The sequence below is a fragment of the Ambystoma mexicanum genome, chromosome 4q, assembly GCF_040938575.1.
Source record: "Ambystoma mexicanum isolate Mex_15411 chromosome 4q, UKY_AmexF1_1, whole genome shotgun sequence".
NCBI lineage: Eukaryota > Metazoa > Chordata > Amphibia > Caudata > Ambystomatidae > Ambystoma > Ambystoma mexicanum.
The window spans coordinates 316,142,004-316,286,182 of NC_090928.1; positions in this window are offsets into that span (position 1 = coordinate 316,142,004).

Consider the following 144,179-nt stretch of genomic DNA (forward strand, 5'->3'; position numbering starts at 1 on the left):
TCACCAGAGGTGGACACGGGACTGTCATCAGTGGGGGGTCTTCGGGACAGTGCAACAGCATTAATGTTGTTGACTCCAGGGCAATATTCTAGCTGGAATTTGTGTGCGGACAAGGGCTTTAACCATTAGTGGGCGGTGGCATCCAATTTAGCGGACTTGAGGATGTATTTTAGGGGATTGTTGTTTGTTCTCACTGCGAAAGCAGCTCCAAACAGATAGTCATGCAATTTCTCTGACACGGCCCAATTCAGGGCCAAAAACTCTAGTTTATGGGCAGGATAGTTCGATTCGACGGGGCTCAGCCGGCGGCTGGCAAACGCCACAGGTCCAACAGTTCCCTGTTGCTCTTGATAGAGTACGGCGCCCAGTCCAGCAGAACTAGCTTCCACATGTAATTTATATGGTAGGTGCGGATCAGCATAGGCCAGCACTGGTGCCTCAGTAAGAGTCCTTTTTAACACGGCAACTGCCTGTTCACACTTCGCATTCCATCGCAGGCCGAAGACCTCTTTAGGATGATACAGGGCTGTGGACTGATTTCGCAGGAGTGTCGTCTTCTTCTGTGGAGCTTCATTACCTTTGGACAATTCCGTGAGTGGACGGGCTATTTTGGCGAAGCCAGGCACAAACCTTCCGTAATAATTACAGAACCCCAAGAAGCTTCTCATCTCTTGCAGGTTCTGCGGGCTAGACCAAGTCTTGAGGGCTTGCATCTTGGTGGATCCACACTCAACCCATCAGCCGATACCACATGGCCAATATACTTCACATTGGTGTGGCAAAACTGGCATTTTTCTAGGGATACTTCCAGTCCTTGTTGTTGAAGACGATCCAAAACTTTCAGCAATCTTTGATGATGTTCTTCTAGAGTCTTCCCAAACACGATCACATTGTCTAGGTAAACCAGCACCTCAAGCAAGTTCATGTCCCTCACTGTTCGTTCCATCAAGCGTTGAAATGTGGTGGGCACTCCTGATATCCCCTGTGGCCTTCGGGTAAATTGATGAAATCCTAGCGGGCAAATGAAAGCCATCTTCTCCTTATCCTCAGGTAACATGGGTATCTGGTAATATCTGCTCCGGAGATCCAGGACTGAAAACCACTTGCTCTCAACTAGAAAGTCCAGGGTCTCATCCACTCGGGCGGTAGTATATTGGTCTGGTATGGTTCTGCTGTTTAGCCATCGGTAGGCAATGCACAGCGGCACATCTTGGTTCTTTTTTCGCACCACCACTATCGGGGAGGCATAGGGGCTTCTTGACTGCTGAATTATCCCGGCATGCAGCAAATCTTCGAGATGACACCAGACATCCTCTACATCCACCAGAGCCAGCCTTCTCAACCTTTCTCTCAATGGGATGGTATCGCTAAGACGGATGTGGTGTTGCACTCCTTTGGCTTCCGCCACATCCCAGCCACTGGTTGAAAACACATCCGCCTTCATGGCCAGTTGTTCTCGAAGATGAGTTTTTTCACGTTCTGACAACAGGGAGTCCCCAAAATATATCTTTCCCACATCCAAGGTAGGATATGAGTTCCTGGTTCCAGCCGTCTGATCCACCGAGTCAGCAATGTGCAACTGCACAATTGTTCAACCTCCGGGCAGGTGCACTGTTTTATCAGTGACATTAGTAATGGGGATTCGTATGTGGGTCACTTCTGAACCAGTATCCTTTATCAGAGTGTGTTGGACCATCAAGCCTCGAGGCAGTTCTTCACCTTCTGGAACATCCATCACCATTCTTCTGTAGCGGTTTTTAACATTGGAGTCGTACACGATCAGGCACCATGATGGTCTGACCAGGCGGCATGTCAAGTTGACTGTGGTTAGTGGTCTTCACTTTTTCCACTGGACCATCGGGGGGTACGGCCTTCTCCCTAATTTTCTTAAGGTAGACTTGCTGGCAGGCGGGAAGCATTGATAGTGAATATGCAAACTGCGGTCCGGCCATCTTCATACACATCCGGGCTAGGGAACCAAACAGGGCAGAGTTGGTTCCCATGACCAGGGGAACCTCAGGATACTGGATCTCAGTGGTGCATACTGGTGCCCAGTTAAAATGTCAAACCCATAATGTCGAATGACAAAAAAGAAAAAAAAAAAAATTGGGCGAATTTGTTTTTCTCCGAATATGTCATTTTTTAATTTACATGTTTTTTTTGCTGTCGTGCGTTAAAAAAAAGGGTTAAAAAAAGAGGGGTTGGGGGAAATCCCCCATTTCGAACAGAAAAAAAAAGACATTTGAAAAAAAAAATGTGGCCAATTTTTTTCGACATTTTGACTTTCGACATTATGTTATTCGAAATGATCACTATAAACCGTGCATACTAATGCCAGTGCGGTCAAAGCGGTGCTTACTCCAGCCACCTCTTGATCTAGGCAGATCTTCACACAAATGTACCCCAGATAGAGGCAAGCGGCATCACCGACTCCCATCAGGTTTAACCCCTCCAATGGTTCAAAGGGCAGATGTGACATATGTTTTCAATAGTAGGGCTCAAAGACAATGGTGGGCTGGGAGCCATTGTCCAAAAGTGCTGTAGTCCTTCGCCCTTCAAGCTCATCTACGATTGTCATGGGTGGTCCAATCGAGCCCTCAGGGATGCTTCTGGAAGACTTTGGGGGTCATTCCGATTATGGAGGTAACCATGCCGCTATTAGCGGCATGGCTACCCTGGTACCGGGTCCGGGTTCCTTGAATGAAGAATTACCGGGCCATTTCAACCTTGGAGGGCCCGGTAATTCCTCATTCAAGGAACCCGGACCCGGTACATCCCCATTCCCATTCGAGCCCCCAGGGGAATGGGGAGCATGCTAACAACGGAGCCGTTAATAACATTTGCCAGGTGTTGCAGAGCTTACGGACTAACCAGAGATGGTGAGCTGTGGAACCCTCCTAAGCCTTAACTTGGTGCCGGGTAGTCAGCACATCGGAATTTTGGGCCCGTACTGATATACAGGAGTTATTGCTAGCAGAGCTTAGTCCTGTACTCAAGGTTCTAGCTGCTCCTCCGCTATAACCTCATGTGCATTTAACGACAACGCTCGGGCTGGGGTTGGTTTCAGGGCAGTAAATCGAGCAGCTACTCAAGCATAGTCTTGGTCTTGGTTGCACAGACGAGTTGAGTGGTGGTCATCCCCACATCAATGGCAAAATCTCCAGAGTGGTAAAGGAGCAGACGATGAGGTAACATTTTCTCGATGCTCTTGAGCTCGTCTATATATTTGATGTTCTCTGTCATGTGTTGACTGGAAAAAATCTCTGCCCCGCTGTGGAGTTACATTCAGATTTTCCTTGGGTAGTAACTGGGTCTGTAATTTCCTCACCAGTTGTTCCAGGTCCTCTATCTGTTTCTGCTACGAGAGGGCATAGTTGGGAGCTGGGATTTTGCTTTGGACAGGATGACGCTGGGCATTGACATCGCTGGTTTCTTCTTACAAAGCTCTTATTGATCTTTGTAACTATTCATACGGAGGTGGTGAGCCCAGCTTTTCACACAGTCTGAGTTGGAGGATGGTTAAGGCAGAATCTTTGGCCCCTTTAAGGATCCACTACAAGCGCACCGGTTCAGCTCATCCCTATGGAGGGCCAAGCACAAAATGTGTTCAATCCTCACAAGGAATTCAGATAACTTCTCTCCCTGCTTCATTGAGGTGGCATGGAACCACATCATCAAATCTTCCACTGGCTCAGTAGTGTCAAACGCTCCTTCCAGTGCATCCATCACTTGCAGTTGGATCTGGACTCGGTGTGCGTAGGGACTGTACCATCTGCAGTGCAGGTCCTGCAATGCCTCTATCACACGCCTCCTTTTCTCTGGATCTGACACTTTCCAATAATGAAGCATGATCTGAGCGAGATCGGCCCACACTTCAAATCCTTCTTCTCCTTTGGGCACCGTTTTTTTGCTGGAAAAGGGGCCCAACCGGGTGTAGGCTCCATGTTCATTAATCAAGGGCAATGGTGGTTGTCTCGCCATAGTTACTCTAACCACTTCAGCCACTGCAGCAACGATGACTATGGTATCTTTGGTGGGATTTGCAGCTTCCGGCCATGGATTTCCCGGGCCAAGAGTCTAGCTGCTACACAGGGCAGGTAAATACAGGTTCTCCGCCTTGAATTATGGTGGACAGTGTTTTACCTGTAAGTGAAACTCCACCATAACATAGCAAATTACATTTGGTATCATGCCCCAGTATGCAGCCCACACTTTTCACTTTACCAGTGACGGATTCTAAAGGACCAGTCATGGCTAAAATATCATCTGTGGTTATGTGTAAAGGAACCTCACCTATTATGAAACAGGCCTCGGGGCTAATTCCCTCAGCTCATATCCATTGTAACACGTATTCCTGTGCCATCTTGACTATGTGTAAATATTAACTGACAAGGATTTAATTTTTCTCTGTGTATTTTTTTTTTTTTACAACCTCCAGATGGGCGATTCTTTCCCCCTATGGGATCTCAGGAGTGCTTCCAAAAAGTGTAAGGTTTTTCTCTCTGTAATTTTTATCCTTCTCTGTAGGAATGAGTGAGTAGCTACCTGTAGGAGATCTGAGTATAGGAGTATAACACCTTACCGCACACATGTGCATGAAAAATGAGTAGCCCGGGGGGGGTGGCTGTAATGTCTGTGAGGCCTAGTAAGGACTCTCCGGGGGGGATTGCCCTCAAGGAAGGCCGCCGCTCTGGTACTTTTGACCCAATAAACAGACACAGTCCTATTAGTTTTAGCGTGATCTGCTTTCATTTTATGTAATGAAATATGTTAAATAAATAATACATACACAGGATCCCTATTACACCTTTAACTCCTAACAGAGTCGCTCCCTACTAGTACAAGAAAGAAACCATCCTTTACTGTTGTCATTGGCTCCCTTCAACATAGCATTGGATTCTCATGGGTTCATTAGCATATCACATGGATCTTTGAGGATCACCTGAGGGAATAGTGCATTACATGTGATTAATAAATAACACAATTGTTGCAATGGCCTCTCCTAAGAGCATAAACACTTTCACATTTGATCAATAAATAACCCTTTCTATCACAGGTATCTCCTGAGAATGAACGCTTTCACATTTGATAAATAAATATCCAAGTCTATCACAGGGATCTCCTGAGTATGAGCGCTTTCCCCTTTGATAAATAAATGACCATTTCTAACACAGGTATCTCCGGAGGATGAGCATTTTCACATTTGTTAAGTACATAACCATTCCTGCCACAGGTATCTCCTGAGTATGAGTGCTTTCACATTTGATAAGTACATAACCATTCCTGTCACATGTATTACCTGAGAATGAACGCTTTCACATTTGATAAATAACTAACCACTCCTGTCACAGGTATCTGTTGAGTATGAGCGCTTTCTCATTTGTATCTCCTGAGAATGAGCGCTTTCACATTTGATAAGTACATAACCATTCCTGTCACAGGTACCTCTTGAGTATCCCAAACACCTCACTCACACAGTGATGCCACCCATCCTGTATGCTCCTCTACCCTGGCAGAAATCTTACTCCCTCACAGAGCAGGCGGAGTGCCAGTCTCTGGCGGGATAAGTGCTTGCCCCAGAGTGATGGCACCTGAAAAAGGAAGAATGGTACTGCTGACGACCCAACAGGTCGACATAGGCTATGAGAGAATGGCAGGACACGGGCCCCTCACCATGGACCAACCCCTACAGGGCAACAATGGGCCTTCACGCGTGGTGTCCACAGTGATTGTTCAAACCCACTTCTACTACGCTACTGTAAAGAAACAACCTGATTCCAAGAAGCCACCCGCCTCGGAGCAGTGAATTTTACTTCAAGTATTCTCATTAAATCAATTGCTTGCTTGTTAACCAGGGTTAGCACATGCCGGGTGCGGTTTCCTCGATTCACTTTTTCCCTCTCCTACCTGATGGGACTAGGCAGTGCTGCACATGACACCACTCTCCCTGGCTCTTAGTAGTGGGGCTGGGTGGAGGGAGCGCCCGCCAAGTACTTCGTTTGAACTCACTATGAATTACTCTCTCTCAACCCCGGGTGGGGGAGACAGAAGTGCCAACCCACGATGGGCTTTGGTGCCCTTCGTGAATTTCAGGAGCTTCGGCCTCCTCTCTTCTCCGCCGACACTCTCTCCCGAGGTGAACCGCCTCAGGCTCTTACGCCCTACCAGCAGTTCCCATTAGCGCTCGCCAGCAGGGGAGCCCGTGCAACCCCTGAGGTGAAGTCACCTCACAGGCAGCCCCACTTCCCCTGATGTTGGAGCCTACCACCTCCTGGCTCTCAAACATTTTGCGGGCACAAAACACACCCCGTTAGGAGGAATGGACAACAAGGAAGGACTAGAAACAACCAACACTGTCAACAGAAAGGGACACACAGCCCATGCATACTGAACCCCACAGGAAATGGGGGTTTACACAGCTTTTGTGGGAACTTGGCATCAGGGCCCATTTGTGCCTTAGAGGCAGGAGTGGTCTGTCCAATAAAAGTGGAGGTTTGACGGATGGTTCAAGTCTTGTAGAAGGGATTTCTGTGCATGGTCAGCTAATAGCCCAATACCAATAGCAACTGTGTAAACAGTTTGGCAGAGTCCTGCAGTTAGAAGCAGCGAGTAGCATTAATATTCTGCAAACCTATCAGATACTAAGGCAAGAAGCCACCCTGCAATGTATGACATAATGAGCAAATCAGTCCCAGATGACTGCATCTTGATTCCTCCTTCTCACTCTCCCCTAACCTCACTGCCAGTAGACGACGCAGAATTTGTGCCAAATCCAGAAACCATTAGAGATGGCTCAGGAGCCCGATAATATGCAAAATGAAGAAACCACCACTAGTAATCTCATCCAACCTGACTCTATGACTTCTCGTCTACCGTCTTTTGACCATCTTTTGGGACCCATGGTATGGAATGGGGTAACAAAGTCATCTGTCACTAATATTGCAACCACTTCCCTAAATATTCAACTCAGTGTGAGCTCTAGCAAACTGCCCAAAAAAGCTCTGGTCCATATAAAGATTACAGACTTCTATCCTACCGCTGGAAGATGCTGTCACTGATGGCTAGGTCTTCCTCACCTCCGTCTTCATTGGTGGTTGGGGCGATGACTCCTCTAGAGGTGGGGAATTATCCTTTCTTCTGGCATGAATGTCTATCCGTGTAGAGGTATGGTCTACCTCAGGTGGAAGCCACTAGCCAGTTGCCAGCCAAGGCAGACGGCTGTCGCCTGAAAGCAACCAGGCAGGAAAGGGAAAAAGCCAAGATGGCATAAAAAAAAACCTTGAATCCTGAAGATGCACTGGCACATTGATGAACAGAGAGCCAGGAATTGAGTCCAATGGAAAGAGGCAGCACAAGAGAATAGAGCCAAGACAATAAATGCCAGAAAAAGTAAGAGAGCAAAGACACTCACGGAAAGGGTAAGTGTAAACACAGAACCAAGCGGGGAGGCAGGAGACAGGGAGCAGCAAGGTCACGAGCAGAGACTGAAAAGGAGATAGAGGGAGCAAGACAAGTTAACAAAAGTTAGTTAAGACAGGCAAACAGGAGTGAAGGAAACAACCCAGAGGAAAACAGCGTCTCACCACAAAGTAGGAGGAAAGCGGTTGCAACGCACTGAACAGGGACCACATAGTGCTATTGAAGGAAACTGGATGCGGCCATCTTGAAAAGAACTAGACCGGCAATGCACATTCCAGAGAACGTGATGGCACAACAATGGCGCTGCACATCTCCAGCGGTAGCATATTTTCCAGTAGACGCAGCTGCGGACACAAGCACTGATATGCGCAAATTGATAAAGATCAAAACAACAGACCAGGAAGAATAAAAACTCATTAATGATGTGAGTCTACTTGACCTGGACCTAACCAATGAAAATCAGTATAATTGCCAATGAACTGATGATGAACCAAATATGATTGATGGCTCAGGGCAGCTCATCTCAGCAGTTATAGACAACATGCCCTCTACCATGACCCTAAGTGAGATAAAACTAAAATTGGATATTCTCGATACCAATCCCAGGGGTTCTAATTGTGATCAAGGTCCAAGAAATATAGTAACATCTAAAGACCCACAATCATCAAATTAATCTCAATCTGGGCTAGTCACTGTTACAAAAACAGATAATGACACCATTAATGCTACATAAAAAGGCAACTAAACAATCTAAAAATTGAAGGAAAACAAGATCTATTAAACACAACTCAAGAAAGTTTCTATGCAATTTGCATCTTACGGAATAAGCAGTGAGTAGGGGGCTTAGTGGGGGAGCTGATACCATGGAAGACAGACCTCTGGGTGAAACTAAAATAAATTCTACTTTGCAGAGTAGTCATCAAAATATTCAAGAGGGCTATGATCGTTCACCCTTTCATAAGGGTCGGGCATACAGTGATGAGGCGACAAATCTGACACAAAGGCCCATAAACAAAGGGTGGAATGGAGAATCCCTGAAAATTAAATGTCAGGGTGTTTCCTCAGCATTGCTTATAATTTGGCAAAGGGTTTTAGGAGAATGTGAAATAGGGGCACAGGCCTTTACCAAAATGTTGTATAATGAAAATGCATCCTTGTTGTCGTGGAATTTGAGAGGTTTCAAAAGTTTTCTAAACAATGAAGGGTCAAATCAGATACTTAATTATTATAATATTTTAATATTGCAAGAGGTATGGCTTCAAATGTACAAACGCAACAATTTGCAACACCCTTGAAGGCTGGTCCATCATACGGGGAACTGATTATAGCCGTTGAAAGTAATACCTTAAAGAAATGTGAAATTGTTTCTAATTCACACTATGGAATATTGCTACTGGAGAGTACTATACAAGGGATATATACTCCAAACCCTATACTGACTGTGAATATACATTTGAACCCTTCAAAATCATCAATTGACCAATGTATGGCTGTGATTACTCACATTTTAGATACCTTTACGGGAAGCACAGAGGGTTAAAAATATTATAATAGCAGAAGATTTAAATTCTGACTGCAAAGCTGTGTTGGATAATAAAAACACAAAGCCTATGAGATTCCAGAACCAATAGGGAAAACATAGATACATTTTCTGGAAGACTGGGATCTGCAAATGACAAATGGAAATGTCAGAGGAGACATTCTGAGTAAACATAAATGGCGAAATAATAGCCTGTCAATGTGCATTGATTATGTATTTTAAACTCTGCTACTATTTCATATGTGTGACCATTTTAAGATTCAGGATACATACTTAAGTGATCATAATATCCTAACTGCTTTTTTTTAATTCACATTTAAGACTGAAGTTAGAAATTATTTATCTAATCTGCTACTCCATACAAAGTGAAGCAGGATTGCAAACAAGATTTAGGACACATGTGCATTTAATAGACAGATGAGAGGTCTATTCTATCAATCGACACTTGAAAGCAAAAAATAAATGTTTAAAGAGATTTCATTTTAATAATGACATTCAAAATAGAAAACCAACCAATGCCCCTACACAAAATAGTCATTGTTATGACCCTATTGTGCAAGCCAAGAAATGACCATTTAGAGCCAGCCTAAAATGGCTGACTAAAGCCTCATTGTTATTACTGAAGATTAAGCAGGAATCGCAAGAATTACAACAACAATATAAAAATGGGCATAAAGCCTATCACCGAATATTACAGCAGAAAGCTGCAAACTTATGTTGCAGGCTTCTAAAAATGTGCAACTTCTGGAATCATATTAATTAAATGAGTTTGGGTCAAGAGGATCCTCAATTCAATCCTGGTTCAGAGGATAAATGGGGGAGACATTTTTCAGAGTTTTGCAAGCTCCCAGAATCCATAGTAGATGTTCAATATCATGGATGTAATTGGAATTTAAAGTATGACATTGAAAACATTAAGTATTTCATCAAAACATCGTCAAATTCAAGAGCCCTGGGCCCTAATGGCCTGAGTAACTATAGCTTTAAAAATGACTCTGCTTTTTGGACAAGTGTGTTGCTCATATTGTTTAATGATATCTTGGCCACTAATTCCACACCTAAATCATGGAAAATGTTAACCATCATCCGAATGTATAAGAAGGGCGAGCGCTTGAATATGATAAATTACAAGCCAATGGCCCTTATAGATGCAGAAAGTAAGATCTTTGCATCTATAGATCTTTGTGAATTAGAGCAATGGGCTGATTCAGCAGGTAGATTAATGAAGTATCAAACTGGATTCAGGAAGGGAATGGGGAGAACACTGAATGGCTTTATTATGAACTGTTTGCAGCATAGAGAATGGCCTGCTTGTGCACTTCCTGTCTACGTGGCTTCCGTAAGCTTCTCTCAGGCTTTTTATACTGTGAACAGAGCCCTTTTATGGGAGAAATTGAAAAGTGGATTCTCCCTGAACCAACATTTGGCAATATTAATTTACTTGCACACAGATATGTGTCTGCAGATAAGGCTAAAATGGCAGGTGATATAACAAAATGTTTTTCCATCTTCAGAGGACTTCTCTTCTTGATATTTCATTTGCACCGTTGAGAGTACAAAACATACCAATATACTGGCTAACCTTTGCTGATGATGTAATCCTTCTAGATTACACAAACCTGGCCCTGCAACGCCTCACTGATGTGATTAGTAAGTACACTATGGCCAATGAATTAGCAATTAATGCTACGACAACTAAAATGATTTGCTTTGCTAGAAGCACAAGGAAACCCTATGGCTACAACTGGTGAATTGGGTCTACTGCCCCTCAGACTGAATATACAGCTAATTTACCTGGGGTTCAATTTGGATGCAACACCAAATAATAAAATGATTGTTATGAGGAAAAAGCTATTCTGTTGGCTGCACAAATGAAGAGAATTAATAAATATTGTAAATTCTCACTGCTTCCCCTTATCGATTTTACAAGTCAAAAGTGATTCCAACTTTGCTCTGTGGTCATGACATATGCCATTCCATTGGATATTAATTAGGATTAATATCGATTACTGGCTGATTAACCTTGACAATTCTTACTTTTTATAAAAATATACTGAATTCACCCAGAAATTCTATGTATATAGAACTAAAAGAAAGTATGCTCTAGGGAAAGCCACGGCCCATTAAGAATTGTATGATCCTTGGTGAGACTATTCTGGGTAATAACTGATTGCAAACCAAAAGAGCTCTCTTTTGGAAAGACTGCAGTGATACATTGAGAAGATGCGTAATTGTAAATTATACAATAGCTTCTCTATGATCGATAAGCCAATGGGAACATTACTTAAATATTTGAAAAACATTTCCAAATGCTTTCTGTAGGATGCACTTCTTTCATTTTAGACTAAATTTGATACACACAGGTGAAATTCAATATATCAATTCTAAAATTAGTGTAACCCCCAAATGTTGTGCCCCATGGGAACAAAATGAAAGCATACAAATTTCAGAGCATTTATTGATTTCTTGCCCAACTCTTCAAAACTTAAGATTATTTTTGCTCGGTCGAATTATAGACAATGGGCCTCATTACGGGTCTGGCTTTAACCCTGCCGGTGCTACCAGTGGGTTGCCATCGGACCTGTATGTATTTATCAGTGCCTGACTTCCCAGTGCCACAGGGAGTTTACAACTCCGGCGGCCCAGAAAGTCAGGTACCGGTAAAATGTAAGTCCCCATTGTGAGTGGGGACACGGAAGCACTGGCACAGTCGCTAACGGTGCCAGTGCTTCAGTGACCGGTTTGCCTACCATGGCCGCTGTGCCCAGCAGGGTCAGGCCTGTTGGGTACAGGGGCTCCAGCACGCAGACCTGTAATATGCCGGTCTAGAAACAACGAAGCCGGTGAGCTTACCAGCACCCTTGTTCCCGGACTGGCGGGGTCCTAATGAGGCCCAATGAGTTGCGGCTTGCAACTCAGAGTTTTGGGGGAGGTTGTCGAGTAGAAATGAGACTTCATTGTCAACATCTGTATTAAAATGTCTATATCATATTCATTTGATTGAGATTAGATGGTAAAAAATGTTAACGATATTAATATTAGGTATTACTTGTGTGATTGATTTTTTTTAATACATTTTCGTTTTATAGCATCAAGACCAATACTTACGGGTTGGAAACCTATAGTTATTGCTTGTATGTACCCTTCATGAATGTTATTAGGCTCTGATATTTTTTAAGTTTTAATCTTTCTGATCATGGATTATTTGAGGACATTTTAACTTTGTATTTTTGATGGTCATACCTTTGTTATTATGAAAAATGATGCGCCATGATAAATAAACCAAACCTATGGGGAAAATGGAAATGTTGAGATGAGGGTTTCTTGAGGGTTTCTTGGGAATTATTAGGCAATATTATTTATTCTATTGCATTTGAATGATTTTTTTCATGGTTTTGTAAGTCAATAATGTGTATGGTTTACTTTGATTAACCAATTCACAATAAAAAAACATGTTCATATTGTCAGGGCTTTTAAACACACTCTGACTTTTTTATCAACGGCATAGAGACATTTGTTGGAACATTCCCCACATGTGGGTGAATTCAAAAGTGAGGTAATAGCAGGTGGGTGAGGTGTGAGTCAAAGCAAGCATTGCCTGTGCAGTACCGTGCATTTTCTTTGTTTTTTGGAGGGTAAATGAAGACAGTGGTTTTGTGTTACTACACTGCCTGTTCTGTCTAATGCCAGGGAGAGGGATTGCACTGTGGCCTTTACACCTGTTGAACCTTCCGTACAAGCCTGCAGCTAACATGGACCCATGTCTTTCACCAGTCGTTCATATATAGAGGCACAGGAAATGCTTTTTTTTAAGATTCAAAGCAAAACTAGGTTCGTCTTGGAGAGACTTACTGGCAGTTTGGCACGGAGGTATATAAAGGGGCATCACTGTATATATGTTTACAGTTAATTTCACCATATATGATGCTGCACGCTATACACTGTGCAGTATAGAAATGCTGTGTACATAACTCAGAATTTTACAGATCACAGCTCAGGAATCCCAAAATGGATTATCTAGGGGCCAAGCCCAGGGTTGGGGCAGGATAACAAGAGACACAATCCGCCATGCTGTACCATTGTGCCCTGGCTTGGAGTGTTGTAATCTGATTGGGCCTCGTTCTAACCTTGCCGGTATCCTGGTGGTAAACCCGCCGAGATACCGGAAAAGGCTACAACCGTTTCTGGCACTTGGTCCAGCGGCACTGCTGCCAGAATCCGAGTGCCGGAGTAACGTTGTTAATGCCCACTCATGGAGTCCATAGGACTTCATGAGGGGATTTGCTGTCATAACCGGCACTGGCAATACTGGTGCCGGTACCGATGACTATTTTTGCTGCTAGGACACCTTCCTTACCTCCAGCTGTTAACAAAACTGCTGTTAGGTTGTGTATTGTGCCTCGTTCAAAGTTGGCACAGAAGTGGGTGTACATTACCCAACACCTGCTATTTTTCTTGTGTATACTAACGGCAGGTTCTGGTGAAATAGCGTCACCAAGGATGTACTGGAAATAGATGTGTGCATCGGTACAGTAGAGAGGAAATCAGTGAAGCAATGTGCCATTGTAAAAGGAATACCGAAACAGAGGAAACACAATTTCTACAACATGTGTCAGAATTTAACCCTGAAGTCAGGGTTTTTGCATTATCTAGTTTTGACTGTTAGCTATGAGTGATGTATGGTGCTGTTTTGTCTCACTGGTCACCCATGAAGGAGAGTAGAACTTTGGTGCATGTGGATGAATCATGGATCAGAGAGTGTTGGGTGAGTGTGATACATTTATGATTCCAGAGTAACAGTTGAAGCTGAGCTGGTGGGCCTGAGAATGGATTGTGGCAATCACCACATCTTAGGAGTTAGGGGGGTATCGGGCTGGTAACGGTCTGTAATCCCAAGCCTAGGCAGGACCGACTGAAGAAAAAGCCACAGTGAGGGCTTGGGGTGGTTACATGCCCTGTGGCCCCCTGACAAAGGAATGATAGATATTCACACCACAGTGCTTCGCCCGGGGTACGAATATTTTTATTTAATTGTTTTCACAAGCGACTAGCTCCCCGCGCATTGCGTGTGCTAATTGTACAATTAAAAATAATTAAAAACAAGATGGCTGCCAATATAGTAAATTGAAAAGGGTCTGAGTCCTTTTTTGGTTTTTACACATTTGATGGCACTAGCGCCACCTAAACCCCAACACATTGGTAAAGTAAAAGAGAAAGGAGAAAGGGGAGTTCGGAAGCAGTCTATTGCACTGGCATGGCAACTTGCTGATGCTTGGTGATGAAATGGCCAAATCACCAGCCGGGACTTGATTTTATCAAGCGGGGCTTTGCATCTGCCATTTTAGTTCGTGCTTAATGAGTTCCTTAAGACGGCTCCTTTTGGTGCCTCCCAACCCAATCACCGTCCAACCACCCACAAACAGAAAGAAGATTATTTATTCATACTTTCTCACAGAGCACCTACTTCCTAAGCACCGCACAGGGTCGGGACACAACGCAACTTGGTTCGGATTATCATAAGCTTTGTCCGCTTTTCAAGCGTTATACTAGGATCGTGGTGTTGGGACGTCTGCTGGCCTGCTGCTCTTGCCAGGGAGCTGTGCATGCTCTGAAGTAGGAGCAAAAGCGTTGCACCCTCCCGGGCCAAAAATCAATAATTTGGTATGAACACAGACTCCGTGTGTGGTACGATTGACTATGGAAAATGTTAACATTATTGTGAAAATGTAAGTTTCAACCTTGGGTGATAATTGTCAGGGTCCCCTGGGTCTTATTCTCTGATGATGGTTGATTTAGGGTGTGATTAGTTAAGTATTGCTATGCATTCTTTCATTGTGTGCTGGTTGTGCCTTAACACTATCATTTGGAGTGTTGATAGAATCCCAAGTCAAGATGGAGGGTCACAGCAGTGATCTGATTGGCTGAGAATTCCTTTTGTTCAGCTGGAAGGAGTGTTCAACTGCCTTTCATCGTCTACCCTCAGCTGAGCAAGTCACGAACTTCAGAAGATCCAGTGTTGGGCACTGTTTGCCTGGGCCTGGCCTAGCTTGAGACAGCTAAGAAGAATGTTTTGGTGTTTTACTGGAGAAAACAGGAATGAACTGTGAGCTCTCGATGCTTCAATTTAAAGAGATAAGTGCCTGGCTGACTTTTACCTCATCAGTTAATGAACCGTTGTTCTGAACCATAAAACTGACTGATACAAGTAAATAAGTGGTTATAATCAGATATTATAATCTATGAGACTCTATGCAGTAAAGCAGGTTTTATTTTTGGTCACATGTGCGCATGACTTTCTTTTATCTGAGCCAGCGCTATGAAGAAATTTAATTCTTTCCTAAAAAGAATCGTGATTTAATGTAAATATTCTTTGAGAAATATTTGCTGTTTTTTAGGATAGCGTAATGTTAAATACTTCAGCATTACCATAAATTACAACCCCGGCGGCCGCTGAGGGAATTACATTTAAAAAAACAAAAGCGTTAGTTTATAGTTATTAAACAGGTATGCAGTTTAGGTGGAGTTAGTAAATAATTAAACAGTGGTTAAGGTTGTAGAGGCAGAGTTAAAGGACGTGTGATAATTTAAAGACTTTGAAGATTGCAATGACTTTTTATCCATCAGTGGAGACAGGAGCGTGGAAGACTCAGTATTCTGTTTGCATCCAGGTCCATAAAAACAATTTGTTTGAACAAGATGTTTAACAAAAAGAGGTTGAAAAAACAGAGCTTAAAGAGCAACCATTTTTCTGTGCATATCTTTATTTTTTGGAGTAAAGACAGACTGATGTTTTGTGAGCACAGTTTTTCAGCCACTCAAGGGAAAGCTGTATTACCTTTATTTTGGTGAAGCTTTAATGTTCCAATGATCTGGGCTGGTTGCAGAGGATTAAAAGGTACAAGAGTTATTCAGCAGTTCATTATACCTTGAAGCCAAAGTTAAAGTTGATTTTGTATGTTGACTGCATAATCTTTGGTTCCTTCCTTGCTGCAGATATCCTGAGGGTCCAGAGGTCTGGCAGGAGTCTGTTGTTTGTTGTTTTTTGCACATCCCCTTTTTCCCCGAGGTGTGGAATATTTAGCTTTGGAAATTATTGGTTGAGTGTTTCATACCTTAGAGGGTCTGTCGGGGTTCAGCAGCTTCCGCAGATCATCAGACAAGACTCAGCCGGACAGTATGAAAGGCCAAAGATAATTGAGTCTGCCTGAGCTGCTATGAATCCAGACGAAACCGCTATGGATGTTTTGGGAGATATGATTAGGGCATTGAGAGATGAGTTAAAAACTTCTCATAGGGGGAACGAAAAATTGAGTAAGAAAATGGAGGAATTGAGTGAGAAGGTTACCAGTTTGCAGGAGGCAGAGGCAAGAAGAATGGGGGATTTCAGAGTTTAGGATGGAGAGGATCCTCCTGTGTTATATGGGGTGGATGAGGATCGATCTCAGGCAGGGAATAGCAGTGGAGTGGCAGAGGAAATTTGCTCTTTATTTTTGCCAGTTCCATTGGCGGCTCCTGAGCGGTATGGAGGAGAAGCTAAAAAAATTCAGATTTTCAAAACACAATGCGAGCTCCATTTTTTGAGTAAACCAGAAATGTTTTCTTCTGAAACAGCTAAAGTCACATTTGTTATGTTTTATTTAACAGGGGAGGCGGTCGCTTGGGCTGGGTTATTGGTAACTCAGAAACATTCAGCCCTGAGAGACTTTGCTTTGTTTAAAGAAGAGTTTCGTAAAAAATGTTTGATAAGCGTCAGACCTCTTTTGAAGTAGATGGGGTAATATTAGAGCTGCGTCAGGGAGGACGTGATCTGGTGTCCTATATTACTCAATTTAAGTCATTCGTTTTGGAAAGTAAGTGGCCGGAAGAAAAGAGGTCTTCTCTTTTTTATAGAGGCTTAAGGGAGGAATTGAAGGATGCTTTATCCAATGTAGTGAATAGGCCGTCCTCTCGTGAGGAGCTAATGGATTTAGTTATTCAATTGGACTATCGTTTAAATGAAAGGAGGAGTGGGAGAAGGTGAGAATTTGGTGATGGAAGGAGTTTGCGCAGGGTTGAGTGGCCAGTTAAAGTGGAGTTCACAAGTAAAGAAGTAAGAGGTGGAGGTATTGAGGCTAAGGGATCCAAACAGTGTTCTAGGGTAAGAGCCCCTTTAACTAAAGAGGAAAGGGACAGAAGGCGTGCCAATAAGTTATGTCTGTATTGTGGTCAGGGCAGTAATTTTCTAGGGAACTGTCCATATACTCCCAAGAGACCAATTACTTCAGCGGTCAAAGATCAGCAGGTGGCAAATACCATACAAGCAACTGTTCTGCATATTACAGTGAACGTATCCTTGTTTGATAAGGTAACAACTCTAAAGGGTTAAGGGCCTGTAGTTATTGATTCAAGAGCCACGGGTAACTTCATGGATTGGGGAGTGGCCAGAGCCCTGGGTATTCAGTATATCCAGAAGGAGGTTGTAGAACAAGTACAAGCTGTTGATGGAATTTCGCTCTCATCAGGGCCTAATACCCATGAAACTGAAGTGTTGAATATGGTTCATGTTGGGGGCCATAGGGACAACATTTCTTTTGAGCTGATAGATGCACCACAGCCAAAAATTATTTTGGGTATGCCTTTGCTCACTTTCCATAATCCCCGGATAGGTTGGGGGCGAAGGAAATTTGAAATGCAGTCCGAGTTTTGTTTGGAACAGTGTTTGTTTGTGGAGAGATCTGTTGAAACTTCTTCTCAAATAGAAGGGGTATCCGTGTCTAAGGTTTTGGCTGAAGAAGGAGCTCCTGTAGTTCATTGTGCAATTGGGGCTGTAGTGGGTGAACTACCAGATTGTTATTAGGAGTTTTGTGACGTTTTTGATCAGAGGATTGCAGGTGAGTTACCCCCACATAGATAATTCGATTGTAGGATAGATCTGGAGCCAGGAGCGGTATTACCCAGCAGTAGAGTGTATTCTCTTACTGAGAAAGAGAATGAATACCTCAAAGAATGCTTGGCTGAGAATCTAGAAAAAGGATTTATTCGGCACTCACAATCCCCTGCGGCTTCCTCCTTATTTTTTGTGCCAAAGCAAGACGGTTTTTTACGAACTTGTATTGATTATCGTGTTGTTTTAAGGGTGACCATTAAGAACATGTACCCTCTTCCATTAATTTCTGACATGCTTAATCAGATCCAGGGAGCTATTATTTTCTCGAAACTTGATTTGCGAGGAGCTTATCATTTGGTCAGGGTTCAAGAGGGGGATGAGAGGAAAATGGCTTTCAAGACCCGGTTTGGGCTCTTTGAATATCAGGAGATTCCTTTTGGCTTGTGCAATGCTCCAGCGGCTTTTCAGTTTTGCATTGACAAAGTCCTTCGTGAGTTTTTGGACGTTTTCGTGGTAGTGTACATTGATGATATCTTAATTTTTTCTTCCGATATTAATCAACATAAGATTCATGTCAAGAAGGCGCTCCAGAAACTGCGGGAAAATCATCTGTTCGCCAAATTGGAAAAAAATCAATTTCATTCTGAATCCATCAAGTTTTTAGGATTTATTATTTCTCCAAAGGGGATAGAAATGAATCCTCAGAAGGTTCAGGCAATATTAGATTGGCCCTCACCCACTAAGGTGAAAGAGGTCGCTTTGAACCTGCCTTTTGCGGTTTTGTCACAAAGGCATGCTGTGTGTGACTGGACAGTTACACCCTGTGGCTTTCGTTTCTAAGAAATATTTACCAGCAGAAGTTAACTACACTATTTCTGATCGAGAACTTTTGGCCATAAAATCAGCATTTGAGGAGTGGCGACATCATTTGTTGGGAGCTAGACACACGGTTACGGTTTTAACCGACCATCGGAATCTGCTATTTTTAAAAATCTGCAAAAACCTTTCTCCTAGGCAGTTGAGGTGGTTCTTGTTTTTCGCAGATTACGATTTTGTTGTTACTTTCAAGCCTGGGAAACTTAACGGTAAGGCGGATGCCTTGTCTCGCCAGTTCCCGGGAAGCAAATCTTTTGAGAATTGACTGCGATCCTGTGCCACTGATTGCTCCAGAGCAGTTTGTGGCTGCTGCAACTCAAGACAAGAGAAATTTGGCAGAAATGATAAGGAAGGTAATGTCTGTAAAGCAGATGGAAGATTGGGAGTGACAAGATCCAGCTCACTGCGTTCGTGATGGTTTGCCTTATTTTGATCATTGTTTATGTTTACCCTCTCTGGAGTTGAGGGAGCATGTATTAAAGCATTGCCATGACATTGCATTAATCTCAGTTGTCAGGCCATCCTGGTTTCAGAAAGACCCTTGAGTTAATCAGACGAGAGTTCGGTGGGAAAGAATTAGACAAGATACTTTGAATTATGTGAGGACTTGCCCAGAGTGTGCACAAGCAAAAAGTCAAACTGGAAAGCCAATGGGTTTCCTGGAGCCTCTTCCGATTCCTCCTCGGACCTGGCATACTGTAGCTTTGGATTTCATTTCTGACCTGCCTAAAGATCAGGGTTTTTCTTCCATTTTGGTAGTGGTGGACCTTTCTTCTAAAGAGGGACATTTTAATCCTGTAAAGGAGTCTGGCTCGGTATTTTCATCAAGGGGTGGTCAGATTACATGGCTTGCCTAGTAACATCATTTCTGATGGAGGATCTCAGTTTATTTCTAGGTTTTGGAGAGCTTTTTGTAAACGATTGGGGAAGGAGGTCAGTTTAACTTCAGGTTATCTGTTACGCTCACCTGGTATCCACAGGGACGCCACCCATCCCTGGTTGGATGAGTTGCACTCTCGAACCCTCTCCCGGTCCCTTGGTAAGGCCTCTGGTTACAGATGGGTCTGCAATATAGGAGAGATGGATTCAATACCAGAGTGTCTTTATGTTTTCCCACCTCCCTTGGCCTCAGCTCCTTCCTCCCCCTTGGGCATTCTCCTCACCTTAATATTGTAAGAGGTAGATTCTCTGTCCTGCTCCTCATGGCAGGGGCACGTAGATGTGGGGATTGAGCAGCGACCAAGTTACTTCACTGGTGAAAGTCACCCTGTGGGAATCCAGGCCTGCTGCGACTCTGTAGGTTTGCTGCTTTACAATCTTTAAATGCAGTTCTTATGTTCCTCTTAATTCGAATAATAATTTCTTGCTTCTTTCCTTTTAGGTATGGAAAGGTATTTCGGTGTTGTCATGCAGTTTGAAGATGAGCATGGGCCGGTAGGCGAAAGCGCGGTGTGCGCAATGCTGTCCGGTGAGTAATGCGCGATGCGCTGTTTCGCCTTTTATATTGCTAACCTGTGTCTTTTCTCTCCTTGCAGGTTGCAATGTTCCTCACCAAGCGCTGTAATGTTCCAGCAATGATACTGACCAGGAGATGACTACCCAGGTAAGAATTGTGTGGCTTTCTTAATTGGAGAGGAAACGTAAGTAAACATTTACTAATGCTGTCTTTCTTTCTCCTCTTTCCAGGTTATGGTATTCCAGGATGCATGCAGTGCCGGATGATGGAGTTTGTACCTTCATGTGAGTGGAACTGAAGTCAGAGATGGATTGAAGACAGGATACTGTTCCAGGTAAATTTTGTAGTGTTCTTTCTCTCTCTGCAGGTCCTTGGTTTCAGGTAAGCTGGCATCAAAGAACTGGACACGGTGAGCGTTACGCTGCCCACAGCAGAATAACGCAAAGCATGTTCTGCTGTTTGGGTGTGGTTTAAATAGTCTCAGGTAAAGTAGTCCAGGTAAAATAGTCCCAGGCCTGCCACACCCAAAGTAGTCCAGGTAAAGTAGTCCCAGGCCTGCCACATCCAAAAGACTAGACCGCATAGCACAGTTCCTTGTAACTGAGCTATGTGTGTGCCTCCATGTTAGCTGAACCCCCCCCAAGTTAAATAGTCCCAAGTAAATAGTCCCATTCTAATGTTGGTCTTCATGATGATTACGAGCCTGGCGCCAAAGGCGCCAGGACTGACTCCAAGAGAGTCTTGGATGAGGTTTTAAGGCCTTTGACCTGGCCCTAACTGGAAGGCTGACTTGCCAGTGAGGGCCAGGGGCAAGGGTCATGACAGCACTCCCCCCCAAGGCCCCTCTCACAGTGGCACTTCTGCCTGGTCCTGGTTTGGCTGGGTAATTCTGATGGAACTTTTTAATTAAGCGAGGTGCATGGATGTATTCACTAGGTTCCCATGATCTGTCTTGAGGGCCGTATCCCTTCCAATCAACAAAGTAGCATAGTTTGGATCTGGTGTATTTTGAGTCTAGGATATCCTTTACTTCAAACTCTGGTTCTCCGTCAACTAATACTGGTTTTGGTGGTGTTGTAACCCGAGTACCGGGTTGTACCGGTTTCAGGAATGATACATGAAACACAGGATGAATCTGCATAGTGGGTGGTAGGGCTAATTTAACTGCCACTGGATTTATTATGGATTCAATAGAATAAGGTCCCAGATATCAGGGACGAAAGGTCCGAGTTCTTTTTATGGGTACTTATTTTGATTCTAACCAGACCTTGTCTCCAATTTGATAGTCGGGGGCTTTACTACGATGTTGGTCAGCAAATTTCTTTTGTCTGTTCTTGGCTTGGAGTAAATGTTCTGCTGCTTCTTTGAAGGCCTGGGAAATAGTCGTATGTAGGGTTTTAACCGCTGGCATTTCCAAAGGGGTTGGGAGATCCAATTCTGAAGTACGTGGATGTGTACCATATATAGTGTAGAAAGGGGTTTGTCCAGTGCTGGTGTGTAATTAATTATTATAGGCATATTCAGCTATCCATAACAAGTCCTTCCAATTTCTTTCCACTTGATGTAACATGCAATGTAAGTATTGCTCAAAGGTTTGGTTTGTTCTTTCTGTTTGGCCATCTGTTTGAGGATGGTGACTTGTGGATAGTCGAATGTCAATTTGGGCCATTGAACAGCATTTCCTCCAGAAGATGGATATGAACTGACTACCTTGTTCTGAGATCAAGACCGATGGAAAGCCATGTAGCCGTACGATTTCCTCCAGGAATACTTTTGCTAAATTGGATGCATTTGGATGACCCTTAAAAGGAATAAAGTGTGCCATTTTAGAGAACAAGTCTACAACTACTAAGATGGTGTTGAATCCTTGACTCGGAGGTAGATCTGTAATGAAATCAAGGGACAGTGTGTGCCATGGTGCGGGAGGAATTTCAAATGGTTGGAAAGACCAGCTGGTTTCTGCTTTTGGGACTTGTTTTGTGCACACACACCGCAAGATTGGATAAATTGTATGATGTCTTTACGCCATGTGGGCCACCAATAGTTTTGTTTTACTTTAGCTAGAGTTTTGGCAATTCCAGGATGACCTTCAATCAGGGAGTCGTGATAACCCGAAATAACCTGCTCTTGTAAATCTTTACTTGGCAAGTATAGACGGTTCCTAAAATATGGTAACTGGTCTTTAATGGTGTTATGTTCTCCTTGAGTACACCACTCTTGTGAGAAAGTGGGATCCATTAAGAGTTGGATCTTGTTTTGGAGTTCACCCTGTGTCAATGTTGTCGTAAGACCCAGGAGTTTGTCTTCTGGAATGATGGCTACTGGATCTGGAGTTATGGATACCTTTTCATCAACACCCATGCGGGACAAGGCGTCAGCCTTTCCGTTTCGGACTCCTGGCCGATAGGTGATCACATAGTCATATTCAGCAAAGAAAAGAGCCCACTGCATTTGACTGGATGATTGAGCCTTTGCTGTTTTTAGGTATTGCAGGTTTCGATTATCAGTTATGACCTTGACAGTATGTCTAGCACCAAGGAGATAGTGTCACCATGCCTTGAAAGCTGATTTTATAGCCAAGAGTTCTTTGTCTGTGATAGCATAGTTGAGTTCGGGAGGTTAGAATTTTCATGACCAGAAGGCCACAGGGTGTAACTGCCCAGTTCCTGGGTCCCTTTGTGAGAGAACAGCTCCCATAGCCATGCTAGAGGCATCTGTTTCAACTATATAAGGGAGGTCTGGGCAAGGATGCCATAGAACTGGAGCAGAAGTGAATTTTTTCTTAATTTCTTGAAAGGCCTTCTCTGCTTCTTCAATGGAACTTTGTATTGTTTTTTCTCATTTGTCTATTTGGGAAAAATCTGGGATGAATAGGCGGTAAAAGTTTGCAAAGCCCAACATACTCTGGATTCCTTTAAATGAAGTTGGTGACAGCCAGTTAAGAATGGCATCTACCGTGTGCCTATCCATTCTGATACCTTTTGGTGTGAGGATAAAACCGGGGAACTCCACTTCGGTGACATGAAAAGAGCATTTTTCGAGTTTAGCATACAGTTTATGTTGGCAGAGTTTAGTAAGGACGGAGTGGACATGCCTGACATGGTCTTCTTTTGTAGCAGAATAGACTAAGATGTCATCAATGCAAACCAGGGCGCAAATATCGATTAACTCCTGCAAAACATCATTCATAAAGTACTGCAATGAAGCAGGAGCATTGCAAAGTCCAAAAGGCATTACCTGGTATTCATACAAGCCGTATTTGGTACGAAAGGCGGTTTTCCATTCATCTCCTTTCTTCACTCGAACAAGATGGTACGCCCCCCTAATGTCCAGTTTGGTATAGATTTGGGCGTCTTTGACTTGATACAATAATTCGGGAATAAGGGGCAGTAGATAAAGTTTTTTTACTGTGATCTGGTTTAATGCGCGATAGTCGATGCAAGTCCTCAAACTTCCTTTCTTCTTTGGTACGAAGAATAAGGGACTGGATGCCAGTGATTTAGATGGGTGGATAAATCCATTTGCCAGGTACTGATCAAGATAAGATTTCAAATGGAGGTTTTCTGGTTCAGTAAGTGCATAGATTCGACCAAAAGGAATTTGCGCACCAGGTATGAGGTCGATCTGACAATCGTAGGGCCTGTGCGGTGGTAGAGTATTGGCTTGTTCTTTCTGGAACACGTCTTGAAAATCTTGGTATTCACTTAGTAGAGTACTAGTCACACCTAGTACAATTGCCACCATACTGGGAGTAGCAGATGTACATAAGTCTGTTTTCCCCTTTTCTTGTTAATAACAGGAGCGAGCACAATCATCGGAAAAGGCCAACTTCTTGGCACGCCAATCTATTAGAGCGTTGTGAGCTACCAATCATGGCATCCCTAAGATTAGTCGAAACTGAGGAGCTTTGATGAGACCGAATGCAATAGATTCTCGGTGTCCATCCTGGCACAGTAGGGTTAGTGCTGCTGTACATTGGGTTACTGGTCTGGAAGCTATTTCTGTCCCATCAACAGTAGTAACTTTTTCAGTAGTCGACTTAGAGCATAAGGGAAGCCCCATCTCTGCTGCCAGATCTTGGTCTATATAATTCCCAACTGCTGCACTGTCTATGTATACTTCGACAGCATGCATCCGAGATGGTTGTTGGTGATTGATCAAAATTACTGGTAATGCAAAGTGTGAGGTCTGTGGCTCATCCTTCTTGCTCGACAAGTGGACCTCTACGCTTGCCGGGCTTGGTAGTTTTCCGACTCCTTGTTATTATCTTCCTTCTCTGTGGCTCCAACAGTTCTCCTTGGTGGTTTGACTGGACATTCTTTGAGGAAATCGCCTGATTTTCCGCAATATAAGCATAATTGCTGTTGCCTTCTCTTGTCTCTTTCAGTTTTAGTTAAAGGGGGCCGTACACCTCCGATTTGCATGGGTTCTACTGTGTTTTCCAATGTACGTGGAACATTATCCTTTGACCGGACATACACAGCTCGAGTGTCTAACCTTATCCGGTCCGCTTTACGGTCTTGTAATCTGTGATCTAATTGCACCACAACGTTGATGAATTCTCCACAGTCTTTAGGTGGGTTAACCACTTGAGCAAGGACATCCTTTAGTTCCCCTCGTAGACCCAGATGAAACAGCGTGGTCCTTTTTTCCTCAGGCCAACCAGCTTCAACGACTAGTCTGTTAAATGTTGCTATATATGTAAGCAAGTCTTGACTTCCTTGACGGAGTGACAAAAGTTTGCTGTCTAATGCTTGGCCTTGGGTATGACGAGCAAAGAGTTTTTCCATTTCCATCTGGAAACCCCCAAAGTCATGTAACAATGGGTTATCCTGACTTACCAATGGTAACGACCAATCCGCAGCACTGCCACTCAGATATGACAAGACAAAAGCAACCTGCGCTTAGTGTTTAGGAAAAGCTCGAGGTCTGCAAAGGAAATGAAGACCACACTGGTTCATGAACGTTGCATACTGCTTGGGGTCCCCTGTAAATCGCTCAGGTGGAGCTAAAGGAACTGCCCCAGGAAGGGTTATTTGTACTGGATTGGTGGAAGAAGTTGGTGCAGGTGCTGGCGGAATGTTACCAGGCAATGGGGTCTGTCCTGCCTGTGATTGAAGCAAGTGTCTACTTATTTCGTCGGTACGATCCTTAGTAACAATCAAATACCTCCTAAGAGCATTGGTTTCATGCCTGGCTGAATGTACTTCAGCGCGTAATTGTCCCAAAAACTGAACTAACTGGTCGGTCTCTGAAGTCTCCATGATGCCCAGGTGGATAATATTATTGAGGCTCTGCATTCTGTTAAGCTCTCCTGGTATCCACGGGGACGCCACCCAGCCCTGGTTGGATGATTTGCACTCTCGAACCCTCTCCCGGTCCCTTGGTAAGGCCTCTGGTTAAAGATGGGTCTGCAATATAGGAGAGCTGGATTAAATACCAGATTGTCTTTGTTTTCCCACCTCCCTTGGCCTGAACTCCTTCCTCCCCTTGGGCCATCTCCTCACCTTAATATTTTAAGAGGTGGATTCTCTGTCCTGCTCCACGCGGCAGGGGCGCATAGATGTGGGGTGCGAGCAGCGACCAAGTTACTTCACCTGTGCAAGCCCCTCTGTGGGAATCCAGGCCTGCTGCGACTCTGTAGGTTTGCTGCTTTAGAGTCTTTAAATGCAGTTCTTATGTTCCTCTTAATTCGAATAACAATGTCTTGCTTCTTTCCTTTTAGGTATGGAAAGGTATTTTGGTGTTGTCATACAGTTTGAAGATGAGCATGGGCCGGTAGGCGAAAGCGCGGTGTGCGTGATGCTGTCCGTTGAGTAATGTGCGATGCGCTGCGCTGTTTCGCCTTTTATATTGCTAACCTGTGTCTTTTCTCTACCTTGCAGGTTGCGATGTTCCTCGTCAAGCGCCATAATGTTCCAGCAATGATACTGACCAGGAGATGACTACCCAGGTAAGAATTGTGTGACTTTCTTCATTGGAGAGGAAACGTGAGTAAACGCTTACTAATGCTGTCTTTCTTTCTCCTCTTTCCAGGCTATGGTATTCCAGGATGCATGAAGTGCCGGATGATGGAGTTCGTACCTTCAGGTGAGTGGAACTGAAGTCAGCGATGGATTGAAGACAGCATACTGTTCCAGATAAGTGTTCTTTCTCTCTCTGCAGGTCCTTGGTTTCAGGTAACCTGGCACAAAAGAACTGGACACAGTGAGTGTTACGCTGCCCACAGCAGAATAACGCAAAGCATGTTCTGCTGTTTGGGTGTGGTTTAAATAGTCTCAGGTAAAGTAGTCCAGGTAAAATAGTCCCAGGCCTGCCACACCCAAAGTAGTCCAGGTAAAGTAGTCCCACACCTACCACACCCAAAAGACTAGACCGCATAGCTCAGTTCCTTGTAACTGAGCTATGTGTGTGCCTCCATGTTGGCTGAACCCCCCCCAAGTTAAATAGTCCCAAGTAAATAGTCCCATTCTAATGTTGGTCTTCATGATGGTTATGAGCCTGGCGCCAAAGGCGCCAGGACTGACTCCAAAGAGTCTTGGATGAGGTTTTAAGGCCTTTGACCTGGCCCTAACTTGAAGGCTGACTTGCCAGTGAGGGCCAGGGGCAAGGGTCATGACATCATCATCCCGAAACTAACGGGCAAGTTGAGAGGGTCAACCAAGAGTTGGAAAAATATCTGAGGTGCTATTTGAGTGAGAGTTCTGAGTGGGTAGCTTTGATTTGGTTGGCGGAGTTCGCCTACATATAATTGTAAAAAATATTCCACAACTCTTTCTCCTTTCTTTTTAGCCAGAGGATTTCATCCTCGTTTCTTGTCTGATTTTTTAGGAAGTGAGGATGATAATCCAGCGGTGGAGGTGCGACTCCGGTCAATGGAGTTAAACTTTGTGAGGGCTAAGGAAGCCCTAATGAAGAATAAAGTGAAGTATAAGAGATATGCTGATATGAAAAGAAGATTGAGTCTTCAGTATAAAGTTGGGGAGCTGGTGTGGTTATCGACTAAATATTTAAGACTTAAAAGGAAAAACAAGTTCAGTCCTAGGTATGTTGGACCATTTGAAGTTGAGAGAGTAATAAATCCGGTGGCGGTGAAATTGAATTTGCCTGCTGGTCTTAAAGTTCATCCCACGTTTCACGTTAATCTTTTGAAGCCTGTTAATAAAGGAACTACACTAAGAATTCCTGGGAGTTCAATTCAGTTGGAGGGAGCTTCAGAGAAGTTTGAGGTTCAATCAATTTTGGACTCTAGGAGGGTTAGAGAGTCCCTGCACTATCTCATTGATTGGGCAGGATTTGGTCCAGAAGAGCGTTCCTGGAAGGAGGCTAGAGATGTCCATTTTCTGTTATTGATTGCAAAGTTTCATAGAAAATTTCCCTGTAAACCTGGCCCTGGGACACAGCTTTAAGGGGGGTACTGTCAGGGTTCCATGGGTCTTATTCTGTGATGGTGGTTGATTTAGGGTGGGATTAGTTAAGTATTGCTATGTATTCTTTCATTGTGTGCTGGTTGGGCCTTAACTCTATCATTTAGAGTGTTTATAGAATCCCAAGTCAAGATGGAGGGTCACAGCAGTGATCTGATTGGCTGAGAATTCCTTTGTTTAGCAGTGATCTGATTGGCTGAGAATTCCTTTTCTTCAGCTGGAAGGAGTGCTCAACTGCCTTTCCTTGTCTACCATCAGCTCAGCAAGTCAAGTACTTTAGAAGATCCAGTGTTGGGCCTGTTTGCCTGGGCCTGGCCTAGCTTTAGACAGCTAAAAAGAAAGTTTTGGTGTTTTACTGGAGAAAACAGGAATTAACTGTGAGCTGTGGATGCTTCAAGTTAAAGAGATAAGTGCCTGGCTGACCTTTACCTCATCAGTTAATGAACCGTTTTTCTGAGCCATAAAACTGACAGATGCAAGTAAATAAGTGGTTATAATCAGATATTATTATCTGTGAGACTCTATGCAGTAAAGCAAGTTTTATTTTTTGTCACATACGCGCCTTACTTTATTTGATCTGAGCCAGCGCTATGAAGAAAGTTAATTCTTTCCTAAAAAGAATCGTGATTTAATGTAAATATTCTTTGAGAAATATTCGCTGTGTTTTAGGCTAGCATAATGTTAAATATTTCAGCATGCCCATAAATTACAACCCCGGCGGCCGCTGAGGGAATTACATTTTAAAAGTTGATAAGTGATAACATAACAAAAGCGTTAGTTAATAGTTATTAAACAGGTATGCAGCTTAGGTGGAGTTAGTAAATAATTAAACAGTGGTTAAGGTTGTAGAGGCAGAGTTAAAGGACGTGTGATAATTTAAAGACTTTGAAGATCGCAGTGACTTTTTATCCATCAGTGGAGGCAGGAGCACTGAGGACTCAGTATTCTGTTTGCATCCAGGTCCATAAAAACAATTTGTTTGTACAAGATGTTTAACAAAAAGAGATTGAAAAGACAGAGCTTAAAGAGCAACCATTTTTCTGTGCATATCTTTATTTTTGGGAGTAAAGACAGACTGATTTTTTGTGAACACAGTTTTTCAGCCACTCTAGGGAAAGCTGTGTTACCTTTATTTTGGTGAAGCTTTAATGTTCCCATGATCTGGGCAGGTTGCAGAGGATTAACAGGTACAAGAGTTATTCAGCAGTTCATTATACCTTGAAGCCAAAGTTAAAGTTGATTTTGTATGTTGACTGCATAATCTTTGCTTCCTTCCTTGCTGCAGATATCCTGAGGGTCCAGAGGTCTGGAACGATTCTGTTGTTTGTTGTTTTTTCCACATCCCCTTTCCTCCCGAGGTGTGGAATATTTAGCTGTGGAAATTATTGTTTGAGTATTTCACACCTTAGAGGGTCTGTCGGGGTTCAGCAGCTTCCACAGATCATCAGACAAGACTCAGCCTGCCAATAATGCCACAGTGGGCGAGATTAGTTTGGGTAGAGTGAAAAAATGTTCACATTAAAATCACAGGTTTCTGCTGTCCGGCCTCAGCCCTGAAGATTAGCCTCTGCCTACGGTTTCATGGAACACATGTCCCTCCCCAGGTTTTGCATTCCTGTGGCAAATCCTTCTATAATGCAAATCCTGGTTTGTTTATTTAAATGAGCAATCAGAGCAATGACAGTGCATTGATGTCGTCACAGACGTTGCATGTCCCTGTGAAGTGGGATTGCGTCTGTGGGCTTGTTACTCCCACTACTGAACTGGAAAGAGGCACCCGAAATTGAGAAATGCCATTGAATTATGATGACACGTACTCTCAGTCCAGGGAGGTGTGGGTAGTTATCTCCAATGGGCCAATCATCCTGCATCATGTACTCGTTATCGAGGCCCTAAGTGGCCGTGGAGCACCTGCTGCAAGTTCGTTCAATAAAAATATCCTTTCTAAAACTGCGACCTAACCTCATTTCAATGTGCATCCCACACAAGTGCAGTTTTCCTTCTGTGATTCCACTGGCAAAGGTGGGAACACATCACTTCATAATTGGGCCTGTACCGTTTATGAGTTGTCTTAAGTTCTCAAGGTGTTTGTGTTTCCTTTGTAATTACCAGAGAACCAGCAGAACCGACTGAAGACCTCCTTTGCCCGCTAGTCATCCAGATGGTTACTCAAACCTAATTGCCATTTATAACCATTCTCACCCACCCCACCCCACACTCTCTACCTCCACCCATCGTACCTCCAACCCCTCTACCCCAAACCCCCTACCACATCTCTCTACCCAATCCTCACTAACCCAACCTACCACCACTCTCTTTACCCCCACAAACACTACCCCCACCCACACTAAAACCACTCTCTCTACCCACACCAACCCACCCTGCCCTCACTCTCTCTACCCCACCTCCTCTCTTTACAGCCACCCAGTCTACTACCCCCTCTCTATCCCCTCCAATGCTACCCCCTTTCTCTACTGTCAACCATCTTAACCCCTCTCTCTACTCTACCCCCCACACACATATACCCCCTTTAGCTCTGTAACCCCACCCAACCTATACCCTTCATTCTACCACCCTCCTACCTTACCACCTCTCTTTATCATGGTTCATCCTTCCTCTCACACTCTTGCTTTATTTCTTACCCTCTCACTCTCGCCCTTTCTTGCTCATATTTCCTCTTGCTCATCATCGATAGCACCTTCTATCAATGGCTTGCTCTATTCCCCTTCTCCTTCTCTTGCACACCTGCACATCGCTTAACACATCCTCCTTTAAAAATGTGTACTCTCCTCCTTTAACCCTGGTGCCTATAAAGGCATAATGCAAAGCACAGAAGTAAACACCAAAAATATTGGCCTTGCCAATGCTTGTCTATTTTGATGGTGGGCGCCGAGAACTGGGACCGAGTGTCACGACCAGAGCAGACATCACTGGTCAAGCAGATAAGTGGAGGTGGTGTGGGATTGTCTTGGGAGTTGGGGAGAATAGGTAGGGGCTGGGGGCAGCGAGGAAAAAATACACCAGCACCCGGAAATGGGCTCAGTTGGCTGATGAAATGTGGGCAGTGCACTGGTAGTTCACAACTGCCTTTCCAGATACCTGATTGGCTGTGCGCCCTTCCCTGGGTGTGAATGGTGGGTGTCTCCCCTGTGATAAAACTAAACTGTCGAGTAACTGGATTCCCTGGAAAAACAAGTTGATTGCCACCATAGTAAACAGAAAAGGGACTAAGCCCCTTTTGTATTTCTATTGCGGGCACCCAGGACAGCGATGGCATGCCACAACTGGAGCAGACACCTCTGGTCCAACAGGTAAGTGGATAGGGAGAGAGGAGGTTGGAGGAAGGGGTGTGGGATGTCTTGGGAGACTCGGGGAGACAGGAAGGGGCTGGGGGCAGCCAGGAAAAAACATGGTGCTACCCAGGGAATGGGCTCAGGTGGCTGATGAAATGCAGGCCGTGCCCTGGCAGTTCACACCCACATTTTCAGCCAACTGATTGTCTTAGTTCATGTGGATCATGGGTGTTTCCCCTGTGATAAAACTAAAATAAAGTAGCTGGATTCCCTGTGAATACTTGTAAATAAATCACTATGTTTTCTACTTACCTGACTCCTGAGACGACTTGCGAGTGAAGATATAATATTTTTGAAGTATTGTGCCTGGTATGATGACACCACTTGGCCCTGCTTGTATGCCATCATTAGCTGTTAGAGAGCAGTGGGAACAGCCAAGCTTACTACTGCTTGGATTATCTTCCTTGAAAAGGGGCTTAACACTGATATATATAAGATGCCACAGGTGTAGACTGTGTCTATGAACAATGTAAAGATGCCAAGGAAGAGACACCCCTATCAGAACTCATTTCCACTCTAAAGATCCCTGACAAGACCATGAGCACCCTAGTCAAACCTAAAGAATGTTGAACACATTTTAAAACAATGGCTGCCTTTTCAGGAAGAAGCATGATGCCCCATGGAGAAAAATAAACACTTTGGATTGGTATGTAGATTGAAAACAAGAGACCTACATGCCAAATTATAGTAAGGGAATCATTGAGTCCTTGACAGAGGATACAGCCAAAGGCATTGAAACTATGAGGACCACAAAGACACAGGTATCTGTGATGGCAGTTCCCACAACTGGGGTGTATATTAGGAAGTTAAGAGTCTGGGAAGGAGGTACTCCTGCAGAGAGGCAAGAAAATCTCTTAGTATTTGACAAGCATGGAGCCAAGTGTTTGATCGGCTCATGACAGCTAAAATATTGCCACATATGAACTGGATGTCACAAATGTGCAGCAGGTGCTCTGTTGTCACTGCAGAAAATTAGATTATGCTTCTATAGCTGACCGCAAAGGTGGATATTCTGCCAACTTTCACAGATCGATTCAGACAAATCAGAGAAAGGGAGAACACATATTGTGATGACGGCCCAAGGTTTAATGGGCCAATTTATGCATCAAGACACAGGCATACATAAGATAAGGAAGAACAGAAAAATTTGGCTAGTCTAGCAATGGGAATATCTCAGTCCAATCTCTGTCAGAGGAGATGGATTGGTTCTTGGAGCAGAGATTGAGAGATATTGGTTACCCAAGAGTCAGACAGCCAAGGTAACAAACTAACCGTTCAGAAATTGAAGTGCAACTGTAGTTCTTCTACAGGTGTAGGGAGACAAAATCACTATCAGACTAGATGCAGAACCTTTGTGATTCCTTGGTGTGTGGCAGAAAGGTTCAATACATACTACACATCTGAATTGTATGAAAACAACAGGGAGGTCCTATAGGGTAGTTTTTGGGACTTCTGTGGTCCAACAGATTCAAGATATTTTCACCAACGTAAAAGATCAGGTGGTGAAGAACCTTGTTGAGGCAGGATTTACCCAAGCTCCTGAGCCAGCAAAGAAACAACTTCAGTACTGGTCCACCAGCAGGCCTTTTATGACTCATCAAGGAGGTGCCAGAGGATCTACAGATTGCTGCATTCACTCAGAAGCTGGATCTCTTGGCCTAATTTTTCCAAAAAAGAGTCTTAAGACAAATCATCATGTATCATTGGCATCCGCTCTTCATGATTTGCGAAGTTATTTATTTATGTATTTTTTGTTCCCTTGTTAAGCATTTATACAGGAAGTAAATACTGTTTCAAATCACCCACAGGGCAACAGGGAAGGGACAAGGGATGAGAAAGAATTGAAATACATACACTATATTTAAATACAGTGCAGGGCGATGAACCTCTATGCCTTGTGAGTGTTCAGAACGTGCAAGTGCAGAATGGAGAGGGAATGGGATAGGTGCTGGTGTACTCATGGGTGAGCAACAGTTGAAGTGCAATGTAAGGTAAGTGCGAGCCTCCACTGTGTGTTTCTGCCTGCAGCGGCTTTCACTTTGAGTCTCCTGGGCTCCTCTGAGATGTTTCCATGCTACTGTTAAAGATGCATTGGCAAAATCAAGAGTTTTTGATTTTGCATTGCGATATTCTTTTCTGTATTAGCAGGTATTGCAATTGTGTTGTCATCATTTGGTTTGGTACTCACAACAACTGAGAGGTACTGTTGTCAGGTTCCATTACTTATCCCATATACTAGTGAGTAGCAGCCAATGTCAAAGTTCTCACATTACAGGTCAGGTACTAGAATTAAATGTTATTATAAACTTAACATGTAAAATAGCTCAGTAAATCAGTCACTGACATCAAACATCTGTGTGTTGTCTGAAGACAAAGGTTTGAACCTGGGAGGACCAACTCAGTCTTTCCTCTTCTGAGGTCAATAAAATCAGTACCATTTAGTGCGATAAAGAAATCCCTGTTGTTAGACTTCTTCCCAGCAGGACAAATCCGGCATAAAGCAATATATAAAGATGTGATTTTATATTATTATTAAAATGCTAGTTTATCACATCATTTGCTATGCATTCCTGTCATAACATGTCAGTTCATCGCATCAAATGGTAAATTCATCAGCCGATATGCCACATTTTATGATTAAATGGGCAGTAGGCATACCCATTTGCCAAGTATTGGTATATGACAGTTACTAACATCATATAAGACGTATTAACAGCATATGCCAGGGAATTATGTAATCTGCCAGATCATATGGTCATGCAATTCAACAATTTGCCAGGTAGACATTCTTTGTCTAGGTACTTGCATTTTACATCATATATTGCCATACAATGGCCAGGTATGCACAAGTAGGCATTGCCATCAAGTGCCAGGTGCGCCCATCATATGGCATTTGTAAATACTGTGGCATTTACAAATACAACAATGTTGTATTTCTCACTGCGGTGGCTTTCGCTTGGAGTCTCCTGGCTGCCTCAGGGTTGGGGGAGCCCAGGAGACTCCAAGCGAAAGCCGCCGTAGTGATACACACTGTGGCATTTGGAAACACAACCATATTGTGTTTCTGCCTGCAGCGGCTTTCACTTTGAGTCTCCTGGGCTCCCCTGAGATGTTTCCATGCTACTGTTAAAGATGCATTGGCAAAATCAAGAGTTTTTGATTTTGCATTGTGATATTCTGTTCTATATTAGCAGGTATTGCAATCGTGTTGTCATCATTTGGCTAGGTACTCACAACAACTGAGAGGTACTGTTATCAGGTTTCATTACTTACCCCATATACTGGTGAGTGCCAGCCAATTTCAAAGTTCTCACATTACAGGTCAGGTACTAGAATTAAATGTTATTATAAACTTAACATGTAAAATAGCTCAGTAAGTCAGTCACTGACATCAAACATCTGTGTGTTGTCTAAAGACAAAGGTTTGCAATACCTGCTAATACAGAACAGAATATCGAAATGCAAAATCAAAAACTCTTGATTTTGCCAATGCATCTTTAACAGTAGCAAGGAAACATCTCAGTGGAGCCCAGGAGACTCAAAGTCAAAGCCGCTTCAGGCAGAAACACAACGTGGATGTGTTTCCAAATGCCGCAGTGTTTATCACTACGGCGGCTTTCGCTTGGATTCTTCTGGGCTCCCCAACCCTGAGGGAGCCCAGGAGACTCAAAGCGAAAGCCACTGCAGGCAGAAATACAATGCGGTTGTATTTAAAAATGCTGCAGTTTTCTTTCTAAGTTTCTCAGGCTCCTCCAGTTCGGAGGAGCGCAAGAAACTTAGAAAGAAAACCACAGCGTTTTTAAATACAACAACGTTGCATTTATGTTTGCGGTAGCTTCAGCTTGGAGCCCAGGGGACTCCAAGCTGAAGCCACTGCAAACATAAATACAAAGTTTTAAAAGCTGTGGTTTTCTTTCTAAGCTTTCTGGGCTCCTCCAGCCCGGAAAACTTAGAATGAAAAACACAGCTTTTATATTTGAAGTCCTTATTTAAAAAAAGAAATAAGCACTTACCTAGATGTAGCTTTCCTGTCTGTATTCTTGGTCTGCAGCACCAATGATGCAAAAGCCACCCAGTTTTAGCTTTTGTTTATTACAGCTGGCTGGCTTTTGCTTCATTAGTGCCGCAAGGGCAGCACAGGAGGCTCAACCATTTCACAAAATGGATGCCTCCTAGTGTTTCAAATTTTTGAGTTTGAGCTTCATTTGATCAAAACTTTACATAGGGATTTTGTTTACAAATATTTTTTATATATATTTTTGATTATGGGCCATCTTTTTAGACAATAATATTTTTTGCGTGCTTTAATAGCAAAGGGTGCCATGCCCACTCAGTCCCAAAGTCATTTTTCTCTAACATGAGCACACACTTTCCCATGGAAAATCTTCACACTGCCAGTGTTAGAAAGTGAGCAGGACCACACCCATCTAGCGACTGGGGTAGAGAATGTATAAATGCAAAATAAAGGAATGGGATTATATTGTTTGCCTGTGTGTGTGTCCCAAAAATTAGAACGTGCAGCAATCAGGTACCCCAATAATGTGGAACAATGGTTGTGTACGACCAGACTGTGGGAGCAGCGCTAGGACAAGCAGAAAAAGAAAAAAAGCAAGATTGGCAAAGTCAATAGTTTGGGTGGTTGTAGTTTATTGCATTGTACATTTAGCATGGAGAGAAGGAAGGACAGCATGTTAAGGACTGAAGGGCTGCACCTAGGGGAGAGGGAACCAATGTGGGGGGAGTAAAAAGAAATAAATGGTGACACAAGGGAGAATACAAAAAATCCAATTGATGAAAGTAGGCCATCAACAGTAAACAGGAGTATTGTACAACATTTGAAGGAGGAGTGACAGCGCAAGTAGGGGGAAGGAGTGACAGCGCAAAGTGGGGCTGTGGATGATCGACAGCACAAAGGTGGGTGGAGCAACAGTGCTGGAGGGGGAAGGAGCAACAGTGTAAGGGGAGGTGAAAAAGTGCAAGGGGGAGGGGCACATGTGCAAGAGGAGGAGCAACAGTGCAAGGGGAAGGTAGGACAGCACAATGGGAAAAGGAGGGACAGCGCAAAGGGGAGGAGGGAAAGCAAAATAGTGGAAGTACAGAGGAGGAAAAGCACAAGCAGGAGGAGGGAAAGCACAAGGGGGACAGTAAAAGGGGGAGGAGGGACAGCACATAGGGAGTAGAATGGACAGCACGAGGGGGAAAGGAGCAATAGCGCAAGGGGGAAAGGAGCAATAGCACAACAGGAAGGAGTGACAGAGCAAGGAGGAAGGAACAACAGCACAACTAGGGAAGGAGTGACAGATGTCCTCACAAAAAATTACATTGAGACTAAAGAGGTGCAGTACCACTGAAATCATACCCATGTCTCATAAGAAATCACATTGAGATTTCTTATGAGGGTATCTGTATGTTGTCAGTGGTACTGCACCTCACTAAAAAAATAAAATAAAATAAACAAGAGCCAGGGAAACAGGCAAAAGAAATTAAACAGGTTGCGAGCAGGAGAAAACAATTGTCAGTGGTTCTCTTCCTCTCCAATGAACTACAGCTTATAGATATCCTATATGTATGCTATTGAGGAGGTGCAGTACCACTACCAACATACAGATGTCATCATAAGAAATCACATTGAAACAGGAGAAGTGCATCACCCCTGACAACATACAAATGTCCTCATAGGAAAGTACATTGAGATTTCCTATGAGGACATCTGTATGGTACTGCAGTTCTCCAAAAACAATTGCTTGTACAGTAACAGTATCAAAAAAGGGAAACCTACATGTAGCTCAACGGGGCTAGGAAGGTCACCCAAATATAGCCCAACTCTCTCTGGTTGTGAAAAGAATGATCACTACTGGCCCCAGCTTTGAAAGTGAAACTGGCATGTGACATGGTACTGTAATCCTGATTAGGAGAAAATGCGTTAAACAAGCCACTATTGGATCACATTGGCGTAATGGAACAAGAAATACCATTTAGTGTGTCGGCCATATATGCCACAACATTTCCGCATGTCATTCCAACCAAAAAGTCAGCTTTCTGGCACCTCTTTGCACTGTTTCTTCTCTGTAGCAATGGTGTTCTCTATATTTTGGTGTATGCACCACAAAAATGGCATGTAACGGACAGGAGGACCTTTAAAAGGGAGCGTGAGGCAGGAAAGACAGTGTGGGGAGGTGTCAGGGACAGATGAGGTAAGCGGAGTGATGGGGCATGGCCAATGTGAAAAAAACACCCATGAAAAATAGATGGACCGAAAGCAGAAGCCAATCTTTTTCCTACAGCATTAGATTTTTAATTTTTTTATTTAATGTGTTTTAGTATATAAAAATGTACACATTTTTCATACAAACTTGCATAAAATATATCTAAAACCACTCATAGTAAAAACTAATTACAACAAATCATCTCATCTCATTATTTAAAGTACATAACATTAAATGTCATGCCGTTAAATCACAGTAACCAACTACAATTAAAATCATTCACATCTTGGTAAGATTCTTAGAAAACAACCAAAGCTATTGTCATGATGCCTACCCCCGGAGCACCAGGCCAGGCCCAGCACCCCCGGAAGCAGGCATCATGCCCTCGGGTAAAAGCCCAGCGGCCCCTTATAGGGGCTCTTTGGACTCAGTCCTGGCGTCTTTGGCGCCAGGCTCATGTTGGACATCAGTCCTGGCGCCATAGGCGCCAGGCTCATAAAGGGAGGTGTTTTGTGCACTTACCTGATGCAGACCATGCTGCACGCTTCAGGCCTCCCTGAGACCTGAAAGGGACTATTTTTTCATAGGGACTATTTTTTCACTCGGGCGTGGCCAGGGAAGGGTACATACCTAGTTGAGGAAGGATACATACCTGGGACTTCTTTGGAGGCTATTTAAGCCATGCCCAGACAGCAGCTCATGCTTCGCGTTGTTCTGCTTCCTGCAGCTTAACGCTCACCGTGTCTGCTCCTGCTCCTGGACTCCAGCCACGCCCGCCTCGAACCTGGAAGACCTGCAAGGAAGGAAGAGAAGAGAAAGGTGAAAACCAAGGACTATTTCAAACTTTTTACCTGCATCCGGAATCTTCTCGCCAGCATCCCTGAAGAAAGACTAACATTTAAAAGCATTGCGTTGCTCGCTGCAGCGCCACGCTTCACTCACCTGTCCTCGAGACATCTCCCGGCTCCATCGCGGCTGTCAGCATCGGACGCCACATTTTTGCACCTAGGGGAGAGAGGAAGAAACAAAAGGTGAGCAGAAGGAACACAGAAGGAAAGCCTGATTAACAGCCATAATACTTACCGGCTTTTCTTCCACATTTCGGGTCGGCGCCGCCCCGTTGGCAGGTACCGTACCCCGGCCCCTATGGGGAAAGGACAAGAGACATTTCTGGTGAATGATAAGGACATTTAGAGGGATCGCCCTCATCACTACTCACCTCGGCAGTTTAACCCCTCGACGCATCGCCTTCATTCTGCACCTGAAATAAAGGACATATCACAGGTTAGAAAGACAACATAAAGGGGGCCTCACTTGAACTTTGAACTTTCATACTTACGGCGCATCGCTCAGGAAAGTCAAGTGGATTTTGCCAGCGCCATTCTGAAAACCAGTGAAGTAACTGGACGAACACGCGCCCCTGCACCAGAAGCAGGATGGAGAGTTCATCCTTCCAAACCATAAGGTGAGCTTAAACCGGGGTTTGGAGGAAGTTAGAGAGGAACGAAGGGGGAAGGGGGAAAGGGGGGAGCTAGCACACTATTCTGCAGACTGTTAATCCCCTTTCTCATCTGCAGAAGGATATTCCTACGGGCCAGGCAAGCACGATTTGGAGGTCCTGTCCAATCGGTGTTCCGGGTCCTGCGCATCACGCTAGAAGAGGCCACAGCAATCCAGACTAGACCAGCGCCCGCGTGGGAACCAGGTGAGCGTTACAGAACGCGAAGCCTTCCTACAAATTCCCACCCAGGCGCTATGGAAACTTCCGAAACTCACCAGTTGGCCCAATTACTGGGGGAATTACGGGCCGAAGTACACGCCGCTCATCAAGAGACTAGTGCCCTCAGGTGGGAAGTGATTCTAATAAAGGATAGAGCTGATGACCTGGCTAGACAGCTTTTGCAAAGTCAAGCTGGACAAACTCATTTACCCGGTTCCGGGGGGAACCCCGCTCCTGTGGTTTCCAGTAACCCGGTGCAGATTAATCTACCTGGAAACATGCCGCTGGCCCCACCTGAACGCTTTGCTGGGGACCCCAAACGATTCGCCGTATTCATGAATCAGTGTCGTTTGCACTTCCTATGCAGACCTGGGGCCTTCCCTAATGATCAGACCAAGGTAGCCTTTGTGTTGTCATATCTCAACGGCTGTGCTGCCGATTGGTCAGTCCCACTGGTAACTCAAGATGACCCGATTCTTCGTGATTTTCAAGGATTTCAAACAAGCATGGAAAGGTTATTTGCTCAACACTCCCAGGGACAGGCTCTGGATGACGAAAATCTATCTCTGCGACAGGGCAATGAAGACCTTCTATCCTACATTGCAACCTTCAATAGACTAATTGTGGAAACTGGTTGGCCAGAGGATAAAAGAATCACGTTATTCTATCGAGGTCTACGCGGAGAACTTAAAGATGTCCTGGCACAAGTTGTAAATCCGCCCCAAGAATGCACTGAATATATAGACTTAGTGGTCCAATTGGATCACAGGCTGCAAAACAGAAAAGCAGATCGGTCCAAGTTTGAAACCCGGGTGTTGGCCAAGACCCACGCTAACCGCAAGGGGGCTGATGCCTCAGAGCCTATGCAAATCGGAGGTGTTAAAGGACCCCTAACTCAAAAAGAACGGGAAAGAAGACAACAGATGCAATTATGCCTTTATTGTGGGTCCTCTGGACACTTTCTACGAGATTGCCCGGTTAAGCCGCCCAAGAAGGTGGTAGGAGCCGCTGATAAAATCCATGGAAACTCTGTATCGGGAAACGACCACGCCCGGCAAGCGTAGGGGTCCGCTTGCCGATCTTGAAAACTAACTCTCAGACCTCGCATTTCATTGTGCCAATGGTCCTCGTAGATCCGGAACAGCCTAAACGGTTGCATGCTATAAAGGCATACATCGATAGTGGGGCTATAGGAAACTATGTGGATCGAGAATTGGTCTCTAGGATAAACCTCCCTCTGCGTCCTAAAACCAACAAAGATGTCATCACCACAGTAGATGGAACCGAAATTGCCTCTGGACCGGTAACACATTCCACAGCTGAGGTGACACTTGTAGGTCCGGATGGCCATGGGGAAGCAGTTGTGTTTGATGTAATCAAGGCTCCACAATTTCATCTTATTCTCGGAATCCCTTGGTTAGAGACACATAATCCTCGAATTGATTGGCGAGCGAAGAGAATAACCTTCCCGGATTGTGCACAAAAAGGCTGCCCAGAAAATCCAAAGATTAATCTAGCATCAGTAACCTCTGTCCCCGTGCAACTACCTCCAGAGTACCAAGACTTTCAGGACGTCTTCCAAAAGGAACAGGCCAACACGTTACCTCCCCAAAGATCGTACGATTGCCAAATCGATCTGGTGCCCGGTGCACAACCCCCTTGTAGCAGGATTTACGCCCTTACTGAACCAGAGAATCTGCATTTGAGACAATATTTAGATCAATACCTCGCCAATGGTTTCATTCGCCCGTCAAAGTCCCCGGCATCCTCAGCTTTGTTCTTCGTGCCTAAAAAAGAAGGCGACCATAGAACTTGTATCGATTACTGCGCATTGAACCAGATAACTGTTAAAAATCGTTACCCTCTGCCTCTGATCCCTGAACTCCTTGACCAGGTGAAGGACGCTTGCGTATACACCAAGTTAGATTTCCGGGGGGCTTATCATCTGGTACGAGTAAAAGAAGGCGACGAATGGAAAACGGCCTTCCGTACAAAATATTCGAATACCTGGTGATGCCTTTCGGGTTGTGCAACGCGCCTGCAGCCTTCCAATTCTTCGGGAACTCATCGATGTCTGTGTTGTCGTGTATATTGATGACATTCTTGTGTACTCCTCTTCGGAATCTGATCACAGAAAGCATGTCAGGGCCGTCCTAGAGAAACTGCGCCAGCACAAACTGTTTGCCAAGCTGGAAAAATGTGTTTTCCATACCACCGAGGTTGAGTTTCTCGGATTCATCCTGACACCTAAAGGGGTCCGAATGGATTCACGGAAAGTGGATGCCATCCTCAAATGGCCATCACCTAGTTAGGTGAAAGGTGTTCAAAGCATACTTGGTTTTGCCAACTTTTATCGCAGGTTTATCCCGGAGTTTTCACGTGTGGTGCAACCTATCACTGCACGCTTGCGAAAAAATAAACGTTTTGAATGGACCGAGGAAGCCGAACAGGCCTTTCAGGAGTTGAAAGCTAAGTTCACGTCCGCACCTATTTTGAAGCACCCGCGTCCCGATCTCCCATATATAGTCGGAACCGACGCGTCCAGCTTAGCCATGGGAGCTGTCCTGTCTCAGAGAGACCCTGAAACCAACCAACTGCACCCCGTAGCATTTTGGTGCAGAAAGTTCTCGCCGCTGGAGATAGATTATGCGATCACCGATAAGGAAAATTAGCCATTAAGTCCGCCTTCAAGGCTTGGCAGCATTATCTCCTCGGCGCCCGGCATACCATCACCATGATCACTGATCACCGAAATTTACAATATTTAAAAACTGCCAAGGCTCAATCGTCTCGACAGCTCCGATGGGCTTTGTTCTTTGCTGAGTTCGATTTTGTAATCACCTACTGCCCCGGCTATAAGAATGGTAAGGCGGACGCTCTATCCCGAATTGGAATGGAAGAAATAGACACAAACTCAGAACCTGTGCCGATAATTCCCGAACAAAGAATTTTGGGGATAACCACTTTACAAACCCTTGAAGACATTCAAGCACGAGTGAAACAATTCCTGGACTCTTCAGCCTTGCAGGATTGGATCAAAAGGGGGTCTAACTTTTCAGTCAAGAATGGCTTACCTTACTTCCAAGGACGCTTATTTTTGCCAGAAAAGGAATTGCAAGAACTGGTTATTTCCCGTCATCATGATACCCTGATGGAAGGACATCCTGGCATTGCCAAAACAGAGGAAAAGGTTATCCGACAATTCTGGTGGCCTTCCTGGCGAAAGGATATTAAATCTTTTGTGATGTCCTGTGGAGTTTGTGCCCAAAATAAAGGTCAAAAGACAAGACCCGCCGGTCTTCTTCAGCCCTTAGACATTCCACCAGCACCTTGGCACACCCTGTCACTAGATTTTATCACGGACCTGCCCTCTTGTAATGGTTTTCAATTCTGGTCGTGGTGGATTTATTTTCCAAAATGGCCCACTTTATTCCGTTGAAAGGATTATCTTCAGCCTTTGTTCTTGCCAAAGAATTCCTCGAAAATATCATCCGTTTGCATGGATTCCCGTCCATACTAGTCTCCGATCGGGGAAGCCAGTTTATTTCTCATTTTTGGAAAAAGTGTTGTCAACTGGCACAAATCGACGTAAGACTCTCGACCAGCCACCACCCACAGACCGATGGTCAGACAGAGAGAACGAACCAGACCCTTGAACAATATCTACGATGTATGTTGCACCAATCGGAGGGTAATTGGAAGGACATTTTATGGGTGGCAGAATATGCATACAATAACTCGATACACTCTGGAACTGGTCAGAGCCCCTTTTATACCCTATATGGACATCACCCTCGTACTTCAGACTTGGACTCACCTCTGAGCCTTGAAATGCCTGCAGTGGACCATTTGCATTCTACGATTACTCAAGCCTTCAAGGATGCAACTGCACATTTGCAACATGCGAAAGGGAAATACAAAAAGAATGCGGATCTGCATCGAAGAGAGGCGCCTCCATACCAAATAGGGGATCAAGTATGGTTGGCTACCAAACACCTATCACTCAAGGGGCCTCGAACTTTTATTCCAAGGTATTTAGGCCCTTACTCGATCAAAGCTATAATCAACCCAGTGGCAGTCAAGCTCGATCTACCAGCTAACATGCGGATTCACCCTGTTTTTCATGTGTCACTTTTGAAACCAGTGCACCCAGGAACCAGATTAACAAAGCCACCAGAACCGATTCAGATAGATGGGGAGCCTGAATTCGAGGTGAAGAACATTTTGGATTCTAAGATCTCAAAATCAAAACTTTTCTATCTAATTGATTGGAAAGGGTACGGGCCTCAGGAAAGGTCTTTGGAACCCAGTGATCACGTACATGCACCTCGGCTGGTAAAAAGGGTCCATCGGAATTTCCCAAACAAACCGAAACCTCCAGAAGGAACGACCTTGGGAGGGGCCTTGGGGGGGAGTGCTGTCATGATGCCTACCCCCGGAGCACCAGGCCAGGCCCAGCACCCCCGGAAGCAGGCATCATGCCCTCTGGTAAAAGCCCAGCGGCCCCTTATAGGGGCTCTTTGGACTCAGTCCTGGTGCCTTTGGCACCAGGCTCATGTTGGACATCAGACCTGGCGCCTTAGGTGCCAGGATCATAAAGGGAGGTGTTTTGTGCACTTACCTGATGCAGACCATGCTGGACGCTTCAGGCCTCCCTGAGACCTGAAAGGGACTATTTTTTCATAGGGACTATTTTTTCACTCGGGCGTGGCCAGGGAAGGATACATACCTAGTTGAGGAAGGATACATACCTGGGACTTCTTTGGAGGCTATTTAAGCCACGCCCAGACAGCAGCTCATGCTTCGCGTTGTTCTGCTTCCTGCAGCTTAACGCTCACCGTGTCTGCTCCTGCTCCTGGACTCCAGCCTCGCCCGTCTCGAACCTGGAAGACCTGCAAGGAAGGAAGAGAAGAGAAAGGTGAAAACCAAGGACTATTTCAAACTTCTTACCTGCATCCGGAATCTTCTCGCCAGCATCCCTGAAGAAAGACTTCCATTTAAAAGCATTGCGTTGCTCGCTGCAGCGCCACGCTTCACTCACCTGTCCTCGAGACATCTCCCGGCTCCATCGCGGCTGTCAGCATCGGACGCCACATTTTTGCACCTAGGGGAGAGAGGAAGAAACAAAAGGTGAGCAGAAGGAACACAGAAGGAAAGCCTGATTAACAGCCATAATACTTACCGGCTTTTCTTCCACATTTCGGGTCAGCGCCGCCCCATTGGCAGGTACCGTACCCCGGCCCCTATGGGGAAAGGACAAGAGACATTTCTGGGGAATGATAAGGACATTTAGAGGGATCGCCCTCATCACTACTCACCTCGGCAGTTTAACCCCTCGACGCATCGCCTTCATTCTGCACCTGAAATAAAGGACAGATCACAGGTTAGAAAAACAACATAAAGGGGGCCTCACTTGAACTTTGAACTTTCATACTTACGGCGCATCGCTCAGGAAAGTCAAGTGGATTTTGCCAGCGCCGTTCTGAAAACCAGTGAAGTAACTGGACGAACACGCGCCCCTGCACCAGAAGCATGATGGAGAGTTCATCCTTCCAAACCATAAGGTGAGCTTAAACCGGGGTTTGGAGGAAGTTAGAGAGGAACGAAGGGGGAAGGGGGAAAGGGGGGAGCTAGCACACTATTCTGCAGACTGGTAATCCCCTTTTTCATCTGCAGAAGGATATTCCTACGGGCCAGGCAAGCACGATTTGGAGGTCCTGTCCAATCGGTGTTCCGGGTCCTGCGCATCACGCTAGAAGAGGCCACAGCAATCCAGACTAGACCAGCGCCCCCGTGGGAACCAGATGAGCGTTACAGCTATCACATTTGGTCGATTAACTCATCCTAATATTTGTATCATGCTGTCCCTATATTATGCTGTGGTTACAGATACAAATTCGACTCTCTGCCCATATAGTTTTCTGAAACTGTTAACCATACCCTACATAGGTCTAAATGCAGTCCGTTGCTTTGTCTGTTACAGCATCATCGCCAAAAGGCAGTTTTTTTAATGGTGTTCAGGCAGTGAAAATAATCTCCACGATTTTTCAAATATGTGCATCCCAATGTCGCTCACTCAGTTAGGACATGTTTTTGCGTCGCTAACCTCCGAGGATTTCTGCAGATCCGACAGGTTCTTTCAGCTTTCAGTACCTTAAGTAATCGACCTGTCACTGAAAATACAGGTAAGCGCTTCAGACATAAGAGAAGTATAAATCGGCTGAGATGTTTAGATGGGCACATGACCAGGCATGACTGTGGTCTCTTATAGGTGTATAGCCTTTTGGATACAAAACCATAACTACTTAGCCCAGAAAAATTGCAAATGTTTTCCCAATTCCCATAGATGATTTTTTGTATCCAGTTCTTTCTTCAATTTGTACAACCCTTCATACCAGTCAGGAGACCAACCCAGCAATGCAGATAGTTCAATAACGCTAGATACATAAGCCAATGTGCATTTGCCATTATAGGCAGCATGCCCCACATTATACAAAAAATGGGATTCAGCACAAGTCTTACTCTGCAAATACATTAATGCAAGTCTTTTCAGAACCATTGATTTTACATATGCCTGGAGTCAATCCTAACATCGTTTTCCAATATTTACACTCAATGCGATGTAACCACTCAAGATCATTCATAGTCAAACTTTCCAAACAGTGAATCAGTGAATAATGGAAGGAACAAGAAATTGTAAATATAAGCGTCTTGCTTCTTCCAAAGTATACCCCCCTGTTCGTAATACAAACCGATACATACTTCCTTATGCATGTATTTTTGCATGTTTGATAGCCCCTTTGGGTTTCCAAGTCAACTCCTAAGTATCTGTACTCTGATACAGACTCAATTGTTTCATTCCTGACTACCAGAAGTGGTCGGGAAACTTTTTATTGATGTGAACAGTAATGACTTTGTTTTAGTTCCATTTATCATTAGCGAGTTCAATTCAGAATATTTCGACAGGTCGACGGCATTGCTCTTTAGCCAAGCAAATGTATGATCCAGCAATACTAGATCATCTGGATAGGCTAATACTTGGCATTGTACAGTATCAATCTTTGGAGGGCCACATAATGTTTTTTGCCAGTTCACCCAGGAACCAGATTAACAAAGCCACCAGAACCGATTCAGATAGATGGGGAGCCTGAATTCGAGGTGAAGAACATTTTGGATTCTAAGATCTCAAAATCAAAACTTTTCTATCTAATTGATTGGAAAGGGTACGGGCCTCAGGAAAGGTCTTTGGAACCCAGTGATCACGTACATGCACCTCGGCTGGTAAAAAGGGTCCATCGGAATTTCCCAAACAAACCGAAACCTCCAGAAGGAACGACCTTGGGAGGGGCCTTGGGGGGGAGTGCTGTCATGATGCCTACCCCCGGAGCACCAGGCCAGGCCCAGCACCCCCGGAAGCAGGCATCATGCCCTCTGGTAAAAGCCCAGCGGCCCCTTATAGGGGCTCTTTGGAAAATCCACCAAGTATAAATTGAAAAGCAGGGGTACCAGGACGCAACCCTGCTTTACCACAACACCAATAGGAATAGGCGCTGTCAGGACTCCCTCACCATCCAGCTTGACACTTACTATCGTGCTGGCATGCAGTAGTTTCACAAAATACAAGATCCTATGTGGGCAGCCAAGATGTTACATCTTCTCCCTCAACCTTGCTCTATCCACAAGATTGAAAGCGGATCTAAATTCCCAGAAGAGACTATAGATGCTGGGTGTTTTAATCAGCCGTGCTCTCTCTGTTAGATGATCCATTCATCTGAGGTTATGTGATGTACAATTACCAGTGTGGAGTCCGCTCCAAAATCTATCCAATAATCCAGTGTAATCTACCCACCACTGTAGACTCTTTAATAAAAATGGAGAGAACAATTTCCCAGTGTAGTCTAACATCGATAATAATCGATAGTTGTCGGGAGGAAGGGGAGACCCCTTCGTCAAACCAGGGTTCATGAGTGATGTTTGCGAAGACAAAGGTATCTTACCTTCTACAGAGATTTTATCAAACATTATTTCAAGAAAAGCCAACCAGAAATCAGGGTTGTTAAGGATTTAAATCAGACAATGCACCCTGGTCTCAGCCTAGTATGCAGTGCACAAATGAAATACTTATTCTATTATGTCTATAGGTTAAATATTCTGAGTGATATACCACTCATATCTCACCCCTTCTCAAAATACACCCAGGTCACAATGGACCAGTAATCAGGCTGGTGGGTAAAGGTAATATATATGTATTTGTTTAAAATTCAAATCACACATATACTTTGTAATAGGGAGCAGCAATCACCAATGTGTTGACAATAACAGATACATAGGTATGTAAGGCAGTTAAATTCACTTTAGCAACACAGAATATGAAACATCAGAGAAAACAACACTTTTGGCTTGTTTTGAAAGATAGCACTTGAGTTAAGATTTCCCCCTGCAAAATTCTCAACTAACTAATAAGCAATTCTAAACAGATGTGAGTAAGAAGCAGGTATTCAGGAATAAAGAACAGAGTACAGGATTTGAATGCAAACTTCCCTCCCCAAACAAGAGAGAAAAATGGTTTGGAAATCTTATACTTTTAAAATGACATTCAGAAATGGCTGTGTGAAACAATCAATGAGTGTAAAAATCCTTAACTCAATAAAAATGTCTACGGGAGCAACATTGAAAGGATGCTAACAATCATCAGCTATAGTATGAGCAAAATTAAACACTTTGGATCTTAATGGAAGTTTGGAAATAATTGAAATTGAAAATCACATGTGTAAAAATTTGCAGAAAAGCAAATTCCGCGCCAAAATTTCACTAAGCGGTTTTTGTGTTGGGATGTAGCTACAGGTCTTATGTATAAATCAGAGTTGAAATGAAGTCTCTAGCTTTTAAATTAAGGAAGATATGCAATGTTGAATGAGAGCTGTTTTTAGAAAAATAGAGCAGAGAAAAACAGAAAATCGGTTTTAAAATGACAGGTTAATTTTTACTTAAAATAGATTTAATGGCTAAGAAAAAGAGAAGCCCCCCCGTTAATCTTCACAGTTACACTGCACTTGTAACCCTTCAAGTGGTGGATACCCCATTTTCTTTATGGAAATTACGTTATTTAATCAAAATCACTAATGGTTTATGTTCGAGTAAAACAAAAATGAAGAAAAAATAGGCACTAACACTAGGAATAACAGACAGGGTTGCAAGAATGTTTGTGACAATATTACAGGTTCTTAAGGTCAAGGGTTCTGGTCATCACACGGATCGGGTCTAGCAAAGGACAGCAGGGCACATCTGGTGGAATAGGTTCAGCTGGGCGATTCTGGTCACCTGAACGCACTGGACTTCACTGGTTACTTGAGACCGGAGATCAGTGGGATGGCGAGTTTGGAGCAGCCAAGCATTTAGTGGTAGCAAGCCAGACCGGATCAAAATGCTTCCCTTAGTTTTTTGGGATTGCATCAGAATTTGGGCCTAGCTGAAAAGAAGTTCAGCAATTTTGAGGCCTTAGCTGTGTAATGAAATCAGCAATCAGGAACAAAGATGGAGAATTCAGGAAGAGGGTGCCACGCAGAATCAGGATGAAGTCAGGAATCAGTGTCTCTTGTATTCTGTGAGGTTCCCTTATTTATCATGCCAAATGACATCACTAAAGTTTATAGTAGGGGCAGTCTTATTGTCCACACCTCTAATGCTATGATTGATCAAAAGCACAGTTTCCGCCTTGCTTTTTGTGGATTGGATGACAGAAAGGGATGTCATGTTTATGGGATGGTTTTTACAATGACTAGAACCTCCCCTAGCCACTGGAGCCAAAATCTAACTTTCCCACAAATACATATGTATGTAGTTATGCCCTCTAAGAAAATCAGATACATAAATTACATATTTTGAGGGTCACATTTAAATCCAACTCCCAAGTCTGTGGGACCTGGTTTAGTCTTTCTGTTGAATTTTGGCAAATTTAAGCATGAAACATTTGACCTAACATTTACCAATTCTGTATATATATGCGCAATTACCTCTAGCATGTGTGTACACAAGGTTATGTTTGCAACATTAATACTTTCTGCACAATTGGTTATTCTTTGTAACTTCTGTCCCTTACGCAGTAAGAAATTCTACCAAGTTTTCAAATGAATAGCATTAATTCAGATTTAGATGTATGCACTTTTCACATTTCTTTCTCATTCTTGCTGCCAAGTTAATGGGCCTCATTACAAGTTCTCCAGTCCGGAATGCAGTGATTCCATGATGACAGTAATAAGGTTTCCGCGTCTGCAAGGTTGCTGAAAGATCGGCCGATTACGGGCTGTCGGTCATGCGCACCACACGGACGCGGAAACGGTGTCACCGTCGCCACATAAACACCCACGGAAATGGATATAGCAGTCCCACAAGCAGTGTAATAACTGTGTCCGCTGCCGTCATCACGGACACGGAAGCAGATATACCATGCCCACGGAAGCGGACACACCATGACTGTGAAAACCGGAAATAGAGAGGCGGCCATCACATAAAGCACAATCCACTGCCATCCAGAGTCAGCACAGGCTAAATCTGCACAGTGAGAAGCCAAAAAGGACCACCAGCATGTCAGCCAGGATCCCTGCCCAGAGACAACGCAAACAGCGCTTCAGCGAGGCAGAGCTCACTGTATTGGTTGACCACATAGTGCAGCATGCCAAAATGATGTTTAGTGCAGACCAACGGCGTGCAACACAGCAGCGCAGGAAGGCTGTGTGGGCGGAAGCTGCACGCAAGTGTACAGCTGTGGGCGTGACTACAAGGAGCGTCAAGGACTGCCAAAAGAGGTGGGACGACCTCAGAGTGTGCAAAACCTGATCGCAACACACCGGCAACGCAGCAGTGGAACAGGTGGAGGGCCCCCTTCCCCACTGAGGCTGCAGACATGGGAGGAGCCCTGCAGCAGTGTCCTCCACCTTGAGGCCATCCATGGGATTGGGGATGCTGAGGCAGGAGTGAGCCCACCTGCAGATGCTGGTAAGTGCACAAATATGAATGCTATATGAGTACTTGTTGAGGCCAGGAGTGCGCCAAAGGACCCATTAACAACCCCCCCCCAGCCAGTGCCTGAGTGCCCCAAAGGACCCATTAACAACCCCCTCAGCCAGTGCCTGAGTGCCCCGAAGGACCCATTAACAACCCCCCCAGCCAGTGCCTGAGTGCACCAAAGGACCCATTAACCCGCCCCCACACCCCCCAGCCAGTGCCTGAGTGCCCCCCAAAGGACCCAATAATGACCCAGACAATGATCAACATCCCTACAATATCCCTGCAGCAGTGTCCTCCACCTTGAGGCCATCCATGGGATTGGGGATGCTGAGGCAGGAGTGAGCCCACCTACAGATGCTGGTAAGTGTACAAATATGAATGCCATATGAGTACTTGTTGAGGCCAGGAGTGCTCCAAAGGACCCATTAACAACCCCCTGCCCCAGCCAGTGCCTGAGTGCCCCAAAGGACCCATTAACAACCCCCTCAGCCAGTGCCTGAGTGCCATAAAAGACCTATTAACAACCCCCCAGCCAGTGTCTGAGTGCCCCAAAGGACCCATTAACCCCCCAGCCAGTGCCTGAGTGCCCCAAAGGACCCAATAATCACCCAGACAATGATCAACATCCCTACAATACATGACCGTCAACAATTACATGCGAGTAAATGCAAATGTTCACTGATCAACCTGTCTGATGCATGTGATGCACCCATCAGGTACCACCACACAACTAATAGCATGCCATCTGTGTCCCCACAGCCATTTCAAGTGACAGTGACAACGCACAACAGCCGAGGCAATCAGCACCTGCACGTGTGCAAGCCAGCGCCCCTGCCCACGAGGATGCCGCTAGCAGCTCAACAACTCTGCCACCAGTTGCATCTGGTATGCATGTACCGGCCACCAGCACCACCATCTCCACCATCTCCACGCTGCCTGCTGCAACACAGATGCCACGGGCACCCATCATGCCTACACAACCCACCCCAGAAAATGTCTCCACTGCAGAGGAGGCTGCAGGCAGCGACAACAGTGCCCCAGCACTGCCGTCTGATTTAGGGCCACAGGGGGAGGTACCCAATCTGGATGATGTGGCATCCTTCCATGACCTCCAGTTCAGCCCAACATCACTACGCAGTCCGATGAGGTCGCCAACCCCCTCAATGGCTGAGCTCAATGCCCGCATGCAGCGGATGGAGGACCAGCAGGCTACCCTCACCCAGCTAGTGGAAAGGCAGCTTGAGGAGTCGAGGCTGCAGAGGGAGAGCTACAGCACATCTGTGCTTTGGCTCTCAAAGTCAATCGGATGCTTTGCCACCACCACAGTGACCCTGGCACGCCATGTGCGGGAGGACAACAACACTTCCAGTATTGCTGAGTCTATGTTGCTTGCCCAGCAGGCATATCTGGGATGTTTGCCACCAATTCCAGCAATAGTGCCATCCACTAGCACCACCCCATCCAGCTCCACCTCTGCCAGCCCACGGAGGCGCTCAAGTGGTGGTGGGGGAGGTCCATTGGGGGTTAGTGATTTGGGGCCTAGTTGGGAGTGGGTACATTTGGGTGGTGGGTGGGCACGGGTGTTCAGCTTCCCTACCCAATGCACCTTCTTCCCTGTTGTAATGTTAAAAATATATCATCATTGAAAGAAACATTCTTGAGTGGACATCCATCATTTCATTTTCAGTCCATCAATTTATTAATTGGCATCGTCATATCCATGCAATGCTGTCAATGTGCAGTCTTTCAAAAGTAAATGCAAATCAGTGTATCCTGTGCTCGTTGTCCATCTTGTGCACCCCCAGGAGGAGGTGCAGCCATCCCCATCTCCATCCCCATCTCCATCCCCATCTTCATCCTCTGCGTCTGGGGGCAGCGGAATGTTCTTGCGCAAGCACAGATTGTGCAGCATGGCACAAATGAGCGTGATTTTACCCGTCTTCACTGGGCTGTAGAGCAGTGATCCGCCACATCTGCTCAAGCAGCGGAACCGGGCCTTCAGTAGTCCAAATGTCCTCTCAATCATGCCACGTGTGTGGACGTGTGCCCTGTTGTACGCCTCCTCATACCTGTTCCTTGCCCTCCGTACAGGCGTCATCAGCCATGGCATGAGTGCATATCCAGCATCACCCACATGGGATGTAGATGTGGGGGATATGTCAATGTTTGTTGTATCATGTCTTCATCAGATACAGTGCAATCATGTGTCATTGATCATTTATCCATATGTGGCAAGCAGTGGTTGGACCGGTGGTTGATTGCCATTCCTGGGTCATTGTAATGGACGTTGGCATCTGGACATTGACCAGCAAATTGATGTGCATGCGTAGTTGCCCCTGCGGGAAATATTGGTTGGCAAGTATGGCATTGTGCACTGATGCGCACACATGGCGGAGTCAATCAATTGACTGTGATGATGTTGTCGATGCAGGATGTCTCATGTGCAGGCATCATGTGCATTGGGAGGCATTGGTGCATATTGTGGGTGGATGTATTGAGTGGCTCAAGGTGTATGGGCCAGTGGTAGTATGGGCTGTGTGTGTCATGTGGCAGGGTGTGTATGGGCCCACTGTGGCAACCTGTCATGTGTAGCTTTGTGATGTGTAGGTTGTGCTGACTATTCACTCAATGGGCGGGGGGATGCATGTGCAGTCGTAACAGCCCACTTACATAGGTCATTGCCCTGGACACACACCCCACTTCCACAGAGACTGTGCATTGGCAGTTGTACTCACCCAATAGCCATGTGCTTTGTCCAGCGTAGCGTTCCATGTACCGTGGCAATGTCGAATTGCTCAGAACCATTGAGTCATGTGTTGATCCCGGGAAACGTGCGCAGCAATGTGTTATCACTTGTGCAGCATCACATACCATCTGTACATTCAGTGAGTGGTACAGTTTCCTATTGCGGTACACCATCTCGATAGCATGTGGTACTGTCAGCTCTATGTGGGTGCAGTCTACTGCACCTATGCAATTTGGCATGCCTGCAATGGCATGGAAGGCCAACGTGGTGGCAATGACCTGGGCAAGGGTTATCACGCTCAGCAATGGAAGGCTGTACGTCTGTGATATCCGTGTCCACCTCCCCTTCCTCCTCACCTGTCTCCTCTGATGAGGTCTCGTGCTTATGTACCTTCTTCTTTGGCGTCTTCTTTCTTGTGAAGAGGTACGGTTTTCCACGGTAGGAAGCCACACTGATACCCTGTGATGCAGGGAAGCAGAGGACCTCCCCCCGCAGGGACCAGATGGAGAGGAAAAAAGCAACCACTTAAAAAAACCTCTCTGAGTCTTTGACGCTGTAGCGGGTGGAAGGCTTGACAGGATTACCTTTATGTAAGATGAAAAGGTGGTCCGGATCGCCGTGGATAAGTAGTCCTGAACAGCAAGTGTTCAGTGGCTCCATAGCAGAAGGGTTGAGAGCAAACCGTTAATCCGTGGGTGCAGGGAAAATGAAAGGCAGAAAATAAACAATGACAGAAGGACAGGGAACAGCAGGGAGAAAAAACGCTCAGGGGAGTGGACAGGAGACGGGCAGCGGTGAAGAAAGAAAAACAAAACAAAAGACCAGGAAGGCGACGAAGACTAATGGAGGAAAGGAGGGAAACGAAGAAATCCAGAACAGGCGGAGGTGAGTAACGGAATAAAGGATGTAGATCCTTGAAAGGGAAAATCATAGGGCAAGCGAAAAAACACTGCAGCGGAGCGAAAGCAAAAGTTGCAATGTAACGAGCCTGAGAAAGGGGCATGGTTAAATACGGAAACGAGGAAGGGCCCAAAACAAAAAGACTAGAACGCTAACCAGGAAGTGAAAGAGGGAGAACGGAACGACTTAATGATGCCGTCAGCGCCAAGCGTTTCACAGCCGCCAATGGCACCTGCGAGCCGGGGGCATCACAGTATGCCCCCTCCCAAAGGACACCCCCCTGGCTTACCAGGGAACAAGCGGTGGAACCTCTGGACCAAAGTAGGAGCGTGAACATGAGACACAGGCTCCCATGAATCCTCAGAATGGGAATAACCCTTCCAATGGACCAGATATTCCAACCGGCCCCGTCTGTAGCGGGAGTTACGGATGGAAGCGACCTCGTACTCCTCCGGAGGGATGTCGGTAGGAACAGACCTATGGGGTAGAGTGCGATGGTAGGGATCCACGTTGTATTCTTTTAACCGGGACGAATGGAACACAGGGTGAAAGTGTCTCATGTGCCTTGGTAACTGAAGGCGGTAGGCCACAGGATTTATTCTGCAAAGTATGGCAAACAGACCCATATACCGAGGGGTAAGCTTGGAAGGATGTAGCCAGCGGGGAAGGAATTTGGTCGCTAACCATACTTTGGTTCCGATCTGCCAATTAGGGGAAGGAAGGCGTTTCAGGTTACTCTGAGAGCTGTAATGAAGCCTACTGGCCTGTAGACTTTCAACAGAAATCTTATGTGCCTCGGAAACGCTGGACATCAAATGATCCACAGAGGGAGTATCAGAAGGGGGAAAAGACAAAGATGGAATAAAGCTGGGATGAAAGCCATAGAACCAAAAGAAAGGGCTGAATCCAGTAGCGCTATGTGCAGAATTGTTGTAGGCAAACTCTGCGGTGGGCAACAGGTTCACCCAGTTGTCCTGTTGACTATTAACAAAGCATCGAAGGTATTGCTCCAGGGAGGCATTGGTCCTTTCGGTCTGCCCATTGGTTTGCGGATGAAAACCTGATGACATGGCTCTTTCAATACCCAACCGATTGCAAAGTTCTTTCCAGAACCGGGAAGCATATTGAGCGCCTCTATCAGAGATGATTTTGTCGGGGGTACCATGTAAACGATAGATCTCCTTAGCAAAAACCGGAGCTATCTCTGCCGCAGTGGGTAAACCAGCCAAGGGTGAAAAGTGTCCCATCTTAGTAAAGCAGTCCACTGTCACCATTATGCAAGAACATCCCTCAGAGAGCGGCAGTTCCACAATGAAGTTGGTAGATATTACACTCTAGGGTCTCTTGGGTACTCTTTCCTGCTGAAGATATCCGACAGGTCTCTGTGTGCTATACTTCGAACAACAGCATACCGGACAGGATTGTACATAAGCAGTAACTTCCTTGGTCATACCAGGCCACCAGAACTGATGTCTCAGCAGATCAAGAGTGTTCTTAACCCCTCTGTGCCCTGCCACCGGATCATCATGACACCACTTCAATGCATTCCGTCGGAATCCGACGTCGGGTAGGAAAACACGTTGTTTGTGCAACCATAATCCATCTTGCATATGTAGATCTTCAGGGTGACAAGTCGAAGAAGGAATACCGGAAGTGTGTTTGGCTCTGCGGACATCTTCCAAAAAGGACTCTATGGAACAGATGACCTTGGTATCAGGAAACATAAGACTGATCTGTTCCTTCTGGGGCTTCCCAGGAAAGGGTCTTCTTGAGAGAGCATCGGCAAGTATATTCTTGGTCCCTGGTAAGTATGTCAACACAAAATAATATTGAGAAAAGAAGTGAGCCCACCAGGCTTGCCGTGAATTTACACACTCCATACTCTGGATGACTTTGCGGTTCTTGTGGTCCGTTCTCAACTCGAAAGGATGGTGTGCTCCCTGTAGAAGGTGACGCCACTCCTCACAAGCAGATTTCATTGCCAGCAATTCTTTTTCAATCACTGAATAATGTGTCTGTCTGACATTCAAGGTTTGGACATGTATGCCACGGGATATTCCAAGCCATCGTGTTCTTGAAGTAGTGCGGCTCCCAAGGCCGCTGCGGAGGCATCTATTTCTAGGATAAACCTTAGACTTTGGTCTGGTTGACGAAGCACAGGGGCAGAACAAAAATCCTCTTTTAATAGCTGAAATGCCTGGTCTGCCTCCGTAGACCAAACATAAGGTGTAGATGACTTCTTTAACAATCTAGTGATGGGTAGTACTCTATCGGAAAAGCCTGCAATAAATTTGCGATAAATGTTGGCAAGCCCTAAGAACCTTTTAATGTCCTTAACAGAACTAGGAGTGGGCCAATGCAATATTGCACCCACCTTGCTGGGATCCATCCGGATACCCTCGGATGAAAGAATAAACCCTAGGTAGGGAACATCAGTAGCCTGAAACACGCATTTGTAAGAATTCGCCTTCAAATGATTCTCCTTCAATCTTTGTAAAACCTGGTGAAGATGTGTGGTGTGAAGTTGAGGGTTCTTGGAGAATACCAGTATATCATCGAGATATACAATGGTGCAATGGAACAAGAGGTCAGAGAACGTGCAGCGAACTCTGCTGCACTCAAACAAACGCATTTATTTTAACGGAGGTTCTTGTATACTTTTGCCAGCATTGCGAGCTGGGAAACGCTCTTGCTGGTGCTTGAGAGCCCGTTGCTTCCTGGAGGAGGCGGGGCTGGGGACACGCACATCATGATCATGTGACTCCCTGATCTCCTGATAACGACGAGACAGCCGCCCGAGCGGCGAACTCTGCTGCACTCAAACGAACGCATTTATTTTAACGGAGGTTCTTGTATACTTTTGCCAGCACTGCGAGCTGGGAAACGCTCTTGCTGGTGCTTGAGAGCCCGTTGCTTCCCGGAGGAGGCGGGGCTGGGGACACACACGTCATGATCACGTGACTCCCTGATCTCCTGATAACGACGAGACAGCCGCCCAAGCGGCGAACTCTGCTGCACTAAAACGAACGCATTTATTTTAACGGAGGTTCTTGTATACTTTTGCCAGCACTGCGAGCTGGGAAACGCTCTTGCTGGTGCTTGAGAGCCCGTTGCTTCCTGGAGGAGGCGGGGCTGGGGACACGCACGTCACGATCACGTGACTCCCTGATCTCCTGATAACGACGAGACAGCCACCCTTGCGGCGTTAAGCCCGATAGGTGTAAAGGGCGCTGACTGTTTTGCGGCTTTTTGGCGCGCAGTGGACGCAAGTATAAACGTTGAGAAAGCAAGGAGTAGATATTTTGTATCTTGGTGGCTTGGATTAGGTGCACGTGACCAAGTTCGTAAATATACAGTAATATAACCACATGGTGGGGGGGAGAGTCGGTTTAAGGCCTGCTCCTCAAGCTGTCGGGCGCCCCCATACAAGGTGGATTTGTGGAACATTGCATTTGCATCTTCCTTTGTGCGTGAGACTGCTGTTATATCTGCTCTGCATTAGTGGTTGATAGTTACTCATTGTTTTACATTCCATCTACTGATTTTAAAAAGCAAAAATATAATAGTGGTCTCGTTATATAATACGAGTCTTAAATTGCTCACTTTTTCTGAATATTTTTATATTTTGAATTTTGTTTTTATGGTAGTACTGCTTGAGGCACCTTGTTTACTCATTTTTATTGGTTTTAATCTATTGAGATTATCCTATGCATTATCATTTATAGTGAAAGGTGTGTATCGTGAGCACTATTCTACCTTTGGTACTGACGTCTGAATTTACAGACCAGTGACATTTTAAACTGACCTACTGTAGGTTAGAAGGTGGTGCCTTATAGATATTCTGTACCCTCTACTATCATGGCACCAAGCCCATGTACTCATAACCTTAGATCAAAACAAGGCAAACAAAGTACACCAACAACTAATATAACGATAGAAACCAAGAAAGGGGGGAAAAGAAAAAATAATAGGAAGGGAGAGCAGAAAGAGCCTATTGGTGAGACTAAAGATGTACCTGATATACCCAAAATATTTAGTTTCTTAACTATTAAAGAAAAAGTATTGGTACCTGACACTGAACAGCCCCATCCACTCCCCTCTAACAGCTCAATGATTGATAATAATTCTTTGTTGACACTAGTGCACAATCTGAGGCGTCAATCCATGGGAATAGATAATGATCAAAACATTTCTGCAGTTGAGGATACTGAAATGAATAATATTATTGGTTCTAATCTATCTGACACTCCAGATTTGACTAAATTTAAACAAGAAGAAGATGTTGGTAATGAGGAAGAGGTGTCATGGAATCCTACAGAGAACTCATTTAATAATTCTTTTAATAGAGATATGAGTGGGGTTAATGAAAATCCCCTTGAGGTTGGAGAAAAATTTGACGCACTCACTACTATGATGGATGTTCTAATGACCATTTGTACTAAACTGCTTAAAGAACAAAGGGATATTAAGGTACTGGTACAACAGAACATTGATAATACTAGATACCTTGAGATTGGGATAAAGGAATACTGGGGGGTGAGGGGGGAAGTATCCAATGGAAATAAGTGATGATCTTGGAGATTTGAGCAAATTGGTTTTAGCGGCCGAAAATGAAAGTAAGAAAGAACATGCCCAGTCAAATTCACCCCCCCCAGGAGTTGCCCAATCCTAGGGATAACACACCAGAAGAAATAACTTCAAGTGAGAGTGTTGTTGAAGTAACAGTATCCCAAGGTTTGAAGAGACGCACTAGGCGAAAAAGGAAAAATAGAAGGCCCACTCGGAAAAGGGTGGTGATGGCTAAAGTTATAACTACAAAACAAAAAAAAATAAAAAGAATACGATGGCCCTAGCAGCTACGGTTTCTCCAGACTCTGAATGTGTAGAAGTGGGGAACCACTTTGAAATTATTGAACATCAGCAGAAACTGGACCCAGGCAAAAAAACGAAAACAAAAAACGGGGGTTTACAGAACTGGTTAAAAAGTAATAAGCAGGAGCTGGAGGAATTAGGATCCAAGGATAGGGTACTTATGGGAAACAATTTTAAATATGTTACAATACCTCGGAATAGTAATGATATGTCTCTTACTAAAACAGAGCAGGAAATATATATTAGGGAGATGGAGCGTCTGGCCATGCATAGTAATTATAAAATTGGCATGGCTAACTTAGTTGGAATGAATGAAGAGCCTCTGCTTCCAGTGGGAAAAACCATAAAGATTATAGAAAGGGGTACCACAGATGAAAGCCCCTTTCTAAACCGGGCATGGTTATTGAACAAATTGTCATCTATACCGCAGTTACAAAATATTAATACAGGGGACATCGAATCTATTATCCTACCAGAAATTGGTAGTTGGGAAAATTGGGTTATTGCCCGATTTAGATCTGCGGTGTTTGTTGACCTTATGCGGGAAAATTCTAATGGAATATGGGGGAATGAATATGAAATTGTGATATGTAATTCTCCCACATATAAAAATATCAGTGCAGTAAATAGGGGTTTGGAGGGGTATCCTCCGACTTGTATTGAATCTGGAAGTAATTTAAAGGAGATAAACTCTTTGGAAGGAAACACCCCATGCTCTAATTGAGATGAGGTATGCACTAATGAATATACCCTTCTCTCTTGGAATTGTAGGGGTTTTAACTCCCTTTTACATAAGGATGGAATACAACTACTCTTGGAGAGTGACATTTTTGCTCTCCAGGAAACTTGGATCACCGGGGAAATCTTATTGGATGGATATAATATATGGCAAAAATCTGCCGATAAAGGTGAGAAGGGTCGTCCATATGGAGGGCTCTGTATTGGGATAAAAAAATCATTTTAATTATAAACCATATGAGAAACATGGGAGTCTTCGGAATGTCATGTGCGCATCTATAAATAGAGGAAGCCCTACAAGGAAACTTCTACTTATAAATATCTATTCTCAACCAGATGGGGTCAACTTTCGGGAGATTGGGGAGTATCTCAACTTAACTCTTGATAGCTGGATTTTGGAATCACCTGATTCTGATATTTGTATAGTGGGAGATTTTAATGCCCATTGTAATATAGCCGCGAAGGATATGAATAGGTGTAAAGAATTGTGGGAGGAAACAGCTATAATTGCATCAATAGAATTACAGGATTGTCTTGGGTTTGGGTGGCAAAACCAGCAGACCCTATTAGGCTTTCGATGGATGAACTTGATGTCTGATTGGGGGCTTACGTACTTGGAAACAAATATAGGTACAGGGGATGGGAACACCTGGACTAACGGAAAGGTTTCTTACAGGCTAGACTACATGTTCGTTAATAAAAATCAAAGACGTATAAACATCTCGTTCGAGCATGTAGACATCTTGCTGAGTGATCATGTACCTCTCCGGGGTAAATTTAACTATGACCCAGGAACCCAAAGATGGGGAGTGGGCAAGGAGATGAATATACAATTTTCAGCAAGTGGAAATAGGATTACTTGGTCTGATAGAAACCTAGCCTCCTTTAATGGTCTGTTTGATCATTTAATTATTGATGGCCATGACATAGCCTGTAATGGACTTAACTCTATTACCAATCTGTTGGGTATGATACGTTGTACAAACAGTAACGCTATTTTGAAAAGTCCAAAGGGGAAAAATCACTCACATAAGTTCGATCAAGCAATCTATGATAGGAAAAAAGAGATAAAGCGCAATATTCGAGAACTTAAGCAGATATGTGACTTAGATGATAAAGAGAGAAGTAAAAGAATAAGTAACATAAAGACACATTATAAAAATTGGATAAAGGATTATAAATACAATACCAACAATGCTAATTGGAGATGCATATATAAGTTATGTAAAACTCATGACTCAAAAAGAATTTGGTATCTCTATCGCCAATTTTTAATGGATGAAGACAATAGGGAAAATAACGATGTTGGTCAGGAGGTTTGGAAACAATATATTACTAATCTCTTTTTCAAGACCAGTCACATATCGGCTAATACTAGCTTAAATCCATGTGGTATGGCCAATCTCCCCTTTGATATCATAGATATTCTTAAAGTGATCTCAAAAATGAATTCCTCTCGTGCCCCTGGGCCGGACGGGCTGGCCAACATTGCTATAAAACAAAACCCTAAGAAATGGGCAGGTATCTTTCTCCAACTATTCACGAGTATATGGGAAACAGGTATTATACCGGAAAGTTGGAAGAAAGCTATTGTTGTCCCTATTTTTAAAAAAGGGGAGAGAAAACTGCCGGATAATTACAGACTTTTAGCAATGGCGGAAAGTAGTTGTAAGATTTTTTGCTCCTTGTTAGTAAACAGCTTGAATAATTGGATAGAGGAAAATAGTCTACTCTCTATTCAACAAACTGGATTTCGAAAGGGATATAGTACCCTGGATAACCTGACTATGCTGAATTACATCATAGCTAATTCAAAGGACAAGGGGGAAAAATTATATGTATGTTTTATAGATTACTCGAAAGCCTTCGACTGTGTCAATAGGGGACTTATGTGGGAGAAATTGAGAGGGGAAAAGATCTGCCCAAAGATCCTTCATTTTTGGAGGAAATGTATAGGGATACTACGGTGACCATCTGCTTGGGTAAAGGAAGGATGCTGTCATCTGAGATCAGAACTAATACTGGACTCAAGCAGGGTTGTGTTACCTCTCCTATACTGTATAATTTATATGTGTTAGATATGTGGGAGAGTTTTAAGATCTTAAACAATTTCCCACCTATTGTGGCTGGGAAACCAATATGTGGACTTATGTACGCAGATGATACTATCCTCATGGATAAAACGCTGATAGGACTGCAAAGAATGTTGAATGGTTTGTCTGTTTATTCGGAGGCAAACAACCTCAATATTAATATAAATAAAACAAAAATTATGGCATTTGGAGTTACTAAACAGGAAAAGAAAAGGCTTACCTCCAGATGGCATATTAATAATATTGAATTGGAAGTTGTTGATGCCTATCCTTATTTGGGATGCCCATCCTGAGTAAACCATGTATTAATTTTTTCCAAGAGGCAGTCAATTTGAAAATTTAAAAAAATGGAATGTGATAAGGAAATACATGGCTAGTAAGGGTGGCCACTCCATTGAAGGTTTTTTAGAAATATATAAGAGTTGTATTATTCCAGGGATTATGTATGGTATAGAAACAGTGGAAAGTAAATATCTGAGTAAACTAGACCAACTTGAAGGGAAGCTCTGGAGGCCAGTTGTGGGTTATCCAAAGCTGTGCCTATACAAGCAATAAGATGCGAGTTGGGGATCATTTCCCTCTCCACGTGGTGGAAAATAGGATGCTGTAAACTTTATTTTAAAATAATATTGGGGAAAGAGGGGAATGAAAGCCTTCTTGGTTTTATAGGAAAAAACAAGAGCAAAGGCAGGTTTAAGAATTCCTATATGGTTATTTTACAAAATACAGCACTAGCCTTCCTTGAAATTTTAGGTTTTAATGAACTCACGGGGAAGGATAATATTGTACGTATCTTGGGATTTGTGTGAAAATCAGTCCTATTTATATAATATCCCCCGAGATACAATGTATGCTCTTCAAGGCCTTAAACCAGCCACCCCGAAACAATATTTGTTAAACACGGGTAATAGGACTTTGAGGAGATTTATTTTACAGTTACGTATGAACACTCTCCCATGTAATGAAATAACCGGGGCTTGGGTTAATATACCCCGTGCTGAAAGATTGTGTAGGCACTGTAAATTAGAGGTGGAGACAGCAAGACACATTTTAACTATGTGTATTAAACTAAAGGAATGGTATTATAAAGGGTACTCAAATCTAGTTGGCGACCTTCAAATTATTGAATCTAATCAATTTTGGTCAGTAATTTATGATGGTGAAATTAAGGTTTTTATTGGGGCAGCCTTTTATATTTGGAAGCGAGCAATTTTTTAAACTATTGGCAAATTATATCTTTTTCTCTGAGAATGTGATATCTTCTTTCTAATGTGATACCCTGTTTGTATGATTTGTATGATTTGATGTGTGTGGTTTTATTGGAATAATAGGAAACAGACCGAAAGATGCCTCTTATTTTAAAATGTACCATCTGTTCTTATGTATGGTCAATATGAAATTAATGTATGCTTCTTGTTATTGATGTAATTGTTTTTGTTAGTGTATAAGGTTTTAATTAACCAAAATGCACTTTAAATTAATAAAAAAAAAAAAAAAGGTACTCTTTGAGTGCCTCTTTCTCTTTGAGGGATAACGAAAACATGCGCCCAAAAGGGACCATACCATCAGGTATTAAGTTGATGGTGCAGTCCTCGAGCTGGTGGGGAGGTAGCTCTTGTGGTTCGTTGTTCTGAAACACCTCCATGTACTGAGTGAAATCTGCGGGAATACTGTTGATTCTCAATACATCAGTTCCTTGTGAAGGCTCGGGAAGAGGTTGAACGGTGGCATAATTAGTTATCGAAGAACAGGACTGTCGGCAGAACTCAGAGGTGAATGACATCTGATTGTTTTTCCAATCTATGATTGGATTGTGCTTCCTTAACCATGATACTCCCAATACAACCGGGAAGTATGCGGCTCTGATCAGGTCAAACTGAATAGTTTCGGTGTGATGAAGAACCATCATGACCATTGGGGGAGTAGCGTGAGTTATCAGGCCTGAGCTTAAGGGTTTTCCGTCAACTCCCTCGACCTTTTGGTCTTCTTCCTTCTCCAACCGACCGATGCCGGTCTTGTCGGCCCAGACGATGTCCATAAAGCACCCTGCGGCCCCGCAATCCAGCAAAGCCAGTACATCGAAGGTCTGTTGAGGAAGACACAACTGGATAGCTACCACCATAAAACAGTTGTTTTCTGTAGAGATAGTGGGAGTAATTGACAAAGGTTCATAGGGACCAGGAAACCCACCTCGGTAACTTGTCCCTACTAGTTCCGAGGTGGAGTGTTTCCCGACCGTCGTGGTGGCACATCAGGACAATCTCTCAATATGTGTTGGTTGGACCCACAGTACATACACAGGTTATTATCCCGTCTTTGTTTACGTTCATCTGGTGTGAGGGGCCGTCGGGTAGCACCGATCAGCATGGGTTCTTCCTTGTTAAAGTTGGTAGGAGTGGAGGTGGACACACTAGATTCAGATGGAGCCAGAGCCGGAAACCCACGATTCTTTCGACGTTCTGAACGCCTTTCTGATAGACGAAAATCCAACTGAAGAACAGTGGACCAAAGTTCGGAGAGAGTCGCCGGCCTTGGAACCCGTGCCAGTTCATCTTTAAGGTCTTCTCTCAGGCCTCGACGAAATATGGCATATTGAGCATTTTCTGGCCAACCAGTCCCGGCTGCCACTCGCTTGAAGCGGGATATGTAAGACAACAGGTCAGTGTTAGCCTGTCGCATGTCCAGCAACTGTTCACTGGCTACCACAGCGGTCCCTTGCCTCTCAAAGGCCAACTTAAATTGGGCTGTGAACCCGGAGTAGTCTTGCAATAAAGGGCTGGCACTAGTAACCAGTGGGGTAGCCCAGGCTAGGGCATTACCAGTCATATTGGACACCAGAAAACCTATGCGGGCTTGATCAGTGGCATAGGTTTGGGGTCTGAAGGTATACTGAATGATACATGCCTCCATGAACTCTTCAGGATTGATCTTGACAGTCGACTCTCTGTTTAAGGGTTGCATTTTCAGCCTTAATGGCCTGCAATTCCTGGGTTAGATTATGCACCGTGGAAAGAAGTTCCTGGACCTGTTCAGGTGATGCCATTGGTCTGTCTTCATGGCGTTGCAAACTATCACGCTCAGCAATGGAAGACTGTACGTCTGTGATATCCGTGTCCACCTCCCCTTCCTCCTCAACTGTACCCTCTGATGAGGTCTCGTGCTTGTGTACCTTCTTCTTTGGCGTCTTCTTTCTTGTGAAGAGGTACGGTCTTCCGCGGTAGGAAGCCAAACTGATAACCTGTGATGCAGGGAAGCAGAGGACCTCCCCCCGCAGGGACCAGATGGAGAGGAAAAAAGCAACCGCTTAAAAAAACCTCTCTGAGTCTTTGACGCTGTAGCGGGTGGAAGGCTTGACAGGATTATCTTGATGTAAGATGGAAAGGTGGTCTGGATCGCCGTGGATAAGTTTTCCTGAACAGCGAGAGTCCAGTGGCTCCGTGGCAGAAGGGAGTCCTTGGCTGAGAGCAAACCATTGATCCGTGGGTGCAGGGAAAATGAAAGGCAGAAAATAAACAATGACAGAAGGACAGGGAACAGTAGGGAGAAAAAACGCTCAGGGGAGCAGACAGGAGACGGGCAGCGGTGAAGAAAGAAAAACAAAACAAAAGACTAGGAAGACTAATTGTCATGATTCCTGCCCCTCATGTCCCCAGCCCTCCAAGATGTCAGTCTGGAGCCAGGCCATGATCACCTACATGGCCCTCAAGGGCCTCTCCATGCCTCCAAAGACCCACTTGAAGTCAGACTTGGCGCTTGTAGCACCAGACTCACTCACTCCCATAGGATAACATTGGGGATTGGACTTGTAGTGAATTGATGGGAACAAGATGGATGCCCCCACATATTTCGGTTCCCAGACCTGCATGTGCAGTCTAGTCTTTTGGGTGTGGTTCAGTCCAGAGACACCTGGGATACCCAGAGACTATTTAAGCCACGGCCAGGCTGAGAAACATGCTTTGCGTTTTCTGCACCTGCAGCATGACACTCACCGTGTTCGGATCGGTCTCCAGTAGGCCTGCATCTTTCTTCTGCGCTCAGCTCCTGCAAGAACAAGAACACCGTTAGGAACAGCCTTACCTTGCGGCGCTTCTGCCCATCATTCATCGCTCTTCTGTTCTGCGGGCATCTTCGGCGGTGTCATTCCCATCCCGGCATGCCGCTTCCTAAGGAAAAGGGAAAAGAACAGAAAAAAGGCATTAGTAAGCATTTAGCAAATCTTCGCTTATTTTTGAAGACTGTACGAGCTTCAAACGCTTACCTGAATCCCAGCCCCTCTGGGGGGAACTCTGTCTCCGGAACTTATCATCCACCTGCAAGAGGGAAAAGACACTCCAGATTAGCGTGGAAACATCTAGAGGCGCCGCATACCGTGCTTCATCACCGCATTTCTTCTTCATAACCGGCATCTACGCGGCACCTTAAAGACACAGAAAAAGAACTCAGTTCAATACAAATACGAAAGGTTTGCATTGCGCATCGCGCTCTCACTCACCTTCAGCCCTACTCATCTCAGCAGCATGTCGCCATCCCCGGACGCCGGCCATCATCGAAGGAAGGAAAGGAACGAAGTAAGAGAACTGTTCAAAAGACTCATTATACTTACCTGTCGGACTCTTGCAAGTGAAGTAACTAGGCAGCAACGAGCCTGCATCAATAAACGCGCCCCTGCGCTGAAAGTAGGACGGAGAGCACACTTTCCAAGAAAACATGGCCCAGTCTCCAGTCGAGTAGACTCCAGGAAAGGGTTCGAGGTCGTAAGAGGTCAGAACAGGCTGAGTGACATCCCCGTGGATACCAGGTGAGCGTTAAACTAATGGAGGAAAGGAGGGAAATGAAGAAATCCAGAACAGGCGGAGGTGAGTAACGGAATAAAGGACGTAGATCCTTGAAAGGGAAAATCACAGGGCAAGCGAAAAAACACTACAGCTGAGTGAAAGCAAAAGTTTCAATGCGCCAAGCCTGAGAAAGGGGCGTGGTTAAATATGGAAACGAGGATGGCCCAAAACAAAAAGACTAGAACGCTAACCAGGAAGTGAAAGAGGGAGAACGGAACGACTTAATGGTGCCGCCAGCGCCAAGCGTTCCACAGCTGCCAATGGCACCTGCGAGCCGGGGCCATGACAAGGGTACGGGGTAGTGCGATTTGTTCAGACACATGGCGCAACAGGGCATCCAGTACCTGTACCAGTATTTTGGAGAAACAGGGTTGTGAAAGCCTGTGCAGCTGACCAACTTTGTGCTGATAAGTTCCGGTGCCAAGGAAATGCAGTACCGACACCACCTTCAGGAGGGGGGGTGGCGGTGGTGATGTCAATGTGGCTGCTGATGTCGTCCTCTATCATGGTGGTGATATACATGATTGTTGGACGGTCCAGCCGGTATAATGTGTGGATCTGTCCTGGGGTCAGGTTCCAGGGTGAGGCCCTGATGCGGGGTATTGCAGGCTGCCTGCAGGGTCATGCCGGCTGGACAATAGGGTTTGGCATGGGTTTGCTAGGTGCCGCCTCCACCTCCTGCGCCTCCGTCTCCTCCTCCCTTGCACCATTACTGCTATCCTGTGCAGTGCTGCCTGTTGGTTCAATAGCCCCAGTTCCAATGCCACTAGAGCTGCTGCCTGCATAGTTATGTTTGGAGTTGGCCTGGGTGTGGCCCTTTTGTAGGCTCCCAGTAGCCTGCTGGGTCCAGCTGGGCTCATTTGGTGCAGCTGTGGCCTGATTCAGATCACCAGGCACTGTTTAACGTCATGTTCCCGGTGACGGCGATACCACCACCGTGGTCACGGTTTTAGTGCTATTTTTGTAGCAGTGTTTCCATGTCCATGCTACTCGTAATGCTTGCGGTGTTTCGTATTGCCGGTAACGGGGGGTTTCCGTGCAGGCGAAGTTTACGGGTGCCTTGACTCTGCGGTGGCAGTTTATAGTAGTGGTATTTCCAGATCCGTAGGTCATAATTTGGTGATCGCGGAAACAGAGCCGGTATGGTTATAACGGCACCGTTAAGTCCGGACCGGAGAACTTCTAGTGAGGCCCAATGTCTTGAAGTTCAGTGGCAAAATAACCATTTTAAACCCAAAAGTCACATGTCAGTTTTTTTTTCTTTTTCCCAAGTGTAAACAAATGTCAAATGTCAAATCCTTTGAAGTTCAATGAGTGGACTCTCCCTGGAGAGTGACGCTTCCTGCCCCTCCCACTGGAAGAGTGAGTGTTCAAGTCTGCTATTGTCTTCGCCTGGGGCAAATAGGAATGTCTAATGAAGTTCCTTTGTCATGAGTATTCAAGGCCTCACAGCAGCAATTAGCCTTTCCTCTGCCAGCAGTGGAGGTGTCAACCTTTCTCAGGGCTAAGAACTGTCAGAGCAGGTTTTTATTTAAATAGTTTATTAACTCAGACTCGGTTTAGCTTTAAGGTTCACCTTTGAAATCTTTCCTTTAAACATATTAAATTAAAAAAGTTTATAGGTGGATTTTTACCTTTTAGCAAATCCTTTGTCATTCTTAAAGAATTAATCCTTTACACAAGAATATACTTTAAAAACAAGCAATTTTTCTCTTCATTCAGGCAAAAGCACATTAAACTTAATTCTTTAAATCTGGTTTTCATCTACAGCAAATACACATTTTAGTCAGCACTAGTTCTTCCCTTGTGTGCTGGAGTTGTTTGCAGCATGGATACATGTATCATGCCTTTGTTTAGAGTTTCTCTGGACAGCTGTTTCCTGATACTTGTTGCAAAGAAATAGCAGTTTTGCCCGTGGAAAATGAAAACAAGGGTTCCTGGGTTGCTTTTTCATAGATACATTTTAGGAACTGTCATTCCCATTCCTCTCAGCCACACTGGGTGATCCTGGGTATTGCAGGGCCCTTTAATCTCAATGGTTCAGTAGAAAATAATGGATCTGACACCAAAATCAGCACTTTTTAAAATTAAGAAAATGTCATTTTAAAAGGCATTTTCGGTTTTCAGCACAATGATGCTGTTTCATTCACTTTGCTCCATGTTGCCTGTGGCAGAGCCCACTGGCATGCTCCTGCAGTGATGACTCTGTTTTCAACCCACCTAACTTTGTGTGGTAGGGCGTGCATCCTTTTTCTGGTTATGCCATAAATGCAGTTTTAAAGATTTTGGAGTGTACAGGAGTCAGCGCGGTCATTTTGGGTTGCTTCCTTCACCATTGCAGTAAAGTGATGTAGTGAGGCATATTGGAATGGGTCAAAATATCCCACAGGTTCCTTGAGGATTTGAATCTACCAAATCTGCATTTTAAATCATCCTCACCAATCTCAAAAAAAGGACCACTTATCTCGGCACAAACACTATCTTGGCTTAAAATCCCTTATAAGGTGCCTCTCCTGCTTAAATGCTGCACCCATACCTCCTCATTATTGGGATTAAGCACCCTCCTTAGCCTACCCATAGCTTCACCTAGTAATGACCATATGGATCTGGAATTGCCAGAGACGAGTACCTTGACCATTATTTTCCATTGAGTGCAGTGCCGGGACATTCGCCCCCAGCGGATCCAGTTCCGATAGGCATTTTTGAATACATTCGTCTGAGACAATATATCAGTGATATTCTTGGGGCTGATTTTAAGTCTACACAAATCCTGTCTAAACTTGCGCTCCCTGTTACACATTTATTTATCGTAACAGGAATATTTGTTCTCCATTTGAATATTCACTGCCTGGCTCAAGTTGGCATGCTGGTTAGAGAACTCAGTAACCCATGCCTCGAGCTCGTCAATCTCTTTGCCCAAACATGTAGGCATCAGAGCAAGGTCATAGGAGTTGGTTGCTTCTTTGACCCTATGTATGTTTTTTTGCGCCCAACTAATGCAATGACCTGGCTAATTTACTTGGATTTCTCCAATCGCCTTCTTACTTTCTTTTAAATCGCATTCTAAGTTCAATTTCATAAACACATGGTTGCTCCATATGTTCCATTGGGCACATAGGCGACTTATTTTTGGAAGGACAGGAAGGTTTACAAAAATCTAATCTATAGTAGCCCTTTTTTGACCTTGTCTCCATGTGTATGCCCCCTGTAGATCCCCTTCCACAAGACAATTCAACATTTTCAGATCCCAGTTTCCTGTGAACTCCTTCCATAAATTACCTGCATGATTAGAAGTAGCGTGCCTCATCTGACTCAAATTCCACTCCAGCTGTTCAACACCTCACCACATATACAATGTGCATCAAAGTCACAACCCATTATTATTACATCTTCATCATCGCTTAGTGCCCATGCACTACTGCTTGTATATTTTCACTTTGTTAATATCTATTACCCTCCTGGTATGCAACAATCAACACTGCACGACTGAACATTACATTTGGGAATTCAACTTCTACTGCTACTTCTACTGCTAAAACATATTGCGTATCCTTAGTTAGAATTTTATGCAATTTAAAGCAGTGATTAACTCCCACCAACAGTCCACCATAAGGTCTCCCTTGTTCTCCTCTATTCGCCCAGGTCAGATAGAGTGTATACCTATCAATATTTATTTTAGACATTAGGTTCGAGAAGATGGGTAAAGCCACGTGTATTCCAAGTCGTTATGGAAACGCCTCAGTTATGAGGGGACAGCACCACTGGCAACGGGGCTGAGAGATGGGGGTTTGTGGGTGCATGTGTGTTGGTGTGTGTGTTGTGTGTATGTATGCATTCTGGTTTGGGGGAGTGAGGGGTGGGGGGTGGTGGGGTGGTGGGGGTTTAGGGGGTTTAAGGAACAATGGGGGGCTAGGGAGGTAAAAGCCCCTGAATATTTTTTTTTTAAAGGAAAAAAGCATTTCAAAGGTCTCAAGAGAAAAAGACCTTTACAATACAGGTTTAACGATCAAAAGAAAATCGGTCAATGTAAAACCGTATTTTTCTCTTGAGATCTTTAAAAAGAGGTATTTTCACATAGAATCGCAAGAATGAGTACAATGTCCTAAGCTTTTGTTGCTTGACTTTGCCAAAGGGAGACATGGATCATCTAAATCGCTATCAACTTCGAGCTCCACCCCAGTGTTATATAGGAGATCCTTAAACCTATGAAACAATAACACTTTTCCTGCGTTTTTACAGTATATCATGGACACATTCGGATTGTTGCACTTCAGAGGTTGAACAAATCAAAATAATCATCATTAACTAAGACAGACAATTGCAGTATTTGACTCAAGTATTTTTAAAAAAACTGAGCGACTCGCCCATGCAGATCTACTTTTCTGGTTCAGATTTTTTATAAAATATAAAAAATGTTTCATCAGTCCTGGGTGGGAGCTCTTGGCCTTCTTGCCGACATCATGTAGTACCTTTAGCACTTCTTTCTCAGACACTTTAGTTATAAGGTTTGGTGAGGTTGGACCTGCGCTGCTTGTTTCTCCTAGATCCATTGCACAATACCTATCTCTCGGTGAGTCATTCATCTTGATGTCAGCCCCTTCCTCTTCTACTGGTTCTGTGGGCCTAAACCAGCTAGTTAAACCAGCTTTCAGCTATTGCCATTTTTTGTTATGGGTGATTTTCTTTTTTGTGAGTTTAGAACCCTTCTGATTTAAGCTGGTAAAAGAAACCTCAGGCTCAGCCCGATGTCTTACATGCTTGGCTTGTGTTTCCCTTTGCCAGTCGCCTCTGTTTCGTGGGATAAGATGGATCTGGTTCATCGGTTGACATTGTTTACACATCATGATTGCTAATTATGTTGCCGTTCTCCACCGGGACTGTAGGGCAGTTATCTATAACTACTAACCCTTCTAGAAGGGGCGTAGGAGACACATAAAATCTGGGGGGGACAGTGGACATCTTGGGGACTTTGCTTTATTTATTTATTTATTTATTTATTTATTGTGTTTTAGTCAAAGAACTCGACTTTTCACAAAATTAGAATTAAAATAGCAGTACGTATTAAATTACAAATATCACTGTATAAAACAAGAGAAAAGAAGAAAAGAAAACAGAAGAAAATTAAAGGACGCAGCAGCAAAGAACATGTCTTTGTATGTTGCATTTCTGGATTTTTCATCTGACTATGAGCTCATGGTAAGAGAGAGGAAATAACAATTACTTCCAGTGGGCCACAGCTAGGGTGCCAGTTCGTTAAGAGGCAGATCACCTGTAATTGGACTCCTGGCAATTAAAGGAGTTGAAGCCTTTTCTACCAACTGCAAGTTGCTACATTTTTGTGTGGGGCAAGGGGACGTGTGTGTCTCTTGGAATGGAAGGATGGGGGTTTCAAAGAAAGAGGAAATCTTGTTTGTACCTCTGAGTAAGCCCTGTAATGGGAGTAGAGGGACCAGGTGTGTGATGTTGCTGCTTTGACTTTCCTCAGGGGGGGGCTGAGAGGGTACAGCAAACAAGGAGGATGAGCGATCGCAAGCCCACCCCCTTATAAGCACTCCCCAGGTCCGCGGCTGGATATGTCGACCCGGGGAATGCCTAGTAGGTGGGATGTATGTGGACCCAGGGGGGTGGCCAGAGGGGAGCCCGCTATGTGGACTGCCCCTCTAGCGCCCCTGCGAAGGCCCGGCCAGCCTCTCACGATGAGTCTCGCGCCTCTTATTCCATCTCATGCTGGCTTCAGACCCTAGCCTTTCTTTTCCTTTGTTATTCTTAATGCAGAGCTGGACTCTGTTCCTTTCTCATTTAACATTTGCTGCAAAGCCTGATCTATTTGATTCTCTCATATGTTACTAGGACGGCAGAGTATGGGTCCCCTGCCCTGTTACATTATTCAAAGAGCCCCTCTGGCCTTTCTTTTTCTCTCACTGCTTGCTTGCTTAATACATACCTCCTTGCTTGAACACTCAACATATTCTTCCTAACACAGCAATGGCAGCTGCAGTCTGTCTTAACTTCTATTAGTTCTGTGTCTTGAATTGGCCTCTTATTTCCGCTTTTCTGTCTGCAGGGGAAAGGCATTTGCCAGTCACTGCCATGATGGTTCTACCAGGTCATAAGAGGGCAACAGCTAGCCAATATTGGAAGAACATGGGCATATTATGCCAGAGGCTGGCAACTGCCTTCCTAATGCCTACACAAGAGACACAAATCATGCCTTTGTTTCTAACAGTAATTCAGTGGATGAAGAAACGCGAGAACACACATATTACTTATAAATGAAGGGGATGATGTCACACTTGATTAAGACATTTTGATCACGCCAGGAGCTAATTTCCAGCTGCAATTAAGCTATTACCTTTTAGATTTCTGGCTTTAAATAACATTAGTAGCACCTGGAAAGCACAGAGGTTGCTCAACAGGGTTCCTGGAGCATGAGGGGTACCCTACTCGTGGGCATGCATGATTGGAGGGCATTCTTTTTTTAAACTTTTATTTTTGCCGGCAGAGGTTCACAAGGTACAAACATCAAGGCAACAAGCATATGAATCATCTACAACATAGAGGTGCTTACAGGCTACCTTATCAACATTACAGCAGTGACTACAATGTTTTGTAAATGGAGGAGGAGAGCTGAGGAGATCATGATGCAGGAGTGGTGGCCGGGGACAGACAAGACTCCGACCCAGCCTCGGACTGAACATTGAGATATGTGTTAAATTCATTCCAAATGTTCTTGGGACGAGACTGGGCCGGCAGCATAGTCAAGTAGTCCTCCTCGCAGTTCCGTGACCAAGTAAGCAGGCCCAACCATCTCTGCGGGGTCGGGGGAGAGGGGCACCTCCAACTCTGGAGTATACACTTCTTGGCAATCATACAACTTATATTTAAAAACTTTTTCAGGCGTTTAGTTTCCTCAGTGCTCCAAACCCCAAATAAGACTGCCAGAGGATCGGGATCGATAGTGGTCTCAATTACTGCACTAAGTGTCTTTAGGACCCCGTCCCAAAAACTGAACAAGTTCTGACAGGTCCAGAACATGTGTAGATGATCAGCATCCTGGGCCCCGCATCGTGGGCAGAGGTGCACCTCCAAACGAGCAAACCCTGAAGTCCTGCGCGGCGTATAATACAGCCTATTAAGGAGCTTATATTGCATGGCCCGAAAGCGGAAGTTGAGAGAAACTTTTTGGGTGTGGAGACACATGCTCTCCCATAGCTCATCAGTTATTTCTAGGCCCAGTTCGTCTGCCCATTTGTTGCGCGCTCCGAGGACCGGAGTAGAGGGGACGTCTTGCAGGATATGATATAGTGATGAGATGACGCCTCGTGCACCGCCCGAGTTAGCGATGTACGCTATTGCCGGGTTATCAGGGGGCTCATCAGGGAAAGAGGGCCACCTAGAGCGGAACGCAGCGCGGAGCCTGTAGTACTGAAGAGTTTCTAAGGGGGATCTAGTGTGACCCGGCCTCCAAGTCTGGGGGGTCTATGAATTTACCCTCTGGATAGAAGTCCGACAGTGCCCTATACCCCAGAGCCTCCCAGTGGCGGGCCAAGGCAGTGTCCAGCGTGGGCTCTAACCCGGGACAGGCCCATGCGGGCAGCCACTTGTAGTATGGGGAGATCCCATCAGATGGGCCTAGTATGCGTGTCCAGGCAAACATGGTAGCTGCGACGGGATCAACTAGGGAGTCCGGGGCGTAGTGTCGCTGTAGCACTAGGGACATCAAATTAATGCCAGCGGTTGCCAACCGTTCCAGCTTAACATGAGGGCGCACTGGGGCGCCAGGGTACCAGTGAGTGGCATATTGGGCTTGGGCCGCAATCCAGTATGTAGCAAAGTCAGGAGCAGCAATACCCCCCCGTCTGTATGAGAGAGCCATGTCAGTCCACTTCTTGCGGACCGCACCCGAGTGCCAGAGGAATTGTGCGCAGAGTGTGTGCAACTTAGCGAAGTATGCCCTCCCAGGCCAAACGGGTATGTTGCTAAAGGTGTAAAGGAGCTTGGGGAGCAGAATCATTTTAATCAGTGACAGCCGACCCGCAACGGATAACGGAAGAGTGCGCCACCGTGAGATTTTGGCCTCAACTATCAGCGCTGCCGCAGAGTAATTCTCAGTGAGTAGGGTGGGCTTAGTGAGGGATACATGTACACCCAGGTATTTAATGCCATCAGGGGCCCAGCGCAGGGGATATTCGGAGACGGGCTGTATGGTGGATTGAGTGAGCGGGAAGATCTATGACTTGGAATAGTTAATTGTAAAACCGGAATGGGTGCCAATGCGGGTGACATCTCTCAATATGGGATTGAGGTGAGTTGTGGGATCTCTGATATAGAGTAGGACGTCGTCTGCGTATAGGGATATCATTTCAGGCTCCTCTATCAATCTTATTCCCTTATGAGAGTGTCTTGAGCGGACATAGTCCGCCATTGGTTCTATCACTAATGCGAAGAGAATTGGGGAGAAGGGGCAGCCCTGGCGGGTGCCTCTGAATAACGTGAAAATCTCGGATGTTAGTGAGTTAACTTGAACCCGCGCAACGGGGGAGGTGTATAATAGTTTAATAAACCCTATCATGTTTGGGCCAACACCCATTGTCTCGAGGACCAGCCACATGTATTTCCAGGAGACCATGTCAAAGGCTTTCTGGGCGTCCAACGTAACCGCTACCGCCTGGGCGTTCTGATCTATGCGGGACATGACATTGAACAATCTCCTGATATTGTGGGAGGTGGATCTACCCGGGACGAAGCCCGCTTGGTCCTCATGCACCAGGTGCGTCATGATTGGCAAAAAGCGATTGGCAATGATCTTGGCATAGATCTTTGTGTCAAGGTTCATGAGGGAGAGAGGTCTGTATGACCCGCACTCATCTTCAGGCCTACCCGGTTTGAGCAGCACTGTGATGACCGCTTCACACATGGAGGGGGGGAGGATGGAGGCCTGGAGGGCCTCGTTCCATACCTCAAGCAGCCGAGGGGCCAGAATAGCTATGTGCTCCTGGTAAAAGTCTGCGGTGAGCCCATCCGGGCCAGGTGCTTTGCCTTTGGGCAAGTCAGAGATGGACGACACTATCTCGTCTAGCGTGATTGGGGAGTCTAGCTGGTCCCTGGTCTGTTGGGAAATCTCTGTAGTGGGGATCTGCACAAGGAGCTCGCGCATACGTTGCACAGTGTGTTCTACGGGCCGGGAGTAGAGGGAGCTATAAAATTCAGTGAATGTGTCTAGTATTTCCCGGTCCGCCCACTTAACCTCACCATTACGATCTTTGATAGAAGAGATCTGTGTTCGGCCCGCCTCCCCTCTTACAAGTGTCGCAAGCATTTCCCCAGGCCTGTCGCCCTCCCCATACCTCCTGGCGGCCTGAGGGCGGCTGAAGTAACGGACTTCGGAGGTGGCCAGTGTGTTATATACCTGAAGTTCATCAGAGATTTGGGCAAGAATGGTGGGGTCGGATCCAGTAGTGTTGCGTTGCTCGAGTTGTTTCAGTTTGATCTCAGATTGCCCCAGAGCAGCCTTGATGGCCCTCAGTACCCCGGCCTCCCGAGAGATGGACATGCCCCTTATGTATACCTTAAAGGCCTCCCATCTGATCGCGGCAGTCGTGTCTCGAAGTAAGTTAAGTTCAAAGAACAACCCGATATCAGCTAGTATTTCGGACTTAAACACGATGGCCCTCATTACGACCCTGGCGGAAAGTGACTGACCGGACCGCCACAGCGTAAATAGCATTTCCGCCATTGCACGATGGAGCAAAGTGCGGCCCATTCCGACCCATCGGGCACGAGCACCACGGCATGGCGGAAGTGCAAAGTCCGCGATGGCGGAAATGACCCCAAAACGGCCCACACCGCCGCCGTACGGCGCCCTAGGTGCAATACCGCCACCCATCTTAGCGGACACCGCAGTGAGCGCCAACCGGAAAGTACGGTGACCGTAAATATACGGAAACGGAAGTAAAAACATGGGCCCGGAACGGGAAACAGCACGCCGTACACCTATAAAACCACAAAATCCACACAACCACTAAAAACACTACCCTGAAACACACCCCAACCCGTCATCCACCCTAGCGAAACCAAGAAAAATGGGAAAAGTAGCGAAGAAAGCGTGCGACCGCAAGCGGCAGGTCCACTTCTCCCGTGAGGAACTCACCGTGCTAACAGAGACCCTCCAGGAGAATGCTGCCGTCGTCTTCTCCACGCAAATGACCAGGACGGCACTTGCGAACAAGAAGGCCATATGGGCTCTGGTGGCACAGCGGGTAAGTGCGGTGGGGACCGCACCCCGCAACCCACAGCAATGCAGAAAGCGATGGGACGACCTGCGGATACGCGTCCGTAGCATACTTTCTGCCAACCGCAACATTGCCACAGCCACCGGGGGAGGTCCTGAATCACCCATCAAGTTGACCCCCTTGGAAGAAATCTGTGCCTCCACCATTGGAATGGAGAGCATAGAGGGAGTCGGAGGGATGGAGAAAGGAGTGCAGACATCCGAAGAATCAGGTAGGTGCCCCAAATAAAACAATGCTAAATCCACAATTTCCAATCATGTGAAGTACCATGTGTCCCCATAGTGCAACGGGAACACATGTCCAGGAGAACGTCCACACACATTGGCCTGATAGCGCACTTTAAAACTCACAATAAATACATAAATAATTAAAAACCCCTAAAACACCCACTACACGTGCAGCAGGCACACCCTAACTGCAGGCTGCCAAACAACTGCACCCTCACTCCACACACAAATGAAAGCACCTCCAAGGCCCCGACCCAAATCACCCTCAGGTACCACCCCAATGCATGTGATACAATGCCATTCCAATTCCCACAGACCCATTAATAACCCTCGCCCTCCTTTACTCCACCACAGGGTCCGATCCAAACGACGAGCATCAGGACACCCCTACCAGCACACCTGCAAAGAGGGCCAAGACCAACGGCCAAAGACCCTCCACCTCAGCTGCACGCATCAAGACACGGCAGCAGCACAAATCAGGTGGCAGCACAGAGGAGGGAACATCAACAGGCACCCCAGCAGCCAGCATGCCCACAACACCACCACCACAGGTCCCCCCAATGGATGCCACAGAAGGCACTGCCTCTGGTGGCAGCAGCACCATAGGTGACACCCCATTGATGGCAGCATGCTCCGACACAGAAGACGGGGACGTCGAAGTCAGATCCATCCATGACCTGTCCCAATCCCCCTGTCTGTCCCATCCCGTACAACATGAGGATACCACGCAGGGGCACCCACAAGACGACGACTGGCCATCCCCCACAAGCCCTGTGGCAAGGCAACATGAGGTCACCAGCCCCTCTGTGACACCACCGCAAATGGCCATGGCCCAGCAGAGGCAACAGTCCCTCGACCAGTTAATCGTGCAACAGCAGCAACTGGCCACGCTCCTCAAGGACCATGCCGATGAATGTGGGGGCACTAAGGCAGACATAGAAACATCAACTGAGACACTGAGGGCAGAAATGGAGAGAAGTACAGAGACACTAAGGGCACAAATGGAGAGTAGCACCGAGAGCCTGAGAGTACAAATGGAGAGAAGCACCGAGAGCCTGAAGGGGGAACTGCATGCGACGTCCAAAGACGTATGTGCCGAACTTGCCGCAGTGCGCCGTGTGCTCACTGAGCTCTCACAAACCCTTAGGGACATGCATGGACGTGAGCAGGCAGAGACATCATCCGTTGCAAGTTCCGTCCAGGGCAGCCCCCAACGTAGATCTGGGAGGAACCTGCGCTCCACAGGCAGGGGTGCCCCTGATACCCGCAGAGGGGGCTTGCAATAGCGACTGCCCACTGACAATGAGCATCTTTGGACACTGGTGTTCGGGGGGGAGGTAGGAGGGTGGAGGGGGTGTTTTGGGCTCACTTGGGTGGCGGGTCGATAGGGTGTTCAACATGATATCACATATGCCATAAACAATGCACGATCAACCAATGAGATGTGTGGACAATGATCTTTGTGTACTAGGCCATCATAGGCGTACAGTCCATATTGTGCATGTACCAGACACACACAGTGCCACGAGTACCGTGTCCATGTATCAGCCACCAGGCGTGAGTGCTAGAAGCATGCATCAATGAGATGCTGACGAATGTCACGGCCCTCCGGTGCCTCGCAGACTCCTTGAGGTGCTGCCACATCCCCACCCTCATCATGACCATCTTCAGGTGCTTGCAGTTCTGCGTCAGGGGGCATGGGCACATTTCTACGTACGCACATGTTGTGGAGCATGACACATGCCATGACCATCTTTGCAACCTTCTCATGGCGGTACAGGAGTGCCCCGCCAGACCTGCTGAGGCAGCGGAAACGAGTCTTCAGTAGGCCGAATGCCTGTTCAATGACTACACGGGTACGTGAGTGGGCATGGTTGTAGTCCTCCTCATGCTGGTCCCGTGGGTTCCGGACTGGTGTGAGGAGCCATCTCTTCAGTGGATATCCAGCATCACCTGTATGTGGACGATAAACGTATGATGTGGAATGCCATTGCTACGTACGCACACCCCCCCCCTTCCTGCCAGGTCATTGCCGAATCACATACCCCACATCATCATGCATGAAATGAGACTCACCGAGTAGCCAGGATCTGTTCCCTGCGTGTCGCTCCATGTAGCGTGGTATTGTAGAGTTCCTCAAGACCATAGAATCATGGGTTGATCCAGGGAATCGGGCACAACAATGTGTAATGATCCTGTTGGAGTCACACACCATTTGTACATTCAGGGAATGAAATTGTTTTCGGTTGCGGTACTGGGCCTCCATGGCATGTGGGACGACCAATTCCACATGGGTGCAGTCGATGGCACCAATGCAACCCGGTATGACGGCAAGTGCATGGAATCCCACTTTTGTGTTGGTAATTTCCTGCTCCGAGCGTGGTAGAGAGATGTAGTCGTCTGCGTGCTGCAGGAGGGCATCGAGCACTTGCAATAGTGTCCGTGAGAACAGTGGCTGAGAAATGCCATGCAACTGTCCGACTGTGTGCTGGTAGGTGCCTGTGGCCAGGAAGTGGAGTACAGACACCACCTTCAGTAGGGGTGGGATGGCGGTTGGGCTATCTATCATGCTGACAAGGTCAGCCTGTGTCATGTCCACAATGGCGGCTATGGTGTCCCGGTCCAAACGGTAGAGGGTGTGGATCTGCTCATCAGTGAGGTTGAACGGATGTGCTCGGAGGCGTGGGATTGCGGGCTGCCTGCGTGGTGGTAGTGGCTGTGCTGGCGGCCCTTGCTGGCCCTGCCTTGGCCTCCTCCTCCTCCTGCGTCTCCTCCGTGCGGCCGGTTGTAGTTGGTGTTCGTCTTCTTCTTGGAGTTGGAGTACTTGCAGTGCTATCAGGTCCCCCAGGGCCAACATCGCGAGTCCTGCCGGTAGCATTTCGGAGTGGGTGTGGTTGTGGGAGGAGACTGGGTGTGCAATTTATGTGTTTTCAGGCTGTATGGCCTCCACCTGTGGTGATTCATTCCACCTGTGCAAGCTGCTCTCCCCTTTGGCCGAGCACGTCCCGCACACAACGCTGCAATTCGAGTAATGGCATCTTGCTATTGCAATCATGTATTTGTACCCGATGGCCGTGTAACATTGGTTGATATGTACATTCGGCTATGGTCCCATTGTTTCACATACAATCTTTGCAGTCGCGAACAGACTTGTGAAGGGTCAGTGGAACGTAGTACTCGAGTAACGGTGGGCCCTCATGCATCACTGTACCGAGTTGCACCGACGGGCGGGGCGTCCCATTCGTGGGTGAAGGCAGTTGCCATTTTCACACACAGCCGCACTAGATGGATTAATTTGTGATTTCAAACGGCCACAGATGCCTTTTCGGCGTGATGTTGCAAATGAGGAATTCGAAGGGCGGCGCTTTCGGTTTTCAGCTAGCGGCGAGGAGATGCCCACAGGTCTGACTGCAAATATAACGTTCTATTGTTCAATGTCCTTGAGACAGGGGCCATGGCGAGGATGCAATGATTGATATGAATAGTTTGGGATGCGCAATAGCGACGTGGGCGATGAGGCCGGACGTTCCCAAATACATGTTACTTCACAACACTGGAATTACGGGCTGGGGCACTGTGGATTTTGCAGGCTGCATAACGCACAGACTCAATGGATATTTCTAATGTTATGTGAGTAAATATTCAGGCGTTTTTATACCGGGATGAGGGAATGATGAATGGATGCATGGGCAGATGATTTGATACAGAGTTTGCCATGTACAGGGCTTCTTGGAATCTGTCCGCCTCCCCTGCGCTATGTGATGCAGGGCTGCCATAGTGGGACCATCGTCTATCTGGCCTTGTTGAGCCCTCCCTGTCTCGACGCGCCTTCAGACACTTGTGTCCATGCACGTTAACATTCCCATCAGATGGATTCTGTTTTCACAGACGCATGCACAGCTACACTCGTTTGTGATGGTGTTTACACCTCGATATAGATGGTTATGAGTCGCAAGTGGTTTTGGGGTGGTGATGATCCTTTGGAGTGGGCTAGCATGCATATGGCTGTGGATTTAGTGTGATCATTGAAGTGAGTTGTTCGAATGTAGTTCTGATGGCCATTCTGTTCTTTTTCTTTTCTTTTGGTTGACAGGTATCTCCTCCCCTTTTGCCACTGCCATCTGTATGCCACTCCTGCAGATGGCTTTTACTCCCGACACCTGCTGCTTCGTGTTAATCAGTGGAGCAGCATTACGATCTTATGGGACGATCGCCAATGGGCCACATGCCCTTACGCAGTACTAGTGGCTAGGAGCAACATTTCGGCCTTTCAGCTGGACTAGTGCCTCCCCATTGGGACGGCCCTGCGGTTCTGTGCGCTTCCATGTTGCCTTTTCGTACGTGAATGTGGCTCTGTGTACCATGATGGAACAGGGCGTCACACAAGAAGTAGCTGGTCATTTCTTGCGGATGCAGCCCACAATGGTGAAATGTGTTTTGGAGTTCATGGCCTGATGGCTGTATGGGCTTGGTGATTTTGTTGTGCATTAAATTTCTATTCTGATATGGGCCGTGTAGCGTTCTTCTTTGCAAGTGATGTGGCATATTCCTATTTGGGGAGCGATGTATTGTGAGGAGATCTGCATTGGGTTCCAGCTTCGGAGTTTAGTTGCGTGGTACTGTGCTGGGCGCGTTTGCCTACGAAGCCCAGTGAGGTCAGGGATGGGGGCTGCCAATATGACTGTTTGAATGTTGTCATGCTCAGGGGCGGGGGATTGGGTTTTGTGTAACAGATGCCGGTCAGCCAGGTGGACTGGTGGAATGATGTGATTTTCGGAATATTGCTGGTCACAGGTGCCTGTGTTTGCGTGCGTTTCTTGGTGGGGGACTGTGGTCATGTCCATTGGAATGGCTTCTGTATTCGTGCCATCTGTGCCCTGCAACTCCCATTGGCCCCTCTTGTGATTCTTTTGTTCGTTGGCATGCATGGGTGACTTGTACATTTCACTGGTTGCATTGTGACTTCATTGCACCTACGGGGAGTTGTACTTTGTGGGCAGGGAGCGGTGTACAGGCACTCAGTGGGGCCGTTTACGGTTGATTCGCGATGCCGTACTTCTCACCATGGCGGAATGGTACTTTCCGCCGTGCTTGATGGCGTTAGGTACATGTCCGCTAGGGTCGGAATTCGCGTACCGTTGCGCCATGGTGGTATTTACGGTTTGGCATGGCGCGCGCGCGCGTACTTGGTGCAGTTAGCGTTGGCGTTCACTACGGTGTCGCTAATGGCATCGTACTTTGCGGTGACGGGTCATAGTCGCACCGAGCGCTATTCGATGGCGGTATTGCATTTCCGCCATCGTTTTTCGATTTCCGCCAGGGTCGTAATGAGGGCCGATGTCTTTTAGGGCTTCGGACTTAAAGCGCCAAGTGCTGGCTGTTGGAGCAGGAGTGCCCAGTCTTAGGGACAGTGTGATTGGAGCGTGATCCGACAGCGTGCGGGCCAGGATGTCCGCACCCTCCACTCCGCCCATTACCTCGCTGGAGGCCAAGAACAGATCTATCCTGGACGAGCTGTCGTGCACCGATGAGTAGTAGGTGTATTCCCGCTCCTGGGGATGGAGAGTTCTCCAAGCGTCACAAATATTGAGCGACTGCATATGGCTCCGCAGCCTACGCGCCGCGCGGGACAATGCTCTGGGACCCGTGGCAGTTCTGTCCAGAACAGTGTCCAATATGAGGTTCAGATCCCCTCCCCATATAATATGCACCCCCACAAAGCCCAGAAGTATGGTGGCTATTGTGTCAAAGAATTCCGGGGAGTCCACGTTGGGACAGTAGGTGTTAACAAGCAGATATTCCCTGTTGGCTTGTGTGCAGTGTAGTATAACGTAGCGGCCTTCGGGGTCAATGTAGCTTTTATGCAGCCCAAGCTTAATCGATTTGTGAATAATCGTGAGAACACCCCTTGATTGCGTGGAATAGGAAGTGTAGAATCTGGCGGGACCCCAATGCCGGGGCAACCACCCTTGGTATAAATCCATTGGAGTGTGTCTCCTGTAGGAGCAGGATCTTACAGTTATGCCTGTTGGCATACGCCATGATCTTGCGGGCTTTGGTGTGGTTGCTCAAACCCCGGACGTTCCAGGACATTATGACAGTAGACATTTCAGTGGTAGCCATCCCCATCAACAATCCCCATCCTTAATGAACGTCCCAACACCAATGACAGTGTGAGCTCCCCAAGTAAAAATAGCATGTGTGCTTGTGCCACCTCAGAATGCACCTCGCGAAACCTCGTATGCCTTTTTGAGAAACAACCCCATTTCCACCCCCCACCCGCACCACTAAACATGAATCAGCGGTGAAAACATCACCCACCCCTAAAAGCGCGCAGATGGGCCAGCACCAACGTGGCCCGCACTTCCCCATGGCCCAACAGGGGCCAACCCATAACAACAAAACGGAAGAGAACAGTGCAATCGCAATGGGGTGCGCCGTTGCCACGCACTAGCACGCTTAGTGCCAAGTGGCTCTGTTGCAAACCGAGCAGTAGCAATGGACTCATAACGCAAGTCCCGACCCGCAGGGCGGGATGTCGGGGATCGCGCACAAGCCTCCGCGGTTCCCGTAACCACCACAACAGTGTCAACAGTCATATATCATCCCCCCCCTGTGTCCCAGAGAGGGGAATTGGGCCAGTCTCAAAGAGGTAAAAGACCTGCCGCTGTGCCGTTAGAAGAGGAAGAAGAACAATAGGGCATCAAAATATTGTTACATTGGCTTCGCGTAAAGCATCATAAATGTTCCCAGAAGGATGGGTGCCTGAGCACCGTGGCCAGGGCAATCAGTGGATACGTAGGCCATCCCAGAGGGGAGCTGGCCCCAGATTAAGTATCCGGCTCACAAGGAAGCGCAACGCCAACAGCAAATGGCAGGATAAAGTGTCTCATCGTGGCCAGTCTCATGGGCATACCACGAAACAGCGTTCACTGAGCGAGGCCCAGCTCTGCGGCATGCAAAGTGTTGGGATGATAGCGGGGCCAGTCACTGCCCCCCAGGACATCCAGCCACCGAGGGAGACTGGAGTAAAGGACAGTACCCAGCAATGTGAGAGATAAGTGGCCAGTACCAGCAGTTCGTGGGCGAACCCCGCCACAGACGAGCGCCGCTAGGAGCCAGGGCGACCCGGTGAGCTGAGCAATGTAAACAGTAATAACTTGTAATTACAGAATCAACAAATGCAGCCAATATCACCACTCCATGACACTCAATTAACTTTCATCAGCGATGGCATCTCCAGGGCCCTGAAGCGGTATCTGCATCTCAATAAATTTTACCGCCTCGTCAGGGATGGTGAAGAAATAGAGTTTGCCCATGTGGGTGATTTTGAGTCTAGCAGGAAATAGAATGGCATATGGGACTTTGCGCTCCTTGAGCATCTTCTTAACGCCAAGGAACTGGCGCCTCTCCTGCTGCACCGCCATTGAGAAATCCGGGAAAATTCGAATAGTATTGGCCTCCAACCGCAACTCCCCCTTCTCCCGTGCTAGGCGGAGGATGAGGTCTCTGTCACGATAATTGAGAATCTTGGCTATGATGGGCCTGGGGCTATCTCCAGGCCTGGGACGCGGAGACAGGGCCCGGTGAGCCCGCTCGACAGTGAAGTAGGGGGAAAGGTCAGGATCACCAAGCAAGTCCTTGAGAAGACGCTCAACCGCCTCCTCCATTCGACCCTTCAGGGCAGTCTCTGGTACCCCAATAATGCGCAGGTTGTTTCTGCGAGAGCGGGATTCCAAGTCGTCGCATTTTGCCTTTACATTCTTCATGTCGCGTGATAAGGTGGCCACAGTATCTTGTAGTGTGTGTATCTCATCCTCATTGGTGGATATACGGTTTTCGGCCTTTTCGGTGATTCTGGAGCCAGCCTGATCGACGCGTGTTTTGAGTGAGGCCCGGTTAGCATTGATGTCGTCAAGCTTTTCATGAAAGGAGGCAACGTTTTTGGCCATCGATTCCATCATGGCAGTAAGATCAGGAGCCGCAGCCACGGGACACGGGTCGGCGTCAGGTTCCTCAGGCGTAGTTGACGCGTGGCCCACTTCAGATCGGGGGACCGCCTTTGTAAATTTGTCCATGGCCCCCCCTCTGGCGCCACTCTTGGAGCGATTCGACATGATCCGGATCCGGAATCAGATAGGGAGATGCCGAGATGAGATTAGCCAGTTACGGGCGTGAAGGAGGCAGCCGAACCGGTCCGGATCGATCCAGCGAGGAGACAATGCGTATGGAAGTCCCGACTGTATACTTGGTGTAGGGCTTACCAGAGGGACCAGAACCCCCCCAGTGCAGTTCCGGCTGGGGTCTCCGCTCACGGGAGCAGCTTATAGTCCAGCAGAGATTGGGGAGACAAGGAGGTGGAGTATGGAGGATGGGGCCAACTGCACGTGTAGGTGGGGTGCTGTGCAGCCAGTGAGCGCGGTCCGGTGCAGTGTAGCCGTGCCGCCTGAGGTGAGACTGCCCAGCCACGCCGGAGAATGAGTGGGGCAGAAGCGTAGGAGGTCTGCCAACGTGGGCCGCCGGGCGCCGTGCAGGTCACCCTCCCAGCAGGATGAGTTGTAGTGTTCCCGAGGCAGTGCGGTGGAGGAGGAGGGCCCCCACCGGGAGGGCCGCGCGCCACTAGGCAGATGAGGCCCACCGGCAGAATGGGCAATGCGTGGGGAGTCCAGGCCTCAGCAGGCCCTCCCGAGTGCAGGGAGAAGCGGAAAGAACGCGGGAGACAAAGATGGCGGCAGCTCCCGACTCCCACCTCCAGTTCGCCGCGTCCACCAGCCACTCCAACCCCCGGCCAGGCCACCGCAGCGATCACAGAGGAAGGGGCCGCCGATCCGTGGGCCACCTCCAGAAGTCGCGCTGGCAGTGAGCGGAGGGCTCCGCAGCGGGAGCACTTCTCGCGGGCCCGCACCACCGATCCTAAGCGGGAAGGGCGGGCAGGCGAGGATGAAGGGGCACCAGTCTGCAACGAGGAGGGGCCGCGTCCGGGACCCAGGCACGGGTCAGCGGCGCTGGAGACGGCGGCCGGCACACATCCGGGCGGCGGTGCACACAGGAAATGCCGAACGGCCCAGGGCCATGCCGGCGCAGGTAAGGTAAGAAGGCGGCTCAGGGGCACCCGATGTCCGATTTCCTCCGGGATTAGGCGTGCAGGAAAGGCACAGCAGCAGGAGAATGTGGACCGAAGCAGGCTGCCGGATCAGCTACAGAACCGCAGATGTAAGCGGATAGGCGGCGGCTAGGCGCGGAGCTCAAACACTAGGCAGCCATCTTGCAGGCTGCTCAACAGCGCCCCCCGATTGGAGGGCATTCTTGCCCCGGTTTGGAGCCTGGCCCCTACAGCCATGATGGGGGGAGGGGCATATTACTTTTGGTTATACGTACCCTTTGAGGGTGGGCAGACATTGCCTCCTGCTTTAGCCCACTAACAGCTCTGCTTTGCAACTTTATCACACATACCTGTCAGGTGGCATGTAACTCAATGCTACTAATGTTATCAGCCTTAGAAGTCTGGAATCCCTTGCCACATCAAGTAGGGTAAAGGCTTGTGACCCGAGACTTACCCACGTCTGAGTCGGCATCTGTTGCCCTGTGGGGAAGACACACACAGAAAGAGCAGGGCACAGTGCCCTTGTGGGTTTTTCACACTTCTTCCTTGGGGTGGGCACAATTAACTCCACAGAGAAAGTGGCTCATGCTGGGCAACATTCTGCCACTTTGACAATGTCACCCAATTAAGGGCATTTGCCAACGCACTCAAGAAGCACAGGGCACGCTCTTACCAGCGACATGCCATGCTCACTCATTCTGATTACGAATTGCCATTTATTTGGGGTCATGTTAAATGTATTTATTTATTTATTACATGTGTAGCATCACACAAAAAAAACCCAAGCATCAAGGCGCAAAGTAAACTGCATGGAGTGGACCATTTCCATTGGCGCATGTTTTTACTTTTCCGCCACAAAATGGAAGATTTTAGCATAAAAGGCAAGTGAAATCACATTGCTTTTCCACTTTGGAAGAGTGTAAATACCTCACACAATTAGCGATTGCTGGCGGAATTGACTATGGCTTCCTCTGGACTCTGCCCACTTTTACCAGGTTTCATTTCCAAGCAGATCCCAGAGGAATCCCTTCCCTTATTTCCAGCATGAGAATCCATGCTGGCAGTAAGGCTGCATTTGTCTGGTGGAGTGGGAAATACAGGGGGTCCTGGTGTGTCCACTCGGCTCACGAACTCCACCCAGAAAATGCACGAAAATCTGGCCAATTAGAAAAAGTGACAGTAATAGTGTTTTCCACCACTTTTTCTGAACCAATTGACCTGGAAAATGCTGTGTTGCATCGGAAGCTGAATGCATTCACTCTGCCTATTATCCCACCGGAAGCTTAAGCCAGGTGCTGAACACAGGTGTTACATATTCCTTTGCACAATCTGCATTTGGAGCATTAACTAACTGAGCTACCTTACAAATGATATCTCCTCTGGGGCTTTACTGTCTTAAACCCTTAACTGCCATGGGTATTCCCCCCAGTGGCAAGGCCTTTTTTGGTGATTTTGGTATGTTGCCATTCAATCCCTTGTAACTTCTGTTACATGAGATATCTCGGCCAAAGTTGGCCCCTTTTTTCCCCACATGTAGGCAGCCATAACCCCACCCAGGAATCCTAGTTTGCTGTAGGGGGGGGGGTGAGAGAAAATAACCAAAATGGAGAACAATGCCAATAAAATGTTGTACAAAGAAGCCTGTGGTGTTTCCTTGTAAGAGCTAGGAACAAATGGTTTGCTCTGCTGGATTCGCCATTTTCCAGGCTTTCAAGAACAGATTGAGTGGAAACCAAAATAACATATTTTGATACATACATTTCTGAAAAGTAGACAATATTCCAAGTTTAGGAAGGGGTGATTTGCGAAGGTCAGGCAACAACTATGTAGGGAAAGATTACATAGTTTGGGGGGAAATCGGGAAAATGACAGAAAAAAAAAACCAATTTCCGCACATTTCACACTGGTCACCCACCGAAACACACAGCCAACAACACTGAGTGTACCTTCCCGTGTTCCCATAGGTTTCCCGACGAAAACGGTACCTCACATGCGGGTGCACCTACCTGGGTGCAAAGGAAAAAGTCCAAAACACTGGTAACCCCAGGTCTTTTTGCACAGCAGATTTTCAGGAATTTTGCTCATGTGGACAACCTACAGATTTGGGCCAAGGGTGTCGAAGCAACAAAGGAAATCAGGGAATCCCATACATTTCCGAAAAGAAGACCCCCGTGGGAATCCACAGAGGTCTGACTTGTACAAATCGCCCCATAATTTATGACCCACAATCCCTGACAAAGTCTGAAATTTGGTGGAAAAAACACAATTTTCACTTTGTCTGGGATTGTGGATAATACATTCTGGGGTGATTCGCGCAAGCTAGACCTCTGTGGATTCTCACGGGTGTCTTCTTTTCGGAAATGCATGGGGTACCCTGTTTTCCTTTGTGGCTTCGATACCCCAGGCCCAAATCTGTAGGTTGTCTCCCCAAACCCTTTGGGGGTTACCAGGGGTTTAGCCTTTTCCCTTTGCGCCCAGGTAGGTGCACCCACACATGTGAGGTACCGTTTATGTCGGGACACCTGTGGGAATGCAGGAAGGACATGTGGTGTTGGCGGCGTGTTTCGGTGGGAGACAAGAGGGAAATGTCTGAAAATTGTAGTTTTTTCACCAAATTTCAGACTTTGCCGGGGATTGTGGGCAGGGGCGTTGCTAGGGGGGGGGCTAAGGGGGCTATAGCCCCTGATCTTTTGGTTGTAGCCCCGGATAGAATCTCAGGAGCTACAGCCAAAAGACTAGCTAGCCCCCAGTCCCAACAGTTCCGACATCAGCTTAGCCCCGGGTCTTTTCCAGACCTAGCAACTCCCCTGATTGTGGGTAATACATTCTGGGGCGATTCACGCAGGTCAGACATCTGTGGATTTCCACAGGTGTCCTCTTTATGGAAATGCATGGGGTTCCCTGTTTTCCTTGGTGGCTTTCACACTCTAGGCCCAGATCTGTATGTTGTCCACATGAGCAAAATCTGCTCTGCCGAAAGACTTGTTGTTACCAGTGGGTTAGCCTTTTCCATTTGCGCCCAGGTAGGTGCACCCACACATGCGAGGTACTGTTTTCTTCGGGACACCTGTCAGAACGCAGGATGGTAGGACATGTGTTGTTGGCGGCGTGTTTCAGTGGGTGGCCAGAGTGAAATGTCTGAGAATTTCAGAGACATTTCCTTCTGCGCACCCTCCGAAACACGCTGCCAACAACAAATGTCCTACCTTCTCAGGTTCCCACAGGTGTCCCGACAAAAACGGTACCTCTCATGTGTGGATGCACCTACCTTGGCGCAAAGGGAAAAAGCTAACCCACTAATAACCCCAAGCCTTTCGGCAAAGAAGATTTTGCTCATCAAGAAAACAGAGAACCCCATGCATTTCCGAAAAGAAGACACCCTTGGGCACCCCCCTTTCCACTAAAAACACCCATGGTGGTTTAGTGACCCCCACACCCACCCAAAACAAGTTATTATTATTTTTCTTATTTTTGTTTTTGTTTTGCCTCTTTCCTAGGGCAGATTGTGCTAGCAATCTGCCCCCAGGGAGTGCTACATGAGATGCCCCCCATCCATTTGGGGTGGGGGGAAGGGTCACCCCCTTTCCACTAAAAACATCCATGGCGGTTCAGTGGCCCCCCACGCCCACCCAAAACAAGTTATATATTTTTTCATGTTTGTTTTGCCCCTTTCCTAGGGGCAGATGGGCACAGGTGTGTGGCCATCTGCCCCTGCGGGGGGGCAAAACGTACTGCCCCAGGCTTCGGGGGTGGCTCTGCCAATATTTGCAGTGGCCTCTCCCCTCACCCCAAATGGATGGGGGCATCTCATGTACCCCTTCCTAGGGGCAGATATCTGCCCCCAGGGAAGGCTACGTAAGGTGCCCCCATCCACTTAGGGTGGGAGGAGTGGGCCATCCCCCTTTCAAACACCAAAAATCCTGGTGGTCTAGCGGGCCCCTCACCCAAAACAAGTTATAATATATATTTTTGTTTTGCCCTTCCCTAGGGGCAGATGGGCACATGTGTGTGACCATCTGCCCCAGGGGGGGTGGCAAAATGTACTGCCCCAAGCTTGGGGAGTGGGGTGGCGCTGGCAATATTTGCAGTGGCCTCTCCCCTCACCCCAAACGGATGGGGGCATCTCACGTACCCCTTCCTAGGGGCAGGAATCTGCACCAGGGAGGGCTACATAAGGTGCCCCCATCCACCTAAGGTGGGGGGAGGGCCACCCCCCTTTCAAACACAAAAAGTCCTGGTGGTCTAGTGCCCCCGAGATCCCCACCCAAAACAAGTTTTAATATATATATTTTTGTTTTGCCCTTCCTTAGGGGCAGATGGGCATATGTGTGTGGCGATCTGCCACCGGGGGGGTGAAAACATACTGCTCCAGGTTTGGGAGGGGTGGCTCTGCCAATATTTGCAGTGGCCTCTCCCCCCACCCCAAATGGATGGAGGGCATCTCATGTACCCCTTCCTAGGTGCAGAAATCTGCCCCCAGGGAGAGCTACATAAAGTGCCCTCCATTCACTTAGGTGGGGGGAGAGAGGGCCACCCCCTTTGCAAAAATCCCTGGGGGCTAGTGGTTCCACCCACACCCACCCCACCCAAAACTACGTTTTAAAAAAAGATATTTTTTTTTTGTTAGCCCTCCTTCCCTGGGGGCAGATGATCACCCATCTGCCCCCAGGGTACTGCCCCCATGCTTTGGGGGCCAGGGGGGAGAGGGCAGCTTGCATAGTAAGCAGCCCTTCCCCCCACTTCAAAAACAGATCCCTGCACGACACACCAAACACATATTCTGGGGGGGATACATGATATTACATCCCCCCCACTTAAAATTGTGGGGGGGATTTGTCCCCCCTGTCCCCCCCATGTCCTACGCCCATGACTTCTAGGTCAATTTGCCCGGCAGCAACTTCGATTTCAAGCTCAGAGGATGGGTCTCACACAGCTTTATGTACTCAAAGGTTCTACCGCTGAGTTTTAGGAGGATCTTTACAGCAAATTGTACCAATCCAATGAAGACTGAATCTTTATATATTCAGTCTGGCTCTGAATTGATTCCTCAGACAAATTATGTGGAGAAGAGTGCATTAGCAAGTAAGGTGAGGTGGATAGGCGGTTGGAATCCTAACTGACTCAAAGCTGGCATCTGCTCGAATGACCTGCACTTCCACAACTGTTATTAGTACCCGGCGAGAGCACAATCAGAATGAAAGAGCCATTTTGATTGGCCCTCGCCGAGTCATTACCAGGCCGGGAAACCCTCTGTTGGGATTCCACAGCCTTTTTCCCCAGCGGGCGGCATGGCAGCCCCTCAGCCAATGAGGATGCTCGAAGCGGGGCCATCCCCGCTCCGAGACTCCCCACGGCTGAGAGGCTACCTTCGCCCCCCGCCGGGGACTGAGATAAGGCTTTTTTCCCCTCCCCTTTCCTCCCTCCTCCCACCCCACCCCACTCCACTTACCTTCTATCCCTTGGTCCCCAGTGGGGGACGATGGCAGCCTCCTGCTGTGTGGAGACTCGGATCGGGGCCATCCCCGCTCTGAGCCTCCGCACGGCTGGAGGCTTCCATCGTACCCCGCCGGGGACCCAGGTATGTTTTTTTTTCCGTTTTTTTCCCCTTACCCTCCCTTCCACCATCCCAACCGCACTTACCTTCTTTTTTTTGGGAGCGGACGCACTGGAAACACTTCTGTTTCGAGCACGTCCGCTCCCGATGGCCGCCATGGAAAGGGAAAACGGACTCCGTTTGCCCTATCCCTGCGGCCATTTTCTTTGTCGTTTTTTTTTTTTTTCCTCCGGAAATGCTGCAGTGTTTCGGGACAAAAAAAGCTTTTAGTGTCCCGGTCACGTAGTTTTTGCGGCCGGGATACTAATAGCTATATGCCCCTCGCGGCAGGGGCATTACGGACTCTGGGAATCCCCCGGGGCCTCGTTAAGGCACTCTCTTTGCTCGGGCCTATAACTATGGACCCCGGTGCATTACCTGGGTCGGTAATGCCCCCGCCACTCGGGGCATATTGCTTTATTAATCCTTTATCTAGGGTAGCACTGCCGACTGGAGTCTCCATATTTTGCTGCAGGGAATAGACCGGATTTAGCCGAAAATGTTAGTCAATGTCATCAAATGTCAACAAGTCTCTACTCTTCTGGCCTTGAATCGTATTGATGGACAGAGCCTTGTTAGTGCTACTCGTATTTGAAGTGAGTTTAGTAGCCTCAGCTTCCACCAGGTAAAATGAATTAATTTTGCCCCTTTGATTGCTCTTACTTGCCATGGGTATGTTTGATCAGCCCGTGTTTGGAAGCCTTAGAGGCTGTTTATGGTATTAATGTGATATGCACATTCTCCTTGCCTCCCATGAAGTTATATTTTAGAAACCTGGTCCTTTGTTTGCCAGATAGATTTTCATATTGAATTAGCATAGAACAGTAAAACAAGTATAACTTACTTGGCATTAGCAGTCGGGCTCCTCTTCATGTCGCTCACCAGCTGACAGTAGACAGCTCTCAGCTCACACTCAGCCAATGCGCACAGAAAGTTGCAATTATAGCACTTCCTGGGCAACAGACGGAACTTGTGCTGGAGAGCCAATGAAATGTATACTTTCCATGATAATGGCCAACCACAGTGGGTTGATGTTTATCCAGCGATTTCCAAACACGTTGAATCGATGCAGATAGAAATAATTAGCAGGTAAGCAGGGTCCGACAGAAGTCACCTTGCACTCAGCCAATGCGTGGGCACCAATGCGTGCAGGAAGTTGCAAATATAGCACTGCCTGGGCAGGGGCAGAACTTGTGCCACAGAGCCAATGAAATGAATGAGTTCCGTGATAATGGCCAACTGCAGTGTTGATTTTTATTCCGCGATTTCCAAACAGCATTAGTATTATCACCCATCAGAGGCAGCTCAGGCACCTGCCAGGAGGCAAAAGTAAGACCATAGTGATACCTCTTTTAACACATGGTAGTTTGTATTAAAATTCTCGTTGTTCAGAAGAAGCCCTGATGTAGGTTAGGTAATAATATAAAATACATATATATTTCAGACATGTTTTTCCTGCAGCCTTTCTAATAAGGAGACAAAATAATTAACTTTCAAACTGTAACGTTTTTAAAATGTTTGACAATATTAGATTAAAAACACACTTTATAGTGCCATTTAGGAGTCACCCATGGGAACATGAGGCTCAAGAAAACAGATGCGTTGGCTTAATTTCAGAAGATTAGAATTTGGATTGCACATTTAAATCTTGTTGTCCTCTTATTTCAAATTTTTTAAGAGGTATTGTTTAAAACGTTGTGAAATCCTTGAGATGAAATTCTTAGAGGTATTTGACTCTGCCTTCCTTTCAGTGAAAAGAGAAGATGGGCGGTGCATGCTTCAATTTACTATTACATATGAACATATCTGACATCCATACTCAAATTCTGAAAGGTAACAACAGTGAACTATGTTCTTTATTTTTACAGTAACCTTGACTTGTAACAAAGTTGTTAAATGATTGTCATGCAATGTATATATGGTTTAAAGAATTTGAATTGTGCTAATTCAGTCAGCTCAAAGAGTAGGTGGGCCCTGTTAAATGTTAAAACTTTAATTTCATTTCTAGGCCTCAGATTTGAGTACCCTAATGGCTGATTCAGCCGATCATACTTGAAAGGACTGTGCATTTAATACCTTTACATGTGTAAGTACCAGTCAGACTGCTGGTCGGAATGCAATCCATGGTATTCACCACATTCCAAGTTTTTCTGAATTTAGAAGTAGACAAGAAAAGAACAGAAAGCATTTTTCTTCATTCTCCCCAAACACAGAGAACATTTATCAGCACTACAAATGCAAAAAGGCAGCTCATCACTTTTCTGCACAGCCAGGTTTCACCCAGGTGGAAACACAACACAATCCTGTCACCATTGCCATAGTAACTGTGCAAATGAACCCAGAGCTTGCACTGCTGGAAAGCATGTCCACCATTACTTCAACTCTCCTGCCTACAAAACAATACGTCGCATCCATTTCTGCAGGGATCTTTATTTCACTGCATCTGCAATGTGACAGACACGATCCAATGTTACGCCCCAAAGTGAAAGCTTAAAAGATGGGGAAAATGCTTTCAGTTTCCTACGCCAAAGCACTTCTCTATTACATTACACCTAATGTAAGGTTATTTTAAAATATGTTCCTGTTCAACAAAGCTTACCATTAAAATGTTTGCCATATAAATACAGCCTTGCTGTATGAATGCTGCAAAATAAAGAAAATGTAATTAATTGCCACTTGTCTGTTTACTGAACTCACTTTTAAACAGTTTTTCTACTTAGGCACTATAACTCCAAAAGCTATATTTTTATTAGCATTATTTGTTTTACATACGTCAAGGTGGATCATTATTTTATGCGCTGCTGCTCTCATATCCAAGTATATTTGACATGATATTACTTTAGAGTTGACTGGTGTATTACTGCTTTACATGTAAATTGCTATTTTTCATAAGTGTATTTAATGGAAAGCCAACAGTGATCTGTTTGACAAAGTCATGTCTTTGTTGCCTATATAAAAACACACAATTGGCAATGCATAATTTCCGATCCTATTAGGTGACTACACATTTCTTTTAAGAGGCTAGAGATGACACACATGTGCTACTTGTTTCACGTTTCCTAATTGCATTGGCACCTAATTTGCCACATGTCAGCTATGGTGATGTTACATGATAGATAAGTTCACTTGGAGTCCTTTGCATCAAAGAATTGAAGGGGGGAAAACGATGCTTTCATGGATTAAAAATGCCTCGTACGTAAAGGAAGTGTGCAGATGAGTGGTCTAAGCCTGTCACAGCCCAGCAGCAGCCAGGGAGGTTTCAGGCTGCTAATCCCAGGGTCATTGTTTGATGTGTGGAGAGGTCAGCGCGGTGTTTCCTCCATCCTGCTCGTGGGCTCAACTTTGGTTGATGGGCCGTTTAATCCGCAGAAGCGCTGCCCTATCTATCATTTACACCCGGGCATCTGAACCGTTTCATGCTGAGCCTCCCCATACCTACAGGAGTACAACGATGGTTGCCGGACATTCCCAAGTGCGAGAGGTGTTTAGATTTTCTTTTAAAAGCTGCACATTTGCGCTCTTTTTTTAAGAACCTCGAGACTCCCTGTCCTTTCTCTGGGCCCCCCTTTGGGGACCCAGCCACGCAGTTTGAGCACCACTGAATTACACGGTTTGGATGGATGTGAGGTGTGCTCAAAAGCGAACAGATAATTACTCTTCCATTCTCAATGCATCTAAAAATGCAAATATAAAGTCACATCATACCACGCTGCAATAGAAACAATCTGGTGTCTGCCTTGGGAAGCACGGGAGAAGAGGTTGCATGAGGTGCGATGGGGGCATCATTTCTGACGAAAAAATATGTATATACTCAGGGCTCTAGAATTAGACATTTTGAAAAGACCGCATTTAAACCCCTATTTTTTAAAGATGGGAGCACGGTTGTAAAGGTTGAGGTTCAACACTGCCAAAGGGCGGTGCACGCACCAGTTGTGCAAGTAATGTGGCGATGGCGAGAGTGATGTGGAGGGTGACATTGGGTGTGACGATGTCATTGAACGCAGCGCTGCTTGCATAAGGGAACACAGAAGCAAGCGCAAGGCAAGACGTCCCACGGGGGAACGCAATGAAGGCTGGGTAATTTGGAAGAAGTATAGGGTAGTTGTATAGCGAGGGCAAAGAAGGGGTGTGCAAGGTGCCATAGGGGGTAATGTTGTAGGGGGCTTTTGAGCAATATTTGAACAGTAGAGAACTAATTTTTTGTAGGGCCATGTTAGGAAAGCATTTCTTGCAGACAGCTCATAATAAAAGAGCTGCATGCCTTTTTGTGACAGCAGTATGTCGTTTTGAACAGTCAGCAGAAACAGTGTGCAGAAATGTTGCAAGGCTCAAGTTTCCCAGAAAAACGCAGCCCCATCGAAATCACTCAAAGAGATACCTTCAAAGCCCAGTGAGCTAGGCATCTGGATGCATCTGGGTGCACGTGAAAAATGGTCAGAGCAATAGAAATCAAATACAATTAATTAAAAGCCAGCCACACTGTGGTATAGTCTTTTCAATTGGCAGCTAGACATGAGAAGGGAGCCAATCAATGTAGAGAGGTTTTGTTTTCCCTAGGGTCCTCGCTGATGTCTGCAGGGCAGATTGGCCAGACTTGCTGTGAATATCTCAACCATTGCCACCTCAAGCTATTTTTTATATTGGATATTGCCAACCAATGGCAAACAAGTATTTTTGATGTATCAGCACAATCAAGTAAGTGAGGGGTGGTGTGGGAATGTTTGTGACATCACAAGGGATGTTAATGTGATAATTTGCCAAATAAGCATTCTACCCAATCAGGTGCACTTAACATACACATGCGTACAGGGGACTGACGCAGTTCCCCCAATCAGCCCCTCTGACCTGCCCTAAACATGTAGCTAAAAGATATGATAATTCTGTAAATTAGCTATAAAAATTATCTATAAAATGTTTATCCCTAAAAATGTAACTAAAATGTTGTATGGTAATTCTGTAAATTGGTTATAAATTGTTTAGCTGCGACACGTGTTTAGTGGGCGACGTTGACAGCCCGATTCCTTCAGTTCAGTTCCACAGGGCTATCTGAACTGTGATTCCCAGCCGTTTGGGTGCAATAAAATTGGGTTACTTCTTGCTTGGTGTACGCTCCTTGTTTGAGTTGATTTTTGTTAATGTGATTAATTTTACCAGAGCTCCCTTGGTACATTGTGGAGGCCCCAGTGTGATACTCAGTTCCCTGAGTTCAAGCTGATGGTGTTCTTGGTGCACTCCTGGCAGTACAGGGTAGGTGGGCTGAGACCAGTTTCAAGTGCACTAATGAGGAGACCCAGCAGACGCCAAGTTTGCAAAGCTCTGCCTGATCCTGGCCATCGGCCATGCTCAATGGGAGGTGCAGGCTGTGTGAGAAGAATCAGCGTCGAGAGGACTCGAGGAGCTCTAGAGCATGTGAGTATACCCTTTCATGCAGCACCGGACATGTGCACACCTGGTGGGGGGTTTATGGTGTATAGGATGCACCCTACAGGGGGAGGACAATCGGCCATAGCAGTCATAGATATTAATTCCACCCTCTCTGATAGGGAGAAGGGTCTGTGGTGGGCACATCTGTAGTAGAACAGAGGAGTGTGGAAGATAGTGGCAGACTTCCATTAGATTGAAGTGATGCGTAGTGCAGGCGATTGTATGGTTGCGTTATTTCTTATGGGGATTCAGAGAGGAGAGTATTGAGGTAAGCACTGATTTATTGTTAATGAGCGTCTACAGGAGTTTAGAACTATTGTGGTATAATGTGTTGGCCAAGGTGGAAGGGCTGGCGAAAGAGTGTTGCGGTAAATAGTAGCGCTTAGTGGTTGTTTAAGTAGCTTAGTGGCCCGAGGAAGAGGAGGGGCCAGGAAGGTGTGTATTAAAAATAGATGAGCTGTTAGCTAAAATTGTGTGGGCCTGTGGAGTGGGCTGAACTTAGGGCCTTGGTGGGGTAGCATGTTATGCAGTTGGATGCACATCTCTTCCTTTAGCACCACAAACAGCATAATGTATTTATGTATTTATTTATGTATTTATTGTGCTTTGACCAAAAAAAGGTCTTTCACATTCATATACAAACAACAAACACAAGTTTACATTTTGAAAATAATAAAAGAATACATACAATAGAAATGTATAAAATTCGAAATATTGAATAAAACCCTATACATTCTATATGAGATACATATTTATAGGTAGCAGTTCTTTTCCTCTAAAAACAACAAATGTATCTGTCTTTAATAAAACCTTTATAAAAACAAAACAAAAAAAGCACACATTTCAAAAAATCACACCTCATTTCCTCTAAAAACCACTAATTCATCTATCTTTGGTAAAACCCAATTCATCTCACATTCTTGTTAATTCTGCAGTTAAGAATAATTCATTTTCTGTGTTCAATCTATTCCAGATTACATTGACCAAACTCTCTTTTCATAGCATAAAAAATCGATTCAAATATGTTGTTCTGGTTTCCTTGAGCTTTGGGCATTCAACCACAATGTTTTAAGGTTTGTACAATCCCCTGAACATTGAAAAACTTGCAATCCACTGTCATTGGGTTCCATTCTTTGTCTCGGGCATATAACATGTCCCCAGTATGAAGAAGGTTACGACAGAACCGCAGGGACGTCATTTAGGGGTTGCGACCCCTGAGGTCTCCCTTGCTACCCCTAAACATTTTTTTTTTTTTTACACATTGAAGCTCCTGGGCTGTGGCCAATTCCATGTGGCTATTCGAGCTATTTGTCTTTCTGGAATTTCATACAATAATTGCAAGACTCATTAAAGGTTAATTTAAGGCACACTTTAGGGGGGGAGACACTGATCTAGTCTGTACTTAAATACCTCAAATTCACAATGCAGACAAAATCCTCCCAAAAACATTTAGAGTACAATAAGCATCCCTTTCAGACTATGTATTTTGCTTCTGGCAAGTTGCAATTATAGCATGTTTTTTTTCTGTCGATACATATGGTGATGCATTCTTGTGTGAAATGTCTATCACGTTACCGTACTATTGTAACCATATTTTTCATAGTGTACTTAGAAACAATGCTATGTGATGCCACTTCCCGTTTTGTCAAGGAGTAAATGGTCGTGTTCCATCGCTTCCCGTGATGTCACTTCGGGGTGGGGTCAAAGGACATCACTTTCTGTGATGTCACCAGAGGTCAAGGGTCGTGTGATATCACTTCCGCTACCCCTGGCATTTTGGTGAAATGACGTCCCTGCAGAACCAAAGGAATTGTGCCCTCATCCCAGGACAAGGAAATTGTACCAAATACCTGGGCAGTGTGCCTAGATATTCTCTCTAGGCTGGACTACTGCAGCAGCCTCTTTCTCAATCTGCCTTCTTCTACTCTGTGCCCTCAGCAACTAATTCAGAACACAACTGCAAGACTTATTCATGGTCTCAAGCCCATGTCCCGGATCTCTTCAGCCCTGAAATCTCTCCACTGGCTCCCGGGTGTTGCAAGGATCAAGTTCAAGACTCTTTGCATTGTCCACAAGGCTTTCTGGGGCTGGGGCTCGCACTACATCCAACGCTCTCTTCAAAATACCTTCCTTCTCGAGCCCTTCGATCAGCTACCTCCAACTCTCTAAGGGTTAGATGCTTCTCCAGGCAGAGAGTGGGGCAGATCTCTCTCCTCTGCAGGTGCCTCCCTCTGGAATGGCCTCCCTGCACCTCTCAAACTTGAGCCGGATCATCTAAAGTTCTGTAAGCAGCTCAAAACGTTTCTCTCCTCCTCTGCTTTCTCTCTCTCCCTCCCCAGCGGACCTACCTGTCTACTGTACCGACTGGTTGCTTGTCTACCCTCAGAATCTCACTGGGTAAGAGGCTCTTTCTTGATCAGTCACCCTTGGACTGCCTCCGAACCTACCATGCACTTGGAGGTTGTAACTGTAAAGCTGCAGTCCCTTGTTCTCCTTGCACTACCCAGAGCCATGCTGCCCTGGCTGCACTTACTCAGAGCATTGCTGGCCTGTTTTCCCCTCCCCTCTCCCTTGCACTACCCCCTCCCTTTCCCCTTGCACTTCTAATTCTTGCACTTGCACGATCTGAATGACACAAGGCCTAGTAAGATCGTTTGTCTTGTCCTCCCTCTGTCTTCCTTCCCTTATCTTGTCGCGCCTAGAAACACCTGTGTACAGGCACATTATAAATTACTTACATCATATCATATCTATTACAGATAGAGTTGCATGTATCTTTAGGCCCCTAACCCTTAAGATTTTGTGAATCCAATCGAGTTCCTTCATCCTTGTTCTTACCCTAAGGGATTGATAACCATATCCCCTTGTTTTTTGTCACCTTCATGTAGGATAGCCTTTGCATATCTCTCCATGTTTACCAACATATTCTTGTACATGTTCTTATGGAAATCATTATACAGCAACGTGTTATTAGATGACCTAATTTTCCCCATACTCTCCATTGGAACCAAAATTGTAACAAGAGCATGACCAGTTCATAAGCACCTTTTTCATTTGCAACATTCAAACCATTCAAACCTATCCCATGGCACTTTCAATGAGGAGCTCTCTATGTCCAGGCCATACATGATTTTAGGGATAACCTTTCCTATATAATATTGTAGTAGTGGTTTCATAGTGAACTTACAATATGTTTTTCTTTTGATAAGCCAATTGATTAGTTTTCTTATTTGTCCACTTAATGTATTTCTCCTTTTTGGTCTTCATGGCCAGATGAAAACCCAAATATATGTTCTCTTGAACGACTCCAATCTTCGAGCCATCAACAGTTCATTTGTGTTTACTTTTTTTATAGTGTTACGACCAAATTGAATTACGTTACATTTTGTATGATTTATTACTAAATCATTCAGTTTTGCATTGTCGCTCAATGCATTTAATAACCATTGTAGCCCAATTGGGGTTGCATCTAAGAGGGCAACATCATCAGCGTAAGTCAGCCAGTTAACAATCAAACTTCTGATTTTCTGACTTATTAACCCCAATCCATTAAATCAGCCAGCTATAAGTTAAAGAGGCATGGTGCCAAGATACACCCCTGACTCAAACCTTTTGATATCTTAATTTTTCCTGACAAATTTGTTCCAGAGTCCAACCTCGCCCTTATCGTTGAATCAGTGTGGCTGGCTTCCAATATTGACAGCAGTAGGGCAGGGATCCCCCAGTTTGTCAATTTACGGCAGAGTATGGAGCGATTCACCATGTCATATGCTTTGGAGAAATCAATCATTTCTGTATATAATGCATTCAATTTCTTAATTTGACACTTTGTCAATTTTCCTTTCAACAAATTAATTGCTAAGCCATTGATCATAATCAACAATCCCTTCCTAAATCCTGTATGCAATTTTTGCAGGATTCCTCTATCCTGAGCCCATGACTACAAATACTCCAGAACCAACAATACAAATATTTTGCTGTCTGAATCTAATAATCCTATTGGTCTATAATTTTCTGGGCCAGTTGGGTCTCCTTATTTATAAATAGGGATAATTATGGATTCTTTCCATGTTGCTGGCATTTCATGTTGAATTAGAATATCCCTGAATAGTTGATATAGCAGGTTTGACCAGACACTTGCCTCCGGGTCCTGAAGTTACAGGCCTGAGCGTAGCGTGGGCCTTAACGGTGTCCCCGGGGGCATTACCATAAGGCGGTAATGAACCGCCGGCTCGGTGGTTATTGCCATTAGTATTCCAGGGTCTGCAGGCTCGGGATACTAGTATTCCCGAGTTTGCAGCCCTGGAACACTAATGGCTGACAAAAACTTTTCAAACCGCATTTCTTTTGCTGTTTGAAAAGGTTTCGTCACAGTATACGTTGGTTCTAGGAACACTAGAACGCACGTACTGCTTCATTAATATGGAGCAACAGGGTGTCATTTTGGGACAACTTGCTCTGTACTAATGAATGGGAAAAAAATGTAAATTAAAAAGGCCACTTTGGAAAAGGGAGAAGGTGCTATGTGTGGTTCCTTCTCCCTTTCTCAGGTTGCCTTGAAAAAAAGTGTACCCGGCATGCGAACAACATTCGTGCGTCCACAGGATTATATTGTGATATGGAAATGAGCCAATCCATGTTTAGTGTTTCCCGTGGATGCGGCGTGCCGCGTACTAATGCATTAGATAGACCATTTGGGCCAGCGGCTCTGGAGGAGGAGGCTTTGATATCAAATGTTCTATATGTCAATCCACTTCCTGCCTACTGTCTACCAAACTGCAATGTTATGTACATTACTTTTATGAACGTTATTTGATTGATGTAATCTATCTGTCCCTGTGAATATTATTGATTGATGTAACTTTATCATGCACCTACTGTTCCAAGATATGCGCCCGGTTGCCCTCGGGCCTGGTGTGCTATACAAATAAATAAAATACAATTACAAATATAAATACAAATATATCATCTAGCTCAAAGTAAATATCCCATACCACCATCTCACATCCACCAATTTCATTACCCACATGCGCTGTATTAAGATTTTGCTCTGTGGCAGGTACAAACCAACTGTAACTGTTCCAGTGTCTAGACCAAGTATCTCCACTGATACTATGGGCCTCATTACACGGATGGCGGTAAGGGTTAACGGTCACCGTTAATGGCAACGGTGACCGTTAACCCTTACCGCCGTACTACGAGGTCCCTTAGCGGGTTGGTGCTCTAACGCCTGCTTTTTGCAGGCGTTAAAAACCAACCCGCTAAGGGACCTCGGAGCTAATTACGGCACCGCAAAATTGCGGTGCCGTAATTAGCGCCTTCCCCATTCCCATAGAGCCCTATGAGGCAGAAATGGGAATGGGGAAGGGCAATGGGGGAAGGGGGAATTACCGCCCCACCGACCTTGGGATGGGGCGGTAAATCCCCTTACCGCCAAGGCGGTGCCGGTAATAGCACCCTGGATCACCGCCTTCCGTGTAATGAGGCCCTATGACTCTGTATCTCTGCTTGTGTTTTACTGAAGTTATTTATTAATGAGCAGAAATTACAAGTGTCTTTTCGTAAAAAAGTGGATTTAACATGGATTTGCTATCCCTTTGGACCATCAGGGCTCTGTGCAAAGGAATCCAGTATCTATAGGTTTGTAATAGAATTCTTTTCTTATTTTTATATAGTGCATTACTGGCCTGATATGACCTCAGAAGACACAATTGAATTTTCTTATTTATCCATACTTCTTTGTCAAAGATGTGACTATAAGCTACCTTCATAGCCCCAATGTTTTTGGCAACTCTTTATCCCATAAAAAATTCTTAAAACTACCAACTGAACATGCTATTTTCAATTCTTCCCATGAGGCCTTAATGACAAAGGTTATTATTAGTTCTCTATGATTTTTTTAAATGTGTTGCACCGTGTTAAATTCAAACACACAGCTCAGTATATTGTGGTCACTCAGCAAATAATAAAATCTCAAATTCTGAGCAAATTTCCTGCATGCTTTCGGACAAGATTACATAGTCTATGCATGATGATTGGGTATCTCCTTTCCAAGTTATCCTCCACTGAGATCCCAGATTACACTCTTGTTTACCATTGCTAAGTACCACTCCTTAAACATTGTTTTACATATGGAGCCATCCTTCTGCGTTTGGGACTTATGTTTTATATAATTATTCATAGAACAAGAGTTCAGATTCCCTGCCATAATGTATCCCTAGTATCTCTGCAATATGCTCCAGAAATAGGTGTAATTCAATCACCATTTGATTCCAGTACAAATTAATTACCAGGACATTGCAGGTTTTATTTTTATTAATAATATCTATGGTTACAGCTAGAATGCCCGGTACAGTATTCGATACTGACTTGATTTTTGAGTTTCTTGTAGCAATCATTAAGCCTCTCGATGGCCTACCCCATCAGATTTCGTTCTGTATTGTTGAACAATAGAGAAGACATCCAACCAGATTTCAAATGTGAGCCAGGTTTCCTGGAACAATACTATGTCATGAACATCAAAATTACATATACGTTCTCTGCCTCATGTTTCATAAAGCTATGGAACCCTCTCATGTTCCAGTGCAATATTTTTATTTCACTATTTGATAGAGGCACTGAATCCCCTTTTCCTGCGAATTCTTTTTTCAAAAAATTCAATAGCCCACTCCAGATTCCCTGCTCATCCAACCGGTATGAGGGCCAGGTTTGCTCTAACTGAGGGCCTATCATTTGCCATTCAAAGTCAGTGCCCTTTTTCATTTCTCTTTGACTTCCTTCTACATCACCTTGACTATTATTTGCCATTTGTAATAATGAGTTACTGTCCTTCCTCTCAAAATACACTAAGCATCCGAATTTCAAGAACTCATTGTCACAAGTCTCTCCCCTTCTCACCTGTTTCTGTTGTGTACTTGCGACCTTCTGGGATTTCTTCTTCTTTACGGTCTGGGATTTGTATAGACCCAAACGCCGATCTTCGGCGTCCAGCGTGAGAGTAGCGGTTCAGTTTCCAGGAGCGTTCAAATAGTCCAGGGTAATTCCAGGAAGTAAATAAGGTACGCTCGGGGGCAGGGAGGACCGTGACTCGAGCGCGGAAGGTTTTCCAGGAGATTGGAGAAGGAAGGGAACAGGAGGGGATTCAAGGAACTGGGAACAAGGAATCAAGTGAGAGCTTCGATCGAACTCCGGCTAAGCACGTCCGACTACAGGTAGCGGTAGCGTTGAGAGGCGCAGAGCCGCGGGGCCGTGTCTCTTTTGTAGGATGAGCAGCGTGGAACGCATAGACTGATCCGGAGCATTCCGTTCCGGGCGGCCATGTTGGAAGGATAACTGCATATAATCCCCTGCGAGTCAGGGACCAGGAGGTCCAGAAAGGACGTAGACGATGGTTCATGACAGTATGCCTCCTCTGGAAACCAGCTCCTCTGGGTTTGCCCGGATGGATCAGATGAAATCGTCGAACCAATCTGGGAGCATTCATGTTTGTCACGGGTTCCCAGGTACGCTCACTGGAAGGGTACCCTTTCCACTCAACCAGATATTGTAGTTGACCACGGCGATATCTTGAGTCACAAATCCTGGAAACCTTGTATTCCAGTTGATCATTTACAATAACAGGGGTAGATCTAGGAGCTGTTCGGGATGACTGAATGTATGGCTTTGCCAGATAAGTGTGAAAGACTGGATGGATTATTTTCCAAGATTCAGGTAACCAAAGTCGAAAGGCCACTGTGTTGATGATTTCTTGTATGGAAAAGGGACCATAGTATCTGGGAGCAAGTTTATTGGGGCACAGGTGTCGAGGGAGGAGCTTTGAGGATAACCAAACCTTATCTCCTACTGAATAGGAAGGTCCAGGTCTTCTTTTAGAGTCAGCATACCATTTGACATCTTCTCTGGCCCGTTCTAGGTATTCCTTAACCCCCTTATGTACTGTGATGTGGTTTTCGATCCAGGAGTCTACTGCAGGTACTGGAGTAGGATGTGGGAGTACGGAGGGAAGGACAGATGGATGGAATCCTTGACTACAGAAGAAGGGACTGGTCTTGATAGCTGAATGATCTGAATTGTTATAGGCGAATTCAGCCATAGGTATTAGGAGTGACCAATCGTCCTGAACTTTGGTGGCAAAACATTGTAGATATTGTTCGAGAGTCTGGTTCACACGTTCCATGGCTCCATTGGTTTGTGGATGGTAGCCAGAGGATAAGGCACGTTGGATTCCCAGAATATGACATAATTGCTTCCAAAACTGAGATATGTACTGAGGTCCACGGTCTGAAATGATCTCGGAAGGCAACCCATGAAGTCGGAATATGTGTTCCAGGAAAATTCCGGCAAGGTCTGATGAGGAAGGTAGTTTGGATAAGGGTGTAAAATGAGCCATATAAGTAAACAAATCAATAGTGACCATGATTGTTGTGTAGCCTCTAGAGGGTGGTAATTCCATGATAAAATCAGTGGCGATTAATTCCCAGGGTCTTGTTGGTATTGCTGGTTGGAGTAGGAGTCCGGCTGGCTTCTTATTATCACGTTTGTTCTGATTGCAAACTGCGCATGTTTGGACATGGATCCTAATATCATCCTTCATCTTGGGCCACCAAAACTGTCTTTGTACTAGATGGAGAGTGTTGGTTATCCCACAATGTCCCGAATGTAAGGTATCATAACATAGACTTGTGATTCTTTGTCTCAGTCCAGGAGTGGGAATGACCAAGCGATTATCTTTGAATAGATACCCGTCCAGAGGTCCGAAAGTCGAGTTTGGCCTTGGATATTCTCCAGGAGGGTGAGTGCTTGGGCAACAAAGATCGTGTGAGGAAACATCTTTGGAAAGGTCCGATCCTCAGAGTTTTCATAGTCAGGACGTCTGGAAAGGGCATCGGCAATTATGTTTTGTGATCCAGGGACATGATTGATGTGGAACTGGTACTGGGCAAAGAAGAAGGCCCAACGGGCCTGACGACTGTTCCTACGCTCCAAAGATTGTAGAACTTGAAGATTTCGATGGTCCGTATGGACCTGGACTGGATGCATAGCTCCCAGGAGTAGATGTCGCCATTCTGTGAAGGCTTGGCGGACGGCTAGCAGTTCCTTTTCCAAGACGGAATAATGAGTCTCACTGGGCGTCAGGGTTCGTGAAAGGTAAGCAATGGGGTGCTCCAATTTGTCCTCAAATTCCTGTTTTAGTACTGCTCCTATGGCGTAATTGGATGCATCCGTCTCCACTAGGAATGGCCGGTTAATACCGGGTTGAGCTAGGATGGGGGCTTGAGTAAACTCTGTCTTTAACCGTTGGAATGCCTTGTCTTGATCTGTAGACCAGAGAAATGGAGCATCTTTCTTCAAGAGAGCAATGATCGGTTGAACAATTTCAGAGAAGGACGGTATGAACTTTCGATAAAAATTGGCAAGTCCCAGGAAAGATTGAATCTGTTTCACAGATGTGGGAGCCGGCCAAGATAGTATGGCCTTTACCTTTGAAGGATCCATTCCAATTCCTTCTGGACTAAGGACAAATCCTAGGTAATGAACAGAAGTGACGTAAAACAGGCATTTCTTGGGTTTAGCTAGGAGTTTGTGTTCACGTAATCATTGTAAGACTGCCTTAACATGCTCTTCATGCCTTAGAAGGTTTTTGGAGTAGACCAAGATGTCATCCAGGTAGACGATAACGAAGAGGAACAGCATATCAGAGAACACCCTATCCATGAAACGTTGAAAAACTGCTGGGGCATTAGCAAGTCCAAAGGGCATGACCAGATATTCAAAATGGCCTAAGGGAGTTCTAAAGGCTGTTTTCCATTTGTCACCTTCCTTTATACGAATGAGATGGTAAGCACCCCTTAGGTCTAATTTTGTGAAGATTACTGCACCTCTGACTGCTTCCAGGATATCCGAGATGAGGGGTAGAGGATAACGGTCCTTGAGGGTGCATTGATTTAGACCACGGTAGTCCAGACATGGTCTGAGTTCATGGGCGTATGAAATGGGGGGGAGAGGGGGGACAAATCCCCCCCCACAATTTTAAGTGGGGGGGTGTAATGTCATTTATCCCCCCCAGAATATGTGTTTGGTGTGTTGTGCAGGGATCTGTTTTTGAAGTGGGGGAGGGGCTGCTTACTATGTAATCTGCCCTCTTCCCTCCTGCCCCCCAAAGCATGAGGGCAATACCCTGGGGGCAGATGGGTGATCATCTGCCCCCAGGGAAAGGGGGCAAACAAAACAAATATATATATGTTTTTAAATGTAATTTTGGGTGGGGTGGGTGCAGGTGGGACCACTAGCCACCAGGGATTTTTGCAAGGGGGTGGCCCTCTCGCCCCCACCCTAAGTGGATGGGGGCACCTTATGAAGCCCTCCCTGGGGGCAGATTTCTGCCCCAGGAAGGGGTACATGAGATGCCCCTCATCCATTTGGGGTGGGAAAGGCCACTGCAAATATTGGCAGAGCCACCCCTCCCAAGCCTGGGGCAGTATGTTTTGACCCCCCTGGGGGCAGATGGCCACACACATGTGCCCATCTGCCCCTAGGGAAGGGAAAACAAAAATATATATATTATAAGTTGTTTTGGGTGGGAGCGGGGTGGGCCCACTAGACCAGCAAGATTTTTTGTGTTTGAAAGGAGGGGTGCCCCCCCCTAAGTGGATGGGGGCACCTTATGTAGCCTTCCCTGGGGGCTGATTTCTGCCGCTAGGAAGGGGTACATGAGATGCCCCCATCCATTTGGGGTGGGGAGGAGGGCACTGCAAATATTGGCATAGCCACCCCCAAGCCTGGGCAGTATGTTTTGCCCCTCCCCCGGGGGCAGATGGCCACACACATGTGCCCATCTGCCCCTTGGAAAGGGGCAAAACAAAAATAAAACAAATTATAACTTGTTTTGGGTAGGTGTGGGGGGCCACTGAACCACCATGGATGCTTTTAGTTGAAAGGTGGGAGGCCTTCTGCCCCCCACCCCAAATGGATGGGGGGAATCTCATGTAGCCCTCCCTGGGGGCAGATTGCTACCACATCTGTCCCTAGGAAGGAGACAAAACAAAAAAAATGATAACTTGTTTTGGGTGGGTGTGGGGGGTCACTAAACCACCATGAATGTTTTTAGTGGAAAGGGGGGTGTCCACGGGTGTCTTCTTTTTGGAAATGCATGGGGTTCTCTGTTTTCCTTGGTGGCTTCGACACCCTAGGCCCAAAATCTGCTTTGCCGAAAGGCTTGGGGTTATCAGTGGGTTAGCCTTTTCCCTTTTCGCCGAGGTAGGTGGAACCACACATGTGAGGTACCGTTTTCATCGGGACACCTGTGGGAATGCAGGAAGGTAGGACATCTGTTGGCGGCGTGTTTCAGTGGGTGGGCACAGGGAAATGTCTCTGAAATTTGGTGGAAAAAAAATCACAATTTTCAGACATTTCACTCTGGCCACCCACTGAAACACACCGCCAACAACACATGTCCTATCATCGTGCGTTCCCACAGGTGTCCCGACGAAAACGTTAACTCACATGTGTGGGTGCACCTACTTGGGCGCAAAGGGAAAAGGCTAACCCACTGGTAACCTCAAGCCTTTTGGCAGAGTAGATTTTGTTCATGTGGGCAACCTACAGATTTGGGCCTAGGGTGTTGAAGCCAGCAAGGAAAACAGGGAACCCCATGTATTTCCAAAAAGAGGACACCCGTGGGAATCCACAGAGGTCTGACTTGCGCGAATCGTCCCAGAATGTATTAGCCACAATCCAAGACAAAGTGAAAATTGTGTTTTTTCCAGCAAATTTCAGACTTTGGCATGGATTGTGGGTCATAAATTATGGTCCAATTTGCTCAAGTCAGACCTCTGTGGATTCCCACGGGTGTCTTCTTTTCGGAAATGCATGGGGTTCCCTGTTTTCCTTTGTGGCTTCGACACCCTAGGCCCAAATCTGTAGGTTGTCCACATGAGCAAAATTCCTGAAAATCTACTGTCCGAAAATACTTGGTGTTACCAGTGTTTTAAGCTTTTCCCTTTGCACCCAGGTAGGTACACCCACACATGTGAGGGATAGTTTTAATCGGGAAACCTGTGGGAACACGGGAAGGTAGACCATGTGTTGTTGGCTGTGAGTTTCGGTGGGCGATCAGAGTGAAATGTGCGGAAATTGTGTTTTTTTTTCTGTCATTTTCCCGATTTCACCCCAAACTATGTAATCTTTCCCTACATGGGTGTTGCCTGACCTGCGCAAATCACCCCTTCCTAAACTTGGAATATAGTCTACTTTTCAGAAATGTATGCCTTTCTGGCTTCCCATTCATCTTTCCTACCCTTTTCTTCCATTCTGTCCACGCATGTCTTATTCGACAAAAACACCAACATCACCTACCTCTCACAAAACGGCTGATTAGCATGTCCAAACATGTTATTTTGGTTTCCACTCAATCTGTTCTTGAAAGCCTGAAAAATGGCGAATCCAGCACAGCAAACCATTTTTTCCTAGCTCTTACAAGGAAAACACCACAAGTTTCTTTGTACAACATTTTATTGGCGTTTTCTGAAACACCCCAAATGTTCTCCTTTTTGGTAATTTTCTCTTTAATACCCCCGCCCCGCCCCTTAAGTAAACTAGGATTCCTGGGTGGCGTTATGACCGCCTATATGTGGGAAAAAGGGGCAAACTTTGGCCGAGATATCTCATGTAACAAAGAAGTTACAAGGGATTGAATGGTGACATACCAAAATCACCAAAAAAGGCCTTGGCACTGGGGGGAAATAACCATGGCAGTTAAGGAGTTAAGACGGTAAAGCCCCAGAGGAGATATCATTTGTAAGGTAGCTCAGTTAGTTAATGCTCCAAATGCAGATTGTGCACAGGAATATGTAACACCTGTGTTCAGCACCTGTCTTAATCTTCTGGTGGGATAATAGGCAGAGTGAATGCATTCATCTTCCGATGCAACACAGCATTTTCCAGGTCAATTGGTTCAGAAAAAGTGGAGGAAAACACTACTACTGTCGCTTTTTCTAATTGGCCAGATTTTCGTGCATTTTCTGGGTGGAGTTTGGGAGCCGAGTGGACACACCAGGACCCCCTGTATTTCCTGCTCCACCAGACAAATGCGGCCTTACTGCCAGCATGGATTCTCTTGCTGGAAATAAGGAAAGGGATTCCTCTGTCAATTTGGCCAGCAATCGCTAATTGCCCATGGTATTTACACTCTTCCAAAGTGGAAAAGCAATGTGATTTCACCTGCCTTTTACGATAAAATCTTCCATTTTGTGGCAGAAAAGTAAAAACATGCGCCAATGGAAATGGTCCACTCCATGCAGTTTACTTTACGCCTTGATGCTTGGGGGGTTTGCGTGATGCTACACATGTAATAAATAAATAAATACATTTAACACGACCCCAGATAAATGGCAATTCGTGATCAGAATGAGTGAGCATGGCATGTCGCTGGTAAGAGGGTGTCCTGTGCTTCTTGAGTGCGTTGGCAAATGCCCTTAATTGCCATCTCGCGTTAAGCAGGGGCTTAAACCCATCAGTGTGGATTGCGCAATAATAAGTCGACAGAGGTATTTCAAATGGCCAATTTCGCTCTTTGGGTGACATTGTCAAAGTGGGAGAATGTTGCCCAGCATGTGCCACTTTCTGCGGAGTGAATTGTGCCATCCCGAGGAAAAAGTGTGAAAAACCCACAAGGGCACTGTGCCCTGCTCTTTCTGTGTGTGTCTTCCCCACAGGGCGACAGATGCAGACTCATACATGGGTAAGTCTCAGGTGGCAAGCCTGTACCCTAGTTGATGTGGCAAAGGATTCCAGACTTCTGAGGCTGATAACATTAGTAGCATTGAGTTACATGCCACCTGACAGGTATGTGTGATAAAGTTGCAAAGCAGAGCTGTTACTGGGCTAAAGCAGGAGGCAATGTCTGCCCACCCTCAAAGGGTACGTACAACCAAAAGTAATAGGCCCCTCCCCGCATCATGGCTGTAGGGGCCAGGCTCCAAACCAGGGCAAGAATGCCCTCCAATCATCCATGCCCACGAGTATAGTAGCACACGTGCTCCAGGAACCCTGTTGAGCAACCTCTGTGCTTTCCAGGTGATACTAATGTTATTTAAAGCCAGAAGTCTAAAAGGTAATCGCTTAATTGCAGCTGGAAATTAGCTCCTGGCGTGATCAAAATGTCTTAACCAAGTGTGATATCACCCCCTTCATTTATAAGCAATATGTGTTTTCTCACGTTTCCTCATCCACTGAATTACTGTTAGAAACAAAGGCAAGAGTTGTGTCTCTTGTGTAGGCATCAGGAAGGCAGTTGCCAGCCTCTGGCATAATATGCCCATGTTCTTCCAATATTGGCTAGCTGTTGCCCTCTTATGGCCAGGTAGACCGATCATGGCAGTGACTGGCAAATGCCTTTCCCCTGCAGACTGAAAAGCGGAAATAAGAGGCCAATTCAAGACACAGAACAAATAGAAGTTAAGACAGACTGCAGCTGCCATTGCTGTGTTATGGAGAATATGTTGAGTGTTCAAGCAAGGAGGTATGTATTAACCAAGCAAGCAGTGAGACAAGGGACAGGCAAAGAACGGCCAGAAGGGCTCTTTGTATAATGTAACAGGGCAGAGGACCCATGCTCTGCCGTCCTAGTAACATATGAGAGAATCAAATAGATCAGGCTTTGCAGCAAATGTTAAACGAGAAAGGAACAAATTCCAGCTCTGCATTCAGAATTACAAAGGCAAAGAAAGGCTAGGCTCTGAAGCCAGCATGAGATGGAATAAGAAGGACCAGACTCTTCGTGAGAGGCTGGCCCAGCCCTCGCACGGCCGTTAGAGGGGCAGCCCACATAGCAGGCTGACCCTCTGTCCACCCCCCCTGGTTCCACATACACCCCACCTACTAAGAATCCCCCGGGTCCGACACATCCGGCCTCGGACCTGGGGAGTGCTTATAAGGCGGTGGGCTTGCGATCGATCATCATCCTTGTTTGCTGGACCCCTCTTGCCCCCCGAGGACAATCAAAGCAGCAACATCACACACCTGGTCTCTCTACTCCCATAAAAGGGCTTACTTAGAGGTACAAACAAGATTTCCTCTTTCTTTGAAACCCCCACCCTTCCATTCCAAGAGACACACACGTCTCCTTGCCCCACACAAAAAAGTAGCAACTTGCAGTTGGTAGAAAAGGCTGCAACTCCTTTATTTGGCAGGAGCCACTTACAGGTGATCTGCCTCTTAACAAGCTGGTGTCCTAGCGGTCGCCCACTGGAAGTAATTGTTATTTCCTCTCTCTTACCATGAGCTCATAGTCAGATGAAAAATCCAGAAAATCAACATACAAAGACATGTTCTTTGCTGCTGCATTCTTTAATTTTCTTCTGTTTTCTTTTCTTCTTTTCTCTTGTTTTATACAGTGATCTTTGTAATTTAATATGTGCTGCTATTTTAATTCTAATTTTGTGAAAAGTCCAGTTTTTTGACTAAAATCCGATAAATAAATAAATAAAGCAAAGTCCCCAAGATGTCCCCTGTCCCCCCCAGATTTTATGTGTCTCCTACGCCCCTGTCTGAGTTCTTTGGTATCTTTCTTTGGAACGAAGAACAATGAAGCACCCGCTGGAGATTTGGACGGGCACATGGTGCCATTTTCCAGGTTAGCATCCTGGTATTCTCGGAGAGCCTTCTTTTCAGGTTCAGATAATATAAACATTCTGCCGAAAGGAATTACAGCTGTGGGTTCGGTATCGATGGCACAATCCTCTGGCCTGTGAGGAGGGAGAGCTTGAACTATCGCAGTCGAAAAAACATCAGAAAAGGCTTGGTAGGCCCTGGGAATCTGGATGATGTTAGAAACGGTGACTGGACTTTGTTGGTTCTCTTGAAAGTCTCTAGAAGGCTTTGGTAAGGTATGCAGGGATAGGCAGTGAGCCATACAATATTCAGATCCAAGAAACAGTGAGCCGGCTGCCCAGTTGATGTAAGGATTGTGCCTCTGCAGCTACGGCATTCCAAGAACCATCGGATAATGGGCTGATTTAATGAGGTCAAATTTGATTCTCTCTTGATGGTGATTAATAGAAAGTAGAATCTCTTTAGTCTGATGGGTAATGGGTCCTGAGGAATGAGGCCTTCCATCAATTGCCTCTACTGGTTGCATTGTAACTCGGCTTTCATGTGGAATGTTATGAGCAGTGACCCAATCTTGATCTAGAAATACGCCCATAGCTCCGCAGTCAACTAATTCCAGGATGGGGTAGGATTTTGTCTTGGAAGGCGATAGTAGGGCCTGAAGAACCACAAGGTTATTTTGTCCAGGAGAGTTCAAGGATGGAATTGATGTGGAGCAAACATCTCTCTCCCGACACTGTGCTCCATCAAGGATCAGGAGCTGGTGTTTCCCGAATGCCGTGGAGGAGCAATGGGACATTCTCTCACAAGATGTTTATCGGAGGTGCAATACATGCACAGACCAGTATGGATTCGTCGCATCCTACCTTGAGGGCTAATGGGTCCACGAAAGGCTCCTAGTTGCATAGGTTCTGGGTCTGGGGTAGAAGGAACTGTAGACTCTGCTCTAGGGGCATGTTCCGTGATGGTCTTTTAGAAACTTGCCTTAGACTTCCTCTTCTCTGCTCTTCTTTCTTGGATTCGGAAATCTATCTATAAGGATAGATCCATAAGATCCTGGAGGAGGTTGGGCGGGCCACCCTAGCGAGCTCATCTTTTATTTCTTCGTTCAGCCCCCTTCGGAAGAGTGTAAAAGTAGCTCCTGGAGACCAGTCTGCTTCTTTCACAAGTTGTTTGAAACGAGAAACATAGGTGAGCATATCCTGGGACCATTGTTGAAACTCGAGTAGTCTCTCTTGAGCACTATATACCTGCTCTGGGCGATCAAACATTTCCTTAAGGGCTCTCACAAAGCCATCATAGTCATCCAGGAGAGCGTTGCTTGTATTGACTTGGGGGGTTGCCCAAGTCAATGCATTTCCAGTGAGGTGTGAGATCATAAAACCCACCTTTGCTCTAGGAGTGGAGAAGTAGTAGAGCTTGAAAGTGAAGTGAACTAAACACGAATCAAGGAAGGCGCAGAGAGTCTTGGAAGAACCGTCATACTTGTCCACCATTCCTCCCAATATTACATTTTCTTTGTTGCGGAATCATGTGATAGCACTAGCTGCTTTAATGCTGCGTTCTCGACCTTGAGGTTCTGTACCTCCGTTGTTAATTCCTGCATGCCTCGCATGAGGTCTTGGACGGCGGCTTCCATCTCTGAATCTGTATCGTTTTTAAGGCATCTCAATCTGTCACAAGTCTCTCCCCTTCTCCCCTGTTTCTGTTGTGTACTTGCGACCTTCTGGTATTTCTTCTTCTTTACGGTCTGGGATTTGTATAGACCCGAACGCCGATCTTCGGTGTCCAGCGTGAGAGTAGCGGTTCAGTTTCCAGGAGCATTCAAATAGTCCAGGGTAATTCCAGGAAGTAAATAAGTAACGCTCAGGGGCACAGAGGACCGTGACTCGAGCGCGGAAGGTTTTCCGGGAGATTGGAGAAGGAAGGGAACAGGAGGGGATTCAAGGAACTGGGAACAAGGAATCAGGCGAGAGCCCCGATCGAACTCCAGCCAAGCACATCCGACTACAGGTAGCGGTAGCGTTGAAATGCGCAGAGCCGCAGGGGCGTGTCTCTTTTGTAGGATGAGCAGCGTGGAATGGATAGACTGATCCAGAGCATTCCGTTCCGGGCGGCCATGGTGGAAGGATAACTGCATGTAATCCCCTGCGAGTCAGGGACCAGGAGGTCCAGAAAGGACGTAGACGACGGTTCATGACACTCATCTCTCTCTTCAGAAATTGTTCATGTTATGAATGAGGACCTCCAATCAACTTCTACCAGATATGTGTAAGCCCTGAATGGAAAGCTCACACACTCAATATCCTGTGAGGAGATGTTCTCCAGGGTCAGGATTTGCCTAAGTAATTTTAAAATATTTGTTTGATTTAAAGTAACATGTATTTTTATATCTGTGCACATCTCAAAATATAAAGTCCCAGATTACTTTATTTCACTTATTTTAGAAGATTTCTTCCCTGTTTGTTTATTAACAGGTGTTTTGCTGTTTGGAATATTGCTGTCTCGATATCCGTCACCCCTACATAAATCCTGATCCTCTTGCAGGCCAAACAACTTAATTAGTTTATCCCTAATACAGCCATCGGCCACAGTTGCTTAAGGCTGTACCTGTCCTGCATTAAGATTCAATTGGAAAGTTGGATGAATATGATGTTCTTGCACCATTTGGGCGTGTCTAAGTGGGTTACTATGTTTTTCATTTGGGATTGACCTCTCACTGGTATCTCTTTCTGCTTCCCTAAATTTTGAGGACCAAAGATATAAGCCCACCGGTCTTTACCTGCTGTTAGGGGGGATTTTTGATTGCTTTTAAATTGTGAAGAGATCATCATAACTGCATCTCTAGATGTAGCTGCTAAACCTTTATTATGCTGTTCGTCTGTCACTTATTCATGCAGAACCTTACATGTTTTCTCCTTACATATCACATGATCTGCACTAATTTCTCAGGTTATCCAGTCTGTGTAGCAATAGTAGGCATGGTATAGCCACCACTTATTTCGCACTCCCTATTCTCAACACAGTCAGGTGCTGGCCCCATCTTAATCTCAGTTGCCATAAAGGGCCAATCATGCACTACTACTGCACTCGATGGAGCCACTGTGTCTCTAGCAGATTTGTCATCTTTATTAATTATGGATGATGGCTTACACCTGCATCTATCCTAGTAACTTCTATGCTGTGATTTTGATCATTAGCTACATTCATAACCAGCAGTTGTGAGCAGGCTGTAATTTGGCCTGAAAAATTGATAGAAGATTTGTCTGGGACCATATTAAATCCACAACCTGGATCCCTTTCTTAATCCAAAATATGTTACGTAGGAATTTCCTTGAATCATTTTGTAACTGATTCCTCAGACCATTTTTAGATGTTTGTAATGCTCTTTTTAGACATTTTCCCATTTGGACCCTGTGGCTGCTATCCGTTTTTGCTTTTGTCACAATGTTCTTCAAAGACAGATCGGTTCCATCAGGGCCCATTTGTTCATCACATTTTTTAGGGGCTATTGGTTAAGATGCCATAGGCCAGTTACTCAGTAGGTCAATTTTGACATTTAATTCAGATAAGATAAGTGTGTGGGCCCTACCTTCATCCATGATATTATCATATAACTCCACCGAGGGGCTTACGATTGAGTTTAGTGGCGTAATCGATGGAGATGTCAATTTAATAATATCATCCATGTCTTTGAGTGTAGGATGAAGTATCTTGCAGCTACTAGGGTCAGGGCCTTGCGCTATATTAATTGTAGAGAAAAGTTCTGGTAGTTGTGACGACAAACCTGTAATTTGGTCACAATGCAACAGGGAAGTTCTACCATCTGCCCCCTGTACAGCGTGTTATCCATACTCACTCCTATTCTGATTCCCATAATATTTTGATTCTTTATCAGAGCTCACACAAACCTATACCCCAACCAGGCAGATGGGGAGCAGGTGCATGTTGATCTAGGTCACCTGGTCTAAGCCCCACCCTACTGGTGCCTTCCTGCCTGCCGCTTTTTTTCACCACTTAGCAAGCCCCTCCCACCTGGTGCCTTCCTGCTTGCCGTTCTTTTTGAACCACTTAGCAAGCCCCACCCACCTGGTGCCTTCCTGCTTGCCGCTCTTTTTCCCTTCTTAAGGAGCCCTCCAGCCTCTTTTCATTTGCAGATGGGGAACAGGTGCAAGTGGATCTAGGTCACCTTGCCTAAGCCCCGCCCACCTGGTGCTTTCCTGCCTGCTGCTCTTTTTCACCACTTAGCAAGCCCTACCCACCTGGTGCCTTCCTGCTTGCCGCTCTTTTTCACCACTTAGCAAGCTCCACCCACCTGGTGCCTTCCTGCTTGCCACTCTTTTTCCCTTCTTAAGGAGCCCTCCAGCATCTTCTCCTTTGCAGATGGGGAGCTGGTGCAAGTGGATCTAGGTCACCTGGCCGAAGCCCCGCCCATCTGGTGCCTGCTGCTTTTTTTCACCACTTAGCAAGCCCCGCCCACCTGGTGCCTTCCTAATTGCTGCTCTTTTTCACCACTTAGCAAGCCCCACCCACCTGGTGCCTTCCTGCTTGCTGCTCTTTTTCCCTACTTAAGGAGCCCTCCAGCCTCTTTTCCTTTACAGATGGGGAGCAGGTGCAAGTGGATCTAGGTCACCTGGCTTGAGCCCTGCCCAGCTGGTGCCTTCCTGCCTGCTGCTCTTTTTCACCACTTAGCAAGCCCCGCCCACTTGGTACCTTCCTGCTTGCCTCTCTTTTTCACCACTTAGCAACCCCAACCCACCTGGTGCATTCCTGCCTGCTGCTCTTTTTCACCACTTAGCAAGCCCCGCCCACCTGGTGCCTTCCTGCTTGCCGCTCGTTTTTACTACTTAGCAAGCCCTACCCACCTGGTGCCTTGCTGCTTGCTGCTCTTTTTCCCTTCTTACAGAGCCCCCCAGCCTCTCTTCCTTTGCAGATGGGGAGCAGGAGCAAGTGGATCTAGGTCACCTGGCCTAAGCACCACCCACCTTCTTAGCCCTGCCTCTTCCTTCCTGCTCTTAACTATTAGATCAAGTGCATCTCACACCCCGGCGTCTCTAGCGAAGGGCAGACGAAGAAAAGGGCAATTCCTGTTTGGACCTGTTCAGACCAGGAGGACCCTGGTCCCGACCCCCTGCTCAGACAGCAGGTAAGCATGCACCAACATGTGTTACTCCCTCTGTCTCCCCAGGGCATCCCCAACCCCTCTGGTCCCTGCTGATGTTCCCTTGTGCCCCCACCATTCTCGCACACAGGTGTTGCCTGTTTTGCTTGATTCTTCTAACCTGCTCCCCCCTCACTCCCCTCAAGCCTACTTCTGCACAAGTCTGTCCTGATAAATTCTGGTTTCACCATCACCATCTTGTGGCCAATGCTGGATTTGACTTTTATGGACTTCATTCATTCATGGTGCGTCACCCTTTCTCAACTCTCATGCTGGACTGCCTTTGCATCTTGTACTCATGGTGGCCCTGAATCATGCTGTTCCAATCTTCATCTTGTATCTTGGCTTGCAACATTATGTGTTACTACTGACTTCTGCAATTGTATTCACTCTACCATCTTGCTTCTCCACTCTTTTGACTGCTAACTCTCTGTTCTCTCTTCCTTTCCCTTCTCTCTTTTCCTATCTCCTCCCCTTACTTTCTTCTATGCACTTACTCTATCAGAATTGTCCCTGGACCTAGTATGATAGCAACCTTGTCTGTCTCCTCCCCCCTCCTCTTACTGGTTTTTTCCTCCCCACCACCCCTACAGCACTACCTGAAATGTTGTCAGGCCTAGTATAATAGTCGCTTGTTTTGTTCCTCCCGTACCTTTCTGCACCCCTCTCCCTCACCTCTTGTTTTTCTCCGGTTCTACCAGAAATGTCATCAGGCCTAGTACGGTAGTCGCCTGTCTGTTTCCATTTCCTTCCCACTCTCCCCCTCCCTTCCTTATCTATGTCTTAGCTCTTGCACTATCTGAAATGTCGTCAGGCCGAGTACGATAGTTAATTTCACATCCTTAGTGTTCATGGCCTGTAAGAATGTGGTTGTATTTTTCCTTGTTCCCTCCCTTGCCTTGAAGCGCTGTGAAACACATTGGCCATCATTACGGCTTTGACGGTAGCAATGTCGCTATTGGCAGCATGGCTGCCACCTAAACCGCGTCGGGTTCCCTGAATGGGGAATTACCGGGCCATTTCGAGTTTGGAGGGCCTGGTAATTCCCCCTACAGGGAACCCGGGCCCGGACCTTCCCCATTCCCATTTGAGCCCCCATAGGGCTCAATGGGAATGGGTGCAGGGAGCTAACAACGGGCCGATTACGACCGGCCCGTTGTTAGCTCCCTGGTCCCCTTGCGGGACCCGGTAATGATGCCTGGTTTTACCAGGCGTCCTTACCTGGTCCTGCGAGGGGACCTCGTTATTTTGCAGAATGGGTTTAACGGGTCCGCCTCCATTAGCAGAGCCCATTAACCCATTCCGAAAATCTTGTAATGAGACCCATTGTGTATAGGCGCTATATAAATAAACTATCATATCATATCATTAACCCCTTCAAGCATACTGATATCAGTTAGGTTCTCCAGATATTTCATAACACATGCAGTTTGGGGTTCAGACCATCGATTTTCAGTGCTGGACCCAGGATATGGGTAAAAATTGGTGATATTGTGAGCTGCAACTGGCGTTGCCACTAGAAGGAACATAAATGGACTCTTTCAGGACCTCTTTGTAGCAGTTCCTCAACTTCCACCTGGTTTACACCGATACCAGGCCTACTCCTCCAAAGGTTTGCCATCCTTTATACTCACTTGCCTGAACCGTGTTACACAACGAGTGCTTTTGTGGTTAAGGTCAACTGGCAAGAGGTTCACAACAGCTTCACAGTACTGAACAGATTGCAGTTTCAAAACATTCAACAACTCCTCAGTGAAAATGAGATTCACATTGGTGCTCTTAAGTACTCTTCTGTAAAACACACAAGTAACCAAAGACTGACAGGAATAGGGTCTTTTTCTGATTCTCCCTTGGCTTTGACAATGTGAGTTTATTCCCGCTTTTACCATATGTTGTACACTGTATGGGCAACATGTTTCACTACTTGTGAATCTTTCATTAGCCCTCTTCTGCCATTGGCAATATCTGTTGGATTGTATTTTAATTATAATTGTTCTTTTATAACATGCTTAGTACCGGGGATCAGTTTCTAAGCGCAATACAGGGATTCAAATCTGCTTGCTATGCGTTGTCTTGCTTTTAAGACAAATGTGGTGCCCCTGAGCTATCCTCCTGTCCTAAGACTGACAGGAACAAGGTCGTTTTCTGACTCTCTCTTGGCTTTGATAATGTGACTTCATACCAGCTTTTACCATATGTTGTGAAAAGTATGGTCAACAAGTTTCACTACTCTCATTAGGCCCCTTCTGCCGTTGGCAGTATCTGTTGGATTGTATTTGCCTTGATTCTAGTCTCTCTTGGCTTAGACAATGCATGTAGGTATTAATTCTTAACCATGTTGCCCATCTGGTTGATGGGGTTTTCCACAGACTCACATGTTTAAAGTTACAGTCAGTTGGCTTTGTTACATAAGGCTTTTGCTGCTTTTCACTAGTTTGGTATTCAAAATTGGCTTGAGTACCACTTTCACTCATAGGGGAGTGCTGCTTCTGCGGCTTTTCAATAGTTTGAGATTCAAAGTTCCTTTCTGAACTGCTTTCATTCATATGCAAGTGTTCCTTACTCGCTGAAATGCCTGTCTTGTGCACACAAGTGGGTATGGAGCTCTCCATGGTCACTACCAGCCTGTGAACTCACCGGGTAAGACGTTTGCTTCCATTCCCCTTCCCGCTCGCAGGACTTCTGCTTCTGTGGATCCTCGTGACCTGGCAAACTGCTTCCCTTAGTCAGCCTTCACTCAGACCACCTGCAAAAGGAGCTCCTCTTGCTCCTGAGGCCTCTTTGGTGCATGCCAGACACTCGAGACAGCCCGGAGGGCATCAAGTGCGCAACAGTCACTGGAGACAGCCTGCACACTTTTGCTTCTCCCTGTGTAGCCTCTGCAGAACAGGTCTCAAGGGGGCAAGCTTCCCTCTTGTATACCTCCCGCTGAACGACATCTGCACTTCAGGTTTCCAAAGACACAGACCTGACCAAGACCGGCAGCGATATCTGCCAAACAGTGGTGCTGAGGTCTTCTCGCTCCTCCAGCTTCTACCTGAGTTCACTGCACGAACCACACTGCTTCTGCTTCATGCTTCCTCTGCTCTTCTCTTCTGTGGCCTGCACCTGAGGGGGCTTTTTAAGCTTCTCTGTCTCCCTCAGGTGTGGATCATTTGAATTCATGATCTGACCATACCTTTTTAGCCATCTTCTTCGTCACAGTACTTAGTGAATTATTGGACTTGAAGTCCCTAATGACACAGTTAGATTTCCTAATTTCTGTTATTTTCCAATAAGCCATTAGAAGACTGGGGCTTATGGGACCATTTAACACAGGGGTTTCCCATTCCTCCTGTCCTGCTTTCCCCTTATGTGATCCTCCTGTAGTACACCACCCCCAGGGTCAGGATCAGAAAGCATCACCCTTTCCCTGACCACATGGTTTTCTGGGGTTATCATTGCTGATTCTTCATAAGTACCACTTCCAGTGGGTGTTGGACATCGCTGGGCAGTGTTTTCCAGTATGGCCAGGATACAGAACCTTTGATAGTGACACAATAGAGAACATTTTCTCATACTTGTTGATGACAAATATGGGTGCCAAATTGAAGAGGAGGTAAAATATTGTAGGACTGTTGAAGCTCTATGAAGAGAAAACAGAGGAACTGCTACCACACTGCCCCCTCCCTATGGGATGTGCCCGGTGCTGAACCCTGCAGCGGGGTACAGAAACCCACAATGGGTGTCCACAAGTAGAGATAAGGCAGAAATAGGGAAGAGAAAGCCATAGTATGGAATCACTACTTCTCTGAGAACAAAGTATTTGAAGACATAGAAAAAAATGCACACGGCAGTTGGAAGCTGGGTTCAAAGCAGCTGAAAATGAGATAGAGAAGGTGGTCAGGAAAAAGGAGGAGGAGCAAGGGGCGGTGGGGACACCAGGTGGCAGGAACACCCGGTGGCTGGACGTCCATGAAAATTATGTAAAAAAAGAGACTCCGGAAGTGAAAGAGGTGAGGTCATTGGGGTCCGAAGTAGACCCAGAGAACACCAACAAGGATGCAGGGGCAGGGCCTGACAGAGGGGAGATGTGGGACAAAGGGGAATGGGACTAAGACAGAGAGAAAGAAAGGGAAGAGAGGAGAAGATGGAAGAGACAGAGAAATAGAGGGAGAATTAAAGGGAGAGAGATTGGGGGAGCAGACTGGTCCCAGACCCATCCCAAACAGGATAGGTAGGATGGCGGTAGTGCTGCAAAGGGTGAGGCAGCCCTCACGCCACAAACACAGTTGCACTTGTTATAGAAAGGCAGGGGAGGAACGCACTATATGCCATGGCAGAGTATGGACAGAGATCATTCGATCTATAGCTTGCCATAATTTGCAGCAGGGGCAGAAAAAATGATATATGCTCTCCAGAAAGAGACCCTGGAGATTGAAGACATGAAAAGCTTATTCTCAGCCATGTTGGACAAATTGGGGGACAAAATATGGGAGCAGGCAGGATATGATGGAGTAAAATGTTGTAGTAACATGCACTGTGCCCTTTAAAAATGGCTGTGCCCACGTGTGGAAAGTATGGTGGCCTATGTGCCCAGGCACATCAGACATGGCAGCCATTTTGGCAAGCACAATGAAACCAGAAAAGGACCCTGCAGAATACATACAACAGATGCAGGAGATGTAGACAATAGAGACATGTCAATCATGTCACATGAACATTCCAACAATCTACCACATATTGGTCAGAGGCCTCCCCTCAGACATGCAAACATCTCTAGAAAAGGTGGTTGGGATTGAGGTGCAGGGATGACCAGAAATACAGACCGCCATAGTAGACTTTTGGAAGAGGAAACAGAAAGAGAGAAGAACACGGCAGACAATACAATTAAGGCAGACCCAAAATTGATGAAAAAAAAATTTGCAAACATATCTGGAAGGGGCTGTACATTGCCCCAGGACAGCTTGAAGTAGCACCTGCCCAACAAGGGGAGTTTCCCACAGGGGGTGTGCCACGGGGGGAGTCTACCCACAGCAAGAGGGGTGTCAGCAACAGGGATGGTATGCCCAACATGGAGTGTATCAGCAACATGGATATTACCAACAAGGGTGCTATTACCCACAGACGGGATCCTACCAAAGGGGCAGAGGATACTCACATAGAGAGAGGCATTTTTGGTTATGGAGGGGCGGGACCCAGATTTGAAAGACCATGTTTTATTTGTGGGCAAAGGGGGCACTTTGCACAGATGTGTCCACATGGACAACCGCAGCATTATGTTCAACGGGCGCTCCAGGTATATGTTCAGCCTATGCAGCCTCAAATGCAGCCGCAGATGCAACCCACAAAACCACAGATTTCGCCACATCAAAGACAAATGCCACCCAAGCAGGTGCAGGCACACTTCACACAGACAATACAACCTGTCCGGTCTGCAATCACCCAGACACCCCAGGTTAATATACAGCAGCAGGTAACAGTACCACAGTAGAATTTCTTACAGACTCAAGCACAAATATACACACAAGAGAAAAGCAAATTGTTAGCTCAGAACACAGTAACACACTACACAGGAGTGAACGATCTCAGAGGTAACCAGTTGTCATTTTTAAGACAATGTCCAAATGCCCAATAGACCAGTCCACAGAAGACACATGTCTGCCCAATCCATTCGGTAACTGAAGACCCCACCGAGCAACTCGAGGTAGTAGTAAAGATTGGACAAAAAGATATCTCATTTTTGGTCGACACAGAAGCCACTAAATGATGCATTAAGGAGGGTGTATTTCCCCTGTCAGACAAAGTAATGGACACACAGGTATTTTCTGGGCCATTGTAACGGTTTGTATCACATAAAATATACCACTCACAATAGGCACACAGCGAATAGTAGTGCGCCTGTTGTACTTAAAAAACACTCCCATCAACATATTAGGAAGAGACTAAATGAGCAATTTAAATATCACAATTTCATTTTCAGAGAAGAGCATGGTATGTGCAACACCCAGTATCTTTCATGAGCGGGTACAGATAATTTTAGTGTGGGTACCCAGAATGAAAGACAAGATATTTTGCTTGGCCACAGAATTTCTTTTCAGAACAGGGATACACAAAAATATAGTACCAGGAACAACACTCACAACACATTTAGGAGCAGCACTCACAATGAAGGACATGGTAATTTTATATGGGACTGACAAAGTGTGTACAGAGTGGCGCATAGTCTTCTACATTGACCCGGCATTAAGACTAACCAACTTGATTGATGAACGGATGTTCTCAGAGGCAGAGGACAAAGAGGAGGGGGAGATGGCATTTAAGATATGCATCATATATCAGGTAAACATAGAGGAGAGACAGTTCCACAGAGGATGCAGATAGTGAGCACAGCATCAACTCAATTGTGGGAAGATGTCAAAAATATAACAGAGGTACTATTGACCAAAGACCCCTATGATGTAGGGTTGTTGAAGGGAGCAGGGGTGGTCCGAAACAGACAATGGTATATTTGACATGCTCCTCACACTATGGTGACAGGGCATAATAAAGATGTCAGAATCCCCATGTAATATGTCCATTTACCCTGTCACAAAATGGAAAGGTGGGCGTGGAGTTTTATTCAAGAAATACACCCCTTGAACAACATAGTGGAAGCAGACTTTCCATTCATACCAAATCCAGCAACAATATTATGGAACATACCCACACAAGCAACATACTTCACAATTATTGGTTTGAAGAATGCATTCTTTTCCATCCCATGGGACCCAGATTTGCAGTATCTCACAACGTTCACATATCGCAGCACGAGGTTCCAACATACTTGTTTACCACTAGGGTATTGCAAACTACCTAGTGTGTTCAATAGGGTGATCCAGATGGACTTAAGTAACAGTCAAATGGACATCACAGTCATCCAGTACGTGGATGACCTCCTGGTGTGCAGCACAACAGAGAACCAGTGCAGGAAAGATTCAGTTACACTTATGACATTGTTAGCAGAGAAAGGGTACAAGGTAGACAAGGAGAAATTGCAGTACTGCCAAAAAGAAGTAGCTCACTTAGGACAGATAACATCAGTAGACAGCAGGAGAATTACTCCAGAAAGAGCCGAAGCAATACACAGCACACCACAGCAACACACGGTCAAGAGGATACAGCAGTTCTAAGGCCTGTGCAATTATTTCAGGGTCTCAGTCTTCAACTATTCCACATTTACAAGGCTCCTCCTTCAGGGGTACAAAGTAGCACAGAAGGTAAAAGGCCCCAATAAATCTGAAATGAATGACTAATTTACCCGACTGAAGGAAGTGTTAGCACATGCACTAGTTTTAAAAACCCCAAACTATAAAGAAAAAATATTTCTGTTTTGGCATTCTGATGGCACAGTGATGACGGCTGTCCTCACTCAAAAGAAGCCACTAGATCCAGTAATACAAGGCCACTTCCCATGCAAACAGGCAGTCACTGCAGCAGCATTTGCAATCAAGAAATTAGCAACAATAACGATGAGCTGCACAGTCACGCTCTTTGTGGATCATTTGCTTTTTGCGATACCAGAAAAATTAAAGTCTACGTTAACAACTCTGAGAGCTTCAGGGTACGAGGTAATTTTGTCCAATCCAGCAATTAAGATAGTGAGGTGTTGGGTTCTCAACCCAGCAATATTCATAGCACAGCTGGCAGAGGCGGGGGAGAATGTGCACAAATGTGCCACATATATGGACAGGATGGAGATGACCCCAGAGTACATGAATAGCTCATAGAAGGAGGAGAGGTGCTCTTTATTGAAGGATCATTCCTAATAGATTCAGGCATGGGTTGTCTACATATGGGTGCAGCAGTGGTTTGGTATCATGAAGGAGAATTGTAGGTGTGGGATCAGATTGGTTGCCGCTACACTATTCAGCACAGGCAGCTGAGCTGACGGCTCTGTTAATGGCCATGAATATGTCAGAGGGGCATGCTGTCAACATTCTTTGAGATTCAGCATACTCCACAACCACGGTGCATTCAGGATTTGCCGAATGGGAAAGGAGGGGGTTCTTGAGGAGCAATGGCTCACCCGTACAACATATAGAGATATTGTCCTGGCTCATAGAAGTACTGCCCCTCCCAGCAGAATTGCTGATAGTAAAATGTGCCACCCATACCAACGGCACAGATGTAATTTCACAAGGCAACAATAGAGCCAACATTTGCAGCAAAAGAATTAGCATGTTTGGCACTACACACAAAACTGTTGATGCCTTTTAAAAGGAACAAATTCCCTTTATGGCATTGCTGCAAAGGCAGAACCCCACACTCACTGAGCCATTTAACACATTGCCCATTGTTCAACTGGTAGAGTTACACGGAGGTGCACCCGAAAATGAACAGGAGTTATGGAAAGAGAGGGGCTGCTCATTGTCACTCACTGACCTGGTGTGGAGACAAAACAGTACAGGCAGACTCGTGATGCTCCAGGGGCTGCTCCAAACAGCCCTGGATCAGCTATATTACCCAGTACCTGTGTCAATAGAGCATGCTGCTGCAGTGATTAATGAACAATGGTTTGTGCCTAACTTGCAAGAACTGCTAACTGAGTTTGCAAATAACTGCGTGCCATGCCAGAAATGTACACCAGGGCACAACTTAAAACTGTTAAAGAAGCATTACCACACCTGGAGGGGCCCTTCCGGCATTTGCATATTAGCTATGTTAATATGCAGGATTGATGTAGCTCTTATAGGTACATGATCGTCATTGTATATCCTTTTTCACATGACACTGGCCCATGTGCTCGCAATGATCTGGCGCCAAATTTTGGTTCTGTGAAGTATTCTCAAGGTGGAGGGTATGTGATGTGTTGATCATTTTAAGGAAGTGACAGCCTGCTTAAAGAGTGCCTTGCCAAGCTGTCAGCGACACTTGGCAAGATTTGGCTCTATTGTATACCGCTGACTTTATTTGCACTACACAATTCCCCTGGCGCTTATCATCATTTGAATCTGCATCAAATTGTCACAGGCAGGAGAATGCATGCACCTCTTACTCCTGCAGGTACAATCTGGGAAGCTAACAGCACTGCCCAACTCCTGGGAGATTTATTCATAGTGTATTTGCATGAATCACAAAATGTCTCACCTACATTTCACACCAGATTCAACCACGTCAAGGGAGGCCTGCTGACCCAGCATCAAGCACAGACACTCCGTCAGCACAAGAAACAGAGACGTTAGCCATACAGCCTCCTCTTTATCCAGGCGGCAAGATACTAATATCCATTTTCACAAGATCTTCGAAGGAACCCCGCTTAACTGGATCCTTGTCTGTGACGTACTGAACCCCAAAAGCTGTGAAGGTAGCAGAGAGGTGCCCATGGATATATCTTACAGACGTCCATCGGGACAAGACCGGCGCTCCCCTCGCAGGAGAAGAGAGGGAAGCCGACTGATGGGAAGTACAAACTAAAAGTCAATGCCATTTTTCTCTTCCTTCAGTCTCTATAGAAAACCTGTGAGTGGGCCGAAGGAGTTGAAGCAAGTAGAGGACACAGAATATGGAAAGCAACTGTATAAGCTATGTTGTTATAGTGTAGTGTTTTTGTTTATTGTTTTTAGGTTTATTTGGCTTTTAGTCAAAAGGGTACAGGTTGCCTCAAGTAGGAGTAATAATGAAGGAGAACGCACCAAACGAGAAGTACTTAATTCCGAGTTGTTTGAAGATGACATTAGGGGCAGTCACAGCACTGACTCTGGTAAAGTATGGTATGACCATATGAGACACGTGGGGCAAGAGAGGGCCAATGATACATTGTGCGTATGCTCTCTCATTCTACACATTACAGGGATGCCTAAGCTCTTTCTCCCTCAAAAAGTGTTAGAAGAGGGGCGGGGTGATGGATGCATTTGTAATTATTTAAAACAAGAGGTTACTGTCCAATGCATGGATGAAGGGGAGGAAGTATATGCCAAAAATTAAATGAAACTCGCAAAAATGGCAAACAAAGAAGCAACAAAATATGTTTTAAAATATGTGACACATAGGTCGAGACGAGGGGTGCAATTGTTCACAACCCACCAGAAATCAAAGGGTCACAAGGCCACAGGGCACAGTATTCTGTGGTGCCATAGAAGAGCATTGATGAGCATTGAGGGGACTGTTTTGTATGATGGGACATGGGAGGGGGGAATGTTGCAATGTAGGGCGGAAGTACTGTTAGGGTTAGAAGAAAATATAGTGAGAAAAATGAACAACAGCTTTTGTATAATTTGGAATAAGAATGTTCACATCCTAACATGGATAGACGAGAAAAAGCAACCTTTACACATAAGGGAACTCACAGGCTTTTCTTTGTGTTTTAAATCCGAAGGCTCGATATATTTGGGGACCAATACCCGAGTACCAATGTAATGAGGTTGCCCTCACTGAGGAGCAAGACTGCAGTTATTACGGATAAGTGGTGGGGAAGCATTTGTTCCCTAGTGACTCTACACAGCCCTGCCCTGGTGGTGCCCCTTTCAGAACTCATTCCATTTGCCGGTCATCCTGAATTATTGAATACATAATTACTCATTAATAAAGATTTAAGCGGGGGTGCACACATGACCTGCTCAATCCCTGAACTTGAAAGAAATTCACATGGACAACAATTATTGCTCCAAAAAATCATCGGACAGACTGGCTGCTATCCCACCGGAATATCATTTATTGAGCAAGGCGTCTACCTTTTTTGCATCATTAACACATCCAGGTATATAGGCAGTGGCGAATGCCAAATATGTGCAAATCACCTGCTACAAAGTATTAGCACTGGCAAATTCAACAGAAAAGGGCTTGAACGCTGTGTGTCCAGGTTTAACGTTGCCAAGAGGGATGCACATACCAGTTATGTAACGTTGTGATGCTGAGAGTGACGTGGATGATGATATTGGGCTTTGGACCGTCATTGAATGCGGCGCTGCTTGCATAAGGGGACCCAGAAAAAGAAGCATCGGAGAAGTCCCGCGTGGGAGCGCAATGAAGGGTGGGTAACTGTGGAGTAGTAATGGGTAATTGTATAGTGTAGGTACCAGGTGGAGGTGCAAGGCACCTTAGAGAGTAACATGGTAGGGGGGGGCTTTTGTGCAATATATCAACAGTAGAGAAGCCATTTTTTGTAGGCCCACGTGAGGAAAGCATTTCCCACAGACAGTTCATAATAAAAGAACTGCAGGCCTTTTTGTGACAGCAGAATGTAGTTTTGAACAGTCAGCAGAAACAGTGCAGAAATGTTGCACGGCTGAAGTTTCCCAGGATAAAGCAGACCAATCGAAGTCACTCAAAGAGATGCTTTCGAGGACAATGAGCTAGGCACCACGGTTCACAAGGAGAATCGGCAAAGAAATATAAATCAAATGCAGGTAAATAAAATCAAGCTACATTGTGGTAAGGTTTTTCCATACTACACTTGACAGCAAGGCGTGAGAAGGGATCTGGGTTGACAGAGCATTGCAGTAGGGATTATGGGGCGAGCGACATGGAGCCAATCATCGGAGAGAGGTTTCGTTGACCCTAGGATGCAACATTGTACAGTATCCTCACTGATGTCCAGGGGACACATCATTGGCTAGATTTCTGGGAATGTCTCGCATGTGCCATCTCAAGCCATTTTGTATATTTGCCATTGCCAACAAATGGCAATGAAATGTTTTGACCAATCAGCACAATCAGGTTCTTGAGGGGCGGTGTGGGAAGGCTTGTGATGTCATGATGGGTGTTAATGTGATTTCTTACCAAAGAAACATTCTACCCAATCAGGGTCACTTAAGATATACATGCATATAGGGCACTGACGTAGTTCCACCAATCAGCCCCTGTGACCTGCCTTAAAAATGTAACTAAAATGTTGTATCATAATTCTGTAATTTGGGTATACAATGTTTAGCCACACTGGGTGGCGTTAACAGCTCATTTCATTCAGTTCAGTTCCACTTGGATGTCTGAACAGTGCTTCACAGCTGTTGGGTCCAATACATTTGTTTGCTTCTTGCTTGGTGTATGCTCCTTTTTTGGATTAGTTTTTGTTCCTGAGATTACTTTTACTGGAGGTTCCAATGGGACAACACAATGATTATTTAGGGACTAAAGAGTAATAATGCCCATTCAAAAGGTCATACTTTATAAGGTGAATTAAAATATATTTAAACATCAAATTATATACTTCTGTAATCCATACTTCTATGCACATAGTCATTGATGAAAATGAAAACAAGCATTCCTACCATAAGGATTCTATTCAATTCAGGCAGCAATATGATTAGAGCTCATTCCTGTAGCAGTGGTCATCTACTGGTACCGCTGATCGGAGCTGTGTGTGTGGGAGAAAGGCACTGGTTCCAGCATGTCTTTTTTTATCACAATTATTGTTTGTAGCATTTTGACTCTCTATCTTGTGTTGCTCAGCGTATTTGCCTTTTCTTAGGGGATGTCTCGTACATCTTTCATCTGCAGGACTGTATTATTTAGAATCAGACTTAAAACTATGATCTAACCAGTTTTAGAGTTACACAATTGCTCTATTATGGCATTATAATTGTAGAAATTGATATTCTGGAGCATACATTTAGTTAATATTCCTGTTCAGATATGTGTAAAGCAAATATTTAAACTGGACAATCTAATGTGTGCTTGCAGAATATGCATTATTTTAAATCGTAAAGCTTATTTATTTGCAGACATTTCTGAAGGCAGTCCCTCAACCCACTGAGCTAGGGACGTGATTTGATTTTCATATGCTGGCCAAAAAGGCATTGTTCAGTGCTTTGACATAAAGCAATATAAAAATAAAATAATAATAAAAACAATAATAATAATATTACAATAAATTGGAATATTGCCTGAGTTTTTAAGCAAAATGAAAAGGTGATGGCTGGAAGGAATTGAATCAATCATAGCACAGACATAGATCTGGGCAACCCTCCAGGCCATTGTTTTTCAGCCAGTCTAGCCATTGCAGTAGGGGAAAAACCATATGCAAATAAGGATTTGTCCCACCTCAAAGGGGGTATTACAGCCTGAACTGCTAGGTCACATCCCTTCTCCATGGGGCCAGAAGCAACCCCTGAAATATGTTGGCCTCAATGGGCAGTGGTTCAAAGAGGTTCAAAGAAGTGCAAGAGGCAGCACCATAGATCCTGATGGTTGGAAGCAATTCAAAAATTACTGATGAAGGTTCAATGCAGGGTTCACTCTGTAGAATGCAGGAAATCTGATTTGTTTCTTCTGGTGTGATGAGTCCCAATACAGAGGATCAGACACAACATAGTCCGTTGTACTCTTCACTGCAAATGCAAGAGATTCTAGCCAGCACCTACAGGGGTCGTTCTCGTCCAGAGAAGAGCATGGCTACCAGTGCAGCTGGCAGAGAATGGCAGGTCTATCTCCAACAGCAGTTTGCATCCAATGTGCCCTGGAGATGGGTAGTGAGCAGAGCGTGTCACTGCCTTCGCCCTGCAAAGGGCTTTGAAGAGGATTTCTCTCCCGACAGAGTTCAGATGAATTCTTTCTGATGCTCTTGATGGTCCAAAAGTGAATTAAGTAATGAGTGGGAGACCCCTTGCTTATAAAGGCAAAATGTTACCTAGGATTAGACAAAAGCAAATCTGCTTTAAGGGGTCCAATCACTGTTAAATTAAACCAGGACTTTTTTCATTTCGGCAACATACCCGAAGGGCTTTGCATGGCAAAACAAAAGAGGTGATCACTCTGGTCAACCTTCCAGACCATTGCTCTTCACCTGCTAAGCCTTTACAAAAAGGGAAAGACCACATGGAAATCAGGCTTAGTCCCACCGCAAAAGGGGCAGTCGAGCCCAAACTGCTTGGTCACAAGCATCCCCAGACATGTTTCAGGCTTGTTGGTCCTCATTAGTGATCAGTAGCCTGGGTCTCAAGCAGGCATGGGACCAATGTCTGGGTATACCTTTCTGTAAATCAAGGTCCCATCACCCTCTCTCTCTCTGGGCATTGGCATCTCTGGATAAGGAAGGCACGCTGAAGCACATCAAGAAAATGAAGCAGAATTTTCAAAGACATCAGTTTATTTTTTTACAGCAGGCGGGACACACCATACAGCATCAAAGACATCTCTGGAACTCTCCTATAATCTCTGAGCTCACCCTCCCTTGTATACACTCTAGGAAGGTGAGGTAATGGCCTGATCAGAAGTACAATTCCCTTCCTACCTATGATTTGTTGGCCTATAATGGCATGATCAATGCACAACCTCTCATCCTGCTTGTGATTCGTTGGCCTATCTCCCACTCAACTCTTGACCTAAACTCTTTTCTACTTTCTGCTAACATAATTATTTTTTTCTTATAGTCATTTCTCACTATTTCAGCCCATTTAACTCATAGGCTTTCACTAACTTGTTGGTACACAAAAATTATCACATTTCTCATTAACCCTGTATGATGCTAGGCTACTACTTAGTTTTCTGCTTTGCTGCATGTGCTTCCTGCTATGCGTAAATGCTTCATTCTGCTTTGCTGCATGTGCTTCCCCCTATGCTGTAAATGCTTCACCTTTCCTTCGTCATCTTGCTTTTGAATTGCATTGGACCCTGGTCATTTTCTTCTGTGCTTTATTTTCATCCTGTTGAGACAAAATAAAACGTTTTGCTGCACATTATCCCCCTTACCCCAATACTAATCTAGTCTACCCCTGTTTTTCAATACTATGGCACCAATTACTTACTATGTGCCTTCCCATTCTGTCATAAAACTACATTGTTTGCCTATTCTAAACATTTTTATACACTCGGCAAGTCTAACCCCTTTGGCGTCCTACAAAATAAAAAAAGTTACCCACCTACAATTTGACTTCTTCTATGTCCTACGTTTGTCTGAGGTGGCCATGCTTGCATCTACATGTTGCTCTATTTACACCCAATTGCACCTATCTTGGGAAAAATGGCTATATACTTGAAACACTGTGTCTCTACCTGCCTCTTTTTCTGTTACTCGACTGAGTCCTCTTACTTTTCATAATGATCATCAGTGTGTTCATACCATGTGGTGTGAACCAGTACTTACCTCTCTTTTTTCTTTTCTTTTTCCCTATTCACCAACACTTACCTGTGTCATAATATACTGTCTGTTTCCCTATCAAGGTCATGCAGACATTCCTCCTATGTTCACGCACGATTCATGATCTTCATCTGTAACATAAACCAACATTGACACTCAAAAAATGGTACTTTACTTACCCTTGTATTGTCTTCTTGAATTGACTCTGTACAAAATTTTCCTTGTCTGGTTAACCCAATTTTGTTCAACAATACCTCTTTCTGGTTCTCCATTTAATCCGCTAATTCTTTTTTATTGCACTACACAATTTCTTCAATTTTGGCTTTTAATCTTCATTGATGCTGTTTATTTTTTCACTTTTGAATTTTTGCTTTTTTTATGCTGGGTTTGATTTTCCTGTCCATTAATTAACTCATCCAATCATTTCTTCATTAATTTTTCCATTCATTCATTTGTATTTATTTATTTATTTATTTATTTGTTTGTTTGTTTGTTTATTTATTTATTTATTTATTTCATCCAAATGACGTCAATTTTTTAAACTGAGCTCTTTACTGCTATACTGTTTAAAATGAATTATTTATTCTCGTCTTCTCCTAATTCATTTTTCTGGACCCATGCCAAAAAGGCCCAAAGTCTACCTGCCGTTTTGACACTCTCCCCAATGTTCTTAAATGTATACTGGACGACGCTACATTATTGTCAGATGTACTAAAATGTTTCCTTTCCTTTCTTTTTAATGTGTGATGTTCCCAAAGAAAACACCACTTCATACTCCATTAAACCCTATCTAGACATATCGCCATCCGTGACGTTACTTAACCTAGACATTTTTATGAGAACCATTACTGTCCTCTATGATCCATTTTTACTATTCAATCCTTCATCATTTGCCATGTTTCCTTACACAATGGTTGTTTCTAATTATACAGAGGTCATCTGTTCCCCCCTCTTGTTCATAAATATCCGTGGTCTGACACTAAATTCACCAAATACTCTCACCACTTTTCCACTAGGTCACACAGCTATCTATACTACTGTGCTTTTGCTACAATAATAAAAACCTCTGGTTTCTACCAGAAACGTCTCATCGGGCCTTTTGCCCTGTACATGCCACTATGGACGCACCCATGTTCAAATGGTGCATTCCCAAAACAAAACACACACTCCCTTAATCACCTAACCAACATCATCATGTTTTTGGTTTTTATCATCCAATCCTTTCCTCAAAACACTGGCAAGTGCCTGTTTTCAAATATACCAAAAATGTATCATAACGCACTCTCCTCCAAAGACTGCTAATTCCCCACTTAGGCAAAAACCTACATTTATAGTCTTTAATAAACATCCTCAATCTTTTAATATTCATTCACCACCTTTCTGTCTTTGCTGCATGGACATTACAGTCCCAATGTCTTCCACTAGAACAAAAATTGTTCTCCCTTTGCCATATTAATTCTCTGAACTCCTTGAGACCTAGTGCCACTAACAATTCTGAACACATCAAGTCGCCCTGTGAGGCAGTCCCACTGTGAGTACATGCATATCCTTGTCTTTGTAAAAACATTTCTCCCTTTTAAAACCAACACTTTCACTCCTGTACGCAGAGGCGTTGCTAGGGGGGGGGGGGGCTAATCTTTTGGTTGTAGCCCTGGATAGAATCTCAGGAGCTATAGCCAAATGGCTAACTAGCCCCCAGTCCTGACAGTTCTGACATTAGCGTAGCCCCGGGTCTTTTCCAGACCTAGCAACACCCCTGCCTGTATGTCACTGTTTATTCTGTGTTTGCACATTGCTGAGCCTGCATGTGGGTTCAATTACTTGCCCTCTGCAGTAAATCTGTTTTGCATTTTTCCTAAACTGCTGTACTTGCTGCACTCCCAGCGCTTATGTCTAATACATTGTCCGATCCTGGACAAAACCCTTCCTTGTGTTCTGAGCTAGACACTAGGGGGTGTACTGTCCCCCCTCTTGAAAATTGCCCATTTCTGCATGAATCCTTGGCTCCTACCCAGGCATGCAAGGTGCTCTAACATACCTCATGTCCAACCTGCAAGAGGTCTCCTGGTTTGCCCCTCCTGCATGTTTTAACTATCATTCTGTGTGCTTTGAAACTCACCTTGGTTACCCTGAAAATATCCCTACGTATTCTGGATGCCTCTATCTTGGAAGCCTCCCCTACCTTGTGGTATGAATCCATTATTACCTTGATCAAGCTACCTATGGTTCTTCACCTGCGGCATGCTTGCTGCCTACTGTGAACCCAATCTGTCTCCACTAGTCAACATTGCCCCTTCAATGGCATACTAGAATATTTTTTTCTGCACTGACTTTGCCTCTTCACTTTTCTTAGTATCGTCTTTCTTGCGATTCTTTTCTTGCAAGAGTCTGCAATAATGCGCAATGATCAGATGTATTTCTGACCATGGTTTTGCCTCGATGCCCACCAATTTCTTGAGCTGCTTCAATACGGGCTATGGCAGCCCCTGACATCACTATAGCTCCCACATCTTATGAGTCTGGATACAGCACTCTAAGTGCTTTTCAGACTGCTGCTTTTATAATTATTGAACAGAGCTCCATCATGAGTGGTGTTCAACGCGGTACTACTCAAATGTCCTATTCTTCACCAAATGTCATCAGCCCTGTCTCTAGGATGGTAATCAGGAGACGCTTAATGTCCCCTATAGCTAATGTATCTATTTCTGTTATTTTGTCTAATTCATGTATCCATTTCCCAATCCCAAAAGGTGGACTTGGGATTTTACACCTTAAAATTATCCTTACCCATCGGGGGTGAAGGCATATACTATGGCCTGGCTCCTCTCTATTCTTAACAAAAGAAACTTATGAAATCCGAAACTCACACTTACTTCATCTCCCATCGTCTGTCTATTGTTCATAGCAAGGGCAATGGCTCTGCACCACCTTCTTCCTGGCTGTGACCTTAGCCTGTTCACATAAGGTGGCAAGTTCCCTCTCTGATCATAAGACTGCAAACATCCCTCAGGTCTACATGCATTACCGTCCTCTTCCCCACAGAAGGTTGCTCTGTCCTAGTCTGACATAGCCTGTACCCAACTCATGTGACTCTTCTCATTTCAATTTATATTTTAAATCAACCTATCCATAGACAAGGCTCTCATGCTTGAGGCAGAACAAGCCTCTCATTTTTATTTTAGTCTGCATTGGTGCAAGTTGTTGATTCCAAAGCCTGCCAACGATGCACTCACATGTCTGTGATTTGTAATTTTTTCACATTACTCCTGAATATTTTCTCTGTTTGATCAGATTTGACCTTTGCAAGTTTTTCCTCGAGCCAACACAGAATGTGCTGATATCTGCCAAATTCTTTTCCTGTGATCTCAACACTACTCCCAATTTGTCCCAAAATGCTTTCTTATCTACTTTAAACAGCCTTTGCTTACAACGGCAGTTAAAGCATAATTGCTGTTCTTCATTCTTGCTTGTGTACTGCAAGAATCTCAGTATTTCTAAATATAAATATGCAAATCTCTGCCCTTCCAAGTTTTTTCAAAAAGGTCAGCTGTTCTTTATGTCAGCTACCGTTTATTAAAAATATTCTGTGTTCGTTGGTGTGTGCTTGCAAATATGCATGTGCATTCTTAAAAGCATTGTCCATGGTGCACAGATTAGTTACACTTCCATAAAATCATGTGTACCTTTGTATATGTGTCTGCATGTGTGTGCGTGTGTGCGTGTGTGTTTCTTTTCGTATGTCAGTGCACCTACATAAATGCCTCCCATTAAATGCATCTGCATAATGTCTTTCTATTTGTATTCATCTGTATGCATACCCTCTCATGTTCTTCTGCATGCTTTCTTTCAATATCTACGGCTTCCCTTAAGTTAAAATATATATTTTATCACATTTTGTCAACTAGCACTACCATTGTAGTGCACTATTCCCAGTCATGGCGCATACAAAAACCCACCTTATTTAGAAGGATAACATGCCTCCTTCTCTCCTTATTTGCAGTCCATAACATCAAATAATCTATAAATATGTCTCACAATGCATTTATCAAAAGGCATTGATTTGTCAGTTTTCAAAGCAGTTCTCATGTTTGGGACCTAGCCCACATATTTCTGAAAAAGTGCTACAACAATAGAAAGCAAACCAAGCTTTCCAGCTCTTCAATTTAAGACATCAGTTTTTTCAACATCTCTCTCAAAGAGTTAACTTGCTCCATCCTTAAACAAAAACCTTCCTGACATCTGTTTCTGCATCATTTATTTACTGTCATGTCTGCCGTGCACACAGTCTAAATCACATTCTGCTCAAGAGACTGACTGTTCAGGTCGATCATAAATTATCTGATTTAACTGCTTAGATCCTCTTTTTAATCCCTCAAGCAAAACATTATCCATTCTCCAGTATTGCGCAGCTATCTTGGTACTATGTCAAGCACATCATTTTTCTTTTAAAAGAATATTTTTTAGTCTTCACATTTCTCATGTGCTGCTGTTTTCCTTATCTGTATTTGTTAAACTAGGAAAACAAATGTTGGCAGATATATAGCTTTCTGATTACGCAGTTAGCTGCAAAGGAAAACAAAATTCGTTCAAATCTTTGTCAGGCATTATCCACTGCTCATCGCATAACAAACCTACTGCGGTTTACTGTCGTTCAAAGCCTTTTAAATTCTTGAAGGTGTTGACTCCATAAATATGTTTGTTATGTTATGTTATGTTATCGGTACTTGTATAGCGCACCGTCACCAACGGAATTGGTCCCCCGGCGCTCTGGCGGATCTGTAAACAGGAAGGGTGGGGTAGGGTTAGTCGGGAGGAGTGGAGAAGGAGAGTGGGATATGTGGTGTGCTGTTGGCAGCTTCAGCTCGGTACACACCGAGTGCTGGGCTTTGGTGGTGGTATCGGATCGGATGAAGGCCTCGAGTGCTGTGGGTGAAGTTTATGTGTTGATGCGGTGTGGTAAAGTGCGTGCGGATTGCTGGGAGAGAGATGGTTGTGTGGTTTTGTGTGGGTTTAAGTATGCAGAAGATTGAGGGTTGGGTTAGTGGGGTCTGTATCCAGGTTCAGGTACTTATGATTCCTTTAGAGTTGTATACCTGTGGGTTCGGATGTTGCTTGTTCCTGGTGGCCGACTCGATTTGGTGGTGTTGCGCTGATCCAAATGTATCCTATTGAGTATAGTTTGGATCGGTGGGTGCGTCTGAACCTAATCTTCAGGTTTGGTACTGGGTGGGTGATATCTATTCTTAGGTGATGTAGTGTGACCCTGGTCGGTTAAGGCTTTAAGTGGTTCAGGGTTGCGGTCATGTTGAAGTGTTGTCCTAGTGGGTCCGACTTGGTGAGCGTGTGTATTAGACGTTCGTATCCTTCTGTCGTGACTGATTCTTAGATTTCCGTGGGGTGAACATCCTTGAGACTGTTGTTTAGTTGTAGTTTGTGTGGTGGGGCATTCTGCTTCCTGCTTTGTATTGGTGGACCGTGTGTAGTAATGGAACATTCTGTTTCTCACCCATAGAATTGGACCCGTGATGCAGTGCTTCCTTTCCTTCTCTATGTTTGTTCTAAGGGCTGTTGGGGAAGGTCATAGTTCGGTCCTGGTCCTCTTGATGATTTGTTCTAGTCTTTCTGTCTTAGTTTGCTATGTTTACTGTCTTTGGTCGTATTGCGACTGTCTCCCGTTTGGTCCTTCAGTATGCCGTGGGATATTTACCTCTGCTTTTCCCATTGATTGATCAGTGCATATCGCGGTCGCTCTACGTTCGTTGATGTTTTTTGGTATGTCGTGCCCCTGCGACTAATCTTTCTAGTTATGACGTGAAGAGCCAGGTTTTGAGTAATTTCCTGAATAATAGGTGGTTTCTTGTGTTACATATGTACTTTGGAAGGTTGTTCCAGGTTTTCGGGGCTTGGTGAGAGAAGGAGGATCCTCCAAGTTTTCTTTTGTTGTAGGACTTCGGTTCCAGGCGGATGTCCATGCTTGATCTGAGCATTCTTGTTGACTGATGTAGGCACAGTTTGACTCTTAGGAACTCAGCGCCTTCGTTGTGAACTGCACTGTGCGTAATGCACATTGTTTTGAATTTTATTTGTTGTTTTATTGGTAGCCAATGTAGTGTTTTCAGCGCTGGTGCAGTGTCTTCTCTTCGGGGTAGTTTCAGAAGTAGTCTGGCTGCCGCGTTTTGTATGCGTTGTAGTTTTTTTAGGAGTCGTTCAGGCATGCCTAGGTATAGGCTATTGTCGTAGTCTACTTTGGACATGACGAGGGCGATGATGGTGGTTGTTTTGTTGGCGAACGATAAGAACGGTAAGATTCTCTTTGCCGCTCGCAGGAGGAAGAAGCATTTCTTGAGGAGAGCGTTTACTTGTGGCTCTAGCGTGAGATTATTGTCCATCAGAACCCCCAGGTTATTTACATTCGCCGGGGGTGCTGGAGTAGTCCCGAGTTCCCTTGGCCAAGGGATGAATTGGTTTTCGCCTCCATTGTTTGTGACAATCATTATTTAAGTTTTGCCTGGGTTGATTTTGAGGGAATTGGAGTTCATCCAGAAGAATACATCGCGGAGGCAGTTTTCTAGCGTTGAGTTTCTTTCCGGGTTGTCTTGTATTTTGAAGATTATTTGTGTATCGTCAGCGTAGTTGTAGCAGGTGAGGCTGTGGCTTTTGATGATTCTGATAAGTACATACAGGTAGATGTTGAATAGTAGCAGGGAGAAGGATGATCCTTCGGGTACTCCACAGGTGGAATCTCTCGGGCTGGATTTGAAGGGTTTCATCCATACAGTTTCCGTTGTGTGTGTTAGGAAAGATTTGATCCATATTAGGGCGGTGTCTGTTATTCCAAGTGCTTCTAATCTCGTTATGAGGTGTCGTGGTCGACTGTGTCAAATGCTGCTGATAGGTCTAGGAGTATCAAGGCAGAGCTGTTTTCCGAGTCTGCGTTGGTTTTTAGATCGTCCCATATTGAGAGTAGAGCTGATTCCGTTCCTCTCAGTGGTCTGAAGCCAACTTGTGCCTGGTCTAGTAGGCCGTGCTCTTCTATAAACTCTTGGGTTGTTTTGTATATGTACGTTTCGAGCAGCTTGGCCTTATACGGGATGTTGGAGATAGGTCTGTAGTTGGAGAGGTCCTCTACGTTTCCCGCTGTATCTTTGAGTAGTGGCCTGATGTATGCAGTTTTGAAGTCTTGTGGCACTTTCCCAGTTGCGATGGAATGGTTGAGGACGTTCCTGTGATATTCCATGGGTGTTCCTTGTTTAAGAATTGATTTGTATATGTCTGGTGGGCATGGGTCATCGGGGGACCCTGAGTTGTTGCTTTCATTCACCAGTTTGATGAATGTCTCCACTGATATTTCTGGAAAGCTCCGTAGTTTGTTTGGGTGCTCCTCCCGGGTTTAGGTTGGGGTTGTGGTCAGATCAGACGGTCTGCTTTGAATGGTTTGTTGGATGTTAGTGATTTTCTTTTTGAAGTAGTCCGCAAGGTCGTTGCAGAGTTTTGCGGACGGAGTTGGTGTGTTGTTACATCCTGGAGGGTTTTTGATTTCATTTATGATTTTGAAGAGCTTTTTTTGGGTGTTTGGTGCTTCGAAGATTCGGTTGTCGTAGTGTTTCCTCTTCGCTTTTTGTGTTTCCTTTTTGTAAGCCCGGTTGTGTTTAAGAATTTCAGTTTGTTCGCCGCGTTGTTTTGTTTTCTCCAATCAAGTTTTAGTCTTTGTTTTTTTCTTTTCATGGTGCAGAGTAGTGGGGTGAACCATTTTGCCATAGACCGTTTATTAGAAGAAGCGAAGGGTTTTCCTTTGGCGATGTTGTCTATAGTAGTTATAATCCAGGAATGCAGCAGGGTTACCTTTTTATCCAGGTCATCTTCTTCCATGAATTTTGGGTGTGGTTTGTTTAGCTCCAGGAGTTCATGCAGGTTGGAGTTTTTGATGGTTCACCAATTTCTTCTCATGGTTTTCGTTGTTTTGTCCGGTTGATTGTTTGTTGGCCTGGTCATTTTGATTACGAAGGGGATGATGGGGTGGTCGCTCCAGGGTATTTGAATTGGGGGTGCCGTGGTGAGGAGTAGTTTGTTGGCGAAGATTGCGTCAAGTGTATGCCCTGCTGAGTGGGTTGCCCCTTTGACTAGTTGTTGTAGGTTCATTGCTGCTAGTTGGCTGGTTAGCGATTTTTGTATGGTTGTGCTTTCTCCTTCAATCCAGATGTTGAAATCTCCTAGGACTATCAGGTGATTGTGTTTGATGACTAGGACGGTAATTGCTTCTGTGAAGGAGTCTACGAAGGTTGCATCGTAGGTTGGTGAACTATATATTAGTACGAATTTCAAGTTTGTTTTGGATGTTACTGCTAGACGTATGATTAAGGATTCGCATTTATCGATGATTAGTGGGTCTTCCAGTTTGATATCCAGGTGTTCTTTGTGAATGATTGCCAGCCCTCCCCCTCTTTTAGTTTTTCTGTTTGATTGGATGCATTTGAAGTATTCAGGTAAGCAGTTGTTGAGGGTGATCTTGCAATTGTCGTCTAGCAGGTTTCTGTTACACATATGATGTTGATCCCTCCGTCGCAGAGCAGATCGTATATCTCAGTGGCATGTTTCTACATTAATCTTGCATTGATGAGGTTGCAGTGGATCTTATTGGTGTGGTTTTGCTTGTTGGTTGCACCTTGTTTTGGTTTGTGGTTGTTTGGTTGCGGTGCATCATTGTTGGTGTTGATTGGGGGTGGATGAGGATCAGCGAAGGTTGTATCTTCATTGTAGCAGGGCGTATAAGGATCAGCGGAGGCTGCATCTTCATTGAGGCGGTCTGCTAGATTGAAAGCTTGGCTGTTCAGTGGTGTTGCTTCTACGTTTGTGCTGGTTTGGTGAAGGTCCATGAAGGCTTCTTCTTCATTGAATTGGTCAGTTAGGTTCATGTTTGGGTTGTTGGTTATAAGATCTTCGTCTTCGTTATGTCCGGTATGGCGCGGGTGTTGGGGGTGTCCTTCTGTTCTTGTGATGTATGGGGTGATGGGGTCGCACTCTGGCCACCTTCTTCGGTGTTCTCATCTTTTTTCTGGTTGTCTCAGGATTTTCTTTGTCTGTTTTGATGTCTCTGTGTCGTTGGGGTACCCTGGTTTTGGGGTTGTTGCAAGGTATGGTGTGAGATATAGGGAGTTTTCCCTTTGGGGTTTTGTTCTGGGCGTTTTGGTTTTTGGCTTTTTGTTTCTTCTATATGAGGTTGTTGCTTCGCTGGTAGGTTGGATTTGTGTGCCTGTTTCCAGTGCAGCCTTTTCTTGTGCCCTTTCTCTGCGTCCTTTTCTGGTCCGGGGCATTTTGGTGCTCAGTGCAGAGGTGCCGGTTGAGCGGTTCAGTCTTCTTGTGTTTTCCTACCGCAGAGATCTCAAAGTGCCTGCGCATTTTGGAAAGCACAAATCATTCTTTCCTCAAAAGCATATTTTTCTCTGTCCTTTGTTTCTGATAAGCCAAGTGCAAAATGTTATCGTGTACAGTTATTTAAACAGCTTAACCTGTCTATTTTTGGCAAATACAAAAATTAACCCCGTACTTTGCCCCCATCTCTCTCTTTCTCTTCCCCCCTCTTTCAGGCCCCACAGCATGCTTTACCTTGTCTTCCAGGGTCTTTTTGTCTTTAAGAAAGATATCATCCTAAGACTCCTAGCTTGGCTCGCCAAGTGTAAATCAGGGTCCCATCACCCTCTCTGTCTGGGCATTGGCATCTCTGGGTAAGGACGGCACCCTGAAGTACATCAAGAAACTGAAGCAGAATTTTCAAAGACATCAGTTTATTTTTTTACAGCAGGCGGGACACACCATACAGCATCAAAGACATCTCTGGAACTCTCCTAAAAACTCTAAGCTCACCCTCCCTTGTATACACTCTAGGAAGGTGAGGTAATGGCCTGATCAGAAGTACAATCCCCTTCCTACCTATGATTTGTTGGCCTATAATGGCATGATCAATGCACAACCTCTCGTCTTGCTTGTGATTCGTTGGCCTATCTGCCACTCTGACCCAGCCTAAACAGGTTTTATTCAGCTCTGCCTTCACCAGTGTCCTCTGCATGAACTTTTATTTAAAAAAGTGTCCATTGAGGTCATCATGAGTTAGCAAAAATTTGACCATTTTGTATGCTCAAGCATCCATTTTAGAGTGCCTGACTTTGTCCCAAACCCAAAATAGCTGACCAATTACGAAATGCCTGACCAACCTATTTTTACCCATGACTTCAGGTCTGCTTAGTTTTAAACGTAGATTACTTGATAATGTATCATAACATGTACTACCTGACACATTCTCTACTGCACATGACATTCTGACCTCACAATAGATCGTCCTTCAAAGCGCTTTCCTGTAAGGCACAACAATTCTGATTTCAACAACATTTAGAGTCATTGTTCACCCCAACAAGTTATCATCATTTGGTTTGAGGAGGAGTGGGTCTATCTCCATTACATTCAGTTTGAGGGGGAGACTCAGTCCCACTCGGGGTGCCTGCAGCAAAATACAAGAGAAGACGGCTGGAAGGTTTAGAATTAGTCTTAACCTCTGGCATTGCTCTAGACAACCCTCCACACCATGTTCAAGCATTCATTCTAGATTAGGCGCTATGTGATACAAGCTTCCTTGCTAATCAAAATCTTACATTTTTGGATTCTAGTTTATCCAGTTAACATTGACACTGAAATCAGTTGTGGCTTCATGCATTTTTCATATGTTTCAAGCATGTCAAATATTGAATAACTCAAGACCTGCCTGGCTAACCGCCATTTACAAGCTGTTAATGATAATAACAAATCTAAAATAGCAGGTGGAATATAATTCATTGGATTTTTGCCTTCAGATGTTTTTATGACAGTATGGCAAGTTCTCTTACCGCAGCATGTGGCAACAATGGCCAACATTTGGTCTGGCGATTGGGATCTGAACTGTTATATTTTGGATGTATGACACTTCATTATTACAAATATTAGCTATGATTGAATATGTTCTTCAGATTCAGATAGAAGTGAGATCAAAAGTGTAAATGAATTAATGAATTTGGGCATTAGTATTGATTTTTCTTTTATGTTTTTATTTTTAAAGAATCCACAAATATCTAGGAAATGTATACAACATCACAAAACTGTAAAAAAAATACATTGTTTGTGTTTGTGCTTTACTGTCCTAATAAATTGTAACATCATAAATGGAGACATCAAATAATTATTGTTTTACTTTCCCACCACTTCAATCTAATTCAGCATTAATTGAATTATTAAAATTAACTAGAGTCACAGAATTTGACTATTTATTGAACACGTCTTCATTAGTATATCATTGCAAACATAATCATACATACCCATGCATTCGAAAGATGGTGCTAAAATGCACCACATCATTCACAAATTGGACATGCAAACAATCAGCACATGGAAAAGGTATTGATTAGTTCAAAAGATTTGTGGTGAAACATGTCTACATTACTATAACTTTGCCATAATTAAACAGATACGCTCAAACACTCCAAAGATGTTGGTCAGAAAGAACAGACATTTTTTAACTAGCGCGAGATAACAGTAGTCAATACCCGACCGGCACAGAAAATGATGATCGTAAGTTTAAAAGATGTAAGGAAAGGCGGTGACTGCTTTCACAGTGGACTAGTGTATATCACACAACTGACAGCAAATATCACAGTAAGTTGC